Raw genomic sequence first — 144,179 nt, 5'->3', positions numbered from 1 at the left:
CATACATATTCAGAGACTGGCCTGCACAATTTTATTGATTCTGGGAAGTATGAGTATTTCAAATGCCATGAGAGGAACTTTACTAAAATATTCTGAGTAAGACTAACTTGGAGGTAGCTTTTAAAATAATCTAACTCATAATTAGGACTCTTTAGTATATTAATTAAATATAAGAAAGAACAACAAATATTTGGGGCTCAAATTAAACCTCCTTATGCCCAGAAATTTTGCCTTACATGCTATAAATTTTCTATATATGTATATTGTTTTTCCTCTGGAAAAAAATTCATTCAATATGCAACATTAACGGATTCTGTGTAAATGAGCCCTAGTGAATGTATAGATACCTTGAATGAAACCATTTGACAGTGACAGATGTGTTCAAAGGTATTGCTAATTTTGAAAACAAAATAGATCTTTTCCAAAATAAATGCTTAGAAAGATGCCATGAGCCTTTACTTTTATGAGATGAGAATAATATTTTACACCTTTGCTTTTTACTTGTTCTTTTCAACTGAACTTCACTTTTCTGTACAGCCTATCTCCTTTAGAAAGACTACTTAAAAAAGAAGGTTGTAGATAATGAGACCCCACCCCCACCCCAGCAAGGGAAGATGGTGGAAAGGAGCTGGGCAACAGGTCAGAATCTCACAACACAGAAGGGAGACAGCATAGAAAAAGCAGAATTGAGAGCTGGTGACAAAATGTATGCTGTAAGACTCAAAGTCTAAGACCTGGAGAGACTTGAAGATAGGTTACCAGAGTAGAAACTATGTCTTGGGTGTCCCCCAACCCTGAACCCCAGCCAGGGTACAAGAAGGGAGGAGGGGCAACAGGGGCAGGGCGTGGAAAATCTCTTAAGCTCACCCACTTAAAAACATCTGGAGAGACAGAAAAAATTTAAAGTGTGACAGTAACAGCATAGTCCTTAAAACAAAGCAAATATCTTAAAACTGAGTCATAAAAAGAAAACAGAATGTGGGTCTGCAGTCATCTTGTGAAGCTCTCCTTCAAGCAGGCGCCCCCTAGGTCACCAGGGCATCTTCCCATGCCCAGGCAGCTGCAAATTAAAGCAAAGGGAACTTTCCTGCAATGGGATCTCTTAAGAATTCGTCCAGAAAGGACTTCTAAAAGGACCATGACTAGCTGAAAATCACTGAAACCCCCATTTTCTCCCCCTCACCAGGAACAAGGGAAATTGGGTAGTGGGAACCTGTGCATGAAGTGCACCTAACTGTGCTTTCAACTTCCACAACTCAGGCAAGGGCAGAAACTCAGGGCAGTTTTGCCGGACTTCCACAGAGACAGCAATGAAGCAGCTTTGGCTCTGAGCAGAGGACAGCAGTTTCACCAGGCCTGAACAACTGACATTGTAGAGAGGCACCATGGGAAACCTAGGGATGGTCTCTGGTATCATGGGGCCACGCCAGAGGGAAACTGCATGAATATCCAGTGACATAGAGACCCAATTGGGGGATGGTGGCAGCTGCAGGCAGAAGGCTGTTAAGATAAGTTTCCTGAATATTCCAGAAAACTTAAGCTAAAGGTACCTGCCAGTATAACCAGAGGAAGATTAGTTAAGGCAGGAAATTACTAGAACTTATACAGCAGGAAGAGGCTGTTCCCAGCCTTAACTGGCACCCAGCCTGAACCATGATCAAAACTAGTGAGTCAAAGGGCATTGTGTGGATACTGGTGGGAATTAAATCAGACATTTAAGCAGAGGGAATCAATGCTTGCCATTCACAACCTGGGACAGTGAAAACTAAAGTCTAGGTGAATCACCTGAGTTCATTAACTACTATACCTCAGAGAGTAGAGTTGGCTGGGGGAATACTTCTGCACTAGAGAAGACCTTTCAGAAAACCCAGAACAAGAGTTCGGGCAACTCACGGATAGCCATCAGGATCTTCACTTCCATGAAACTTATCCTATAGAAGGAAACAGGTACCAGTTGACCCACAGCAATCACAAGAAAACTCCTAAGCCTGTATCCTGAACTCCTGCAAACAATAGAAACAACCAAGGCACAACACTGCACCCTCCAAGAAGTCATCTGCAAGCCTCTGAGCTGACAAACCAGAACTAGCTGGAGGGAGGTCCATAGTAACTAGGGAATTAGCTCCTGTGCCCTTTTAACTCTAGAGAGTTCCATAATGAAAGACTGATGGACATCTGCTAAGTGTTCAAACCCCAATGAAATTCAAAACCAAAATTCAACAAGAATTTTCTTCACCTTAACATTGTTTAATATAAATAACTCTACTGTCAACTTTGATCAAATAAATAACTCCTTGACTTGAACAATAATTGTTAAACCAACAGCAAACATTGTACTTTCAGCCCAATTGAATGTATTTCATCTAATGTTTTAAAGTATTAATTAAAATCAATCTTCCTATCTTTGTTTTCCCAGCTGTAATTTCTCCTCTGACCTCTTATCTATTCTCTTGCATTATCTACTATTATATAAAATATCTAAAATTCTTCTATTTCTCCTTTCTATCTTGGTATGAATTATTCTTTTATATATATTCTCCTCTTTCCCTCCCTTTCTTTCTCTATTTCCCTCCCCCCTTACCTTTTTTGCACAATCTTTATTTCTCTCCCCTTAGGCCTCATTTAAGTTTACCAAATTTAATAACTAATTTTTGACCAATTCGGAAAATTTTGTTACAAGTTTATACCTGGATTTGTAGAATTGTGGAGAACAACAGCAACAAGTTTTTTTGTTTATTATAATATTGAATTGAATGAGGCTTGGTTCTGAAATGATTATAGTAAATACAGTTCAGTGGCATCTCTTAAAGTGGTGCTGATATTGGGATTAGCTGAGGTCACATATTTACTTAAAATATTATTATCTGGATATTTACCCAACCCAGGACTCTTAAGGGAAATAAGCTCACAAAGTAGTCCCTTGTTTATAAAAGAAGAATGAGAACTACACGAATAAATGGAAAGATATACAAACAATATGAATAAGGAAGGGAACAGCCAACCCAAGCAGCCCATAACGTTTCAACAACAATCTTCATGGACACCAGAGTGGACAAAATGTCAGAAAAATAATTTAGGAAGTTTATAGTTCAAATGTTTTATGAGCTAAAAAAAAGTGAAAGGATGAAATTATACAGAAAGTATAGGAAATGAAAGATCACTTCAATAAATAGAGATTCTGAAAAATAAATAATGGAAATTCTGGAAATGAATGACACAATAAAACAAGTTAACAATTCAAAGGAAAGCATCACCAATAGATTAGACAACTTTGAAGGCCTCAAAGACAAAGTATATATCTTGAAAATAAAGTTGACATGAAGAAGAGATGTTAAAAGACCATAAATAGATTATATCGAATAATGGAATTGAAGCAGCTATCCTTCCAACAAAGAAAACCCCAGGACTGGATGAATTCTCAGCCAACCAAACCTATAAAGAAAAACTAATCCTAGTTCTCAAATTATTCCATAAAGCAGACATTCAACATAACCAATATCACCCTGATCAGAAAAAGACACATCAAGGAAATAAAACTTCAGACCAGTATCCTTGATGAACATACAAAAATTCTTAATAAAATACTGACAAATCACATACAAACACATATTAAAAAAGATAGTTCATCATGATAAATGGGTTTCATCTCAGGGATGCAAGGTTGGTTCAACATATGGAAATCAATAAATGTAATTCACCTCAGAAATAGATCAAGAATCACATAATTTTCTCAATAGATGGAGAAAAAGTATTTGAAAAAATACAGTACCCATTAATGTTCAAAACACTAGAAAAACTAGAAATAGAAGAAACCTCAACACTGTGAGGTCTATATATGAGAAATCCAAGGCCAACATTATACTGAATGGAGAAAAACTGAAAGCATTTCCTCTAAAAACAGAAATAAGAAAGAGGTGCCCACTTTTGCCACACTGTTAACACAGTCCTTGACACTCTAGCCAAAACAATCAGACAACAAAGGAAATTAAAAGGATATGAATAGGAAAAGAAGAGCTCAAATTATCTGTCTGCTGATGATATGATCATATGTTTAGAAGACCCATTAAACTCCGCAAGAACACTTCTTGAGCTCATAAATAAATTTAGCAAAGTAGCAGAATACAAAATCAAAACTCATAAATTAATGTTTTTCTATACTTCAATGATTAATCTGCTGAAAAATAAATTAGGAGGGGCTGGGGTTGTAGCTGAGTGGTTGAGCACTTGCCTAGCATGTGTGAGGCACTGGGTTCAATCCTCAGCCCCACATAAAAATAAATAAATAAAGGTATTGTGTCCAGCTACAACTAAAAAATTTTAAAAAAGAAATTAGGAAAAACTATCCCATTAACAATAATAAAAAAATACTTGGGAATCAATCTAACAAAAGAGGTAAATAAGCTCTACAATGAAATTACAAAACACTAAAGAAAGAAATTGAAGAAAACTTTAGAAAATGGAAAGACCTCCCATGTTCTTGGATAGGCAGAATTAATATTGTCAAAGTGGCCATACTACCAAAAGCACTATACAGATTCAATTAAATTCCAATGGCATTCTGCACAGAACTAGAAAAGGCAGTTGTGAAATTAATTTGAAAAAATAAGAGACCTGGAATAGCCAAAGCAATCTTTAATGAGAAAAGCAATACCAGAGCTCAGATTATACTACAGATTTATAGTAACAAAAAACAACATGGTACTGGCACCAAAACAGGTATGAAGATCAATGGAAAAGAATAAAAGACACAGATACAAACTCACACAAATGCAGTTGTCTCATACTAGACAGAGGTACCTAAAACATATTTTGTAGAAAATGTAGCCTTTTTAACAAAAGTTGCTGGGAAACTAGAAATCCATATGTTACAGAATGAAATTTAACTCCTCTCACTCTGCACAAAATTTAGCTCAAAGTGGATCAAAGACCTAGGAATTAGACCAGAAACCCTTCAACTGCTGAAAGATTACATAGGACCAACAATGTATTGGCTCAGAAACTGACTTTCTTAAGAAAACTACTAAAGTTCAAAAAATAAAAAATCAATAAATGGGATGCCATAAATTAAAAGTTCATTCACAGCAAAGAAAATAAGAGCACAAAGAGAGAGCCTAAAAAATGGGAGAAAATCTTTGCCACCTGCTCCTCAGATAGGTCATTAATAACTAGGTATGTAAAGGGTTCAAAACACTTAACACCATAAAAACAAATAACCCATTTTGACTGGAGTGAGATGAAATCTTAGAATAGTTTTGATTTGCATTTCTCTAATAGCAAGAGATGCTGAACATTTTTTTTTTCATATATTTGTTGACTGACTGTATATCACCTTCTGAGAAGTGTCTGTTCAGTTCCTTGGTCCATTTATTGATTGGGTTATTTGACATTTTGGTGTTTAGTTTTTTGAGTTCTTTATATACCCTAGAGACTACTGCTGTGTGGGGAAAAAGGCACACTCATACATTTCTGGTCGGACTGCAAAATGGCGCAGCCAATATAGAAAGCAGTTTGGAGATTCCTTGGAAAAGTGGGAATGGAACCACCGTGTGACCCAGCTATCTCACTCCTTGGTCTATACACAAAGGACACAGCCACATCAATGTTTACTGCAGCACAATTCACAATAACTAAATTCTGGAACCAACCTAGATGCCCGTCAGTAGCTGAATGGATAAAGAAAATGTGGTATTTTTACTCGATGAAATATTATTCAGCAATAAAAGAGAATAAAATCATGACATTTGATTTTATGTCCAGGAAAATGAATGGAGTTGGAGAAGATAATGCTAAGTGAAGTTAGCCAATCTCAAAAAACCAAATGCTCAATGTTTTCTCTGACATAAGGAGACTGATTCATAATGGAGTTGGGAGAGGGAGCATGGGAAGAATAGATGAACTCTAGATAGGGCAAAGTTGAAGAAGGGTAAGGAAGTGGGTAAGGTGTGTATAAAAGATTGTGGAATGAGATGGATATCATTTCTCTAAGTACATATATGAAGACACGAATGGTGTGAATGATATGAAAAAATATGCTCTATATGTGTGATATGAATTATAATACATTCTGCTGTCATATATAACAAATTAGAATGATAAATAAATAAGATTAAAACAAAAACAAATAACCCAAACAATAAATGGGCAAAAGAACTAAACAAACACTTCTCAAAAGAAAAAAATACAAATGGCCAACAAACACTTGAAAAAATTGTTTACCATTTCTAGCAATTATGGAAATGTGAATTAAAGGTACATTGAGATTTCCTTTCACTCCAGTCAAAATGGCAAGTGTAAAGAATACAAATAATACTAAATGTTGAAGAGGAGTTAGAGGGAAATTATACACTCATATGTTGTTGATGGGACTGCAAATTAGTACAACTATTCTAGAAAGCACTATGGAGATTCCTTGAAAAACTAAGAATGGAGCCACCATATGACCCAGCTATCCCACTCCTTGGTATATATCCAAAGGATTTAAAATAGTATACTAGAGTGACACAGCCACATCAATGTTTATAGAAGCATAATTCACATAGCCAAGCTGGGTGCCCTTCAACAGATGAATGGAGAAATAAAATGTAGTATACATAGACAATGGAGCATTATTCTGCCATAAAGAATAACATATGGCATTTTCTGGTAAGTGGGTGGGTCTGGAGACCCTCATGCTAAGTGAAATAAGTTAGTACCAAAAATTCAAAGGTCAAAAATTTTCTCTGATATGCAGAAGCTAATATAAGATGGGGGGTGTAAAACATCATAGAAGAAAAATTCAGTGGAGTAGATGAAGAAAAATTAAAGAAAGGGAGAAGAGAAGGGATAGGGGAAAACTGTAGAATGACTCTGAATGAAATTTCCTATGTACATATAGGGATATCACATATTGAATGTCACCATCATGTATATCCACAAGAGACTATTTAAAAATATATATGAGTAAATGGAAGAAATATCAGTAGTGTAAAATAAAAGGGATGAGTGAGGGAAGGGGAGGGAAGGGGATATACTGGGGACTGAATTACAGTAAATTATAGTCCATGCTTTTATAATTCCATCAAATGAATCCTATTGTTAAGTACAACATTATGTGATGCCTACATGAAGTTTCATTATACTATTGTCCTTACATTTGTGTTAAACAAAGGAAGGTTGTAATAATTCTGTTTTAACTATTTCCTTCTTGTAAATAAATGTGAGAGAAGAATAGGGTTTTATCAGAGACTTTGTTTGGGTTGGGTTTCTTGAAATCATAGCTAAATAAGAGAGGGGATGGGATTAGCTGGTCAATAAACTGTGAGGGACTGGGTAAGAAGTAAAATTAGTACTAAAGTTGTTGATATTTATCCATTAATTGAGACTAATAATTTTTGATCTGTAGCTTCCTGACTAAAGATAGTCATAAGGATTGGTTCAGAAGGAAGAATCTGAAGAAAAATCCTAATAGTAGGAACTTAGGTTAAATTAACTGCTTAAAATGATATATTTGCATGCAACTCTTTAAAAAGTCTGCATAATTGTGTAAAGGAAAATATCAATATGCTAATTGTAAAAAAAAAGAGTCCCTGAGACAGAAATCAATAAACACACACACACACACACACACACACACACACACACACAGGACTTATAGACCTATAGAATAAGTAGGTAGGACACTCAAAACAAAAGAGATTCCCTATTGTTTTTATTGTCTCTTAGCCTTTGAACATATCCCAGCAGGAATCCAAAATATCTGTAAGCAAATTAGAAAACTGTCAATCACATGGAAATTAACTTAATTTCTGAAATCGAGGTGCTATACTCAGTAACGAGATGAATTTATTTAGATTGCCTTCAGATATTTGACCTTGTTTACACTCCAAAAAATATTTAACTAATCAAGCTTAGTCAGAAAGAAAGGGGAGTCCCATTAGTAACCTGACATGAGGCATCCTTTCTGTGAGGCCATCCATTCCAATTCATTCTAAAAGAATCACAAGTGCTCAGTCCTATAGTACTTTCATTAGTTGATCATTATTTCAGGCAGTCTTGCTGACAAAGAAAAATCTTTACCTGTTTTATTTTACAACCTCCAAATTTTCTCTCTGCCAGATGGGTGCTTACCTAATTGCAAAACAGATTGTGTCTGTATCTACAAAGCAAATTGAATTGAAGACTTGTACATTAATCTACAGGCCATATGTGTGTATTGTCCTAAGTCAATATGATAATAGTAACCAACCATCATTAAGCTCTACCCATCTAATCATAGAGATCTATCTGCAGTGCTTCATCTCTATGTCAGTATTTTTCTGAGTATAAAGTTTATTACTTACATCACAGTCAACCCAGTGACCATAATAAATGCATAAGCCTGGGTTCCATTCAAGAATTCTAGTATGAGAATCTCTGAAATAGAAAGCTCAGAGAATCTGAATGAACATTCCCCTATATTCTTTTCAATTGGAAGGCCTAGAAATGAGGAAGTCCCTAAGCAGAGGGGCTAATAAGCATTGATCATTCTGAATCTGGGTGATGCCTACATGAAGTTTCATTATACTATTGTCCCTACATTTTTATATGTATTAAATTTTCTGTAATAAAAATAAAGAACAAAAAAAATAAAACAGTGGTTCAGTGATTCTGTGATGTCTGTTGACATGTTTAATTGGCAAAAAAAATCAGGATTTTGGTTGGCTGGTAGGTGGGGAGTTACCCTATAAAACACACGCCATGACAAAACATTATCTAGTCCAAACGGCAATATTACCATGGTTGAGAAATCCTATTCTACACTGGCCAATATGAAATGGCAACCTGTGGGACACACTGAGATCTATAGATTTTGTTAAAAAAAATTAAATGATTATGTAAATGATCTGTGCTTTATAATTTTAATAATCATTAATTTATAATTTACATAATCATTTAATTTTTTTAACTAAAATATCCTTTAACTTCCTTCATATTTGAAAGCTTTTAGCTTTATTTTCCATTTTCACCCTTCTCATCCAGGTGATGGCAGAGCTGAATCCCTGCTGTTCAAGCTCTGCAGCTGCACAGGATTCTATGCATGGAAGGGCCCATGCTTGGCTCCTCAGCATGCTGCAGTAGCTGGCCACAGTTTTAACAATTATTTAACAAGGAGTGTTGAATTTCCATTTTGTGTTGCACCCTGAAGATTTTGCAGGTTGTTATAGGTAATGATGTATTTCTATGTAATATATAAAAGTTGATTTAAAATGAATTGTTTCTAACAAGATGTGAATGATTATAAGGAAATTCTAAGAAATTATTTTCGAAGGTCAAGTTTCTAAAGTCTCTTAGATGCAAAGCAGGCTAAAACTCAGGTGGTTCTGAGGAACAAAAAAGATTGGTCAATTTATTCAGGAATGTTAACTCATTTTATAGGAAACTCTGTAAAGACAGCTCCAAACTAAAGTTGAATGAAAGCTAGATTGGAGGGAGGAGAATACTGAGGAAGGAAAGAATTTCCCACTTTTCTTTGAAAAAGTAATTTAAGCTAAAAAAAAGAATTTTTGGACTGAAATATTTCAATAATTGCCAAACATGCCTATCCAACTATCTATCTGACTTTCTGGGCATAAGAAAAGGAAAGAAAGTAAAGAGAATTCTGGCAGAAACTGTATTTTAAAATCCTATATTTTGTCTGTATTTGGTCCCAGATTTTCACTATCAGGTCACTGAGGGAGGCTATGAGATATGATTTATAGCTCACTCTAAAGGAAAATGTGAGCACAGGGATCAAGAACCTGAATCTACGAGTCAAAAAAGAGTTTTAATGCAGAGTACAATATATGAAGTGAAGAGCAAGGAGAAGCCCAGAAGAAATAATAGAGATTAGACACAAAGTTACCAGAATGTAACTTTTCCCAGCATACATTTAATCAGAATCTGCTCTATTATGTTATGATTTTAATGCAGTATTGTTCGTGAGTACAATAACTACTGTGATGGCTGAAACTTTGTGTGAAATATTTAAAATATGTTATGGGAATTTTACAACTCAGAACCTTACAAGTTCTAGTTGACTTGTGTGTCCTGCTATTATGATTCTACATTCAAACTTCTCAAGGTTCACAAATCATACCAGTATTGAATGCAAAAGTAAGTATATTACTGATTTTTATGTTGTTGTTCTTTTTGTTGTTTGTTCATTTATTTTATTAGAAGAATTCTGGCTTATTTGTGAAACTATCCTTAAGACGTCTCTAAAGGGCCTCTTTTCCCATACTGGCTTATAGCTCTCTTTGTTTCTCCTTTAACTTTAATCTCTCTGACTCACCATGCACCTTGACTATTTTCAGAGCATTGAACTATTGTGTTCTCACAGGAAATGGACCAGAGCCACAGGAAAATCATGACTTTATTTTATTTTATTTTTTAATTTAGGGTGCCAGACTACTACTGTTCAAGGCCTCACACTCCTTCTCCAAGGAATAAAAGCCTGAATGTTTTACTTAAAACTTATATGTGGCATTTGGACCAATTTTGTATCTTATAACCTAATGGGAGATTGTGTGACATTATTGTCTTATTGGCAACCAATTGCATTGGGTACTCCATGCTTTAGAATCAGCAGCTTGTTTAGAAATTCTTGAAATTGCCTTGAGAATTGGAGAGTTGTTTAGCAATATGCTATGGAACAGAAATATTTAATGGGAGATTTCAGCTCTCCATTTGAGAAAAATATTTTTGGTTACCTTTTGGAACCCATGGGGGTAAACTGAATGTTATGTCCATTTTAAATCCATTCTAACTTCAGCAACGGCTCTGCCAAGTTTCCTATTATATTGTTGCCAGATAGCTATTAAACATCTACATTGTCCAAAGTGCAAAAAAAAATCCTGTTTTCTAAAATACTTATGAGAATACATCATCTTACAAGAATAAACATATTACTTAATATTAATGATGCAATAGAATAATGAAAATGAATATTGCTCATGAGAATCATTCTCCACAACATTTCTGAGAAAAAAAAAACAGTGATCTATATAAATGCCTTGAAGAATGATTCTATTATTTCACCTCGTAAATGTATTATGGGTATCTTTTAAAGAAATAATCAGAAATATAGACAAAAATTAGGCTTCCTTTAAAAATTTCAGCATTTTTGTTATTAAAAACAAAAAACTCTTATGTAAATACTAGAGAACAAAAATAAACCCAAAATGATTAAGTAAAATATCACACAATCAATAAAACATTTAATGGTCAAGTGAAGTTAATATTAATAAATGAAACCAGAATTCTAAAAATACAGATATACAGAAAATATGCAGGAATAATAATAATAATAATAATAATAAAAACATGCTGAGAGAATCAAGGAAACAGAAGGCACTCTAGATATTCCAGGTGTGAAGGATGATACTTCAGGGTTTAGCTTCATTGTAAGGAGTGGTTGCAATTCTCACTAATCTCTAAGAAATTCTAACCAATTATCTCAGTCAACAGCGACCAAGTGGGTAATCTTTCAGTGCCCACTGGGAAAGTCATTTTGAATTATGTGTGTGTTCCTGACTCTCTTTATATTTTCTCCAATGAATAATGGACTCTGATTTACTTTTGCCAGTGACTTTCATAAAATTCTATCCTGGATTCACAGAGAGAATGGAATTTTGGGAACTGTAGTTCTCTGCTTCTCTGAGGTGACTTCAGAAGGGGATGGTGGAACTGCAGAATTCAATCTAATATTCCTGCACAGAAATTCAGCATGAGGTTTAGAACCTCTTCATCATTCATATGTCTGGATAAAAGAATTACAGTGGAGAATGCTGTTACGGTTTTCTTAATATTTCTCTTAGATCATATATCTTCCATGGCAAGAGTACATCTCCATTATTATGAAAAAATAAAACTATTTTACTTTTAAACCCAGCTTGGTTAATGAAACTAAGTTTTTGAAATCATGGCTTTTAAGGAAAATCTTGAATTTTTCTTGTTAGAGCAAAGCATGCCAGCATCTCAGAGGTTTCCTGGGTACTTTCCGTAATAATATAATTCATCCTTATGTATTAGTTTTTTTTTAATCACTATAACACAATACCTGACACAAGATACCTATGAAAAAAAAGAAGTTTATTTAGCTCAGGTTTTTTTTTTTTTTTTTTTTTGGATCAAGGGTATGGTGCTTGGCACTTGCTTCATTCTCTGTGGTAACATGCAATGGCAAAGAACAATGGTGGAAGCACACACAGGAGCAAGAAAGTGATTACACCTGACTACAGGAGAAGAGAGGAGAGAAAGAGAATGGGAAAGAGAGGCTTTCTCCTTTTATAATAATCCTCTCATGAGAACCGAAGAGGCTTGCTTTGGGTGGATCTGGAATGCCCCTCTAAGGCTCATTACTGAAAGCTTGGTCCCTACTGCAGTAAGTTGAGGGATGTAGATATTGGGAGGCAAATGTATCAGGAGGGTTCTGACATCCTCAGTGGAGTAGCCCATTGATGGGTTTATAATTTGATGGTATTATTGGGAGATGGTGGAAACTATAGGAGGCAGGGCCTAGTTTGAGAAATAAATTATTGGGGGCATGGTCTGGAAGGGTATATCTTGTTCCTGGCCTTTCCTCTCTCTTGCTTTTTTTGTGCCCGGCTGCCATGAGGTGAGCATCTTTCCTCTGCCACACCCAACTGCCATGATGTTCTGCCTGTCCTCAGCTCCAAAGCAAATAAGCTACTGATCATGGACTGAAATCTCTTCATCAGTCACCAAAATAAATCTCTCCTCCTCTATGTTGTTTTCTTCAGGTATTTGGGTTACAGCAACAATCAGCTGACTTAACACAGGGTCCCACAAGAACATAAAAGAGAAATATCTCAGAGCAGATGACCTAAGGACTGGCCACTAGGCTTCATGTCCCACCAACACTGCTCTGGGGATCAAACTTTAATCCCAAAGAATTCTTGGGGAACTTCTCAGACCTTACCCAAACCACAGCTACCCTTAAATCTCAGCCATAACCTTTTCCTTAAATCTCAGCCATAACCTTTCCTCAGTTATGAACACACTGCTTCTGTTCAATATTAGTAGAAAAGATTTGCTAGGAACCTGCAGAAATAAAGCCTCTCCTACAGAATAGAGCTCTGGAAAATAACCTCAGAAATCAACTCAGCTCCCCTCTTATATCACCAGTTTGACAATATACAGTCACAAGTGTAGAAACAGGAGAAGTTCAGAACAGAACACAGGGCTTTTTCTCCAGGTCTGGACTTGGGTTTGGAGTTACGAATCCAGGGAAATTTTTGGTAAATGTTGTAAAACACAGCCACCCAGTCAGTGTTGTCACCATAGTTTAGATAGGAGACTGACCCTGAACATCGGGGACTAGAGCAAGGACAACCCAAACTCTATTTGCTGCTGTGGAAAGACACAAAAGGAACTTTTAGGGATTTCAACTTGTTGGTGAGATTCAAATCCATTAAGTATGCACATGAAATTACATATGAATAATTATGCAGCTTTGCACATGGTGAAGTGCTAAGGCACTAGGTAAGTGCTGGCCCTCTGGGCTTCAAGAACTAATGATGAGAATCTAGCTGAGGGCACTTGGAGGAATTATTTAGCTATTTGCAGCCTTGGATTACTCATCTGTAAGGTAAAGGTGTTTGATCACATGTTCTTCTTTCACCTCTGGCTGTGTGTGCCTCTGTGAATCCATCACAGCCAGGACTTGGATACCAAATCAGAAATGTTATCTGCGCCTCCCCCACCCCACTCATGCATCTCGATCTCCTCTTTCTGCTCCATTGCCCTTAGGCAATATCCCCAAACACCCTCTAGTTGGGATTTTTCCAACCATCTTCTCTTAGTCAGAGTTCATCAGCTCAGTGTCTCTTCCATATCTAATATGATACATAATATGTGCTGCTGTGAGGGTGTGAGCTAATGAGGTAAAGGCTTGCCAGATGGCATATTTGCATTTTAACAGGGGCCTTCTGGAAACAATGCCTTAGTACAAAGGAGTGCTGTAATTGGTGAGAATGTGATCAAACAAGGTAGTCCTCCTAAGGAGAAAGACCATATATAATGGAAGATAAGTCAATCAGAGTTTACCGAGCTGAAACTATAATTTTATTTTAGGCAGAGGATACAGTAACAAAGAAAAGATCTTTTAAAATTACTAAGGCATTTGAATTGTCCCTGAAAGGAAACTATTCTGTTTCTTTTGATGGTGTATTTTGCCTGTCAAGGAGGCCAGTAGACTTGGCAAATGTCACACCGAAAGATAATGGCTACTCCAGTAAAGAGCATCCAGTGGACATTTCAGCTTATACAAAAAGATGTTAAATACAGATCATACTTCATTCTGATTCATAGAGTAAGGGTTATATATAATCTGAAATGCTGCTTTAAAACTGCATGTAAAATTAACACTAATACAAAGGAAACTTTGAACTTCTGGGAGCATCAGTTAACCTTAGAATTAACTTTTCATGCACATAAGCACAATTTATGTAGTGGCAGATATTATAATGTATCACAAGTTAGTTAGACTCTTAGGTGTATTGTAGTATTGCATCTTTAGTTCCCCCACCATGAATCTCAGTCTCCTCTTTCCGCCTTAACGCCAGAGCAAGAAAGAAACAGGATGAATAGGAAGGCTCTGAACAGCATTCTAATTCTTCAGTCACTGTTTCACTTTTATTTCTACATTCTCTCAGGAAGACTTTATTTATTTATTTATTTACTCAAGTCAGAGCACTTTGTACTTATTACATATATGATCCATCTCTCCTTCTAATACTAAAGAACACTGCCTATCACCATATGGGAAAGAAAATTCTGCTTCAGAGAGAAAACCAAAAATAAACCTAAGGACTAAGAAAATCTTGAGAGAGCATGCATGACTGAGAGTCATTATTGCCTGTACAGAAATAACATTAACTTAAGAAAAATAAGTCAGGTACTTCAGTTGTAAGTCCTAACAAACAGTGCATGGAGAAGAGGTCATGACAGTCTCCCCAGGTTTAAAATATATATTTTAACTCTGCCAATCACTTAGTTCCTTGTCATAATTTTTTATATCAGTTATTGACTGTGTTTCTAAAACTGACGCTTGAATGTTTTTCAGCATCACTTATAAAATCATGGGTATGAGGCCCTCTTTCCCCCTCTCACAGGTGGGTAACATTTTCAGATAATATTTGTAACACCTTCTTAGTGTGTAAATTCTGTTTATTCCATTCATGGAATAAAGTCATTTTAATTTTTTAGTTCATTTCATAAATATGACCCAAATGGCCTAATTCATTGTTGCCAGAACAGTGAGTCTTATCTACTCTTGCAAATCGTTTCAAAATTTTTCTTTACATCTCTTGAATAAATCATTGGTGCTGATTTTAATTAAGAAAATGATAAATATAAAACAGTAAAATTATAATATATATTAATTTGATATCTTATAAGAACAACAATAATACATAAAAAGTGTGTCTTAAACATTGTGAAATTAGCTGGTTCAGTGACTTTTGTAGTCTTGCATTGATAACTTTTATTCAGGAGTGAAGAATTACTTTGAAAATTACCACATGTATTTTATTACTTCTTTTTAAGCAGTTGATGGTCTTTGTTTTCATATGTAATAGTGATGATTTCCTACATCAAAGATGAATAGTGTCTTTTCCAATAAGATGAAGTATTTTTTTATTTCTTGAGAAGGTATTAATTGGAAATTCTTAAATTTCCTGAAAAGGAGGGAGTTTACTTGATATTGCAGCCCAGAAATCTTTTGATAATGTATGAATGAATTGATCATCCCAAAGGTTATAAATTACTAACATGCATCATACCTGAACCAGGTGACCTTAATACAGGGTCAAGAAAAATGAAGCATGAAAAGTCACCTTGGAGATAAAAAATGAAGTAAACGTTGGTTGTTTCTGCCTCACATATGTTCATGTACAAAAAAAACCTTCTAGTGTTCATGAAATTTGAGGCTCTCAATTACACTTGGTCTTAGCATACCTAAGAACACACTATCTCCCTGATAACATATCTCCATGGCTACATCTAACATGTCAGTGTGTAGCAAATAGAGGACACTGTGTAGTAAAGGGCAGTTGACAAAAGAACAGATACATGAAGAGCAAGCATGCTTACTAGGATCTGAAGTACATACAATAGTCTCAGAAGGAAATCTTTAGTCTTGTTTCAATTAAAACAAGTGGGTCAGCTCTACCAGCAATCCTGGGACATTATCCTATATCAGCGTGGTGAGATGAGCTCTTGGAAATTTGGGGTTTGGGCTGCCTGTCAAGGAGATATAGCTTTACTGCCACTCTTACAGCAAATCCGTTACAACCAGCAATACCCTTTGAAGAAAAGGAACTACTGGGGCTGGGGATGTGGCTCAGGGGGTAGCTCGCTCGCCTGACATGCCTGCGGCCTGGGTTTGATCCTCAGCACCACATACAAACAAAGATGTTGTGTCCACCGAGAACTAAAAAATAAATGTTAAAAAAAATTTCTCTCTCTCTCTCACTCTAAAAAAAAAAAAAAAAAAAAAGGAACTACTGCATTTCATGAATAGTGAGATAAAGTGGTAGCAGGCATAGCATAGGCTTATAGGAGTCGAAGGTCTCTCTGAATAGCCCAGGTTTCAGCTGCAAACAGTACCAACCTTTGGAATGTAAGAAAGTACCCAGGCTTTACATCTTAGAAGACAAAAAATATTGAAATTTTTGGACAGTGGGGTAGAGAATGCTTTATTTGGGGATGTCTTTAAGGACAGTAATTTGCATACCCCTACTCTAAACTACAGTAATATATTTTCCTATATATGTAATTACTTGGCTAGTTATGAAAAAAGAGTCAACTAAGCAAACCACATATTCCAGCTCCACTTACTTAAACTTAATTCTGATTCCAGGATAGGCCAGTATATTAAGTCACCATCACTAAGCATGTTAAAATGAAATGTATCCAATTAAAACCATCATATCAATTATAAGGATCAGTGTTTCCTTTTCTAACACAAATATTCTTCCAAGAAAATGAACTGTAAACACATTTTAGAATGCTTTATCAAAACAGGTAGCTCTTTTTAAAATATAGCATAAAGTTTCTTTTTGTATTCAAGTGTTCTTCCCACAATTTACATATATATATATATTGACCTCCCTAATGTCAAAATGCATTTACCACGTCTGTTAGCAGAAAGAACAACATACTTTCTTTTTGCTAGACCATAAATTAAAATATTATTTTTACCCTTTTCAAAAAACATGTTAATAACTATCTCATCCCAGAAGAGCCACTGTATGTTTTTCAAAATATCATTTGTTTGGTGTCTGTATCTTTGATAAAATCTCCAAGGAGACAATAATTCATAGTATACCTATAATGTTAGTTATTATATTGTGCCCTGTACTGAATCTATACTTAAAATTGATTGGCAAAGTCTAAGTAGCAAATGAATAATGGCTCAATATGCACTGTATGATCATAAAACTTTCTACCCATACATATGTACAATATATCCCAAGTGCTTTTTGTAGCCAACACAAAGTAGCCTTGGTTATCTAGACTTCCCCAAAGTAGTCTGTGACATAATTGAACACATTGATTCCTTTCATATTCTTTGCATTTCTTCAAAGCACAATAACTGCTCTGTGATCACTTTCTTCTTTACCTACTTCACATATATTAGTAACAACAGAATCTTCTACATCAATTGACTCACCGAACCCCATATACATTTATGAAGACAAGCTTTGATAACAGCACAACATATTCTGTTTCACCTTGTGTAGGAAACAAAGAGACAAAAGTACAAAGAATGCCACTAATAAGAACAAAGAATCTGACTGAAGCTTCAGTTGTAAAACCGATGTCATTAAAATTGTAATTGCATAAAGTTCTCTGATTTTGTAAGCTGAGATTCTATTGCCTGAGCAAAATACATGCATTTTGGCCAGCTCTTTGTTTAGAGTTATTTAAACAACACAAACATAAATGTCCTTAAAATTCTACTACTACCACAAGGCTTCTCTTAGATCTCTGTGCCAAGAGCATGCTCAGCTGCAACAGTGGATGGTCAGAAATATATAATACCAGTCTGGAAGTTGATTTGCAATGGTTGTGGGCATACAAGCTCACAAGTAATGAACATAGCTACAATTTAATTTTAATTCTTTGATATGTCTCACAACACTATCCTGATGCTTTCCAGACAGACAGCTGACTTTTGGTATGGAAACACAATATGAGTAATACTCTCATAGCAATTCATTCATTATGTATAGTTAATGAAATATTCCAAAACATGGTGGTACAATAAGACTGTGACAGAACAACTCAACACAAGTAATTACCCACTGTGCACAATTTGATAATGTGCTTAACTCTTTGACTTATACTTTTAATCAGCAGGTTGTCCATGAGGGAAATGAGGCATGGAAAGACTAAGTTGTGTAAGAGTATAATTGGGATTCAGATAGAGAAAGTTTAACCTCAGAACCACTACATCACACTGTTCTTCAATGCATGAAAAAAGTCATGTATTTTCAAGCTGAGAACTGGGAACTTGTTACATTTGTGTCATGTTATCATGCTTTAATTGTTATGTTTGAAGATTTGCCCTTTAAACAAGTCTAGAATAACTCATATCCCAGAAGAAAAAAATTAGTAACTACTTTCAGTATATACTAAGTTTTGTTTAAGGATAGCAGATAATGCCACTGCATCAAATAGATTTGCATTTTAGCATAGAAGTAGGTATTTAACATAATAATGAAGGTACAATAATAATTAGGAGGCAAGATGGCCCTGAAGACTTTTTCAATCATGACTAACAAATAATAAACCTAGTCTATATCTAGCCCCATATGTTTCTACAGTCTTTAAATACTCCCTCTCTCAATAACTATTACTTTTTGTCCAGATGGGACTTGGTTTATATGATCAGGAAACTGTCTGCATCAAGCCTAGTAGTCCAGTATCTGTCTAGAAGTGTTCAGTTTCAAGAGGAAGGAGAAGAGAAAATGGGCAAGTAGTGGGACTGAATTCGAGGAAATTCTATTCCGTTCTTGTATAATTATGTCAAAATTAATATTGTGTATATCTATAATGAACTAACAAAAATACCGTCTACCTTGTGTCACCAGTATGGTCCCAGGATTTGGTAATGTAGACAGATCCATTCATCTTTATGCATTGGCATGCCTAATTACTCTGGGCAGCTATGGATATTAGTCATTTTTCAGGTTTTTAGTCAAGTCAAGGATACATGTGGTATAATTATATTTTGTTGATCTTCAAATCATTAAATAAAGGTTCTTGAAAATGTTTACACTATATCACTAAACAATTGGCCTTTATTAACAACTATATCTTCTTTGGGGTCTTAGGATTTAGTTTTATACATATATTTTATTCACACAATATTCTTATGACTCCAAGAAGATAGTTAATATAAAACTTAATACAAATCGGCAAAATTTTATTAAGAGAATAATATTTTAACAAGATTTTGTAAAAATTCTTTTTGTATTGAAATACCATGTGTTTACCCCCTCTTCCCTTGTAAAAATGGAATCTTCATTCCATATTTTCTGATTTTGTAAAGGAGGTTTGCTAACTTCTTCCTGTATCCCTTTTTCTTATTCTCCTCAAGTAAACAACTGAGATTTAATCAACAACCAAGAAGTTATGATATAATGTATATTTCCTGATTTTTCTGTGAATGTTATGGCCACTTATCTACCTTCCAAATTAAATAAACAAAAACATATTCTCTCTCCCATCGGGTTCGCATATGTTGAATTTATTGAGCCATATATTGTATCATAAACACTACAGAATAATGAAATGCTCTTGGTTTTATAATCTCTGTCTCATATAAATAAAATATGGTAAAAATGAGAAAAGAAATCATAAAAATAAAGCTCTTTTTCCTTGCAGTTCTTCAGGAAAAATTATAAATATAAGTATAAATAGACCATACCTAGTCCATTTAGCATTAACTTCCCTGAAAAGTACAGCATGGTATACGACCCTGGTTGAACACTAGTGAAACCTCAATGATCACATGTTCTGCCCAAGAAAGAACTTTGGAAATAAACATTTTTGCTAGTTGAAAACACACACACACACACACACACACACACACACACACTATTAGTTTTTTTTTTCATTATTCCCCATACTTTTTGCAAAAAGATTTAGGAATCATTCACCCTGATAGAATAGGTTTGTACTGGCTTCATGCAAAAATATTTAAAAGTCCAAGAGTAAAATGTGCTTTAAAAAGAATAAGGGTTTGTTCGTTCTTTCCCTTCTTCTTTTTTCCTACCCTTCCTTCATTTCTACCTGCCTGTCTCCCTCTCTTTTCTCTCTTTACCTTTTTCCTTCTTTATTACTTCATTCTTTCAACTTTCTTTGGTCAGTTTGTATTATAGAATACAAATTCTTATTGTAACTAGGATTCAGCATGAATTTGAAGACATCAGAGAATGGTGTCAACAAACTATATTCAGTATTGAAGTCTTAACACTTGAAAGCATTATTTTTCAGAATGCCTTAGGCTATAGAAATAAAGTTTAAACAAATGAACTTCATAGTCTTAAATATATCTTATAATCTCAGCTGCAGTCTATAATCTCTAACAAAAATCACATACTCACATTTTATTATATATTCATACATTTCTGTGTAATATTTTTGTATCACTGGAACTATAATTTCTCCCCCACCCCCAATATTGGAGGGGACTCATACTATTTTGATTAACTCCTTATAGATAGATCATTGATTAGACAAGAATTAGATGTAAATAGATGTCTCTATTTACATCTAATTCATTCATAACTCCTAGATTGAGTTTTTTTCTGTTCTCTGTTAAAATCTTCATCAGAACTTCTTTCATTATAGCAGAGGGTAAAGAAGAGTCATTGTGATGAGTAAAGTTCTCAATGTGTAGCAAGTTGGTATTCACACACAGGACTGTTGGATATATATTGCATGAGCATCTGAATCCATCCTATTTGACATTTTCACTACAATTAACTGCAATGTTTGATACATCATGGGAATTTAAATAAATCACATGAGAACAAGCAATGAAATGGGCAACAGTAATAGGAAAGAAACATAACCAAATATCTACCAAATATTTTTAATATACATTTTAGAAACAAGGTTTCCTTGATCTCACATTTATCCATCAAATGATCCTTTTATTTATCTCAAAGAATTTTTCCTAGCATCTGGAAACATTTTATGTTTTGGCAGTATGTGTATTCATTTTCTATTCTGCTTAATACATTATCACAAACTTTGTGACTTAAATCAATTCCCACTTATTATCTCCCAGCTTCCAGGAATCAGGAATATGAGCATTCTTTAGGTAGGTCACTCTTCAGGGTCTCAGACTGTAATGATTGTAAAAATGACAGCTTGAAGTCTCGTCTGATACTCAAGGTCCAATTTCAAGCTCAAAAAAAAAAATCTATTAGAACAATAATTGTTCTTCAACTGAAGAATTCTTGGTGGTTTTCTTTTTCAAGGGCAGCAGGAGAAGGAGGTTCTGATTTCTGCGCATTTAACAAAGACTTGCCTGATTGGTCAGGCTAACCAGAGCTAAACTCTCTTTAGATTAACAAAAAGTCAGATCACTTTGACTTCAAATCTGCAAGGCACCTCATCTTTCCAAGCAACATAACCAGTCAGGTGTGATATGCTTCGCAGTCACAGTTTTCAGCATATTCAAAAGGAGAGGATTATACAAAGTTACAGTCTTTCAGGAGATGTTAGAGAATTTTGTAGACAACACTGTGCTATTTTCATTTCCAAGAAGGAATTTTTTCCCCTAGAAAAATTATTTTTTTCCTCTGTTTCCAATATACAACTGGTTATCCCTGAAGATCTCTACCTTTACCCTTTGATTGGGGAACTTTTCTAGAATGCCATTCTTTGGTTTCTTAATGGATTTTATTTAATTCTACACTTAAAAATAATAAAACTAGAAGCTCTTTCTACATGTCAGTTCTGTTCTAAGAACTTTACACATGTTACCTTTATATTACACATGATATAGATATTATCTCTACATTCTTTACATACATGAAGAAACTGAGATATACATAGTATAGGTGATTTTCCTAAGGAAATGCTTTATAATTAGAGCAGAAATTAAAAAACAAAAGTATGTCAACTTTAATTTATAAAATCTAAATGTCTTTCTTTGAATAAATGTCTTATAAATAAAGTCAAAAGACAAATCTTCAATTTGTCTTTTGACTTTATTTATAAGACATTTATAAAATAAATGTATAAAATAAACACACATATACCTAACACAATAATGGAACTTCTTAAAATTATAAAAGCACACAAGTTATAGTAAAATTTTTTTAAAATTCAAAAGTATAAACAACCCTGAAAAACTATTAAGCCTTATAGCAAGATAAATGAAAATGAAAACTAAAATGAATACATTGCATTATGCATATCAGGTGATGATAAAATATTTAACATCTGTTTTCAACTACAGAAATCATCAACTTGATATATTTCTGGTGGGATTTTATGAAAGTATGGTTTGGAGGGACAGCATAGCACTATTTATAAAATTTTAAATAAAAATGGCTTATATACTAATATTAAGTGCCGCGTCCCCTCGCCAGCAAAGGAAACACGACACAGGATTCTTCCTTCAGCAGTTTATTCAGGCCTTTATTTTGACATGTCTTCTAGCTTCTACTTCTACTCCTACTGCTACTTCTACTGCTACTCCTACTACTACTACTCCTACTACTACTACTCCTACTACTACTACTACTCCTACTACTACTACTACTACTACTGCTACGTGCCCCAGCCCTAATAAAGCAGATAAAGCCCCAATGCACAACTGCCACGTGGATCTTTCTCATAGGGTGTTTTACAGCTACGTGCCAACTCTCCCAAAATAAGGAGTTGTTTATCACAGGCCACGGTGCTATCAGCCCCATCTTGTAATGGCGGCCACAGTACACAGAAACGGCTCACTACAGTTCCCCCTTTTTTGTTTTACTAACACAATACAGGCGAGAGTAGAGGTCCTATCCCACTGTGCAGAAGTGGCTGCATATGGTCCAGCCCTAAGGAGGCGCCTTCCCCAGATCTGGCTCCATATCAGCCGACGCCTATTTTCGTGGGGCGGGGCGTGGACGTCCAACCCACATGCAATAGGACATGCTCTCCTTGAGGTCCACTGCAAGGATCACTCAAGTGCAGTGCCTTGCCTCGCATCCTGTATCGTGATGATGGTAGACGAAGGGGGACAGCTGAGGCTGAACTGTGGCTGTTTAGAAATACGACGACAAACAAGTTGGAAGCACCCTGAAAGAAAGGCACGGACAGCAGAAAAGGGGAGAAATTCGGTCGTGACATCTGCCATTGTTAGATAAAGGCCAAGACGTTCCCGTGGAATACATGTGTCTCAGGCGGAAAAACAGGAGGCCTAGTGAGCTGGCCACTTCGACATGCAGAACAAAGAATTGGGGGCTGGGCCCCCGGGGGCCAGGGAAGGGCTGCTATCAGCAAGTTCCCCTCTTTTGTTATTGCATGTCAAAGGGAATCAAGTAGCCCCTGTCTTAGGTCGTCCACCGCCCCTGCACTGCTTACCCGTCTCTGGGGAGGCCCCATTCCCCTGTCTTAGGTTGCAGTGCAAGCGTGGAAGTTGCCCGTCACTGGGTACTACAAGATCAGCTCAGCGTGTTGTGGCCAACAGGACATTGTTATGGTAACCGCCTCCATAAACAGGACCCATGACCATCACTGTCAAATGGCAGGTGTAGTTGAACCGTAAGATTAGTTAGTAAAGATCCTAGTGCAGAAAGGCAGGGAGGAGAGGTATGCATAGAGGAAAGATATAGTAGAAGTTCCAGCATTAGAAGAGTGACAAAAGAAGGACATGTCGATCCCAGTGCAATGTTATAATAACATGGGGTGCAACGACCATGTCAAAGGTTTACTGTTTAAGATGTGCAAGCCAGGCCTGTGGCGAGTTGCCATTTTCTAAAGCAGCAAGAGCTTGGACTAGCATAGCCTTATCCCGAGCATTTCGGGCCTTGAGGCGACAGAGAAACCACAAACAGAGAAACATACCAAAGCAACACATTGCACCAAAAATGCCTATTCCCACCCATTCCTTAAAAAAGGAAAAGGCAGATGACAACCAATTGGTAAATTGACCCAAGGTCACTGGATCGACACGGGTGTTATTCAAAACAGCAATCTGAGTTAGTTGAGACTGATTCAAGTTTTCTGCTTCCATGGGCCAGGTTCTGGATAGATACTCTCCGATGATGCATGAGGCATTTCTGGAATCATAAAATCTGACAGAGGTTATACATAAATGTGCTCGTTGATCAATACAACCCAAATGTACTAGGTCAGACAATTCCTCAACTTGAGCTTGAAGTAAATCTATCCTTTGATTAGCAGCCAAAATCCCAGATAAAATGTGTTGATTAATTCTACTTTGAGATTTAGAAATTACTTGATTGTATTTTTACTTAAAAGCAAATTTATAGTAAACACATTTATCTCAAATATCTGTAACTGAAAAGGCAGAGTATCTGATAAATGTAAATATAAAACATAAATTATGGGTTTTCTGTTGAAGAAAAACAATTAGGCAAATATATATTAACTAATCAATTAGGCATGTGCTAATTAATTTATAGATTAACAAATATAGGTTATCTAAATATCTAAAATATATATATATATATATATATATATATATTAAGAATAAGAACATGACTTATAATTGTATTAACTTTATGTAACCACGTGGTCTTAAAATATTTGGATCCATTTAAATTTATTTTTTAACTAGGAGTGCACTCTTCTATGTGACGTCACTTGATGTAACTGAAATAAGATCCTTGAGTATACATTTTTATTTTTATAGTTAGCAATGAAAATAAGGATTTTTTGGTCATCACAGGAACTTTGCCGGCTTGTTCCTGTGGCGAGCAAATGCATCCTCATAACCTTCAAAATTAAAAGTAAAATATAAAGAAGCATATTTGATATCTCTCATCAATAGAACATTATTCAGTAACACAACTATAGAGAAAAAGTCAGGTTATTTAACTTAGAATTAGCTTAAATTTAGGACTGTAACATAGAAACCTGTGGAATTAAGTTTTGTCTGAAAAAGATATCTTTTGTTAGCATTTACAGGTAGGCATTTTTTAAAAATATAGGCTCTGAGCAGCTCCGGTAGAAATCTGATACACAGCAGTACAGATTAGTGGCTGGAAGGTGGGACTAGAAGTCCTGTTTGAGTGACTGTGGAAGAACCAATGAGAATGAAAAGTCCTCCCGGAGCCTTGGACTCCTCCCACGTACGGGGGCAGAGCAATGGGTGGATCTATGGGTGGAACATCAGGTATAGAGCCCTCCTCTAGGTTCTCAACTTCCTCCCCAGAACTGGATTTATTACCCTTCTCACAGCAGGCTTTTACATCTGTTGTTTCCCGTTTTTTCTTTCTTATCTTAGTCTTACGTAATTGTTGTAATAACTTGTCCAATTCCTCAGAACTGTCTGAGCTACTTGTGTCCTTGGGAGTTTTTAACTCGGTCAAGTCTGGATAGAGCCTTCTCCCCTGTTTAACTTCAGACTCCCTTGCCTGTTCACCCCTCTTACTCCTAATACTTTCTGCTACCTCGCTATGTGACCCCTCCGATTTTTCTTCATGCAATTGCTCAAGAACGGCCTGACCCTCGCTCACAGCTTTCTGACATTTACCATCCATTATACATCCTCTAATTAACTTCCAAAGTAGTATAACACCATCCTTCAAGATACCCTGCTCACGAGCGAAATCCAGGTCCTTCCCTAATTTGTCCCAGCTGGGAATCATCAGACTCCCTGAAAAAACAAACCAAAGAGCTACAGAGTCAGTCTCTTCTAAAAACCTCTGTAATGTGCTCTGCTTCACTTTAAGTTCCTTAGAACGCAGCAGCCCATCCAAGGCCAGCAAAATTGGGCTTGAGGAGTTAACACCCATAATGTTTTCAAAACTATGAAGAAAGTGAAAGTACAAAGCCTCGCTCTCTCTTTATCTACAGAGGAGCGTCCTATTTTATTTTTTTTTATTTTATTTTTTTCTGCTCTCTCTTTATCTACCGAGGAGCTGCCCTGCTTTAATCGCGGATCCCATTTACCTGGGACTTATTCCCGCTCTCTCTTTATTTACCGAGGAGCGCCCCGCTTTCATTTGCGGATTCCCATTTACCCGGGAATTTATTATTTTTTCCCCGCTCTCTTTATCTACAGAGGAGCGTCCCCCGCTTTCATTTGCGGATTCCCATTTACCCGGGAATTTATTATTTTTTCCCAGCTCTCTCTTTATCTACAGAGGAGCTGCCCCGCTTTAATCACGGATCCCACTCACCTGGGACTTATTCCCCCTCTCTCTTTATTTACCGAGGAGCGCCCCGCTTTCATTTGCGGATTCCCACTTACCCGGGAATTTATTATTTTTTCCCCGCTCTCTCTTTATCTACAGAGGAGCGTCCCCCGCTTTAATTGTGGATCCCATTTACCTGGGACTTATTCCCGCTCTCTCTTTATCTACAGAGGAGCTGCCCCGCTTTAATTGCGGATTCCCACTTACCTGGGAATTTACTGGTGCACCACCCTTGACTGCTGAAGGTTCTGGATCCTGGGTTCCAGGAGGTTTCCCAGTCCGGGCCACCAACTGCCGCGTCCCCTCGCCAGCAAAGGAAACACGACACAGGATTCTTCCTTCAGCAGTTTATTCAGGCCTTTATTTTGACATGTCTTCTAGCTTCTACTTCTACTCCTACTGCTACTTCTACTGCTACTCCTACTACTACTACTCCTACTACTACTACTCCTACTACTACTACTACTCCTACTACTACTACTACTACTACTGCTACTACTGCTACGTGCCCCAGCCCTAATAAAGCAGATAAAGCCCCAATGCACAACTGCCACGTGGATCTTTCTCATAGGGTGTTTTACAGCTACGTGCCAACTCTCCCAAAATAAGGAGTTGTTTATCACAGGCCACGGTGCTATCAGCCCCATCTTGTAATGGCGGCCACAGTACACAGAAACGGCTCACTACAATTAAGACTTACAGGAGTGAAAAAGTCTTGAGTTGGCAGAACAGACCATTGCTGAATAGAACAATGGAGTCCAGAAAAAAGACTTACATAAATATCTCCTTGCATTTTTTTTAAATTAAAGACTTTCCAACATGGTGCTGGAACAATTAAACTTCCAAAGGCAAAATAATCGACCTTGATTTAAATGGAAAATACTGACAAGGATGTAGAGACTGAGTTTGGTGATTTCCTAGATATCCCCTCCACACACACATATATGGTATAAAATCCAATGACTGAACTCTTGGATATTTATCCCATTCAAATGTAAATGTATGTTCACAGAAAAATTTATACATATATGTGCATAAAGTTTTTATTGTAAAATGGGGCTAGGAATGTAGCTTAGTGGCAGATCCCTTCCCTAGCACGTGCAAGGCACTGGGTTAAATTTCACTACTGAAAAAAAAAATATTGCAAAGACCAAAAACTGAAAATAACACAGATGTCTGTCTATCATTGAATAGTTTAAACAAAGTGTGGCACATCTATACAATGTAAAATACTCAACAATAAAGAAGAACCAAGTGTGGATGCACACAATCCTCATTGCTATATTTTACTACAGTTTTACAAGTTTTCACTATGTCCTCTGTTATTCTTTTATAACTACATGAGATTCTATAGTTATCTCTAAATAAAATATTTAACTTTAGAGACATATGAATAGCTGAAACCCCACCTTGGGGATACCTTACAGATAAATCCACATATATAGAAGAGAAGATGAATAGAATAAGACTTATTAGGCATTGTTCATAATATCAAAAGACTGAAAAACAATTGAAAATTCATCAAAAGAGGAATGGTGCATTTATACATCTCATATAATGAAGCTATCCACAGCAAGGAAAAAAATATAGAAACATTATTCACAGATGAACATAGATCTTTATATGAAAAATGTGAAGTAACAAAGGTCTAGTCACACAACACTAGATACAGTGAGTTATCACGTACATTTGGGAAAAAATGGTAAAGAAAATAATTGAGTGAATAAGGAACTGGAGAGAAGAACATTCTTAACTTTTATTGTATGAGTATGGCAACCATGGAAATGTGCTACTTAGATCTGTTGGCACAGGAAACAAAGTCAAGGAGAGACCCCACTATCACTCTTTAGATCCACAGCTGAATTCACACAGAATTGAGCTTTCTTTGGACTTCCCTGAGCTAATGACTGAGCAAAGTAGCAGTACTTGGTCCAGCTTCTCTATGAGGTAATTATTGTTTATTTTTATCAATTTTAGCTGGAAGTTTTACCATTCAGCCTGGCTAAATATAATTTAATATAATTAAAATTATGGGCTGTCAGAATCTTTCTGTCCAATCATCCTTGCTTCCTTTTGTAGACATAAGACCTATAAGGTAGACTGAAGGCTCTCTATGCCTCTCCCCTTCTTATCTCCTTTATCCTTCATAGCTGCCTTGTCTCATTAACAACTTGACATACAGACATTCGCATTCTTAAACTTTTATTGGCACATTATAACCATAAATAATAGTGGGATTCATTATGCCAAATCTGGGTTTGCACCTAAAATAATTTGATGAATATCATTTCCCAGAACCCTCCCTCTCCCTTCCCTCTAATTCCACTTCCTTTAATCTACTGATCTTGCTTCTATTATTATAAATATTGTTACTGTTTTAATTAGTGCATTGTTGTTTTATATGTATAGGCATCTGGGGATGGGGATGTGGCTCAAGTGGTAGCGCACTCAAGTGGCATGTGTGCGGCCCAGGTTCGATCCTCAGCACCACATACAAACAAAGATGTTGTGTCTGCCGAAAACTAAAAAAATAAATATTAAAAATTCTCTCTCTCTCTCTTTCTCTCTCTCTCTCTTTAAAAAAAAATGTATAGGCATCTGCATTTTGAAGGATTCAAACAAAAAACAAAAACATTTTGTACTATGGCCATATATTTGTGGTTGAAATATTAAAGTCACATATTTCTATTTAGAGTAAGGGAATGGTTGTAAAAGTACTTGGCCTTATATAATTTTTCTTAACATCTATAAAAATACTAAAGAATTTTCAAATGTTCCTTGAAAAATATTCATTCTACACCTCAAAAAATTGTGGTGGAGTTGTGAGTCAAGGCACCCCAGTCATGTCTGGAACTGATTGACTTGAGGACAGCACTTAAAGGGGATTGACTTTTACTTGCTGGTACCTGGATCTCTAAAGCCTCCCTAGGTCTAGGGCTTCTGCAGCCTCAAATCATTCTTTAAGGTTGTGAGCTTTATTTCGACCGTTCCAATAATTTTATTTCCTTTACTGAGAAAAATATACAGGCCTGAAAATTAAAGATTCATGAACACTAAAATATTATTTCACTAGAAAGTATACAGTATTATTTGCTACAATTTAAATGTCTCCCCTCCAAAATTCACATGTTGCCAAAGTGACAGGATCAAGAGCTAAGTCAAGGTGTGTAGACTACTAGAACTCCACTCTTGTCAATAGTACTAGCGTCCTTACAAAGAAGAGGCTTCAAACAGTATCCAGCTAGTTTGGTTTTCTGCCTTTCTTGGTAGGAGAGAACAGCTGTCACCAGAAAATTGAAACTACTGGTGATTAGATTCTGGATTTCCTAGTCTTTAGAACTGTGATAGAATAAATCTCTCTTATTTATGAATCACTGAGTCTCTAGTTATTGTTATAGCAGTGTAAATAGTGGAAGACAGAAAATTAGTACTGGAGGAGTGGGTTGTTACCATAACAAATACTAAAATGTGTGGAAGAGGCTTTGGTACTGGGTAATGGAAAGAAGTTTGACCATTTTTGAAGTGAAATTAAAAAATAAATAGATTGCCATGAATTAAGAATTAAGTATGACCCCAATCAAGGCTCAGAGGAAGAGAAGAGTTGTAGAGAAACAGGGTGTTGGTAGAAATATGAATAGTTGAAGATCATTCTGATGAAGTCTCAAAGGGAAATGCGGAAGAAGGTATTTGAAACTGGAGGAAAGGCCATCCTTGTTATATAAAGTGGCAAAGGACTTGGCTGAATTATATCTATGTCTTAGAACTTTGTGGAAGACAGAACTTAAGAGTAATGTCTTAGGATATTTGGCAGAAGAAATCTCTTGAGTTACAAAGCATTTGGGAATCTGCATGGCTTCTCTTAACTGCTTATAGTAAAATGCAAGAAGGAAAAAATATCTAAAGACAGAATTTATCATTAAAGAATACACAATGTAAAGATTTGGAAAATTTTCAGCCTGGAAAAAAAGGTGTGCTTAGGAGAGAAAACCAAGAGCATGGAACCAGCAACCATTTGATAAGAAGCTTGGTATGGCAAAAGGAAGTCAGAGCTCTCATCAAGACAATGGAAGTAGTGCTGGGCTCAGTGGCACACACCTGTATCCTAGCAGCTCCAAGGCTGAGGCAGGAGGATGGGGAGTACCAAGCCCCACTCAGCAATTTAGTGACGCATTTAGCAACTAAGCGAGATCCTGTCTCTAAATGAAATATAAATAAGGACTGGGGATTTAGCTCAGTGGTAAAGCACCCTTGGATTCAATCACTAGTATCAAAAAAAAAAAAAAAGACCATGGAAGAGTGACCTGTGATCTGGAAGTCATTTCAGAAATTTTTCAAGAGTACCCCCCACATCCCAGACCCAGAATGTAGACCTGAGAGTAGGCTGGATTAAAAGAGATCCCATAGGTTCTGAGACATGCTGTTTAGAGCCACTTCAAGTTTTTGTTTCCAGCATGCTGGTGCAGCAATCTGACAGTGCCCCAGCTATAGCTCAAGTAGGACCAGATGTGGCTCAGGCTGCTTCTGGAAGGTACAAGCCATGAACCTCAACATTGTCCTTGTTGCACTAATTATAAGGACATGAAGCCTGCACCAGCTGTGGAAGAATGGCTTCCTCCTAGATTTCAAAAGTTATCTTCCAGAACCCTGGACTCAGGTACACTTGCTACAGAGGGGGAGGCACCACAGAGAGCCCTCATTAGAGCAATGCCCACTGGGGACAGGAGGCAGAGTTGCTCCCAGGAATTCCAAACTCTATGGCCACTAGGCATGAAGCACCAGCCTGGGAAAACCACAGCATGTGAATTCCACATATGGAAGCTAAAGTATGAGCTGCACCCATGAAAGTCATGGGGATAGGGCTGCCAAAGGCCTCTGGGCACCCTAGTGGGTGCAGAGGCAGGACATAAAGAGTATTTGCAAACCTTAAGATTTAAGGTTTTTTGATCTGTGTGTTTTGGGCTTGTTTCCTTTTTCCTGTTTCTCCCTTTTGTAATAGTAATGTCCATCCCGTGTCTCTTCTACCAGTGTATTTTTGGAACACATAACTTATTTGATTTTATAGGCTCACAGCGGGAAAGAAATTTGCCTCAGAATAAATTAAACCTTGAGTCTCACCAATATCTGAGTCCAAGAAGACTTTGGACTTAGACTTTAAGGTTGATGCTACATGAGTTAAGATTTGGGGAGCTATCAATGTGGAATGAGGATATATTGTATGTGAGAAGGACATGAGTTGAGGGTCAGTAATGGGATGCTATAGTTTGATGTGTCCTTCTAAAACTCACGTATTGCTAATGTGATAGTATTAAAAGGTGTGGTCTCTTAAGGGGTGATTCGGTCAGCAGGACATTTCTCTCATTAATAGACCAAGGCCCTCATATATTAAAAACACAAAAACAAAAAAACTTCCTACAACAGTTGACTAGTTTGCCCTTCTTTCTGCCTGAGTGCACACAGCTGTAGTCACCAAACAACTGATCTTGCTGGTGACTTGATCTTGGAATTCTCATTCCAGAAGTGAGAGAAAATAAAATTATGTTCTTTATAAATGACCCAATCTGTGGTGTTCAGCCAAACTATAGCAAACAGACTCAGACATTTTTGATAATTTCTTAAACTACTCACCTCACCCATTATGCCTGTGTAGATATTCATGACCACTAGAATGTTCTCATGATGAAGGTTATAAAGGATAATTTCCAGGGAACCTTATACTCAACTTAAATATAGTATCTAGACTCCTGTAAGTCCTCCAAGGGAAGAATATTTAACCTCATTTCTGTTTTAGGAAGTTGAAAACACACAATATGAGTTTTATTAGGGTAAAATATTTCATACCTCAAAATTCTTATAAATTTTATCCAACCTAGACCATGTTCATAGTTGACAGAGCATCTACCAGTGCTATTCTTCCCACATTGAGAAACACTTGGCTTAATTGATGTGTCTCATTGAATAAAATTCTTCTGTAAGAGAATAACTCCTTTGTGTTAACTAATTTATTATAAATTAATGAATGTATTCTATATGTAATGTTCAAGGTGATTTGCCTAATTTAGTTGTAATTATAACACTACATTGCCTGCAACATTGGGAGTGAGATAGTCTTAGTCTCATTTTAAATATTCAGATACTGTGGCTGATAGAAGTTAAATACCTTAACAAAGGTTACTAAGAAGCAGAGAGCAAAATGGACATTCGAGTCAATTTCTGATTCTAACTAGCAATTTATTTCCACTCTAGTAATAGACCTTTGAACAATGCAGATGTTTATGAGAAAGTTAACATTGTTATCTATAATCAACACTTAACTAAACACTAAGATTGTGGACAGCTCTGTGCTAAGCTTATAGTAGGGACTCCATGAATCATTCCTCTTTTGATAGAATAATCAGTGAAACTTAGCACTCAATAAATGTGAACTACATTGAACTACACTTTGTTATTTTTAAGTAGATTGGCAGTCATAAATATTTTAAATATAAATCAACCATGCTATATAACATGTTTTCCCCCCCCAAAAAATAGCTTTGAGAATCAGACTATAATAGGATGAGGAAGTGAAACAATGACATTATAAAGCAGGTTTGTGATAGCCAACACTGGCAAAGGCTCCAGGAATTCAAATGGGTAAGGATCAAGGTGAGGAGCTGCCCACCAAGTGTTTGACGGGTGAGGAGAGAAAGAGTAACAAGAAAGAGATGCATTAGCACAATGATTATTCTGAATTCCAAGAACCACTGCACTTAAACCAATATAAGCTGTCTAAGCACTTGCAATAAGTTTCCTAGCTTGAAAAACAGGATTTTGGCTGTGTCCTTGCAGTATGCTATTTTTTTTTCTCTGATATAAGGATGCTGATTCATAAAGGGGTGTTGTGGGGAGCATGGGAGGATTAGAAAACTCTATTTAGAGCAAAGGAGAGGGAGGAAAAGAGAGGGAGCACAGGGGTAGGAAAGACAGTGGAATGTGGTGGACATCATTACCCTAAGTACATGTATGAAAACATGCATGGTATATCTCTAATTTGTGTTTAACCAAAGATATGAAAAATTATGCTCTATATGTATACTATGAATTGTAATTCATTCTGCTCTCATATATAACAAATTAGAATAAAAAACAAAAAATATCTTACTATATTAAAAAAAGTAAAAACAAACTTAAATAAAATTGAATTATTTGAAAAACTAGAATTTTGATTGCTGATACAACTCTGAAATCCTATGTGCAATTCTAAAACCTCAAAATTTACATAAGTAGATACAGACTCCAAGAGGGCAGAGATCATGCTCTTTCACTGCTATATTACAGCTACTCCCAAAGTGTTTAACACACTGTAGTCAATGATCAAATATTTAAATTAATGAACCTGAATTAGTGAATGCTATCCATGTATGAGTCACCTTCATAATTCAATAATATAGTTACAAAGAAATAGTCTCAAATGTTTCCAATGACATAATTATATCAATGTAAATAATTCATTTATGGATTTTTGAAATTTAAATTTCATATCCATATGATTTTGATTTGTACCATTTACAGTAAGATAACATTCAACATGAAACCCCAGCATATGCATATTTAATTATATACAGTTTATGTCTATCTGTATCTTAAGTATTAGGAATGTTGAACATTCTTATTTATAGTTAATAGAAGTTTAAGATTTTCTTCCAGAAGACCTTGTATACGTTTTGAGTAGCACAGACTCCTACTTTGAAGCCACTGATACAAATTCTGGACACCAAGTCATCCAGAATAGTCAATTCACTTTTTAGAATTCAATGAGTGCACCACATGATTGTAAGGGTCCACTTTCCTATTCCTAGGGCACCGCTGCCTACATCAAAAGAATCACCACTTTGTTCGGTGAATAACTTGGCAATGTTATTCCAGTTAGTGATTGCTCCTTTCTTAACAGACTGTATGGCACAATAGAAAAGGTACTGACCTGAGCATCAGGGGACTTAGATTGTACTTATGACTGAGTAGGTGAGAAACCTTCAGCAAGGTCCTTCTGTCTCTGGGCTCTGGTTGATGATTTTTATAAGTGACAAGGAACAGTTCTCAATACTTAGATACCTTAAGGAAATAAAAATATAGCACCCTGTGGCTTGTCTGTTAACAAAAGCACAAAAGAGAGAACCTGGGATGGGAATGTGGGATTTTGTTATTAAGACAGCCAAATAAATGCAACTAGTTGCCTTATGCAATCCCTCAACTGGCCTCTGTATAACAATGATAAACAGCTGAGAATGATTGACCACCACAGAGTGCTTCTCTAGAAAGGAAATTGATTTTTTTTTACATACAATAACCATAAACGTTACACCAACTCAATAATCTTGAGCATAAAAGCTTTTTCCCCATAAGTCAAGACTTGATAAGATTCTACGAATCCAGTTAATAACTTCGGTATTTCCAAGAATATAGATTCTTCCAAAATAAAGTTTCTGTATATTATATTATGCAGAGACAAAAGTATTTGCCATTATATTCTAACAACTTGATTTAATTATCTTTTTAAAGGTTTGAACTTCTTCATATGTCTTCTTATAACTTAAAGCAACTTAACTATTTAAGGGCCCACCCACAGGCCTTTTTAATCCAATTCACTGATTCAAATGTCAGTCTCTTCCCAAAACACCCTCACAGATATCTCCTGAAATAATGCTTCATCAGATCCCCATGCATCCCTTAATCCAGTCAACTTGCCATCCAAAATTAACTACCCCACAAGTATTATCTCAATTTTAGTGACTACATGGAAATAAATAGCTAGTGTATAATAGGAAAGGAACCAGAAAACAGGTTTTTAGATTTACCTTTTATAAAATCTTCACTCTCTACTAAATTGAGCTAATTTTAATCTTAAAACTGTATCCTATATTTCTTAAACTATTGGAAATTGAGAAATATTTCTGTTTAATTTGCTTGAAATAATGTGTGGTCAAAAAGTAACTAAAGAAATGTAAAGATATTGTTACAGAGGTTTGTATTTCCTAATTTGATCAAAGTATTTTAATTCCCATGCTAAAATTTTGTCATGATAGCAGTAACCTTTTGTTTATGGATATTTTTTTCATCTATAAAAATATTCCCATTACTACCTCTTTCCTTTCCTTATATGCTTCTTCTTTTGAAATCTCGGGTTAAAAGATATTTTATTGTTGAACTTTATTTTGTTCTTTAATATCTGCCTCTGTTATTAGTTTCTCTGACCAATTTTATGTATTTCAGCCACACTTTAATACCGCTGGCAATAACTTAGTGAGGAATGCATTACTTTAACAGGCTGAGACCCTGTGTATGGTATAAAAATGTAAGAAATAATCATATTTGCCACAGATGGGTAAAAATTTTACCTCTGCTAAAAAAAAACTTAAAAGTATAAATGGAATAAGACCCTCGAACTTAGAATTCGTACCCTATAGAGTTAATCACATACTTAAGTGATTTCATGTTTATGCCTCTCTGGGTTTTCTTCTTCATTATTAGTGTTATAATTTTTCCTCAAACATTTTAACAGGTTTACGCTTTTGTCTGACACCGTTGCCTTAACTAGCAGATGGATGAAAGTGAGGTTTATACAACTTAACACCTGCCAAAAGTGGAGTAAACATCAATAGGAAAGCTGGCTAGCATAAGAAAACAAAATATTATTATAACTCTTGACCTAGCAAAGTCAACAAAACTTCAGATGATCTGAATTATTTTTCTTCAGAATAAATTTCAAATGACTACATCTGATATAATTTAAACAAATTTGAAAAACCAGAGACTATTCACTACCAGTTTTAAAACTGCTATTATTTTCCGATGAAGTATTTTAGGTTTTTTTGTTGAAATATTATCCAAAACACAAAGTTTCAATAAGAAAAGTCACCAGTGCGATCACCATTCAAAGAAAACACTCTTGTAGCAATTCTGTTCCTGAATTCCAGTGAACATTGGCCATTAAAATGACTTTTTTTTTCCTGCTTCCTTGGGGATTTGCTCCATATTCAGCTCCTATCACTCTGACATAGAGTTAATTGAAAAATTTCCACAGTGGTTTCCTTGAGCACCCATTGCTTCCTTAGAGATCCAGACATGTATTTCACATCCTTCCCTGGTTCACAGTGCAAATACAGGCAGGCCATACTATTTACTTCTTGGTAATCATTTCAACCAGGTTACGAAGAAAGAGACAAAAATAAGCCCATGTCATAATCTTGCCTGGAAATCTTTAAGAATGCAATATTTTGAAAAAATGATTCTATCAATAGTTTCAGCATTTTTAAGAAAATTATTTATGAACAAAAAAACCCTCTTCTGATAGAAGTAAGGGTTGACATACTTGCTACTTTTATCATAAAAACAAATATATTTCAAAAAATTGAAGAAGAAGGAAACCATGCAAATAAGTGAGATAAAAATGCTCAGCATCCATGATGAGAATAACTGGAAGTCAAATGAAGAACAAGAACAATGAAAACAGAATATATATCTCCATAAAAAGCACACAGAATCCCACAAAATATAAGACATCAAAGAGGTAATTTGGGAGACACTTGACATTGCTTGTTCACAAATACATCCTCCATATTACTTCATGATTTTTTATGGACATTATTTCATATTTCATATTGTTCTGCTATTTCAAAGTAAAAATAATCAATCTTTTATTACAAATATATTCAAGAATTTGTCACAGGTGTTTAGGATGTCAAACCACTTATAATAGTGTAGTGAAACACAAAACTCAAGCAGGCATTTTGCTCCACAGTGCCTATCTTTGAGGGAAAGTAGATAATATGAAATGGGAGATTATCTGGGGTAAGAGAGTAGGTTTTGCCCGAGATTCTTTGAAGAAGGTTATGTTTGAAAATAATTGCATGAATAATAAAATGTCACAGAGACGGTCATATATTTTATCATTGTAGAAGAAGAAAAGCAGAATGAAGAAAATGTATGTGTTAGTAGATCTGAAAAACTCTGTTGTCATTATTAAACCATTATTAAAATACTAATGCTTATGATTCAAATGGACAGAATGAGGTTTAGCAGTGTTGTACATCTAAGATCTGACTTTCAGAGCATAGTGGAGAATAAGTAGGACTTCTTTTCCAGTTCTATCATTTAGGAATACTACAACAAATCTAATGTCAGAAAAACAATGACATATATGCATTTCTCAGAATAAAGTTTGACAGATACCATATACGTTTTCATTTAATAATCTTCAACAATAATGTGTGAAGAGTTTGAACTGTGTTTAATAGAGTATCATTTCCCTAGGAACCAAACAACTAGGAACCTTAGAATGTGACCTTATTTAGAAAGAGGGTATTTATAGAACTAATTAGTTGAGATGAGTTTATACCAGATTAAATCCAATGAATAGTATCCAGATGAGAAGGCTAAGTGAAGACAGAAAGACAGTGGAGAATATTACATGAGGATGTACACAGAGATAGTAGCAGTGCATCTAAAAACCAATGAACACCAATACTAGCAGGAAACCACCAGAAGCTAGGAAAAATAGTAGGAAGAGAATCTCCACAGAACCTCCAGAACAAATCAACCTTTCCAACATATTGATTTTGGATTTCTATCCTCCAGAACTGTAAGAGAATATATTTCCATTGCTAAGCTATCCAGTGTATGGCATCTCCTTAAAATGATGATAGGAAAATAACAGTTTTAGGAATGTGTTGAAGCATAATAACTGTCTGTGTTGCATTGCATAAATACTCAGGAGTGGTGGGCCAAAAGAACTCTAGAGTAGTAATTTTCCTCAATTAATAGCTAAGGAATTAGCTTTCAGGAATATTCCAGTGATGCAATATAAGTGTTATGATATTTTCAGGTGCATAATATTTTTGACATATTTTTCCAACTTTGTTCTAACCAAGTATGTAGAAAAGTCTCCTTCTACTTTTCGCCAGATGAATTTTCCCATTAATCTCTTCCACCTGTAGTGGAAGCTAAAATAATATAAAAATATTTCATGTATTTTAATACACAAATAATTATCTGACAAACCAGAAATTATTTCAGTAGACCAAATACTTAAGTTCTTTTGTGGACTGGCAAATAAATACGTTAGCGCCCACATGTTTGTGTTTTTTGTATTCAGCTTTCTTTGGACAAAAAGATATGTGCCTGTGTGTCCCACAAAAGACCCATCTTCTGCGGGGTCAGTGGTTCAGTCCTCCCCTGTGGGTCATCTCTTAAATGCTTTTTAAGTCAACTACTGAAACCAAAAGATAAAAGTTGTAGCCTACTTGACATCTTTCTGTACTTTCCAAGAAACTATTGGTAATTTAGTATTTTTGCTGTTTCTTTTTCCATTTGTTCTTTTCTCCTGGTCTCATGGATCCACATCTCAGAATCTGGGACTAATCTTCAATCAGGAAGAAGTCTTAAGGATTTTTCCCTCCCTTCTTTCCTTCCATTTTATCATAAAATCCTTACTCTTCCTTTTTTTTTTTCTTATAGACCCTTTCAAATACCTATTCTTCACTTTCATCTTTTCTATGGCATGTCCAATAACACTTGGGTCTCACTTCTCAAGTAATATATCCAGAGATTATCACCACAGTATGTTTCTATAACAAACTCCATTGTATGTCAGCTCCCTCATAGACATGAGATCTCTCTCTCTCTCTCTTTCTCTCTCTCACACACATACACAAGCACAGAATCATAATTTTACTTAAATTATGACTATGATTTCTAAAGCTATTTATATTTTTGAATTTTTAAAAAGATCAGATGAATTATCATTCCTTAGATTAGCTAGTTAGATTTCCATTTTGTATAACTGGAGACAGACACCAGAATCCAAGGAAACTATAGTTTAGAGTTAAGCTATACAATAAACATATATTAGATTCCCTAATCAACATAGAATTGACTTTTCTTTTTTGCACATATCTCAATCATGGTAAAAGAATAAATGTAAAGAATATAAAACCAATGGTTTTTCATATGTTCCCAACATCTGAAGCAGCAGTATCACTATGGATCTTGTGAGAAATGCAAATTCTTAGGCCTAAAAGGTTGTCCACTGAATAGGAAACTCTGGGAGTTATGTCCAGAACTCTGTTTTACCAAGTCCTCTAGGTGACTTTGTTACATGCTAAAGTTTAGGAAACCCTAGTTTAACATAGGCAATAGAAATCTGGGTTTCCCCTACATGAATTTTAAAGAAGTTTTTGAGCTGCTACTGGCACATTGTTACTGATGTATTTTATGACCATAGCTAGCAATCAATAGCATACTAAGGCCGGGCCAGCCTCTTCAACAGAGAACTGACTGGTAAACTCTAAGCAATTTCAAAAAACAGTTGTTAAACAGTCATTTATTTAAAATTAATTTCATAAACAGCATTATTAAAAACAGAAGTAATAAATCCTAAAAGATCACTACTTTCTAATTATTTTATTTCATTTTCCTTTGATGTATGATTTAATGTTATCTACATCAGTTGTACCCATATATGTCTCTGTATTAAGTGATGTCAGATCTTGAGCCTTAAATTAGTTTTGTAGGAGTATTTTTATTATAAAAGTTAACAAATATGATAACTGGTTATTAAATATGTTCCTGCACATCACTTGTTATGACTAAAGATTTTTACAAGTCCTACTCTAAATTGCAACTGACTGCTGAAAAAAATTACTCTGGATAATAGACACTATTGAGATCTTACTATAAAATTGGAGACATGTTCATGCAGTTTGTAGAAGTCCAAGTTAACAAATTAAATTTATTTAATAAATTATAAAATTTTAAAAATTGCATTTTTTATTTAATCAAAAGATTCGTGTTCAAAAAAAAAAGTATAAATGCCTAGACTACAAAGTTTCTAAACCTCTAAGATTGTTTATAGTTTGTAAAGTTCCAAACAGAACTATATTACTTTCTCTTCCAAGATTTTCAGCAACTTGTTTTTCCCTTGTTATGATGACACTTACTTTTACTCCTTCTTAATCTGAAATATGAAATGTCTTCTCAAAACCAACCTTTTCTAAAAATGACTAGGAACTAATTGGTTTGTCAACCTTTTAAACAGAAAAAAATAAAAGGAGAGGGCAAGGTGAAATTATTGAGGCAATTGAACCTGCATATTTCATGCTTTGAATTAGTATGTTAAGTGACTGTGATGATGAAATCTTTAGTCTTGAGAAATCTGCACTGTGAAATGGTTCCCTTATCAGCAAGGCTAATGAAGATGTCAGCAAATGGGATGAGGCTTGGCCAAGTGGAATTACTTTCACCTCCAATGCAACCTGGAAAAGGTGTTAATCAGTACATTAATCTTATCAGCAGTTCAAAAGGAGAATTTGGATGTGGCTATTTCCTTCTACTCATTAGAAAACCCTGAACAGATAATTATTCTCAAAATCCATATTATCTATACTATGAAAAAAAAAAAAACTCTTACTAAAGACTTTTGTAGATCAGTGACAAAGAAGAATAGTTGGGCCAGAAATAATTTTAAAGCAAGAATTTAGACTGAAACACATTTATAACATGGTTGAAGTATTTGGAGTATTCAAGAAATGACAAAAGAAAGCATATCCACAAAAACAATAAAAAAAAAGTCACAGAAATACACTCATCACACAAGAGGAAAAGCCCCATAATTGAACTCTGAAATAAACTTTTTGCTTGCTAATTTTCTTGTCTGGTCTTTTGCTCACTGCAAAAAAAAAAAAAAAAAAAAAAAAAAAAAAAAAAAAAAAAAAAAGGCTGACTAAAGCAGAATTTGGTACTGGGAGTGGGGTTATTGCTGTGACTAACCTGGCCATGTGGTTCAAAAGTTTTTGGAGCATTTTGGAATTTGTGGGAAGAATTTTGAAAAGTCTAGAGATGAAAACCTAAAAAAGCTTAAAATTGTTGTAAGTGGAGCTTACTGAGAAATTCTGGGAGCAGTTCAGAAGACCAGAATGCCACTAGAACTGTAGATAGTAAAGACTAGACTCATGAGATAACAAGGGAGGATGACTATACTGGAAATTGGACTAGAGGTCATTTATGTTATGTTCAGACAAAGATCTTGTCTACATTTTGCTAGTATCCTGAGATTTGCTGTGATGCTGAATTTGAATGTGATGTACTAATTAAGAAATTTCTAGGCAGTGTGGTGTCCAGGCAGTGGCATGGATATTGCTAGCAGATTTTAGTCAACTTCATTGTGATAATCAAGAGTACAAAGCAAAGCAGAAAGATTTGGAAAAAAAATACTTGCAGTTTGGTCAGAAAACTGCAAGTAAAACTGGAACTAAGGAGAGTGTGGTTGTTAAAGACCCTGTAACCACTGAAGAAACACTAAATAATATTTTACTCAGAGACAATAGGAAAGATGGCTTGAGTTGGTAAGACTATACCCATCTCAGATTCAAGGGTGTAAAAGTGAAAATTCCTTTGAGAAGAGACCAGTGGGAGACCCTACTTGCACAAGGGAGCCTAAAAGGTTATTTCACCATGTTCAGCCATCCTGTCACTCAGAGCTGCAGCCCGGGTTCCTGGAGATTTAGCTACTGCTCAAGATGGTGGCCAACCACTTGATGCTGTTTCTTCAGGAATGCAGAACACTGGGTAGGAGGTCATAGAGGCTTCCACTGAGATTTAAAAGGAAGGCCTGGGAGATCAGACAAGATGCTGTAGGATTGGAGTTGTTGTGCAAAGCCCCAAAGAGGGCAATGTGTGGAGATGCAAGAAAGAAGCTGAAACTTCAGTAGAGGCCCCCGAGATTAAGAAATGCCAATACTGTGGAATGTCTGCCGAGAAAAGCTGAAGGATTCAAGCAGAGATAAGGCAATAGAGAGGCCATGTGGGCTGCAACCAGCAATGCCACAGTTGCAGATCTACACAAGCCCTTTAGAGAGAATATCACAATGCCATATGCTTCAGATGCAGGACATGGAACTACAGTACTTGTTGGTCCCACTTGGATTTTGGTCTTGCTTTGTTTGGTCTCATTCCTTCTTTCTATGCCCCTGTATTCTGAATGAAGTTTTTACTCTGTGCCTTTATAGATTGGATATATGTAACTTGATTTTGATTTTTACAGTGGCAGTTGGCCTTAAGTCTCAGAGTAGACTTTGGATTCAGGTTTTTGTGCAATGTTGGAACTGTTACAACTGTGGGGACTCTTGAAAATGGACTAAATATATATTTTGTTTGTTTGTTTTTGTGGGAAATGTTTTTGTTATTATTATTTATTATTTTATATATTTAAATTATCATAATTTATTTTATTTTTTATACAAATGGAATACAACTTTTCATTTCTCTGGTTGTACATGATGTAGAGTCACACCATTCATGCAATCAAACCCATACATGGGAGTAATAATGTCCATCTCATTCCACTACAACCCCCCAAACCTCCTCCCCATCTCTCCCCCCACTCTGCTCAAAGATCCTCCATTATTCCCTTACCCCCCAATCCCCTTTATTGATAAGCATTACTTATCAGAGAAAACATTTGGCCTTTGTTTTTCTGGGATTGGCTTCCTTCACTTAGCATAATATTCTATTAACCCATAAATGCCATAATTTCATTATTCTTTAAGGTTGCATAATATTACATTGTGTGTGTATATTATACATTTATCTATTAAAGGGCATCTAGGTTATTTCCATAGTTTAGCTATTTTAATTGAGCTACTATGAACATTGATGTGGCTGCATCTCCGTAGCATGCTGCTTTTAAATCCTTTGTGTATAGACTGAGGAGTGGAATAGCTGGGTCAAATGGTGGTTCCAATCCAAGTTTTCTAAGGAACCTCTATATTGCTTTCCAAAGTGGTTGCACCATTTTTCAATCCCAGCAGCAATAAATCAGTGTACCATACCCCAACATCCTCACCACCATTTATTGTTGCTTTAAAAATGTATTTTGCATTATGAGATGGGCATGAGATTTGGGGAGTCAGGACAGAACGTTATGCTTTAGATATTAGGTGTTGCCTCAAAGCTCATGTGTGAAACAACACAAGAAACTTTAGAGGTGAAATGATTGGATTATAAGAGTCTTGACCCAATCAGTGCATTAATCCCCTGATAGGGATTAACTAGGTAGTGACAGCAAGCAGTCAATGTGTGGCTGGAGAAGGTGGCCTTAGGGGCATGCCAATGGGGTATATATTTTGACCTTGTTGAGCAGAGTTCTCTCTGCTTCCTGGTGCCAAGTCCTGAGCTGCTTTCCTTCTCTGAATTCTTGTGCCCAGAGTAACAGAGTCTACCATCTATGGACTGAGACTTCTGAAACCACAAACTCCAAATAAACTTTTTCTCCTCTAATTGTTCTTGTCATGTGTTTGGTCAGAGCAGCAAAAAAGCTGACTGAAACAGACCCCCAGTGATACCTCCTACATCCATACCCTATCTGCCTACAATTACTGTCCAGTAAATCTATATCAGTAGATTAATCCCCTGATTTGATCACACCTTTCATAATCTAGTCGTTTAATCTCTCAACATTTCTCAACATTCTTGCATTATCTCATATACGAGGCTTTGAGGGACACCTTATATCTAAACCATAACACCCATCTACCATGATATCCTGCTTCATCTCAGGCTGAGAGCAATAGAGCCAGTCAACCATGGTCTGAGACCTGAAACTGTGATCCCCAAATAAACTTTTCATTCATTAAGTTGTCCTTCTCAGATATTTTGATAATAGACAAAAGGCTGACTAATACGACCCTCTGACCCTCTTTGTTTTTGGTTATATGGTATTTAATTTCCACCCCAGAGGGGGGAAAAATTGACTGTCCATGCTTTTCCTGTGTTGATGTTTTGCTGACTCTTTCCTTAAATTTTAATAATAATCTGGATTCCAACCATGTTTCTTAAAGGCCATACTACTACTGAGAGGTTTTTTTTTTTTTTTTTTTTTTTTTTTAATAGTACTCATATGTGAGAAGTCAAAAAGATCTAATTCTGTCCTATAAGGCCTAATGTTCTCAGCATGACTAACCTTTAGATAGGTTTCTTCCTATTAGTTCCTGACTTCCCTTTTCTTGGGTAATTTACATTAGAAAACTTGCACTTGTAAATTATTTCTCTACCCCTTTCAGAAGTAAATTCTCTACAGCCCAGGATTTTTTTTTTTTTTTCTTTCAGGCACCTAGGAGAAAAATGTCATCATCAGGAAAAATCCTGCCCCTACCTCCCAGGGGGCTATTATGGGGGAGGTGGCTAACTTTGGTAAGTGCCAATTAGCAAGGAGAGACAGCTTAATCACATTAATCAACCTCCCCACTAACCTGTACTTTTTCTCTAGCTCATCCAGGTGCTTAAAAACTCTCATGTCTTGTTGCAGAGTTGTTTTTTCTTTTTACCAAATCTCACACCCTTATTGCAATAGTTTCAAGTAAGGTCTTCTTTGCCAATTTTAACAAGTTTCTGATAAAATTTTTCTTGATATCACAGAACATTTATGGTTACTGTATGTCTGAAACCACTAGGATTGGACCAATTAATTGTGAATCAAAATAAGTGTAATTCATTTTTTATAGCATGGATTAGTTTATATTTCATTTCTTCATGAAACTAGGATAATCATGAAACCAAGAAAGGAAAATAGATATGAATGAAGCCTACATTTGCCTTTGAGTTTTATCTAATCTTTACCTCAAAGTTGCATTTTCTGAAGCATCAGTCATAGAAAATCATCAGGGCTGGGGCTGGGGACGTGGCTCAAGCGGTAGCGCGCTCGCCTGGCATGCGTGCGGCCCGGGTTCGATCCTCAGCACCACATACAAAGATGTTGTGTCCGCCAAGAACTAAAAAATAAATATTAAAAAAATTCTCTCTTTTAAAAAAAAAAAAAAAGAAAGAAAATCATCAGGGTCATCTTCTTCCCAGTAGGTCATTTTTATTTTAAAAGGAGTGATTTCAATGTTATACCCTCGCAAATTCTGATGAAGTATGTTGGAATAATAGCCTTTCCTTTGTCCACCACACCAGATGGTATGTGGTCTTTTCTGTTGACAGTTGGTTCAACCTCAGAGAAAAGAACTAGAAGCAAACCATACTCTACTTGTGGGCCTTGAGGGTTGAAGTTCTCCAAAGCATGACATAAATTCAGGATGATAATATCCAAATTTTTAATTTAATGAGATGTTTATTTTCTATGTCCATTTTATTTTTGCATCAGCCTTGGAATTTTTGTTTGTTTTTTCACTCCATGTTTCTTTTCTCTGATATCTATGGAGAATTTTTTTAAAAATAAGATAGAAATAACCGAAGATGTATGATAGAAGAGAACTAATTCATCAGCTGAGACTGCTTTGCACAAAATCTCAGCTGAGGGGGGCTTAGCAGCTCCAACTGGCTTTCCCTTCCTTCAGCCCTGGCTCTAAGCCACCTGGAAGAAAACATGTCTTTTACTTCACACAAAAGTGAATATTCCTAGCAATGTTCCCTGGGGCCGAAGTTGTCTAGAATACTTTTTCTAATTTCCCCCTTTTGTAGTGAAATCTCTCTTGCTTGCCCTTGTTTAAAAATGAAAAAGCAACAACCTCCTATACAACATTATACTTAACTCTTACACTCTTTTAACCAGAATAGATGAGGCTGTTGATATTGCCTTGGGTCCACAATAGTAAAGACTGAATAAAACAATAGGCAAAACAGTACTTGGAAAATCTTGCAAACAAACCATGGCTACTAGGAAAAGAAGATTTTGTGTTTGGTTTGGTTTGGCTCTTCGTGATATCCTTCTTGATTTTAAACTTTTTTTGACAACTTCACATCATCTCCCCCCACCCCGAGTCAAACCCAGCATTAAAGGCTTAATGACTACAGTCACTTTTCCCATCAGTAGTCACAGTATGTTTAAGTTTGTTGTTGATTTTCTTTTTAATTTAATTAGAATTTTAATGAAATAATTGCAACTTTACACATCTCGCATGGAGATTCAGAGGATTATGTTTACTTTGAGGATTTTTTTTTAAGTCTTTGGAGGAGAACAGACAATAATCAAAAATAAATAAAACCATCACGGCAATTTATTAAGAATAGTGAGGAGGAGAAGGAGACTTGGGAAATTCCACTTAAGCATCAGTTTGCTTGGTGTTCCTAAATATCTTCAACAAAGTCATTCAGGCATTTATTCTCAGGCAGAAAAGACCCTGAGCCTTACCAGTTTTCGTAGTCACCGACTCTGTGTTCCTCAAAACCTCTGCAAAACGTGAGAATAACCTTTCAGGTACTATATTCCTTCACCTCATGCTCTCTAATTCCCTCCTTTAGTTAGGAATTAATTAATTTTGTGCTTGGTACCTTTATTTTAATATTCTTTGGGGCTTAGAAGCAAAAGTTAATTCCGTATGCATAATGATGATAAAGGTCAACACAGAAGTGGATCTTTTTTAAACTAATAGATGGCATGTAAAGATCTTTTACAGTCTACCATGCACTGCAATGAACTCTTTACCTATGTCCTATCATTTAACTCTCTCAAATAATCCTATAAGAAGAGTTATCTTTACTATTTTATGCAGAAATGAGGCACAGTGGATTTCAGGAGCAGACCTTTGGTTGAAAAAGTCCAGGCTCTTAAGTAGCACTCAACAAAGCAATTTGCACTGGCATCTGTCCTAGACTGGAAGGAAGATGCTCATTAGTCCCTGAGGTCAAGATCGACTGGTATCCTAATTCCTCACTTCCACTCTGCTTTCTCAAGTTTAATTCACCTTGCTGGTCTCATGTCTTCACCTGTCATCTGAAGGAATGGGGTTTCATGATCTTTCATGTTCTTTCTGGCTGGAATGGTCCATGGAGTCAGTGGGAAATATGCCCTTAATTTTATGAACAATCAGCTTAAAATGTTTTCTTTTTTGGAGTACTTTGCAAACTGTGTATAAAAGTTTCATAAGACTAAAATAGTCATGTATACATTTTAAGAGATCGCCTCAGATTTTATTTCCACAGATTGATTCTTAGTTTTCATGGAAATTAAAATGGAAAGCAGCTCTTATTTGTAAGCTCCGACTTCCAATTACTGATTTTGTCATGCAAATTTAAAGTTCAATTCTGGAAAAGAAATGGAAAGCTCAAGCCTTAAAAAGGAAGATTCCTTTTTGTCTTCATGAATGTGAGCTTTCTAAAAGCACATCAAGTAACAAGGTTCTGATTAATCTTCACTTCCTTTCATCTGGACTCCATTCACTTTCCTTCTCTAACATGTTGGAATTGGGTGTAAAAAAAATTCATTTTTCTCATGTTTCCTTTGTAATATGAAACATACAAGAAGAAAAAAAGAGTTATCATCAAAAAGAATAGCTGTATTTTACTTACTTGCTTAGGAAGTTGATGTTGTTTTTGTAGAGTACCAATCAAAACTGAATAACTAAAGAATAATGAAAAGTATTATGTATTAAGCATGGGCTTCAAGCAAAGTTCAACCTATTTTTTTAGATTGAGTAAAATCAATGCCCCCTGCAATAAGAAAGCAGCAGGATCTGGTTCTGTCCTCTGCTTGGTATGACTCCTTCATGTAGGACTTAGCCTGCACAGTTAGAGTACAACCTAGTCAGGCAGGATCCTTGACCCTACCAACCCCTAGCCTTCCGCCTCTAAGAACACTATCCACAGCATCTGTTCTGGGAAAATTCTGAGTTTACAAAAAGAAGGCTCTGATATGTGATCTCTGTTCACATCCTCCTTCCTCTCACTGACTCCCCTTTTGTGTAGTGTCAGGGACCTTCTGTCATTCCTAATTTCAGGAAAAAAACCTAGTGAAATTTTCTTGCCTGCTCTTTTTCATTCAGGCAACTTTTAGCTATCATTAGAAGGCAGCTTATATATTATGTCTTCTGGGAAAAATTCCTGGAACCACCAAGACAGACACTATCTTCTATTTCCCTAATGGCTTCTTTGCTCATGATTCTGTAGTAACAATCACCAACCTGGATTGTCATTTATCTGGCAAATATTTATTGAATAGAGTAGGTACCAGGAATATAGCAATGAGAAAAGGGTTCTTTCTCATATGCAACTGGATGTACTTGAAATAAGAATATATATATATATTAGAATATGTATATGTATATGCATATATATATTATGTAATATAAAGTTGATGAACAATATGATACCAAGAAACAAAGCTCATCAACAGAGAATTCTTCTGAAGGGAATTTCTCGGAAGAGGTCAGAGTAATTTAGGTTTTGTATTTCATCTTTCCACTAGTTTGTAATTATCTATTTCAAATGCTTAATATATAATATTTTCTAAGTAAATATTGGGCAATGAAATGAATAATTTCTTCATATTTAATTGTGAAAACTATGATAAATTAACTTTTCACTCTAATACTCTGTAGTGGAAAGTTCAACTCAGTCACTAACTAGATAAGGAAACTTGCTTAAAATGCTTTTTTCTATCTGAGGCTTTTTAAAATTTTTGTTCATATAATAATAGCATATATCTTGAAAATAATATTTGGGGAACTAAATGGCATGACATATTTGAAAGTATTAGACAACTACCATGTATTTTAAAGATTATAGATTCTCCATAGTGGAGTTTCTAGTATATACTCCACAAAGATGTAAATCCTTGTGAGGTGGCAGCAGGGGCGTAGTGTTCTGGGTGTATCCTGGGTGTTCTCTGGTCACATAACTCCTGATTCCAGTGCTCCTGGCAGTAGAGCTTTGAAGACTGGTCCTTCAGTAATCCCATAGGTTCCATGACTTACCTTAATATTGTGTGTGTAAGTAAAAATTGTATTCATTTTATCTTCAGTCATTTCAAGACTAAATAATAAATACTTTTACTAGGTCTACATTTTATATATGAAGAAACTGAGGCTTAGAGATGTGAATATGCCTGAGGTTCACAATTATGATATAGCAGAACTATTATATTATCATTAATCTTCTGATCTCAGAGCTTAGATTCAGATATGTCCATTAAATATACAACTCATTCTTTTCTATTCATCATCTCCTAAACCTTTGAATTACCATATAGAGATAAAGCCTAATGAACTGACCTAAGTTCCTAATATAATTTTTGGTAGCTATGAATCTTCTCTCTGCTTAACCATTTCCAGTGACAAGTTCGTTTTTTGGTATGGAATGTCAATTCATAGATATTTATAAATGCACATACATGTTAATATTTATTATGTAATACCTGTTCTGTATTATATAGTAGTTCACTTAATGTTATATAAAAATTAATACTATTTATATATAATAGTTCATTATTACATAATGATAATTTATTTGAAACATGAAATTGAAATTTAAAAGTACCAAAGTAGTTGGTTCTTTCAGAATCATTTTGAGGTAAAATCATTAAAAAAAAAAAAAAAAAAACTAAGACTGAGCACAAAAGACCTTAAAAAATGTCATTCAGCTGATGATATTAGGAAAATATTTTTCAGACTCAAATTCCAGTATTCTTGTCTTTTTGCCATTAGACATTGCATTCTATATTAAGTCAAGATATTTCACTATAAAATTCCTAACCTTTGAACCTAGTCCTCAATTTAAGGGCAATCCAAGATATTTACTTATTTTACTATAGTAATTGTAAAAAATATAAATGATGAATATCAATTTAAAAGTAGTTGTTATCCAAGCTAATGTTCTCTGCTTCTTCATTTTCTATATTCAACTAGATAAGGTATTTAGAAATTTACCATTCAATAGTCCCGGAGCTGCTTGATAAAAAATGTATACATGAAACAGGTTTGATGTCAGAATATAAATGAAACAGTTCTTAAAAGATAACTGATATCAGTATATTTCCTTTCATGAGGCTTATCTCCTAAGTTGGTGATTACAAAAATTTTTTTTGCTTACCAAAATAATTTGCTTGTGTACCTTAGCAAATCTACTGATTAGAAAAGTGTCCTCACATGTGGGATATTGGTTAAATCAAGTCTTTTTATGGAGCTAAAGGAAAGAATAAGGTCGGGAATGACAGATATCATAAACACAGAGGTGGAGAGTCTCCCATCTATTTCAGAAAGCTCCATGTGAAAGGTTCTGTGGCCAAAAATGAAGGAGGGAGGGAGGGAAGGAAGGAAGGAAGGAAGGAAGGAAGGAAGGAAGGAAGGAAGGAAGGAAGGAAGGAAGGAATGAACAAACTAGTAAGTAAATAAGAAAGACAAAAGTTCTCCAGTGGTATTCAGCACACAAATAGGTCGGGCCATTTGTTTCTTAGATGGGAACCCTTGGCGCTAAAGCCAAGAACATTTCTGTGAACTTGGGAATTTCTCCTTGAATTTCCTGAACTCAGGAATGCTGTGTGAAGGTGCATAAATATACTTGGGATTCACCAATAGATAAAAACTTCTCTTTCAAATCACACTTGCCTGTGCAGCACTTTCCCTTACCCTATAGTAAATCAACCAGTCAGTGAAAGAAGTGGAAGTACCCCAAACAGCACAGCCCTCATGTTCAAAGAAATCTATTTCCTTGTTTTGTATCCTGGAGTTCCAATAGAGATTGTGACAACAAGATGATTTTGTTGACCTCACAAGAAAAAAAATAATAAAAGATATGTAATCAGACTTCTTGTGCAGGATGCCAGCAGACTCTGTGTATAAAGGCAGAACAGCAGCGGCCAGCCATGTTCTGCCACTGGCAGAGTTTAGCTAATCAATATAGGATTTGTGTCTGGGAGTTTCTGAGTCCAGACATGAACTTAGCAAACCACATTAGGAAATATTTTCCTTCATTATATCTGCACTATGGCTGGACAAAGAAATAACATATGGTTAGTAAATAATGCAATTAGGTGACCTGAAACATTTTCAAAATTATGATGGCTTTACATAAAGTAAAACAGAAATAACCCTGATTTACTCAGCAGATTTTATTACAAAACGAAGAGGAAATTTAATACTCCACCTTTTGCTTGTAAGACATTTAAAGAACATGCTTGTGCAAAACCATTCATTTCATTCCTTGAGGGAAAATGGAATTATTTTTTTTAAATTTTCTTTATATGTATATGTTGAATGCTTCTTAAGTTACTTCAAAAACACTGAACAAATGAAGCTTACAAATACACCATCAATTTTTTTTCACTGACAAAAAGAAGTAGATATGAAATTTAAGACAAAGTACTGTGATTTTCGATTTAGATAGGACTAGAAATTAGTACACCTTGGATGCTTTAAAAAGTTCTCTCTATTACCCATTACTTACATATTTCGGTTAAATGGGTCTAGTGTACCCCACAATAATGTCAAATTCCCCAATAATATTGGTGATGAGTATAGAAAACAATGAGAATTCTCATACATTATTGCAGTAAGTGTAAATTGGTAAATCACTCTGGAAAACATTTTGTAATTAATTTGAAGATGCACATGTCCCATGTCCCAGCAATATGACTCCTAGATGAATGCTCTCACAATATCAGTGATTATTGCAAAAGGATATAGAAATGAAAGTACTCACAGGGTTGTACTATTCATGGTAGCTTCAGCCTGGAAACCATTCAAATGGTCATCATTAAAATGAATGAATATATTTTGATATGGTGATATGATGGAATATTAAACAATAAGGAAGAGGAACCAACTACACCTGACACATGATAAACGAATCTCAAAAATATAATGTCAAATAAAAGAAATAGACTCAAAATAACACATACAGTGTAGACTCATTTACATATGATTAACCACAGACAAAACTCATGACATACATATATGTGTGAACTCAAAAATCATACTGCATGTTTATAAACAAAACAAGAATATGATTAGCACAAACACACAATGCTGTTAACTCAAAGGGAGCCAATGTATTGTTCACCACCTAGTTTCAACAACTTTTCTTTTAAAGAGGTCTTTCTTTCCTTCTCTTTACCTACTGGCAGCCCCTATTTCCCACTATGAACCATATTCAACTGGTAAATATACCCTGTGGTGCTCACATACTGCTCAATACTAATGTCTTCTTTTTCTGTGTTATTACTCACACTCCATTGCTTATTCGCCTGCCAGCGGAACGAAAAGTAATGTTGGATCCCACTACGTGAAATCACACCAAATAGCACTTTTAGTTCAAATAAACAAAACACCCACCACTCACTTCAGTTGGGATTTGTGCCGGCCTCCATTAGTCTTTCTGAATTTAGTTACTTTCTCTCTGAGAAATGTTGAATCAATACAAAGCATATCACATGTTCTGTTCACCTTTTCCTCTTTAAGAAAGCTGTAAAAGTAGGTGGAAGAAGCTAGAGTAGTTTCCTTTTTCAAGTGAGTAGACGCGGGGTATTTGATGTTATCTTCTTGCTGTGGCTGATTAACACACCGGGGAAGAAAGGCGCAAAATGGGCAGTCAGGACTGTTTCCATGGTTGCCAAGCTCTTTGCATAGAACAAAAGTAAGGGGAACTCAGAAGGTCCCTCAGTCCTGAGGTTCAGCATCATTGAGTGCAGGAAATGTAGGGTGTTTGTTGCAAAAGGTAGTGCATATATACTCTTACAAAACTCATTAAAACAATTAGGTTTCAAAAAATATTTTGTTGATGAAAAATGGCAATGCTATTTAATTCTATTGTGCAGTCGATTTTTTTTTTTTTTTTTTTTTAGGAGAGAGAATTTCATGGGAAAGAAACTAATCTCTTCTAGGTCCATTCTGCATGCTTGACACTAGTTAGACCATCCACATACTAGGAGACATGATTATCTTTCTTTTATTTTAACAGATGTGAAACTAAGACTCAAAGAGATCAAAGCACCTTCCAAAAAACAAACACCTGAGCCTTTTCCTCTCCAAATCCAAAGCTAGTGCTGCATGTACCATATTACAGATTGGCATCATGCACTTCACCTTTGTGAGACATTTTATGGCATATTCTGACAAATGTGTTGCTGTCTAATATTTAGAGTAAAGATGATATTCATAGCATAACCTTCAAGGTGGACCCAAGCATGAAAGACATTTTTGCACTGATATCTGGTATAGGTGTTTATTTTCAATGGTGTTTCAGCCACTTTTTTTTGATGCTATAATTAAAAGACCTGACAAGATCAACTTTAGAGGAACAAAAGTTTATTTGAGACCCCAGTTTCAGAGACCCCAGTCCATAGAAGGCTGAGTCCATTACTTGAAGCTCTAGGTAAGGCTGAATATCATGGAGCAAGCATGTGGTGGAAGGAATTGGCTCACATGATGATCAGGAAGGAGAGACTCCTCTCTCCAGATACAAAATATATACCCCAAAAGAATGCCCCCGATGACCCACATCCTGCAGCTACACCCTCCCAACTTTCAGTTACCACTCAGTTAATCTCCATTAGGGGATTATTCAATGGATGAGTTAAAGCTTTCATAACCCAATCATTTCTCCTCTAAGCCTCTTGCATTGCCTGACACATGAGCTTTTGGGGGACACCTCACATCCAAACCATGGTCAGTTGGTTTTTCTGTTATAAATGCTATAGATTTTTATAAATAATCATCTGACTTCAAGAGTGCTGCAGGTAGAATTCCAGACCAAGATCAAGCTCTCAAGTGTATGGCTTTACTCTGGATCCCAACTGACAACTTCACTATTCTCACTTTTTTTTTTATGTAGCTTTTCCCTCCATATGTATTTAATTACGTTTCCTTATTCTGAATTATATGCAGTGTATTTATCTCGGTCAAGACATGATAATGTGAATAATAATTGTTTTCTTTAGAAAAAAGCTTTGTGTTTCCTCTCTTTATAAATTTACAGTCAGGTGGTTATTCTTAAAGAATAGCTTTCCTCTCCTCATCTCTGATTTCTTCTTCCACACCTCCTTTGAAAGTGTCTAATATGTTGCACTATAGAGATATCTGCTAGGGACAACTAAAAATCCATTCTGTCTTGTTATATCTTTGTCATGAGAATGAATTCTGCTCTGTCTCAATCTGACCTCTCAAATATTATGCTTTGACAGACTCTCTCTCCTTCACCTGTCAGACATTCCTGAAAATAAGAGGAGAAAAACACCTAGTAAATCACTCAGGATGCATCTATATTATAGAAGAAAAATCAAATGCAGGATTTAAATATAGTGATTCTACTTTTTTCCCTGGGAAATCTAGGAAGGAAGGATTTAATAGAAACTTATTGTTCACATTTTGGAGGATAACTGGAATTATCACATGGGTTGTGTTTAAATGCTCATCCTCAGCAAAAGCAATTCTGTTCTCCTTTAATTGTTTACTTTTGTCACCTCTCTCATCCCACACAATGGGTCAGACAGACAAGGCCAAGATCTTCTTGATGAACACCCACAACCCTAGCGGAACCCAGAAACCTAGGTCCAGTTTCCTTATGGACTCCTGGGTTTTTCTGTTATTTTTCACATAGATTAGCATATGGGCCAGACATAAATATCTTTAATATTTTACGCTGCCACTAGGACAGATGTGAAAAAAATCTGTCTTTTGTTTGTTTGTTTGTTTATTTGTATCCTTGATTATTTCACGGTTCTCTTCCAGTTCAATTTCCTGTTACCCACACTTCCTTCTTTTTATTAACATATGACCAATGACAATGGCAGAAAACTGTAACAAATGCCAGATTCTGTAACTTGGAATTCTGGAACTAAAAAGAATGTATTTGTGCATAAATATATGAGGACAGATTTATACTAAATTTAATTAGGCACCATCTGTTTCTTTGTGTTTCTCTCTCTCTCTCTCTCTCTCTCTCTCTCACACACACACACACACACACACACACTCACACAAACACACGCACACACACACACACACAGAGAGACTTTGAATTTATGATGAGGGAAATGGAGGAATTAAGATTTCAGTTAATTTGCTCAAGGTCCCATGACTTGCAAGTTGTAGCACTTGGATTTAAATTACTATAAACTGAGTTGTGTTTTTTTTTCTAAATGCTAACTCTTTCTAGATTTTGGTCACATTCAAAACAAATTTAAACCATTTAGACCTGTCAGCTACATTAGAGGAAAGGTTCATTAGTGAAAGCATCTTCCCCTAGATTATGGTGTACCTACACTTTTCTCCTTCTCTCTATTCTTTCCCTACTCTTCCTGTTTTCCATCAGTGACACAGATCTTCTTTGCACTCTTAAAATGTCTCCTCAGATGCCTTGCAGGTGAGTTTTCTTCTACGTTGCCTGGCCTTTTGCACTCCAGATTGTACCTGCAATATCATCATTTGGCCTAATTTCCCTTCAAGCTGTAGGCTCATATTCTTTCCTTCCTGCTCATCTGCATGTCATAGGGGAATTTGTTTATTTCAGTATTATTAATAGAACGAAATATTTGTAATACATATTGTGATAGTTACCATCTCGATTAAATAGTTAATTTCCAGAACAAGAAACTGAATTTTATAGATCCAGTACCTGTGCATAATTGGGGACCAGTATATAGGTAATGCATTAATGATTAACTTGGCACTATCTGCTAATGAAATGTATTCCCATCCCTTCTTCTTAACAAGATCCGGAAAGGCTTACTATAGTAAGACTTTGTATCCATAGATACAATAAAGGGAATCTAATATTTACTTTTATTACTATAGTAACTACACATTAATTATAGCTGCTGTAATATATGATTATATCATATTCAATGTAATATATAATGTATGCATATACTGTGGTAATATGCAAAACTATGTTTAACATAAAATATATGATAAATAATTAATTAATTAATTGTATCTATGTCAATATATAACATTAAACAAACATTATAAAAATTTGTATTATATCATAATGTTACATAATTTCTCTATATGGCATAGATATAGCTATTATACAGTATTAAAAAAGCTAGGCATTAAGCCCCGATTCTTAAGTTCAAGTTCAATGCTTACCAGATATTTAAGCTGGATTATATTTTGGATGTCATTTTCTCAACAATAACTGGAGTGCCATACATAGAGAAAGTTCTCAATAAATATGTGATTAAAGAATTGTTTACAATTCTTTTGGAGTTTTAACACAACTCCACCTTAATTCTTTGATATACCTGAATGGATGAAATGCCTCATACTTGGAAGAATTTAAATAAAATGATATTTCAAGTCAGCCAATAGCAACCCTTTATATGAAACTACTGGAATCAAGACTATGAGAAAGCATTTCTTAAGACAAGAGAAAAGGAAGATATACTCTAATTGAATAAATATCTCATCTTTGAGTCTCTCACTGATTGCTTTTGTATAGGGTATTCATTTTGAGTATCAATTTAGTCCTCTACTTAATAGCTATATTACAGAGTTCTTTGAAGAATTAAGTCTGAATGCACATATAATGTTTATAATGCATATCAAGATTATTGAAATATGAAAGTAACTCTAATAATATGTTTATGATATATTTATTCATGTCAATATTTTTATGATAATTCATATAGTGCTGTATTAATGCATTTAGGGTTCCTTACAAAGTATCTAATCTTAATAAATGTTAGTTGGATTAAGATTTTTCACCATCAGACACCAGATTATTTTGAACACTTTTATTTATTTGTTTTTTACTATGAAAACAATTTAAATATTTTATATATATATATATATATATATATATATATACTTAAACTGCTGTGCTGATATTTAAGCAAACTACATATATCCATTAGAAAAATTTATCTCTACCCTTTGCCATTTTCTTTTCATTCTAATAATACTAATATATTCAAACTATCTTTGCCATATACAGTTTAAATAGATTTATGAATCTATTGGTTTTTTAATTGAATAGGTATTTAGAACATTTTTTTTCTCTAGTACCCATGGCTTGGATATGGATAGACATACATTTTAATGTTGGCTTTTGACACTTCCTATGTGGCTTTGTGACAATTAACCTCTGCATTTCTAGTTCCTTACCTGTTAATATTAGTTCAGTAGACTTGGAATACTATTGCTATCTAATTGTTTTTCAGTTTTACGAAAAATACAAGGTACAGGGTAATTTTAAAGAAAATTATGATATGGAATTAAATGTTCTAATTAAGTACCTATTTTTTGAAAAAAAGATCACGTGGCTATTGGTTAGTGGGTATTCACTCTCAAATGTATTGTTAACAAAATATAAATGGTTACAACTTTCTTGAAAGCAATTTGTAAATACAGTCCTGTACTATATAATGATACTTTAGACAATGATGGACCATATATAGTATATGACGGTGGTGCCTTCAGATTATTCTGCCTACTGATGTCATTGTTGTCTTGGTTTCTGTGAGGATACTCTGACATTTGCACAATAAAATCACCTAGTGAGATATTTCTCAGGACACATTCTTGGTAAGAGATCCATGACCGAATATTAACCAAAAGGCCTCCAAAATTATATTTTGATCTGATAATCACTAATCTCAGAGATTATTTTAAAATTATGATTCTTAAAATAGATAGATTTACACACAAAATATGCCTTTATTAAGATTATAATAAAAATTAAATTACTTATTTAGCAATAGGAGCAACAGATTTATAAATAAATAATTTCATTTTCAAGTAAAATCACATAATTTCAAATAATAAAATCCTCAACAAAATTAGTATTAACTAGAAAATTGTTTTAAGATTGTATAAACAATAGCAAAGTACATAGAAAAAAAATGATACATGTCAAAATTTTTCATGATCTTTAGAAGATAAGATTATAATTTAATTTTTTCAAAATGTACATATTTTTCTTGAAAATTCAGGAAAAAAAGATGTGTGTGTGTGTGTGTGTGTGTGTGTGTGTGTGTGTGTATGACCAGCGATCAAATCGAGGGCCTCATGCATGCTAGGCAAGCACTCTACAACTGAGTCACACACCAGACCCACAAAACATTTTTTTAAAGATAGATAAACATGGAACACCACCTGCTAATGATTAGGATCTATGCTATTTGGGGTTTCAATATAAAGAAGCATGTTTTAGTATCATTCAAATATGTCTAGAGTTTCAGGTGTGGCAATACTGCAGGTAACAACTTCTGTACCTTTGGAAGTCTTCAAACACAGGATAGTTTAACCTCTTTATCAGGATGTTTGGAGATGTATTAAAATTGCAAATGGCATTTGGACTAGAACCATTTCAAGGTAACTTCTAGTTCTTAGAATCAATGATCCTAAATAATTTCAAAGGCTCTTTTCATTCTAACATCTTTTTGATTCCCCTTGAATTTAAATTAACCTGGCCAGCCCACTAAACTGTATTTTTTTAAAAAATCTTGTTTATCTTTTTTACAGTTCTAACAGTATGGAACTAAAATATTTATAGTTTTTGTCTAACAATAAGCATTCCTATTTATTGATGTCTGTGTAACATTTAACCTACCATGCCAAGTACATTACACATATTTTCCTGCAACAGATTTACCAGGTAATTCACTCTACTCCATTTTACAGATGAGAAACTAAGTCTTGCAGAGGCTGAAAAATTTTTGCCTACTTCATATAATAAATATGATGCAATGTAGTTTTTTTTCAATTGTTCTAGTAGGAATATATCTGCTCATGCCTAGGATGGAGCACAGGACCATTCATATTTTATTTGTTGAGTTAAAAAAAATAAATGAGAGCAGGAGTTTACCATACAGCTTTAGAAATTACTAACAGAGAGAGGTAGTAACATATTTTCAGTGGAGTATTTAGTAGGAAGGATGACAACTCCTATAGTTGTTTTCTGTAGCTGTGCATATGGGGAAGGCAAGAGAAATTTACATATTTATTATCACAATATTTATGGCATTTGGGTATCTAGTTTTAAAATTACAGAATCTTTTAAAAATATCAAATGTACAAACTAATCCACTTCCCTTTCATACAGTTTAAAAGAAACTTACTCCTCAGGTCTGAAAGCAACATTTTAGATATGGTTACCTTAGAAACAGCATCTATATGACACCCATCAATGAAATGGAGGTCTTTTGGGGTTATATACAAGAAGAAAACAATAGCAAATTGAATTATTGAGCCTGCTACTGTGTAATTGTGTGGAATCAAAGAAATTTTGAAATTATTTAGGAATTTTATTATTTTAGAGTTCATTTAGTAACCATTTCAAAATTGCTATTTCATAACTCATTCAAATTTTTTAGATTTTATCTATTTTTCTTCTAGTTCTACTGTGAATCAAAGGCATGAAACATTTGAATCATTGTCTTGCTACTTCTGAATAACATAAGCGCTTAACACTGTCCTGGCATTATATCTGAATATTACATTTATCATCATTCTAACATTTTCAATTGTATACGGATGAGCACAGATCTGAAATGCCTTTGTTTATGATGCTACATTTACATGCCATATACTGTACAGTGGGACAAACACAGAAAAAAGACACATTACAAATGTAAAATGTACTTTTGTTTTACAAATGGAAAATGCACACTTTTACAAATGTATAAAAATTAAAAAAATATTTTTAAAAACACATAAAGTAAAAAGTATTTTGCCTCACTCCACACTTCAAGTGACAACTATTAATTAACTAATTTTTATGAAAGTCTTTATATTTATAGATTTTTTTTCAAGTTATATGACAGTCTAAAATAAACATTAAACAATTGTTCACTCTATCTATTTTGCATGCTTTCAGTAATTCTTCTAAATGCAATTTTGGCATATTTGCAATTTAGTGTACTGTATAACTAGTAGCTTTGTAGATCGAGATTGTTATGACTTCTGTTATGTAAAAGCAGAGGAAAAGGGGGAAAATATATTTAATTTGCACTGAAATATTACAGTAGGTGACATTTGAGTCTTCTACAATAGATGAGATAAAGTACATAAAGATATACACAAAAGAGTTTCAGAAAAGTGTTCAATATGAAATGAACTCTATTGTATAACCGAGAGATATTTTGAGTTATATCCTAAGCCAAGTAATACTTTGTTTGAATTTGAGACATAAGTAAAAATGTGATAATGCTTAGGTTGCTGTCCTTTAAAATCATGTGCTTGGATTTTATTGAAGCTTGACACAAGGAATGGCCATATTCAGATGGCTTTTGCATCACCTATAAAGTCTTTTTTTAAAGCATTAACTTTTTACTTTATTCAATGTTCCTTGTGGAAAAAAAAACTTGACTGATATTCTTCCTTTAGATTCTCACATCAAGGGGAAATATATTTTTTTCTATAGAACTGATTTCATCATCTTACTGTTAATAAAATCAAAGTTTCTTTTCTCATTTTGCCATGGGTACTAGGGAGCTCATAACTCCACATAACTTCATAAATTCTTATGTCTAGCAATTTGCCTCACAAATTTTATTTGAATTTACACATGTCTGCTTTATTGTAGGTAACCTCCATCCATCCCAAACTCTTAAAAAAATCTTCTTGGAAATGGTAAGAATATGGTAGAAGGAGGGACTACTGACATTTTTTAATACCTACTGTGAAACACTGTGCTAATTGCTGCTTACATTAATAAGTTTCATATTACCAGTGAATTCATAACCCATATTTAGTAGATTAAATAACCCCTTGGGGTAAAATATGAAACGAATTTTTCATAGCTATTTAAATTTCTAAACTATGTTTGTCTGCATCTTTAACACAATACGAATTCTTATACCTTTTTCTCTAAAGCACATATAGCAACAAATACAAAGATGAAGACAAGATGATGAAAACTAGTTCATAGATAGGACCATGGTGGATATCATATAACTAACTACACAGGACATATCCATATGTGCATGTAATCATTTTTACTTAGGATTGCTATAGCCTTTTCAGATTAGCTCTTGCACATGAAAATACTAGCTCTGTTACTTGACAGAATAATAATCATTTTCTTCACTAACCTGTATGACCAAACACTTGGTCTCCCAAGTCAAGACGAAAGATTTGCCATGTATCAAGTTTAAAAAAAATCATTTCCTATGGGTATTTATTTACAAAAGCAGCATGTAGCCTTCTTTATGAATGATCATCTAGATACTGACTGAAACCCTCCACTTCCTTTGGCTTACGTCAATATAAATTACAAGTACAAAAATACTAAATTCAAGATTTTCATCATGTACATCCAGTTCAGAATCTACCTACCATACTCCCAGTTCTTACTCAAAACCTCTCTAATTACATGTCATCATGACTATAATGATTTCTCTATTTTGGATACAAATCACAATACCTACATTTTAAACAGACACAGACTTAAGCTCCTGCCCTCATACTGATAAAACTGGTCTTACTTGGGACATTAGCATTAATAATTTTTATAAATTTTCCAAGTGGTTCTCACATAAACCAAGTTTGAAAAGTACTGTTATAAGACTGGATAGAAGATGAATAATAAAGAATTAACTCCCCATGCCCTCTCAACACTCACACAAGCCAACTTAACACTTCTTAATGTTCCTAGCATCTTTGTAGCTCTTGATTCTTAATCTCTCTGACAATTCTGATCCTGACTTTGATCTCTTTGACTTTAGAACTCATTTTAAATCTCTCTCCAGGATTAGATGTGGGTTCTCACTAATGGACTCTGCCATAGCTTTCTTCTTCATCACCTACTTTCTTCTTCATCACCTACTTTCTCTTTCTTCATCACCTACTGCTCCAGATACCAATGCTCTGCTCAAGGCCCAGAGGGCATTTAAATCACATTCACTGGATCTATTGTTCACTTAAGCATCCAGTTGTGGAGAAGATGTTGCCTAAGGTACTCAGAGATACAACACACATTACCATGAACATGTTTAAAATATACATCTACTGTGTAAGTGAGTATGACACAGATAGTCAACTCCCTGAAAGTATTTTGTTACTTACATTATGTAAGTTTTTTCATAAACATGAATTGACATTACTTAACCATATAATAAAGATTGCTACCAAGAATAGTAAGAATTTTGCCACTTGTACTTATGCCATTACTACATCATTAAAATTCTGTGCACAAAATAATGTTTGGTTACTTTATTACAAATAGTACTTCACGCATAAAAGATTTTTAGAAGTCTGCTATAATGTTCTTGGCAAATTCTAGTGAAGCAAATAATTCAAAAAGCACAATATTGTATTGTGGAACAGTTCAGTGATCAAACATTACACAATGGTACCACATACCATTTATGACTGAGTGTTTATGACAATTGTATTCAAAATGAAGAGCTTTATATAAAAATTTGAACCACAGCTGGGAGTCAAAATGGACTGAAGGACAGCTTGCAAGACTTTTTAAGTTCTATATTCTTCCCAATTCCCTACTAAAACTGCCTTTATTGTTTAATCCACATAATAGTTTCCACCACTATAAATTTATCAACCAGATTATTATTCATATGCATGGTGTGCATAATTATAATTAATTTGCTGAAGGCTCATTTTGTTGCTTCTATTAATTATGATCTCACAGCATTAAATAAATCAGTGAGAAGGCAAAAAACCTAAACTAGTGGAATGCAGGAAACTAGACTAATAAAGCACATCATTCAGATGATATTCTTTGATAGCATCAGGGAGATAACTTCTGGCATTTTGAAAATCAGAACTGAATTTAAAATTGTAACTAGTGAATTGAAGCTGCACGATTTTGTCTTTCTTTCTCTTTCTTCCAGGCCTATTTCTAGCAACAAATCAACAGATCACAAAAAGGAACACAAGGGCTGAAATATGGCAGTAAAAGCCACAATCAGCAGTGTAAATTATGATTCCCATGGAACTTAATTAGGTTTTTCAATTAAAACTAAATGAATTTTCCTTTCCAATTAAACAACCCCATTGCTTCCCCACACACCCTACAAAACAATGACAAGAAAACATATCCCAAGTTATTTAAAGTCCATTCTGCCTATGTACAATTGCAAACATGTACTGGAAGAAAACTGAATCATACATTTTCACTATCACATTTCTGCTTGCTCTCTTCAAAACGTAAAACTCCACTAAAGTAATTGTGGTGGGAAAAACCCAATATATTCTAAAGAAACTGCAGGGAAGATCTTTGATAATTTATTGAAGACACTTTTGAGAGTGAATAGTCTTTGATCATAAAAACCAATTTTCAAAAAATTCCTAACACTTTTCAGGGAAAAAGAAAGCACGAGGGCTGTTTGGGGATATTAAGCAGCACACTATTTCTGAACAATAATAGTCTCTTCTGTTTCTGAACAGGAGCCTCATGAGAGAACATTGCAGTATAGCCCCAAGCCATGCCTAAGCAGTATTTTTAGTAGTTGTTTGAATTGAAACCTCCCCTACAAAAAATGTTTCCTTGCATTGGAAATCAAATATAAATTGTACATGCTCTAAGTTCCCCTGAAAACTCTAGGAACCCTCAGATGAATGTGTGTTTTTGCTATGTATGTTGTCATAACTGGTTCAGAATCTTCAACATCCTTCTCTTTTGAACCAATATTGAACCAATATTATTTAGAGAAGGATTATAAACCATTCTTGGTTTTATCCATTGCTTTGGAGTAAATATTAATAACAGCCCACTACACAAAATATGGCCTTACTTAAAAATAAATTATTTGTTGACCTTATTTTTAGGAGTTTGAGATTAATTTAAAAATAATAAATAAAACCCACAAATGTATCCCTGGATCTATGAACATTCTCTGACTCATAGTAGGCTCACAATAGCTATTGAATTTGTAAAGAAATCTTTAAAAATGAATGGCTAAAATATAGTCCCAAAGCAGCACCCTTCACAAGAATTCTGTCTGTGAGATTTAAATGTGAAAGTAGCAGAAGGTGTGATAATTTTAAAGACTAGCTGTATATCAGAAATTATATTTACAACAAGTAGAACCTAAAATTACCTTGTTTCGTTTTAGAATAAACTAATAAATTTTCCAATGACATTCATTTTATCCAGATTTTTTTCAAGGCAAAAAACTATTGAGTATAAATCAAGGAAACAAACATTTAGAAGGTTATTCAGCCTTGGCAATTGAAAATGCTCCTTAACAAGCTGGGCACGGTGGTGCACACCTGTATTTCTGATGACCTGGAGGGCCGAGGAAGGAAGATCCATAAATTAATGGCTAGCCTCAGCAATTTAGTGAGACCCTAACTCAAATAAAAATTTTAAAGTCTGGGAGAGCAGTTAGTGGTAAAAGACCCCTGTGCTAAATCTTTAATATGATTTTTTTAAAATGTCCCTTGACTAACTTTGTAGATACCCACCATAAATAGAAAATATCATGTTAAAAATACATTTAATACAGCTAACCTATAGAAAATTTAGTTAAACCTACACTATCTTAAAGATGCTCAGAAAGCATTAGACTTCATTTGGGAAAAATTACCAACACAGAATCTATTTTATTTTAAAGTGTTCAGTATCTAATATTACTTATTAAATACTGTACTATATTAAAAGGAAAAATAGAGAAAACATTCGGCATTTGTTTTTTTGTGATTGGCTAAATTCACTTAGCCTTAACTTCTTCAGTGCCATCCATTTACCTGCAAATGCCATGATTTCATTCTCTTTTACTGCTGAGTAAAATTCCATTGTGTATATATGCCACATTTTTTTAATCCATTCATTCACTGAAGGGCATCTTTGTTGGCTCCACAGGAGGCTGATTCATAGTGGGGTAGAGAGGGGGAGCATGGGAGGAATAGATGAATTCTAGATAGGGCAGAGGAGTGGGAGGGAAAAGGAGGGGAGTAGGGGGTTAGGAAGGATGGTGGAATGTGATGGACATCATTATCCAAAGTACATATATGAAGACACGAATTGGTGTGAACATACTTTATATACAATCAGAAATATGAAAAATTGTGCTGTACATGTGTAATAAGAATTGTAATGTATTCTGCTGGCATTTATTTTTTTCAAAAATTAATAAAAAAGTGAAAAACAAAACAACTGTATGAATAAGGGGAGAGTTGGGCATTTTGTATACACAATGGGATGTTAAAACACAAAACACAATATCCCCAAAATGCTAGCAACACAATACACTGTACAGAGTTGGCCACAACCAATATGTGCAACTTACTGGGAACTGTGGCTCAGTACCGCTGCCCAACTGAACCACAGATTACTAACCTGGGAAAAGATCAAACTCCAAAATTAAAAGAGTGATTTCTATTGACCACATGTGACTTTTGTACAATTGTAAAGTTGAAAAAATATTAAGTACAACCATCGTAGGTCAGAGACCATCTATATAAGTTGATTGTTCTAAAGTAAATCAAATAAAGTGATTCCTGGGATTAAAGTAGAAGCTTTCAATTGGCAAAAATGAACAATTTAAAATCTGTGAATTTTCTATTTTCATACTTCCTAAAACCATAATTCCATGCCACATTAAATTGAGATCACCATATATTTAATAGTATGTGAATAATACAAAGGTTATTTTTTTCTATATAAACGGACAATAAAGTCTTTATTTAAAAAGCCATATTGCTGAATTTACTGAAACCTAAGAGAATCATTTTTTAAATTACTTTCAGATATTTGCATTGAAAAAGAAATGGAGCTTGGGTGTGTATTAGTCTTCCACTCCACTAGACTTTGTTTTCCCTCAACTTCTCCCCTTTTCCCAGTTATTGAGTTTCCAATAACCATGGTTTCCTGGGTCATTTGTGACTTTCTTTAGGGTAGCTCTCTGAAAAATGATAGTCTTGATATTTGCTCTCAACTTTTCTTATTAAAGAGGTTTGTAGGTAGATAATGCTTTATTTTTATACATAATGTCATTATTTGGAAACCATCCCAGAGGCTAGGTATATACAGTTTAAGCACAGTGGATGAAACTGTCACTGTGGTTGGTGGGATGTTGGGATAGTATCTGGTATATTATCCTGCTGGACCTATGGATCTTTTGCTTCCAGTAATGGTACTCACTTATTCACTGTCATCATCCTCAATCCATTACCCAAAAATAAGCCAAAGTAAATTTTAGAAAGAAAATTTAAAATGACCTAAATGTTTCAGTTGATCTGATCTCTACCTGCCACATGAGATTCACTCTATGCCATTCTCCCTCCTTCTTTCAATCCAGTTTTTCTGTCTTCAACTTGTTACTTCTCAATTTACTGCAACATCTTTTTCTTCAAGTCTCAGTATCATCAAAACAGAGAATATCCTGAGTGTGACTTCAAGTCAGGTATCACTGGTAAAATTTGGATGGATTTCCTTTGTTTTCCCTCATTAAAATTACCAAAAATGAATAGTCATTTACTGTTAGCTCCATTTTTTAAAACTAATAGCTTAATTTACTGGACTTAATTTACTGGACTCCCTGAACACAGATACTTTATTTATCTTATCACCATTGTGCCTTGAACATAAATGATCAATATATAGTTGTAGAATAAATGAATAAATTAATGAAATCATATGTTGCCACTGTAAAAGATAAAGCACCTCAGTGTTCATTGTAGAGAAAAAAAAGGATTTTTACCTTGGGGCCAGGATAATTTATGAGAAATTTTCAAATAATTATGTCATACTACCAATATCCTATATACATTAGGGAAAATTGGTATCTAAAGCAACAGATAAAAATCAAAACTGAGAAGCTGGCCAGCATTTTGATGAGGCATATATTTGCATGCATTTTACACTTCATAAAATAGAACCTAAGGTATAAACTATGTCCCCCAAAATGACTACAGTCCAAACAAATTGCATATTTACATACATTTAAATATCATGAAAATTGACCAATTTTGTACATTTTTAGGTTTCTAAAAGTTGTTACATGGTGAATTTCAACTTAGTACTCCAATAAGTAACAAATGGAACTTTTCTGCATGATAAAGTAACAACAGGAACCAAGGACTAATACATTCTCTACAGGATATCTACCATAAAGATCATATATATGTAAATCCTTGAGGAAACGTTATTATCTGTTCTAGAGGGAGTCAACTGTTGTCCACAATTTTATGTTTAAAATTTGATAGAATCTATTTTAGGTGAATAAAAATAAAAAACTGAAGCTAATATAGTCAAAAATAATTTTTAAAAAGACTGTCATTCAATTTAATATGAAAAATTTATGATCTGCTATGTCCTTCAGTATGACACACTAGGTACTCAACTGATCCTCCTAGTAAATAACACCCCACCCCACCCCACCCCACCCCACACAGCTATACACAAATACCAAGCACACACACATATATATTTTTTGCCTTAGAAGAATTTGAGTTGTCAAGAAGACAATGATAACTATAATGTACACACACACACACACACTCAAAAAGGAAAACCCTTTTGAAGTTTGACCTTACCTTGAGATCATTATAAATCAGAAATTCAGTTTTCAGGTCCTTACAGGATTTGAGAGATAACTGAGGACTGGGTCCATTCACTCAAGTTGAACAGCTAAATTGAAGGTACTTCTGTTAAATAAAGGATATCTACAGTCTATCCCCTTATTGTAAAGATACAATAAGTTCCCTTTCCACCATACCAAGAGGGAACAATGTCATTATAGCTTCTCACTTCTGATATTGAATTCTATGTGTCAACTTGACTGGGTTGCAGGGTATCTACTTTTTGGTTAAACATTATTCTTGGTGTCTCTGTGAGAATGTTTCTGATTGAGATTAATATTGTCAATCTATAGACATTCACTAAAACTTACTGACTTCCCATTGTGGATGGGCCAGGATTCATCTGATCTGTTGAAAACTAATTAGAACAAAAGTCCAAGGAAGGCCATCAGTCTTCTCTTGAACTCAGACTAGAACTTACCTATCAGTTCTCCTGGTCTTCAGGCCTTAGCACAGAGGAGACCATATCACTGGCTCTCCTGGATCTCTAGTTTGCAGAGAGTAGGTTATGGGATTTCACAGACTCAGTATCTCATGAGCCAAATGTATGCATGTGTGTTTGTGTGTAGATATATATATAAGTTCTCTAGAAAAACATAACCAATAATATATATCTACATTATTGGTTATGTTTTTCTGGAGAACCCTAATTAATGCACCAATAATCTTGAAATAAAAGATTAGGTGCAAATAGTTTAACTCCACTCTTTAATTGGGTTGTGATCACAGGAGGACAAGAGATAAAACAAGAGATTAAATGAGAAAAGCAGGCTGGAATGGTGACACATACCTGGAATCCCAGTAATTTGAGATAGTGAAGCAGGAGGGTCACAAGTTTGGGGAAAGTCTTGGAAACTTAGCAAGACCTTGTCTTAAAATAAAAAAAATAAATAAAATAAAATAAAAAATAAAAAGCTGGATATGTTAGTTCAGTGGAAGAGTACCTGTGGGTATAATTTCAGTGCCAGGAGAAAGAAAAGAGAAGAGCAGGATAGAGAAAAGCTAATCAAGGAAGAGAAAAGCCAATAAAGCAGACATTAATAAGCAATCGTGTGCAAGTGGGCTCACTCACAGCAGTAACCTTTGAAACATGCCTCAAAACTATCTTATGAAAAAAAAAAGGGTGTGAAATCAATTTGCTGTCTCCCATTACTTTTTGGAGAATTGTTCTGGCATATTAACTTCCTCACAATAATAGGGTTGCCTGCTTAAGTCCCAGCCCACTCTCATGGTTCTGGAGAAAGCCTTCATACAGAAACAAGAGGAACCTTGGTAATTTAGTTAGGAAACATCCAACTGAGGAAAGCTATTTACCTGTAGCTGCAGGTGAACTCACTTGGGCCAAGGGTATATGTAGTGGATCATAAACACAAAATTAGTAAAATGCTTTCTATTATTTTGTAATAATCTATTACAAAAATTCTTCCTGCATACACTAAACCTCCTTTCTGAAAGATTAATATCCAGAATATATATAGAACTCAAAAAATTTAGCACCAGATAAACATAAATAATTCAATAAATGGGCAACATATCTAAATAAACATTTCTCAAAAAAAAAAAAAGAAATACAAACAGCCATCATAGTAAAAACAAAAAAATGTTCAGCATCCTTAGCAATTGTGGAAATGCAAATCAAAACTACACTGAGATTTCATCTCACTCCAGTTGGAATTATAATCATCAAGAACACAAATACTCTATGTGTGTGTGTGTGTGTGTGTGTGTGTGTGTGTGTGTGTGTATTACTAATTAAAGTAATAATAGAAAGAAGATATGTAGAGAAAAACAAGTGTATTGTGGAGGGGGGCGGCAAGGGAAATGGAAGCTAAAAGAGACTGAGATTGATCAAATTAAAAATGTCCTTATACAAATATGTCATAACAAATCCCACTATCATATATAATTATAATGCAACAATTAAAAAATACATCAGGGCTAGGGATACATTCCGAGTTCAGTGGATGCAGAAAGAACTGTGTTAAATTCTCAGCACCAATGGGATATATATATATATATATATATATATATATATATATATATATATTAAACATATATCACTAAGGGTAAGAAGACAATATGAAAAGTCCATATAGTATACAATTACAACTATATGAATTCTAGGAAAGACAAAAACTATACACAGTAAAACATAGTCTTTTATTAGCCAGGGGGAATAAATATCTTTGTATATTTTTCTAAAGCCATAGGATTTATAAACCTGGATTAAATCTTAATGTAAACTATGAAATTTTGGTGATGATGTGTTTATTTAGGAATATTTAGGAATAGCATTTAGAGAGCTCATAATTTTTAACAAATATACCTCACTGTGTTAGTTAGCATTCCATCAGTATGAACAAAATACCTGACTAGAATAACCTAAAGAAGGAGGTGTTTATTTTGTCTCATGGTTTTGGAGGTTTCAGTCCATGGTTGTCTCACTCCAAGGCAAAAACATCATGGCAAAGGGTATGGAAGTAGAAAGTTTTCCAGCTCATGGCAGCTGAGAAGCAGAAAGGTTGTGGTGGTGGGTGGCTGGGGACAAGATAAACCCTTCCACAGGATTCACAGTGAACTACTTTCTCTGAATAAATCCTACTTCCCCCAAATCCACTCAAATTATTAATCCATCAAATGGATTAATCTATTAATTAGGCTAGAATGCTCATGATACAGTATCTTCCTGAAAGCCTCAACTCTGAATATTAATGCATTCAGAACTATGTTATCAACACATGAGCTGGGAGAATACTCCAGATTCAAATCCAAAACATAACAGGGGCCTATACTTGCATGCCGTCAGAGGATACACACAAAAAAGCAAACAATGAACAATAACAACAAAAAATCCCTCTATCTTCTGATCAATTTTACTGGGAAACTGAACTGCTCTAAAAATATAGTCCATTAAATGAAGACAAGAGTTCATTGCTAACATCATATTCGATAGTGGAAAGCTAAACCAGTTTTCCCAAAGATCATGAGTAATGCAAAGATGTCTCCTCTCATCAATTCTATTAAATGAAGAACTGTAAATCCTAGACAGAGCAATTAAGCAAGGAAAATAAATAAGAGAGATCTAAATTGGAAAGAAGAAATAAAATTGTCTCTGGATGCAAATGACATGATTTTATATAAATAGAAAACCTTAAAGACACCATAAAAAAGACTGTTATAGATAATAAATGAATTTGGTCAAGTTGCAGGATAAAAAAAATCAACATACAAAAATCATTTCTGCCTCTATATACTAACTATAAGCTATTTCAAAAGAATATAAGGAATACAATTTCATTTACAAGAGCATCAAGTAGAATAAAATATTTAGGAATAGCATTTAGAGAGCAGGCAAAGTATATATGTTAAAAACTACAAAAATGATGAAGGAAACTAAAGAACAATAAAAATATATCCTGTGTTTATAAATTTCAACATGTAATATTGTAAAAATGCTAATACTATCCAATTCAGTTCATAGACTCATAGAATCCCTATCCCAATGGTATTCTGACCAAAAACTAGGAAAAAAAATCTACAATTCACACACATCAAAATTAAAAAAAAGCAAAATCAATATTGAGAGATGAACAAAGCTGCAGACATTATAGCTCCTGATTTCAAAATATATTATAAAATTACTGTAGTTATAGTATTGTACTGGCATAAAGACAAATATATATTCCAGTAAACATAACAGCATAACAGAAAGCTCAATAAAAAACATATATGTTTAAGTCAACTAATTTTCAATAGGGTGTCAAGAATACACATTGAGCACATAAAGGTTCCTCAACAAATTTGTGCTGGGAAAGTAAATATGCACATGCAAAAGAATAAAACTGGAATTTGACGTTCCATCCTACACACACACCCACACATACACACACACACACACACACACACACCACACACACAAATAAATTAAAAATTTAAATGTAAAACATCTGAAGAAAACACAAGAGAAAAGCTTCATGATATTGGATTTGGCAATGATTTCATCTATACCAAAAAAAAAAAAAATACAGGCATAAACACAGAAACAAATAAAGTGGACCATCAAACTCAAAGCTTCTACATGGGAAGAAAATAATCATCAGAGTGAAAAGGTAACCCACAGGATGGAAGCAAACATTTCCAAACTATACATCTGACAAGGGTTAGTATCCAGAATATATAAAGAATTCCTATAATTCATGAACAAAAAATAAATAACCAAAGGCAGAATAGGGGAGGTCACTTTCCTGGCTGATCTGTGGAGTGAAACAAAGAAAGCAGATAGGCAGCTTCTCAGCAAGGTGGGTGAACAATAAAAAAATAAAATAAATAAATAAAATAAAAAAGGAGTGTGTGGCGGGGGTGGGGGCGGGGAAATTTACTGCAACTTAAAACTGGACATTCAAAGCAGACCAGGAACACAGAAGGTTGGTATAATAAAAAAATTTTTAAAAAAATTCCCAGTTGCACAGTCATTGCTGCAGCCAGGCTGGAAAATGCAGCTAGACAAGTTCCTCCATGAGAATAGTAGAGGCATAAGGGGATTAAAGAAACCTGCATTTTGGGAGGCCCAAGGCCTATCTGGGTAAGGAGCATTTAGAGACCAAGGACATTGCCCAACAAACCTGAAAGAAACATTGTACCATGTCTGTATTCAGGGAAAGAAGCTGACATCTCTCCAGGCAACATGAGGACGACAAAAGAATGAACCACTCTGCAGCCCCATCACAGGGTCCAGTAGATGAGGAAGCTGATTCCTGGCAAACCTGAGTTTGGCCCAGAATACAGGCCCATACACACTGCATGACATCGAATCTTCCTAAATGAAGAGAGGAAAATCAAACATGGAGAGAGTTTTACACACGTATCAGCTGGTCATGGAAATCCACCTGGCTCTACCTCTCCCTCTCCAATCACTTACAGGACCTGCTAGCATGGAACTTGGAAGGGATGGAGTGGGAGAGATTGTTTGGAGACTGAATCGGAGACCAGGAAACATAGATTCTGCAAGTGATGTAGGGGATTAAGAATTGGCTCCCCCACCACACAAGTGGAACCCAGGAAGAACCCTGGGATAAAGTCCTCCAGTGTAGACCAGCAAGTAATGGGTGCTGGAGGTGTGCTGATTTAAAATTTGCAGACCAATTAGCATTCAGCAAAGAGCCTGGAGCCCACTAAGCCTAAACCCTGCCTCCATTATGCCCCCTGTAGGATTACCTCTCTCACTCCAGCAATTCAGAGGGTGAAGTGTCAAACTAGAGATGACCCCATCTAAAACTTCTCAGAAAGAAGCTGAGAATATTTTGAACTCCAATGGAAAGAATTCTTTAACTTTTCATTGAGATTCTTTTTCTTTCTCGCTTTCTTTCTTTCTTTTAAATTCTTTTTCTCTATTTAAATGTGATCTTGATGGTACATGGACATTTATACAGTTTCACCTTTTTTTCTCATTTCTAGCATTTACGAAGTCATGTATTTTATATAAATTGTTTTTTTTGTGAACTACAATATTTGATTAGTATATTGATAGTATAGTTTCGTTTTGTATTCTTTTATTTTTAATTTTATTTTTTTTTAATTTTTACTTCATATATATTTTTTCTCCTACCTGTTTCCCTTGATTCTCTCTATTCTTCCACTAACAGCCAATCTCTATTGTTCTGTCTTTCACTCTTCCTTTGATCTTTTACTTCTTTCTTCTCTCCTCCTCCCTCATAATCATCACATCCTATATCACTTCTGTTCTCTCCCAGTCCATCATTTGAAATTGTAAACATTTTTGCAAACTTGCTGTTTTTGTTATATGCAATAACTGATCATATCATTTCTGTTTATTGTAATAATTAACATTATAAATGTCATAGTAGGAATATGTGGTTTAATGCTGTTTATTTCTTGCATTGGTGGCTTTTATTATTTGTCTCCCTATAAACAGTGAGGTACTGGAAACTTTCAGGAACACTGTAGAATGGCAGAAACTCCATGGCATTAGATCCATACTGTTAAATAGGTAGAGCCACAAACAACATGAAAACGCAAGGAAACAAATTGCCCAAGCAAACCAAGATACTCCAATAACAGAATCCATTGACAGCAGAGTGGAACAAATGTCAAAGGAGGAGTTTAGAATGTACATAGTTAAACTGGTCTGCAAAGAAAAGGATGGTATAAAAAATAAAATCAAAGAGAAAATACTAGAAGTGAAAGATCACTTCAATAAAGATGCAGATATTCTGAAAAAAAAGAAGAAATTCTCAAAATGAAGGAAACAGTGGACTAAATTAAAAATTCAAAAGAAAACATTGCCAACAGACTAGACCACTTGGAAGACAGACCCTCAGGCAGTGAAGACAAAATATATAATCATGAAAACAGGATTGACTACAGAGAGAAGATGATAAGAAACCATGAATAGAACTTCTAAGAATTATGGGATAATATGGAAAGACCAAATTTAAGATATATTGGGATTGATGAAAGCACAGAGATATAAACCAAAGGAATGTACATCTTTTCAATGAAATAATAGCAGAAAATGTCCCAAATCTAAAGAATGAAATGAAAAATCAAATAAAGAGGCTTATAGGATCCCAAATGTACAAAGTTGCAACAAACCCACATCAAGTCACATTATAATGTGAAAATGCCTAGCATAGAGAATAAGGATAGAATTTTAAAAGCTGTGAGAAAAAAATATCAGATTACATATAGGGGAAAAATTTAAAAAAAAAATTGGACCTCAATTGATTTCTCAACCCAGACCCACAAAGCTAGGAGGTCCTGGAATAACATATACCAAGCTCTGAAAGAAAATGGATGCCAACCAAGAATCCTATATTAGCAAAATTAAGCTTAAGATTTGAAAATGAAATAAAAATCTTCCATGATAAAAAAAAATAAATTTGCAACCAGAAAGCTTACACTTTAGAATATTCTCAACAAAATATTCCATAAAGATGAAATGGAAAAAAAATGAAAAGCAGAGAAATGGGGAACTACAATAAAGGAATAGTCAATCAAAGAAAAACTAATTCAAGTTAAAAACCAGAGGAAACAAAAAACCAAAATGACCAGGAATACAAATCCTATCTCAATAATAACTTTGAACATTAATGGCCTAAACTCATCATTCAAAAGACATTTACTGGCAGGTTGGATTAAAAAACAACACCCAACAATATGCTGTCTTCAAGAGACTTATCTCATAGGAAAAAACATCCACAGACTTAATTAAGGTGAAAGGATGGGAAATAACATATCATTACATGGATCATGTAAACAAGCAAAGGCTTCTATACTCAGATAAAGTAAACTTCAAGCCATAGTTAATTAGAAGGGACAAAGAAGATTTCATACTGCTTAAGGGAATTACACATCAATAAGACAGCAATCATAAATATTTATGTCCCAAACAATGGAGCATCTAAGTACATCAAACAAACCCTTTTCAATTTCAAGAATCAAATAGACCACAAGACAATAATACTGGGTGACTCTAACACACCTCTCTGACTACAGGATAGATCTTCCGAATATTAACTAAACAAAGAAAGTATAGAACTAAACAATACAGTCAATAATTTAGATATAACGAACATATATAGAATATTTCATCCATCAATGAGCGAAGATACTTTCTTCTCAGAAGTACAAAAATCCTTCTCCAAAATTGACCATATCATATGCCACAAAGCAACTCATAGCAAATACAAAAAAAAATAGAGACAATAGTCTGCATTTTATCAGATCATAATGAAATGAAATTAGAAATCAACAATAGAATAAAAAGTAGAAGCTACTCTAACACCTGGAGACTAAATAATATGCTATTGAATGATGAATGAAGAGCAGCAGAAATCAGAGATGAAATAAAAAATATATATTTAGAAGTAAATGAAAATAGTGCTATAACATGTCCAAATCTCTGGAATACCATGAAGGCAGCACTAAAAGGAAAGTTCATTGCATTGAGCTCAGTCACTAAAAGAATAGAAAGTCAATGAATAAATGACCTAACATTACATTTCAAAGCCCCAGCAAAAGAACAACAAATCAATGTCAAAAGCAGAAGATAAGAAATAATTAAAATCAGAGCTAAAAATCAATAAAATTGAAGCAAAAGAAATAATTCAAAAAATTGACAAAACAAAAAGGTGGTTCTTTGAAAAGATAAATAATATTGATAAAACCCTTAGTCATGCTAACAAAAAGAAAGCAAGAGAAAACTGAAATTACTAAAATCTGTGATGAAAAGGGAAATATCAGAGTGGATACTAGTAAAATATAAAAGACAATCAGAAACTATTTTTAAAATTTATACTCCAAGAAAATAAAAAAAATTTCTAAGTTATCAACAAATTTCTAGAGACAAATGACCTACCCTAACTGAAGAAGGACAAAAGTAATTTAAACAGATCAATTTCAAGCAATGAAATAGAAGACATCATCAAAAGCCTACTAATTAAGAAAAGCACAGGACTACACGGATTCTCTCCCAAGTTCTACAGTACCTTTAAAGAAGAATTAAAACCAATCCTCTTCAAATTATTCCATAAAATAGAAATGAAGGGAACCCTACCAAACTCATTCTATGAGGCTAATAACACCCTGATACCCAAATTAGCCAAAGACACATCCAGGAAAGAAGACTTCACACCAATAAAGCTGATGAATATAGATGCAAAAATTCTCAATAAAATTCTGGCAAATTGCACACAAAAACATATTTAAAAGATACTGGACCACAATCACATGGGGTTCATCTCAAGGATGCAAGTTTGGTTCAAAATATGGAAATCAATAAATGCAACTGATCACATCAATAGAGTTAAAGAGAAGAGCCATATTATCATTTAAATAGATGTAGAAAAAGTATTTGACAAAATACAGTACACTTTCATGTTCAAAACACTAGAAAAACGAGATAATAGAAACATACCTCAACATTATAAAAGCTATCTATGCTACACCCAAGGCCAATATCATTCTAAATGCAGAAAAATTGAAAGCAATTCATCTAAAAACTGAAAGAATACAGGACACCCTCTCTTTTACCACTTCTATTCAACATAGTCCTAGAAACTCTAGCCACAGTAATTAGACAGACTAAAGAAATTAAAGAGATGCCAATAGGAAAAGAAGAACTCAAAATATCACTATTTGCTGATGACATGATTCTATATTTAGAAGATCCAAAAAATTTCACCTGAAAACTTCTATATCTAATAAATGAATTCAGCAGACTAGCAGGTTTTATCAAATGTATACCAATAAATAAAATGCATTCCTATCCACTGAAAATAAAATTAAGAAATCTACCCCATTCACAATAGCCTTAAAAAATGAAATATTGGTAATCAATCTAACAAAAGAGTTAAAAGTCATTGCATGAAAAAAGTACAATGAAAACTACAGAACACTAAAGAAAGAAATTAAAGAAGACCTTAGAAGATGGAAAGATCTCCCATGCTCTTGGATAGAAAGAATTAATATTGTCAAAATGGCCATAGTACTAAAAGCAGTATACAATTTAATGCAACTCCAATTAAAATCCCAACAACATTTCTCATAGAAATAGGAAGAGCAATCATGAAATTTATTTGGAAAAATAATAAACCAAGAATATTCAAAGCAATCCTTAGCAAGAAGAGTAAAGCAGGAGACATCAAAATATCAAACCTTAAACTACAGAGCTATAATAACAAAAATGGCATGGTATCAGCACCAAAATAGACATGTAGACCAATGTCACAGAATAAAGACACAGAGTCAAACTCACATAAACACAGTTATCTCATATCAGACAAAAGCACAAAAACAAACATTGGGGAAAAGATAGTCTCTTCAACAAATGGTGCTGGGAAAGCTGGAGTAAAATAAAAATAAACCCCTGTATCTCACCATGTGCGAAACTCAACTCAAAAAAGGATCAAAAACCTAGAAATTCGACCAGAGACCCTGTATCTAACTGAAGAAAAAGTAGGCCCAAATTCTCACCATGTCAGCTTAGGAGCTGACTTCCTTAATATGACTCCTAAAGCGCAAGAAGTAAAATAAAGAGTCAATAAATGAAATGGATTCAAACTGAAAAGCTTCTTCATAGCAAAGGAAATAATAAAAACACAAAGAGAGAGCCAACGTAATGGGAGAAAATCTTTACCACATGCACCTCAGGTAGAGTCTTAATCTCTAGGATATATAAGGAACCCAAAAAACTCATCACCAAAAAAAAAAAAAAAAAAAAACAAATAACTCAATCAATAAATGGGCTAAGGAACTAAACAGACACTTCATAGAAAAAGAAATAATATCAATCAACAAATATGTGAAAAAATGTTCAACATCTCTAGCAATCAAAGAAATGTAACTCAAAACCACACAGAGATTTCATGAATGAATCATACATTATTATCCATATATGATTACATGACCTGTGCAATTCTACACCATGTACTTCCATGAGAATGAGAATTTATACTCCATTATGATGTGTCAATATACATTCTTCTGTCATTCATAACTAATTAGAACACATAAAAAAATAAAATAAATAAAAATAAATAAATAACTTTATTTTTAAAATAGACTAAGGGCTCAGGAAGCTGAGGCAGGAGGATTGCAAATTCATGTCCAGCCTCAGCAACTTATGAGGCCCTAAGCTACTCAGGAAGATCCTTTCTCAAAAAAAAAAAAAAAAAAAAATTAAAAAGACCTAGGGATATAGCTTAGTAGTAAAGTGTCCCCTGGTTAAATCTCTATACCAAAAAATTAAAAATAAATAATAAATAAATAAAAATAAAAATATGCTAATACCTTGAAAAGATATTTCTCTGAAGATGACATAGGAATGGCCAAGAAGCATATGAAAAGTTCCTAAAATCACTAGTTATCAAAACCATAGTACCTCACACTTGTCAGGATGGTTATGATACAAAAAATTGACAAGTGTTTGTGACGATGTGAAGAAATTATAACCCTTTCACACAATTGGCAGAATTTGGTACAGTTGCTAAAATGCACCAATATGGAGATCCTTTAAAAAATCAAAATTGAGCTATCACATTATCCAGCAATTCCACTTCTGAATATTTTTCCTAAAGAATGAAATCAGTATCTTAGAGATATATTAGCACCCCAAGTTTTGTAGCACTGTTCAAATATCCAAGACATTGAAATTAACTAAGTGCCACCAGTGGAAGAAGGCATAAAGAAAATGTGGCATATACATTATGTAGGGCTGTGAGGTGTTCCCCCAAAACTCATGTGTAACATAATGTGAGAGGCTTAGAGGAGAAAAGATTGGGGTGTCAGAGTCTTAACTCAATTAGTGATTTAATCTCCTGATAGGGATTAACTGAGTGGTAACTTAAGTGGTAGTGTGTGGCTGGAATGGTGGGAATTAGGCTGTGGCTTTGGTGTATATATTTGTATCTGGAGACTGGAACCTCTCTCTCTGCCTCCTGGTCACCATGATGTCAGCCGTTTCCCTCTGTCACACTCCACCATCATGTTCAGCCTCACCTCAAGCCCCAAGGAATAGAGCTGGCCTTCTACAGGACTAAGGCCTCTGAAACCTTGAGCCTTCAAACAAACTTTCTTCCTCTATAATTGTGCTGGTTGGGTTCTTTAGTCACAGCAGTGAAAAAGCTGACTAAAAGATACACATAATATAATACTATTCAGACTAAAACCAGGATATTCTGTAGTATGGATGAAGACTGAAGACATTATTCTAAGTTAAATAAGCCAGACCCCAAAAGAAAAAAAAAAACTCTCTATAAACTAAGAAGAATGTGATCACATACACCTGAGAGGCAGCAGATAAAGAGCAAACAGATGGCACAGAAACATATCCCAGTGTTTCTTATCCCAGGCCACTGTGAACATCCTTGCCACCAATTATATATTCATCCACTTGCCAAACCCATGACACTAAAACAGCCTATCAGCATTAAGTTGTCTTGGTTGGTGTCTGTGTGGTATGGGCTAAGCTGTGGATAGAAAGAATCAGGGAATATTCTCAATGTGCTCTTTGATTTTTTGTGCTCACTTCTGGATTTCCTTCTATCCAAAATCTGGAAATCACTCAGCAGAAAACATATCATGATCTCCTGGCTGGGCCACAAGCATGTCTGCCCATTATTAACTTGGTAGTACTGGTGTTTCTCAGCAATGGTCCTATTTCCTTTATGGGCCAGGCTGTATGGACAATGTCCAAATAGATTCCATTTTACCCTGAGAGTCCATATCATGTAAGAAATGCTTCTCCCATGGGAAAGCCCCACCTCTGTACCCTTAATAGTAACCCAGCATAACATACTTGGCAACACAAATAGCAATTCTTATACAATGTAAAATTGTTCTCTTTGGTTTCCATTTTTCTTGGACAATGTACCTTGTCAGAGTTCCATTGCCTAGACATTAGTAACCATTCTCTAACCTGTACTGAACTAGGGTCATTTTGACCTGCTTCCCTTCTTGCTTGCTGCTATGCCAACCTGGAATGTTCCTTGGGAAATACCAATGTACCCATTGCATTGTCTCACTAACTGCCCAATTCAGCCTCTGTTCCTGCTTCCTTGCAGCTACTTCAACCCAGGTGTGGTTTTTGCCTTTAAACATCCTAAAATGCTCAGGCTCGGGACTATTCCTTGCAGAGACTGTTATGGGTCCTATAGGGAGCAGTTGCTGGCTGACCGGCTAAATAAAGACTCTTCAATTTGGACAAAACTAGGACTTGGTGTGTTTTCTGAAGACCTTCCCCACAACATTTCCCTTGCCTTTCCCTCACTGTAAGTTTGTGTGAATGTAGAGAAGTACCATCTTTGCATGAGTTTCTGAATACTTACTTGAAAAAAAAAGTTAAATTTTTAATATCAACATTTCCACCAACCATTTCACAATTCATTACATTTAGCACAGTACGTATACATGCTCTCAAAAAAAACTTTTCTTGCTCCAGTGTTAGTACATATTAGAACATATCAAACATATCATTGTTGTCTGTGTTTTGCTGTAGTGGTGTAAAACAGCAAAACAACAAAACACACATATAACTCCTTGTCTAATTCTAGACTCACTAGACTCAGCCAATAAGATATTTTCCTTATGAAAGTCTCATGGGGAAAGAACGATGATCCTGAAAACAGCAGATTCATGCCTCATCTCTCTCATATTCTGAAACATATGCTCATAATAGGAACATGCATCCATTCAGAATTGTTTTGATTATTCAAGCTGTCATTTTTCCCTTGCTTCTGTGGACTATGCCATGCACCTTCTCCCCAGCCCTCCCCACAACTCCAGTACTTTTCTCCTAAGGATATCACATACCATGGGCCTTGGCATGATGTATTCATTAAGATCCTACCTTTCATTTGACAGTCTCCTGTGTGAGCCTCTGTTTCATCCTAGCCTTCTGTGTGCAAATTATGGTAAGTTCTTAACTGCCAATCTGTGTACAAAACACACAGCTGAACCGAATCACTAATTCTCCACTCCAACCACTATTTCATTATCCTCCATCAAATAAATCACATATAATATTGCAGATTTTGTTTTTCTTGCTGTAATTGTGCTTCTGGTCTTTGCCTGACTCCAATAGTTAGGATAAAATGGTATCCCTAAATTAGAAGTCACAACACTGAGGTTTATAGTTTCACATTAGGGTAGGATCTGCAGAAGACAGTATGAATGAGCTAAACATGCAATTAACATACAAGTAACTATGTAAAGAGTAGTGATAACCAAGAGGATAAGAATGACAATCTTATCCCAACACTAGCTTCAAGAATATTTCTCCAACCAGGCACAGTCTTACATATCTGAGATCCCAGTGACTTGTCAGCCTAAGGCAGAAGGATCTAAAGTTGAAAGCCAACCTCAGCAACTTAGTGTGTCCATAAGCAACTCAGTGAGATGCTTTCTCTAAATTATATATATATATATATATATATATATATATATATATATATATATATATATATATATATAAAATGATATTGTTCAATGTAAGTGGCCCTAGGTTCAATCCCTGGTAACAAACAAATAAATAAAAATTGCTCCTGAAAATGTTTCATTGAAAAGGGAGAGAAAAGAAATATGCATTTGGGATTCTGGTTTCTCTGCTTCAGTGTCTCCCTGCTTCTTCTATACCTAGTAGATTACTAATCATAATTCAAAACTCCACTTGGATCTTCCCAGAAGGATAGTTTTCATAGGGTCTCAGGGAGCAATTTTTGCTTTCTTCATTTAAATCCTCATAGAATTGAGTTCATTGTTTTATTGAGACATTAATTAAATGAGTTTGCATGTATACTGTCTCATACCAAGATACTTCTCTGCTTAGAGAAGTACTGTTGATTTGATGGATTATCTCTCTCATATATATTAAAAATCAATATTCTGCTTTGCCCAGGAGGATTTTCACAAATAAAAATACAAATTAGAATCATATATAAAAATCCTAAACTATAATAAACTTAATTATGAAAGTTTTTAAATTATATCCTAATAAATTCAATCCATTCCAGAAAATAAGTTTGTTTTAACTTTTGAAAATAAACAATTTACCCATTAATATAGTTGTCTAATCTTATTATATACAAAGCTGTGAAAAAAATTAGTAACAACTATTAAGAAAGTTTTTTAGTAAATGAAGAATAGAAAGGGACAATTTTAACCTAATAGCAACAAGCATCATATTCACAGGTAAAAAGATCACAGCCACCAGTGACTATTATGCTGAACAGGCAAAAATTATGACTTTTAACAGAGTATAATATGAAGAAAACTAAAATAAATTTGTGATTATTGTAATTAATAGATATGTGTATATATTTTAGCAAATTTGCTGAATAGTAAATTTATGTACAGAATCATTGAATGTGTATATACCAGCAACAGCAATCTAAAATGTATTTATTTTAAGTATTCTATTTTAAATAGCAAATATTAAAATGCAATGGAATAATTTTAAAAATCACAGGTAAGATTATTTGTATGACATTATGGTTTTATTGAAAGGTATTAAGTATACACATAGCAAGGTATACCATGCTAAAGTACTGAAAGATTTAGTATCAAAATGATGTCTAGTATTGCCATATTAATCAATAGATTCAATGTAAACTCAATAAAAGTTCAATTTTTGTTTATTTGCTTTGTTTTTGTTTTTAAAACTCTACAAAATTACAGAGCATGCTCTTGAAGATGATCAATGTAAATGGACTTGCTCTAACCTTTGGAAATTATATTGTGAGGTATTAACTTAAAGATGAATAAGCACAAAGAGAACAAAATAAAAAAAAAGAAATACATTTATGGACATGATTTATGATAAAACTGGTATTACCTCCAAATGGCAAATAGATCATATCAGTATACAGTGTTGAGAGAGAACTGTTTATTCTTATAGTAAGAAAATGAAATCAGATTCTTACTTCACAATAATCATGAAATGCTATCCCAGAAGGAATAAAGATTTAAGTAGATATAGTCAGAATTAAAGTTGAAATCCAATCTCCTTTTCCAATTATCAGAGAATCTAGAAACTGTCTACATTCTCTAGATGCAAACATAATGTCAACTGTTTCCTCCAATTTGAATCCTTTCCCTCATGGTTTAATGAGCCTATTGATCTTATTATGCTTTTTGAAACTGTTTCCTAGAATGCTGTTCCCTTCCTTCATTCCTGCTCCTTGATCCAAACCATTACATAATTACTAATTATGTAAAAAATGTTCCCACCTTTTTACTAAGAGTTATCTCTCCTATCACTAAATTCAAAATGTACTTAATGTCTAGATTAGCATATGCCAATGCATGTTCTATAAAAATTTCTGAGGGAAAACTGGGTTATATAGTCATACATGTTTGGGAACCACTGTTAATCTGTTCTTCCTATTGCAGATTCCATGTGTTACCACAGAGTGCTGAGAATCTCTGCAGTGATAAAGATTTTTTTTAAAGTGATTGACATTGCTGAGAAAAAGCATGGACCTAACTTGTTTAATCACGGGACCTTTTATTTAAGAAGCAAGTGCAGATTCTTCCTGGAATAAATTTGTTAACATCTGTGAATCTAGGGAATGAATTCATAGGATATTGCCCAGTATCTTTAATTTTATAAGGCAATTATAATGCTTTGTGTATGTTTTAAAATTATATATATAACATTTATATATAAATAAAACACTTATATATATAAATGTTTTATGATTTCCTTATTTCTTTTACCAGTTTTCTTCTCTGGGGCAAATATCAGTTAAATTATATTTTCTAATTGAACTTTTTTACCATGATGTATCCTAGATTAAAATACCTTTTAGTAGAGAAGAAGTGAGGCTTACAACTTCTTATAGATACCATCACAATGGTTATACTGGGTTCTAAAAATTATTGTACATGGCCTTTTTGGTCATTGTTCATTTTTCTTCTATAAGTAAAAATGTGTAGTTACCTGATAATCAATGATACACATATAAACCTGCAATCATAAATTGGTAGAATTCTATTATACTAATCATTATGGGACTTCATATATTATTTGGCTATACTGAAAAATTGTCAAATATTTTTGAAATAGGCAAATGGTGGCCAGAATATAGTAAATAAATATTGGAAACCTTTGCTTTGTGTTTACATGGAGATTGTATTGAGGAGTAATATCTGCAGAAATGGAATTTGATATGTAAATATATTAAGATACATAAAAATGTCAAAGATAAACAAGATGACATTAAATGTAATGAAGGAGTTAAAATTAAATTATAAATAAATTTTGAATTGCCTCTTTGAAGGTTGAGGTAATAGCTGTAATTGTCAGAAAACAAAGTTCTCTTTCATATGTTTTATTTTTATTCTAGACAATACCTAAATGTTTTATATGTGGTTATATTCAGTGTGAATATTTGATGTCATTTTTCAAAGTTTGCAACTATCACATAATATATGGTATACTATCAACAAAAGGGACTATCTGAATACAAGAGAGTTAAAACTACATTTTACATATTTGGTTTTACTCTGATCATTATATAACTCATAAATTCATAGGGTTAATGCATAGGTTAGTAAGTGCTAATCAAAGTTTTCGCTGTGGAGTTAAGAAATATTTATTATACTAATCTCTCTGTATTTGTGTATGTATGTGCATGTGAATTATGATTACTCAGCATTAAGAAATATTCACTTGCAAATAATTTATTTAAACTTAGCATTGTGAAACTATGGAATGGGTGGACAAGATATAAGCAAGTTGTAAAGCACCAGCTCATAATTATTAGAGTTTCAAATTGCTAATGTCTAGCCCTCAAATTTATATTTCTTTACAATCTTTAAAATGTTTATACACTTTAACTAATTTGTTAGCTTCAAATTAGAAAAAAAAATGTTAAGTACGATACCTAATTAGCGAAAACTAACTAGGTAGAGCAGATTATCTCTTCTTAGCTTTGTAAATGGTGAAGGAGAGGATCAAGAAAATCAAGCAGCTTGCCCAAAGGTAGAGTACCTTATTGCAGAGCCCACCCAACAGTAGATTCTGTTCATGACAGGTGAACTACAATTCCTCTACATTTTGATAAGGGATAACCTGAGGAATGAAATTAATTAATGGCACATAATATTTTAAACTTTATGATTTAGCTCTCTCAACAATGGAGCAAACATTAGGAAGATACATAAAATTTTATAGAAAACAAAACTGAAGCTCAGGTGTAGGAACAATTGGATACCTATAGGGAAAAATATATATATGTAAAAATAAAATGGATCATCAAAGAAACAAGATTGGCCATGCAATAGGGTTACTGGAGAAAATATCTGTTTAAAGGGAGAATAAGACAAGAAAAATGGGGAAAGATATAAAACACTAAGTCAAGTCTCATTCTAGGAAGGATGTGGAAGGGAGGCAGAGCAAGGGAGAAAGACTTTCTTTTTCTTTTTTAATTTTTTTTTTATTTGTAGATGGACACAATCCTTGTATTTTATTTATTTATTTTTATGTGGTGCTGAGGCTCAATCCTAGTGACTCATATATGCCAGGCAAGTGCTCTGCCCCTGAGCCACAGTCCCCACCCTTGAGAAAGTTTCTGATTGCAGTTCTGCTTTATAAAAGTTTGTCTAAGACAATGGAGTGTCCTTGAGCCAATGTCTCAGATTATGCTTCCCAATCAAGGAGATTTGAGTAGCACTTATTCCAGTAACATATATTCTGATTCCATACTGTACAGAAACTCTTTCATGGTGGATTGAAGAATTAGGAAGAATTACATAAATTTTAGAAGATAATATAGAAAAAACATTTTATAGCTTTGGAGTAGACAAGATTTTCTCAACTACATTCAAATTAAGAATTTCAGGGCCTCAGTAGATTACTATTAATAAGTGAAATAACACAACTGCATACTGAGATGGCACATTTCCAGCATATAAAATCAACAGTAATGTAGTACCCGGAACCAATTAAAATAACTTCAGTTTGAAGTCTTCAATAGAAACTTCACAAAGGAGAGGCTTATATGGTTAATAGGTATATAAGATCACCAAGTTGTAATAATCAGGAAGATCCAACTCAAAACCTTTATCTGATATGACTACTAACCCTATCGTATTGGCAAAAAAAAATTATGACTGAGAATAAAAATTTTGAAATGCTAGAAATAGGAAGCCCCATTGCTGATTGGTACAACTGCAATTAAATAAAGAATGCACACTATGTTACCAGCATATTTACAGTTAGGTATATATCTGCATGTTGGGTGATATATGTAGGAATCTTCATAGCAAGTTGCTTAATTAATAGAGATTCAGACTGGGGAGTAGAGATGGGGAGAATTGTTTGTGGATAAGAGATTAAATGAATAATAAATTGTGTTTTTTTATTCCATTGAATGCTGTATAACACTGAAAATAAATGACTTAAAGCTACAAATCAACAGAGACCACACCTGCAAACATAATATTGAGCAGAAGAAACAAGCCATAGAGTAAGAAGTCGATATGATTGTTACTGAAGCAAAGCAAAACCATACTGCAATGTCATGGAATCCAGACCTATATGGTAGAAATTCAGGATAGCAGAATTACATCTGGGGAAAGGGTTGGAAGGAGAGAACAGCAAAGTGAAGGCACAGGCAGTTACTTTCCACTAAATGGTTAGTAAATATTTTCCAATGCTTGGCTAATTTGTTTTCAAAATGTAGATATAAGTTTTATATTGCTATTTGTGCATATATTACATATAATTAATGGCTAATACAATAAAGTAAAAGAAAGAAGATGAGTCACTTATTCAAGGACACAGCTGATAAGGAGTGATGAAATTAAGATGCTATGTGATCTAATTACAAAATTCACATCCTTTCTTCACAAACTGTCAATGAATTAATTTTATTGTTCATCTACATAGATGTTAGCCTTTTCAGCAGCATAGTCTTCATGTGAAATCCATATCTTAGTCATTCATAGAAGAAAAAAATTTGCTACAAATCACATCTTCACCCTGTAGTCAGAAGACACATCTCACAGAGCTTCAGAGGACAGACCTTACTTTTTATAACTCCCTCTGTACTCTTGATTTTCTAAAATTTAGATAAATGCACGTTTTTCATCTCATATAAAATCACAACTATTTATTTTTTAATGTAAGTTCAATTTATTTTCTCCTTTTAATAGACGGCTTATAAAAACATAAGGGGCAGAGAAAGAGCAAATCCTTCTGCCTGTAACATTCTCTCCATCCACCTCCTTTCTTCTCTAGCCTTTTATATACCAACTCATAATTAAACTTCAGTAATTATTTCTACCATTTATTGAACACCAAATTATGTTCCAAATACTTCAGAGTAAATATCACATTAATCAGTCAAGGAAATAGTGTGAGGCAGGTACCTGTGTTCTTATTTAATAGATTAGGACATTTAAATTAAGATTCTAAGAGATAGAAACATGTATAAGCAAATGGTGAAATGGGGATAGAAGATAGGCAGCCTGCCTCCAGAGGTGTTAAATGTACCCACTGCACCATGCTGGCTCTTCAACAAATCTAAGTCTACCTTCTTTTCCATGAGGTCTTCACCTAGTTGTTTCCTCTCCAAGTTCCTTGTCTTTGGGTGAGGTTTTCTTCCAGATGGATCCTATGTCACTTTGTGCATTATCTAAGGACAAAGCATAAAGATTGAGAAAGTATAAACCTGGTGATACCCCTGGTTACCAGTGGCCCCAAATCCTGAACTATAACACCAGAGAAGCAGGCTGAGGCAAGTGGGAAGTAAACGCCTTTATTAAAGAATAGCAGAGAAGACTCCTACCCCAGGAGAAAGGGGAAGGAATCCATGGGATGGGGAGGGTTTATCCTTTTTATATCTAAGGTCTTCTCTTGTCCTCCTACGTTTTTGTCCTTTATCTTGCTTATTTCTCTCTACCCTGAATATGGTGGAGGATGTAGGTGGGAAGGCCAAAAGGTAGAAAACAGGTGGGCTGATAGGGCGGGCAGGGGAGGAGTGATCCAGGCAGAAAGAGCCTAGGGTGATTTGATGAGCACTTCCCTATTAGCTGGGAGGTGCTCTATTCATTAACAGTTCTTTAGAATGGGCCTGGCCTTGGGGACATTTCAATCACCCAGGTGTAGTTCCCAGGCTCAGATTGGACTCCATATTTACCTAACTACACTAACTACCTATCTTTAAATCTGGCTTCACTGGGAGGCAGAACGCCTGTAATAAAATCCTTCTTTGCTGGCTGCTTGATATGCTAAGTTTTTAGCAAAATTTACTAAATCTTTATAAACTGAGAGTAAAAATGTCTACCTCAGGGCTGTGGTGAGTTTTAAATGAAATATGAGTTTAGTTCTTATGATAGTGCTGAACACATATTAAATGTTCAGTGGCAGTTGTTTCTGTTATACTTATCAACAGGAAAAATAATGATCTTTCCATATGTCCTTTGTTTCATGAAGGATGTACAAAGATCTGTGAGCTACTTTATTAGAGTGTGTTTCCATCATCCAGAATCCAGCCACATTTATGCCAGATCCTTGATTAGAGGAGGAAAGAAGGCATTCATGTTACCCTTGGACCTTGGCAATCACAGGAGCTTGCAGGTCTGTACCTGCTTCAATTCCTAGAAGCACAAGGAGTAAAATGTGTGGAAGGCAAGAAAATGAAAACTTCTGCTCTCCTAATCAATACCCATCATGAAGATCTCTTTATCCTTGCAAATACCACTGTTGAGACAGGTGAGATCCTGGCTAGAGTAAAAGCTAAATAATTCCCTAAAATTTCTTCGAGATTCTAACAAGTATATTTAAGTTCTCCTTAAACAGAATTGAAAATACAAATGGCTTATGGATGGTAGGGAAAAATTGATAAAGAGAAACAATAAAAAGACTATAAAAATCAAGATGGCTTTATTAGTAAAATTACAAATGCAGTTTTATGTAAATAATTCTAACAATCTGTATAATTTAAGATTGTCAGAAGCAGGCCTGGGGTTGTAGCTCAGAGGTAGAGCGCTCCCCTCGAACTTGTAAGGCTCTGGGTTCCATCCTCAGACCAAAATAAAAATAAAATAATTAAAGGTATTGTGTTCAATTATAACTAAAAAATAAATATAAAAAAAGAGATTGTCAGAAGCAAATCTATTTCAGAAGAAAATCTAAGTCAGGACTGCCATAAAATATCTGTCATTGCAAAATTATTCCAATACAAACATTAATTTTGGAAATACTAAAAAGAAAAAAAAATTTGTTTGTTGAAGTATTAATATAGCATTCAATAAGCTGTCTGCTATTTTACAGCTATTTAAAGATTTCCTAAATTCAAACTTCTAACTCTATTATTAATTTTTCATATTATCGAGCCTTGAACTTTGCTTAGAAGGGGAGTAACTTGTTTCTAAAAAATTATATTCTTAAGTGTAATCTTATTAATCTTATTTTTTTATGTAGGCACCCAAAGTTTAAAAGTACCAAATATTGAAATAAGATCAACTACACATTACTTAAATGAGAAGACTTTTCAAAGAAGTTTGAGTATAAATTATTATTGACTACAATTGTGTCTTCAATAGAGCTTAGTATATGAAAACATATTATTTGTTGGCTTGTAGCCTTGATAAACATATCTAACTCCCAGATTTATAAATGAAAGTATTCTAGTTATCTTATTGATATGTTGTAGTGAATGAAGAAATTGAATATGTAAATTCATTAGTATATTTCCTAGGTTGGAAGGCACTGAATGAATCTTAATGGCATAAAAACACATCATTTTTTATTAAATTTACTCTCTCTGCCATGTACAACCTTTACCATAGGACTGTAAAGATCTTGTCTTTGAGCCTGACCATGTGATTTTCTTCAACCAATGAGATAACCTGTCAACTAAAAATCAGTATTGATGCTAAAAAATACAAAAGAGCATTATTTAGAGCCTTAGGAATTGCTATTCAGTAGGTAGATTTCAGTAAAACTGAAAGTATATTTCAGGGAGAGAACAAAAGACTAGGATTGAAAAAGTCACAAGTTGTTTTAAAATAATTATGATTGTTTCAGGCAAGTGGTAAAACCCATTTGTTCATAGGTAATTGGTCAACAATAGTCTCTGGATGCAGATTCTGGACAAATTGCACAACTTGCCATTATGGCTGCAGGCAGCTTGAAGCATCAGCTGAGTGAAAGGTTAATGTTACATTCGACCTGACTCTGAGTCAACTTCAAGTGTAACCTGCCAGATGACCTCTAGGCTCCCGGTTAGTAAGCTTTCTCTCTGACCAAACTGAGTATATGTCATGTAGAATTTTTCATGATTTCACATACCACATATGACAAAATAAGAGGGTTAAAATATACTTGGGAATTGAGATTGGCTTCTTCCTGGAAAATGTTGTCACTGCCCTTTCAGTCTGGGCTCTGCACATGAAGGAGATCTGAGCCTGATCTCAGTGAGGAGTCAGAACTTGAAGCAGATATACCTGGCCAAACTACGGAGTTGTGTATTGGAAAGAAAAGTGTTGCTGGCCATGGTATCAAATCCACACATGCTGGAATTCTGTATTATTCAGCATTCTTATGGCAATGCCTAATTGATATCATAAATTCAAGTTGTACTATATGTAACTTTTAAAATAATTTAAACTTTTATTATATCCTTTGTTCAGTGGAGAAGTTAATATTAACTTTCTGTGATTGTTTCAGTGAAAATTATAGAGTTCTGGGTAGCACTTAGGATGCTTTGATATGCTGATACATTAAAAGCATAATAAATGTTACCTGTTACTGTTTTATTGCTGTTAACACACCTTGATTCCTGTTTTCCAAGTGTTATGTGCTTCCAGCACTTAGACCCTGTACCTCTACTCTCTGAAGAATAATTTAGCATAGAATGAATGCCTGTATTTGTCCAATATGGATGTTTTCCAAGCACAGAATCCACCTCTGATTGGGTCCAGTAGGGCACAGCTCCCATCTTAAAAAATGTATTATCAACATGTATATAATCAGAATGACGTTTAACTATGTAGCCAGCACCAGGAATGATGGAAAAGAAAATAGCTTAGAATCAGAGACTTCAGTGGAAGAGAGCATTCTTTCACTTTTACACACAGTGCAAAAACCTATTCCTGTACCACCTGTTTAAAGTCATAAATCAAATCCACATAGATGAAAGAACAGAAGATACAAGATATAAAAACTTGTGGTGATTAATTATATATGTCAACTTTGCTAGCCTGTGGTACTCAGTTGTTTGGTCAAGTATCAATGTAGACACTTATATGAATGTTTTAGTTGTGATTATCACATAAATTATCAGATTTTGAATAAAGCATATTATTTTATGATTTGGATGAGGTTCATACAAGGAGTCAAAGGCCTTAAAAGCAAAGACAGAGGTTTCTGGAAGAAGAATTAATTCTATCTCAAGGCTGCAACATTGAAACATTGTGTGAGTTTCCATTCTGCAGGCTTTGAACCCAATATTGCCACAATAACTTGTCACTGAATTTTTAACCTACCTCCTCCTCTACTTATTTTGGACTAACAGTCTCCATAATTGTGTGAGTTATTTCTTTTAAAAACAAAGTCTTTATATAGTTTAGATGTAAATATATGTTTAGAAATAGAAATAGATGCATAGATTTAAAGGTAAGTAGAGATAAATAGATATAGAGATAGTTGGCTAAATTTACTGTTGGCTTATACACATCAAAGAAATATTGATTGAGTTTGTGTATTAGTCAGCTTCCTATTACAATAATGAGATGCCTGAAATAGATAATTTATAAAGAGAAAATATTTAATTTGGCTTATGGTTTTGAAGGTTTCTTTCCATGGCCCATTTAAGTGGGCTTAAGTAGCTTAAGTGGCCCATTTCTTTGGACCTTTGGCAGGACAGCACATCATGGACTGAGTATGTGAAGGAGCAAATTGTTCTCTTTATGAACCAGAAAACTGAGAGGAAGATGAAGAAACTGGGTTCCCACAATATCTTTGGAGGGCACACTTCTGGTGACCTCAGAATCTTCTACTATGCCCCACCACCTATGGGTTCATAGCATCTCCTACTAGCACCAACTTGGAGAGTAAGTCTTTTAACATGTGGATCTAGGGAGTTAATTACCCAAACCTTAGCAATCTGAAAGAGTGAAGGACATTCCTATACAAGGTGATAAATTCTGCATAGGCTGTGGGTTATTTGCCTCTTGGGAAAGTAATGTTCCAGACTCCATTGGAGGTGGTTTAAAGACTGCAGATAAGCCTATCCTTTATGACAAAGGTTCTAATTGAAGAGTCATTGTTGACAAATTACAGAACAAAGAGTTTCTGCAATTAAGACAATGTCTATTCTACTTGTTTTTTTTCAACTTTTTTTCCTTGAAATTTAACACAGATCTTGCCATATATAAATGTTTAATAAATCTTCTTTCAATGCAAGTAAAAAAAATAGAGAAATAAAACAAGTTTTAGTGGAAGGATACTTCAGTAAATCTCCAAATATCAGAGACCAAGAAAAACATAAGTAACAATTTCAACAAGTATTTTATAAGCACTTAAAACTGTCTAGTTACCAGATAAAGTATATTGTAGGAGGACGGTGATTCTGTTATGAACCAGGGTAACAAGGTTTCTGTTCTGAATGAGCATGTTATCTTATAGCAAAGAGGATGAGAAATGAAAATTTCAGGGAAACACAGTTTTAGTACATTTTTCTTTAGCCTCATCTGGATAAGGATTTCCAAATCCTTAGGAAAGAAAGTAATGGAGACACACAGAAGTTCCACTGTGTATTTAGTTATAGCTTGTGCTTTTACCTGTATAATAAAGTTCATGCATTTCATTCTGTAGTATAGCATAGTATAGCATAGCCAGGCCTAGCTTTTTAGTGTAATTAAAACAGTTTGAGATAAATCACTTCTATTATTTTGAGTAAAATTAAGGCAGATTAACCTTGTTTGGCAATGTCAGTCAAAACCACTGGTGCCTATGATAAACCCACTTGACAAAATACACTTCTCTCATAACAAATGCTGAATAAAACTTCTTCCCATATGAGTGAAACACATATTTCACACATATCAGCATATAGATTTGTCTTCTGCAGCATTTCATATCCTTGTCAGCTAGATGCCCTGTCTAGATTGATGTCCCAATGCTCATTGTTGAAGGAAATACCCACTAGTATCTTACATCACAAGAATAGTAGAACAATACTACAATTATGTGGTTAGAGTCAGTATTTTTACATATCAATATGTCCCTGGACAAGCAAAACAAAAGACAGTTCTGTATTATTTTACCCCATGAACCTATTTTGATATTCTAATTTGATGCAAAGCATGGACTAACACAAACAAAATCATCCTTCTTGCCTCATTAATCTAATGAACAAATTTTCAGTTTTTCTTCCTTTAACGTTATTGAGCAAGCACCTCCAGATTTATCATCTCATTTTATCCCTTAAACAGATGGAGAAACCAAGGTACACACAGTGGCCAAATCAGTTCTCAAGGTCAAAACAAGGTGAGTTCTTGATGAGAAAAAAGGGAAATACTATTGAAGCAAATGATGCAAAATCAAACAAAAAATTCTTGCCGCAAAAATTGAATACCAATTAAAATCTATAGTATAAATTAATCTGACAAATTGTATTCTGAACCTTAAATAACTGAAATGTAAGTTTGAGCAAATTGTTATAAAAAGATCAGTTCTGTGAACAATAAGAGGAATGCTAAGAATTCTTATTTTTAAGAATAAAAGCTCTGATATTTTTATGAGCTAGTATAGAAAACTCCAGAGAAAGGAAAATTAACAACTTAGGCAGAAAATTACAAATAATTATAAAATATTAGGAATCTCAAAAGAAGAAAAAGACAAGTAACCATTACTTACCTAAGCATATTTATTAAAAACACCTGAATACAAGTTCATATATAAAATTTAACTGTACTTGTTTATACTGATAAAAAATTAGAAAAATAGAATGATAAAAATACCTAAATTATATGAAATTTATAAGAATAAATTTAATAAAACACATACAAGTATATACTGAAAGCTACATAAAACAAGAATAATGAAATATGACCCAAATAAATAAATAGATGTATCACATAATTGATTCCTAACACTCGATGTTGTTATGATGTTATTTTTCCCAATAACATCAAAAGTTTTTAATAGATTAAGCAAAATTTCAACAAACCCATAAATCTGAATCACAGGATGCGACAACTGATGCTACAATCAGTGTAGAAATATCAGGGAAATAGAATAGTCAAAATAATTCTGAATGGAAAAAAATAGAACAATGTGAAAGATCTCTAACTTCCAGATTACAGACTTATCACAAAACTACATTAATTGAGAAAATATGAAATTGAAGTAAGGTTACACAAGTACACCAATAGGAAAGGAAAGAAATCAGAGAAATCAATTGACACATATTTATCAATTGACTTTTGATGGGGTGGCAGAATATTTCAGGTTGGGACTGGGACTGAAGAACCTATTTACGTATATGAAAAAAATATTTATTTTTGGAAATAAAATAAATTGGATCATAAGTGGAAACTAATATTGGTGAAAGTTCTAGATAGGACCAATTAATTAATTAATTAATAGCACATATATGGTATGCATACGCAATGGACTATTACTCAGCTTTAAAGAAAAGTGAAATTATGGCATTTTCCAGTAAATGACTGGAGTTGGAAAATATCATGCTAAACGAAATAAGCCAATCCCATAAAATCAAAGGCTGAATGTTTTCTCTATTACGGAATGCTAATTCACAATAAGGCAGATGGATGCACTAGGAAAGAAGAGCATTACCTTAGATTAGGTAGAGAGAAGTGAAAGCAGGTAGTGGAGGGGATGTGGGGATAGGAAAGATAGTAGAATGAAATAGACATTACTACTGTATGTATATATGTGACTACAAGACCAGTATGATTCTGCAACATGTACACTCAGAAAAATTAGAAATTATATCCCATCTATGTATGATATATTAAAGTGCATAAATATATTCTGCTGCCATATATAACTAATTAAAACAAAAAATGTTTTTTAAAAACACATATAATAAAGAAAAGAACTATAAATTAGATTTCATAAAAAATGAAGACTTTCTGCTTTTCAAAAGATTTTCTGAAAAAGATTAATAGCAACTACAGACTACCAGAGAAATATATATATATATAACATATAAATGATATGGACTATGTAGAATAAATGCTCCAAAATCTAGAAATTAAGGAATTTTAAAAATAAGTAAATAATTGAACATTTTAAAATATCAGATGTGCCAATGACTGAGAAATACCTGAAAAGTACTCCTGGTTATTAGTTAACATAAAAATATAAATTAAAAACAAAGTGGCATGCCATTAAATATTCATGAGAATGGCTAAAATTAAGAACTATGTCAGTAATCAATTTAGGTAAAGAACAGCTTGAATACTCTATACCAATGATGAGAATATGAAATGTGTATAACTTTTAAAATCATTAGCAGATTGCTACAGACTTAAACATGGATTTGCCATAAGATCAGTCAATTTTACTCCTGGATACTTACACAAGAAAAATTAAAGTATGTTTTCAGCAAAAGACTGTATGTGAGTGTTCACAACAGCTTTGTTGATAATGGCTTCCAACTGAAAATAATCTAGGTCCCCTTAACAGCTGACATTTACAAGTTAGTAAATGTGGACTATATGGTTACTAAAAGAAATGTACTACAGAATCACACAACATGGATGAATATCAAAATAATTATGTTCAGTGAAATATATCAGACACAGAATATGTCCTCAATTTGTTTCTTTCTGTGATACTTAAGAACAGGTAATACTAACCTAACATGGAAAAGGGAGGGTCTGACCTTACTAAAGACCTGGTTAGGTTGGGAGGATTCACAAGGCAGACATTCAGAGCAATTAAAAATTCAAATAACCACAGCATTTTAAAGCATATAAATTATACTTCAATAAATATTATTTATATAAAAAAGAGATTTGGCTAATTTGTACTCTGTGCTTTGTGAAAAAGCATTTCCTCTCCGAAGGCATGACAGCATGAGGGAAAATAAACCAATGTAATGTATTTATGTAGATAATTTCTTAAAAGATGGTGCTTAAAATTTCCAAACTGCTATTAGAGACACATGGCAGCATTTGACCATGTTTTTAAAAGAAAAATAGATGTTTGGTCAGTGGATAATCACAGTTATTAATTTTAGGAAAATTTTAATCCATCAGTGTCTCTGGCCATGGTTACATTTTAATGGGAGAAAGGAAGCAGCCCTCCTTCAATTGGAGTGTCACAAAGTGACCATGTTTAATGAAGCCAGAAAGAGTTTATTACATCTCCATGTGGTAACATAAGTGGTCTATTTAAGAATTATTTTATTTTCAATCATTATGAATCACCGGGTATTTGACAATTCACAAGGAAAATTTCCTCATTATATTTTTAGGGCACGCTTTGTACAAATGAAACCATGGATGTCTTGAAAAAATAAAAACGATTAATGGAGATTCTTTGCTTTTTCTAGGAAAACATTCACAGAAGAGAACTGTTTGGCTTATAAAGCATTATCACAAAGAACAGTAAACAGGCTTCATTGATATTTTGAGCAATCAAATCAAATCACTTAAACTCTAACAGAAGACTCACTCAAATTTTTTAAAAAATCTACAACATAAAATTTGTAAAAAAAAAATAGGAAGTATTTCATAGAATGAATGCCATTCTTGTATCTTCGAGAGTAAATAAATTCTCAAGAAATTAAATGTTGTAAATTATAAATTTCAACACATCAGCCTAATTAAGCAAATTCATCATTAAAAGGGCTTGTGAAAATCAGAAAAAAAATTGGAGTTTGTGTAAATTATTTCTTTTATCTTCAGGAGGAAATAGTTTCTCAACAAACTAAAATAGCTTGAGTCTTCATTTCAGCTTTGAGAGTGAAATCTCACTAAGATCTTTCTGTATATGTTCAAAGAAAATTCAAGGTCCCAGACTACTTCTCTAATTAGACCCAGAAAGAAAATATGGTCACCAAAGAGTTGTCAAGTTGTACTTCATCATGGAAATAGCCTTCTCCAATTCCCCCAAAGAAGACAGATTTCTGCAGTGCAGAACCAGAAAGAAGTGTAATACCATAGAATTTGATAAATTACTAGACCACATCATCACCCAAAACTGCAATCAGCCCAGGGAGTATACAATCTGTATGATACATAGATCTTTTAAGTTTTCAGTAAGGAAGGGACAGTCACTGATATTTCTATCAGGGGACCCAACATCATAGTTTACCTATTCTTTAAAGGTAAAATGGGGCATACAATTGCTAATTACTCTGTCACTATGAGTAACTAATGCTCATCATGGCTTTTAGATAATGATTGCCTTCTAAGCCTGCCCTCAATGTCATGTCAAGCAAAATTACAGTTGCAATGTAGCAAAACTAATTAGGCCACACTGACCTTAGCAGTGGGCAGTTCTCATTGATCTTAGCCCAAGCTTGTTAGAATTTTGAAAAATGAAAACGAAGTAGAAGAATATTTCTATTTATTGCCAGACATTTTAAATCACCTATTTATACCAATGGACAAGACATTAATGAATCCTCTATCAATGGGGTAACATTCATTAAAGAAGCAAGATGGAAAGCCTTTGAAATGCACTTTCAATTATACACCTATCCCCCATTTAAATGTGTATGCTGCATTATTTTTAAAAAGTATTTTATTCATGTAAGTGAAACAATTTTAGTTTAAATACTCTTTTCAAAGGAACAATAGAAAAATGTCAATAAAATTACATATAACTTCAATCTAAAGCAGTGTGAAATTATACTTTTTTTTCAAGATTCGGTATTTCCTAGGATTGCCTGTTAAAAGAAGACAAAATTCAAGATTTTGCCTCAAAACAAGCATTTCTCTGTTCATATGTCAATATCAAAGTATTTCACTTACCGCATTTGGTCTCTGAGAGACATTAAGATGGTAGTTCTGCCAGTCAGCCACACTTGCCCAGCCACCATGAGAATACATACATGCAAAACTGATAGACTTTTGTTTTCCAAAATGTTCATTTAAAAAAATATCATAAAGTTTACTCTTAGATTTGCTATCATATATAAAGCCAGATTCTGGAGCTGCTATGTTATCTGTTGACTTAAGTAAGAACAAAACATTTACTTCATATTTTACCCGGTGGTAATTATAAATATATAGAAATTCTGAGCAAAATATGAGGAAAAAATACTAAAATAATTACTAATCTATCATATATAACATTACTTGTGCATGTGCATGCATACACACATGGAAACAGGGAAAGAAAGATGATTATTTCAAATGTATCCAAATGACGTCCTATAATAGTGAAGTTTTTCAGACCATGCACTCTTAATTTTTTTAGCTTTACAACATTTAAATAAAAGCAGGACACATAGATAATACCAGAGCACACATCATTTAACATAATATCACACTGAAAGCAAGAATTTTGTTTGTGTTTGTTTATTAACAGGATTTGGTTCTGAAGGGGGAAAAAAATCTTAAATTATGTGTAGCTGTTTAACTCCAAATAGTAGCAAATTCCTCCAACAGAATAATTTGTGGTGTTTAGCCAGAAAATCTATTTCTACACATTATTAATTTGGAGCTACCATATATTGTATGATATCAACAGCTTTAAAAAGCAATCAAAGTGGGAAAAATTAAAGAGAAAGCACATTTCATGAATATGTGCTCCATCGGTGTTCTACACATACAGACTAATGCTGCTTGCAACAGAAATGTCCAAAAATAGAGTAGAAAAATTGTTATGTTGTTATGAAGTGTTTGAAGCACACAGATCTTAAGCAAGGTAATTATATGTAGATTATGTAGAACATGATCAAAGTTTTTCCAAGTGAATTGTAGAATTCAAAATTATGACTCCACTAATACAAATTACTAAACTGTATGGTTTCGTATATTTCCCACAGATCTAATAATTGGTCACAAAGTCTTGTTGGTTAACTTTTTAAAGTATCTTTCCCGTATGAGTCCTGTCCTCTTTTTTATCAGAGGGATTACTTATTTAGTTCAAGAACTCTTTTTCTGTTTCCTGAAATATCAAAACAATCAGATTTTCCCCCACATCCCATTTCAATATTATTTTGCAGCAATTGAAGAGATAAAATCCCTGAAGAGGTAAAATCCAATTTCTAATCCATTTAATTCAACTATGCCTTGTTTATTTTATTCAAGAGAGAATTGTAAAGCTGACATTTTTCTAGCAGTTTCTAGCATTAGCCTCAGGAAGGCTTGCAGTTTTCTGCTGCTCTCAGAGCCCTGCCCAGCCACCATGAGAATACATACATGCAAACCTGATGGATGAAGAAAGCCCAGCAGACCAGTCATCACCCCAAGCAAAATTCACCCAACTCTGACAACAGAGCCTTCTAACTGCAATTGATCACAGAGAGATATGAAATCCTACAAGTCGAGAAAAATCAGCAAGCTGAGCCAAACAACAGATTGTGAACTAATCTTTCGTTTTAAAAATTGGTGTTAAGCTATTCAGTTTTGCTATGATATGGTATTAAACCCTAAGTAACTAGTACAGTTATATTTTTCATCTTCAACAATTGTACAATAAATGCCAATCACTTCACATACTCAAACACGAACTTCTTTCCATTAGACAAAGCCACTTCTCTTTGGGTCTATTCAGCCTAATCTCCTTATCTTTTGCCCCATACTTAAGTGACAATGGAAGAAACACTGTACTATGCAAAGGCTCTAAAACTGGAAGATTTTTCTCTCACAAAATCCCCAAATATCTATGTAGCTTATAACATTCCAACCTTCATCACACAATAGGAGTCATAGAGACTGAAGTCAATAATATCTACCTTCAGAAAAAGGTCAGTCTTCAGCAGAAATTGGAATCTAAGTATTGATAAGATTCAGGAAATCTCTTTTCAATAGGAGCCAACACATCAGTTTTCAAACTGCTTTAGTGTCTAGTTCTCAACTTTTTAAAGGGGTTTCTGTGTAGTTCTTTTTCTCTGCAATCCTGCCCCAGCTCCCTGAGTCTTTGGAAGAGAGTTTCCTTGTTTGGAATGCCTCAGAAGATTTCTCTGAGCTCTCCTACCCTGTTGTCAGCATTTGGAGGACCCATACACTCAGGAAAAACATCACTCAAAGTTTTCCTTCTTGTCCTGGTTTCCAGCACAAAAATCACAAAGTCAACTAGATGGAAACCCATAGGAAAGAGTAAGAGGGGATGCAGACTTGGTGATTAGTTCCCTCAGACTAACTTTCTTAGTGATTCAGTTGGTGTCCTCACTATTCCAGCCTCGGTATATTTCACCTTTCTTTACCATTCAATCTGGTATAAGAAATATTTGTGAGTCACCAAATTCCATAAAAGGATTTGTGAGTTTCTGGAACTGAGTACATAACTAGTTTTGGTTTCATCCTCGATTCTCACAGGAGTAACAAGCAAAATAACAGCAATTATTTATGCAGATTTCTTTTTACGGTCAGAGTGATAACTATTGTAAGTTTCTGCATTCTGCTTAAGAATTAGAATGAGATTTCATAGATTTTTGCATCACCACCGATGTTCAGCTAGCAATTGTATACTTAGAAATAAATGTGTGTACACATTATGTTCCGAGAATTTTATCCCCAGCCTTTTCTCTAGATGAGACACCTAACTTGTTATATTTAGTGTCTTACATAGAAAATCTTAAAATATTTTCCTCTATAGGCATAGCTATATTGGAACTAGAAGTGCTAGGCTCAAATGTCAATATTTAAGTTTGCTTGATCTTTTTTATACCATTAAATAAATGGTTAATATGTTAAAATATTCATAGTCAAACTGTGTAAGCAAAGACTGCAATATAACCAAGCAGAGTCAAGCTGAGCCTAGCAGTGCGAGAAGATGTTTCACAGTTAAATTAAGAAAGTGTGTGATTTTTTCAAAACTCTGTGGGAGAAGAAACAAAAAATCTAAGAAACATTGCTGAAATTGGGCCTACATTTCAGAAGAAGCTTGAACAATTCCCAGTAGATGAAGATGATCCATTAAGAACCATCTCATGAATCCAGTCCTGAAAAATAGTGTGCAACATCCACAACCTCATTATTCCTGTGATTGATTACATTTCTACTATTTTCATGTTTACTCATTCTGTTCAAACCATATTAGCATCTTTCCCTATTTCTCAAACCAACTGAGATAAAATATTATGACATTATCTTTGACTCTTTGCTCAGCCTAGAATACTTTCCCCTTCAGGATGAATGTGAATCAAACTCTTATCTCATAGGTCTTTGTTCGAATGACTTCTCAGTGGAGTCATTCTATGATGACCACACCTAACATTTCAGTCGAAATCCCTGCATCCCTCACCCTCTTAACTTGCTTTATGATTCTCCACAGGACTTTACACTATCTCATATAGTATATAATTTGTTGATTTATTATTTTTATCTACCCTTCTGCTCCACTCCTGTCTCCACCCCTGCTGCCACACATTTGATTGACCTTAAACTGCAAAAGGAATCCATGAAATATTTGGGGGTTTTTTTCACTGCTGCCCTCTAGTGACTAAAATTGTATCTGACAGAAAGGTAATTGAATAGGAAAGAAAAGGAAGAAAGGGGTATGGACAAGAAGAAGAGAAAAGGAAGGAAAGGAGGAGACAAAGAAGGAAAAATAAATAAGAGAAGAACCTAAGGGTATAGATTTTGGGATCCAATCATTGAGGTTGAAATTCTTAGATCTTCTGCTCACTGTAGTTTTTCTTAACCTTATAAATTGTGACTATTAATTCCATAGGCTTTACTTTGAGAGACTTTAGCATCAACCTCATACAATTGTTATGACATTTAAGTGAAGTAAAGCATGTATTAGAATTTCTGGGAAATGGGAAGACTGAACATTATTGCTACATATAATAAACATTATTATTACATCTGCTTTAAAAAGTAGACCAACACAATTTTGAAAGAAAATGAAGTCAAAGGGTCGACAACAACTAACTCCAAGACCTTCTTTAAAGCTTTGGTAATCCAGACAGTGTTGCATTAATAAAAGAATAGGCAAATGGATCAGTGGAATACTGTAGTCCATAAATAGTCTAACAAAATACAGTTAATTGATCTTGGACAAAAGAGCAAGACAGAGCTACAAGAAAAAGGTAGTCTTTTCAACAAATAGTCGAGGCACAACTGGACTACATGCCAAAAAAATATGTTATTCTAGACACAGAACTTGTACCTCCACAATCACATACCTGAAGGTAATCTGTAAAACTGTAAAACTCTTTGAAAAAGACAGAGTAGAAAATCTAGATGCCATTGAGTTTAACAATAATATTTTTATGAGTTCATCATAGATGAGTGTGTGTGTGTGTGTGTGTGTGTATATATATATATATATAAATGTTTGGGTTTATTTTGACATAATTATACAAACATGAAATATAATTATCTCACTTTCAATCCTCAGTATTTTTCCGTTCCCTCCTTTCTCCCTCCTCTTATTCCCTCTCCTCTACTCTGCTGATCTTTTTTCTATTAATTATAGTTGTTTTTAATTGGTGCATTATTGATACACATAAAGATGAAATTCAATTTGGGATATTTATATATATACATATAAAAGTTTGCTCAAATTTATTCCACCCTTCTATTCCTTTTCTATCCCTCCACCATCCCCTCCATCCTCTACCTCTACTCCACTGATTTCTATTTCCATGGGATTCCCCACATCCCCTTTTTCCTCCCCTGTACCCTTATTTTGGTCTAGCTTCTGCATATAAGAAAAAAACATTTGACACTTGACTCTGCTTCTGGCTTATTTCACTTAGCATGATGCCCTTCAGTCTCATCCATTTACCAGTATATGTTATAATTTTGTTGCTCATTATGGCTGAGTAAAACTCCATTGCATATATATACCACATTTTCTTTGTCCCTTATCTGTTGATGGGCACAGAGTTTGGTTCCATAGTTTGGATATAATTAATTGCGCTGCTATAAACATTGATGTGGCTGCATCCCTATACTATGCTGATTTTTAGGTCTTTTGGATATATACCAAAGAGTGGGATAACTGGGTCATAGAGTGGTTCTAGTCCTAGTTTTTTGAGGAATCTCCATACTGCTTTCCAGGGTGGTTGACAATGATTTTTTTTTAAAATAAAACACTGAACCACTATATGAAAGAAATAACTTATAAGTTGCATTTTATTAAATTAAACACTTCTCTGTGAAAGACACAGGAAAATGCAAAGAAAAGACATAGTTTGGGAGAAAATATCGACTATTGATGGAAGAGTTATCTGATAAAGGAATATTATCTAAAATATCCAAAGAATTCTTAAAGCCAAAAAAAAGATAAAAAATTGGGAAAAACCCCAAACAAATATCATGACACAGATGTTATACAGATGGCAATTTAGCATATAAAAAGATGTTTAATGTCATATGTTAACAGGGAACTGAAAATTGCAAATAAACAATGAGATAGCACTACACATCTATTGAAATGGTAAAATTTCAGAACAATGAAGACACTAAATGTTGAATAGGATGTGGAGCAACAAGAATTCTATTCATTACTAGTGGAAATGCAAAATGGTAAATCTACATTGGAAGACACTTCAATTTTTATAAAACAAATACTTTTTTGTTTTTTTATTAATTTATTTATCTGTTTTAATTAGTTATGCCTGATAGTAGAATGCATTTATGCACTTTGATAGATCACACTTAAATGGGATATAATTTCTCCTATTTTTTTTTGAGTATACATGTTATAGAACCATATTGGTCAGGCAGTCACATATATACATAAAGTACCAATTACTTTTTCATTCTACTATCTTTCCTATCCCCACATCCCCTCCCTCCTTTCACTTCCCTCTACCTAATCTAAAGTAACTATTCTTCTCTTGTGTCCCTCACCTTATTGTGAATTAGCATTCACATATTAGAGAAAACATTCGGCCTTTGGTTTTTGGGAGATTGGCTCCTTATTTCACTTAGCATGATATTCTCCAAAATCCATCCATTTACTGTCAAATGCCATAATTTCTCTCTTCTTTAAAGCTGAGTAATATTCCATTGGATATATACCACATTTTCTTTATCCATTCATCTATTGAAGGACACTTAGCTTGGTTCCACAATTTAGCCATTGTAAATTGAGGTGCTATAAACATTGATATGGCTGCGTTTTTTACTGGAGTATGCTGATTTTAAGTCCTTTGAGTAAAAAACAAGGAGAGGGATAGCTGGGTCAAATGTTGGTTCCATTCCAAGTTTTCTGAGGAATCTCTATACTAGTTTCCATATAGTTGCACAAATTTGCAGTCCCACTAGCAATGTAGGAGTGTACCTTTTCCCCCCACATCCTCGTCAACATTTATTGTTGCCTGTATTCTTGATAATTGTCATTCTGACAGGATGAGATGAAATCTTAGTATAGTTTTGATTTGCTTTTCTCTATTGCTAGAGATTTTGAACACTTTTTCATGTATTTGTTGATTGATTGTATTTCTTCTTCTGTGAAGTGTCTGTTTAGTTCCTTAGCCCATTTATTGATTGGGTTATTTTTTTTTCCTTGGGGTTAAATTTTTTGAGTTCTTTATGTATCTTAGAGACTAATGTTTTATTGGAGGTGCATGTGTAAAGTTTTCCTCCCAGTCTGTGTGCTCTCTCCTCACATTATTGATTGTTTCCTTTGCTGAGAATAAGCTATTTAATTTGAATCCATCTCATTTATTGATTCTTGATTTTACTTCTTGCACTTTCAGGGTCTTGTTAAGGAAGTCAGATCCTAGGTTGACGTGGTGAAGCTTTGGGCCTATTTTTTCTTCTATTTTTTCAGGGTCTCTATTCTAGTGCCTAAGTCTTTGGTCCACTTCGAGTTGATTTTTGTGCAGGGTAAAATGTAGAGGTTTAATTTCTTACTCTTATCACACTGTAGCAATCATACTCCCTGGTATATATCCAAATGAAGTGAAAACTTATACTCACACAAAAGGTTATATGCAGATGTTTACATCAGCTTTCCTTGCAATTGCCAAAACTTGGAGACAACCAAGCTGCACTTTAGTAGATGATTAAGTAAATTGTTATACAATCAGACAATGGAATATTATTCAGTACCTATGGGAAGAGAGTCAACAAAATATGAAAAGGCTTAGAAGAAACTTATGCATATATTCCTACTTGAAAATCCAGTAGAAATATGATTCTAATTACTGGCCCTTCTGGAAAAGAAAAATTATGGAGATATTAAAAAGATTAGCATTTGTCTGTGGCTAAGGGGAGATAAGGAGGAGTGATCAGAGCAAAGAGAATTTTTAGGACAGGTGTGAAACTATTCTGTAACTACAAAAATGGGAGATAGATGACATTATATTTTGTCCAGCCCATAAAATAAACAACATCAGGAGGGAACCTTAATGTAAACATGGACTTTGGGTGAAAATAATATGTCAATGTGTGTCCATTGATTGTAATAAATCTATCATTCTGGTCCAGAATGTTGACAGTGGGAGACTATGTAGGTGGGAAGGGAATGAGTGTATGGTAACTCTGCACTTTCTTCTCAAGTTTGCTTTGAAATTAAACACTATAAAATTTTTTTTTAAATTGTTCATATATGATATGACAGAGACTATTACTACTGATGATGGTAAGTAAGGTAATTTGAATTAATATTTTAGGTCAACTGAAATGCTAGATAAAAGAATTAAAAAGATTTTTCTGTGCCTTGTATATCTAAAGCTGGAGACATGAATCATAGAGTCAAGTGTCAAGAGTAAGAAGAAATCCAGGGTAAGGAGCAATCATTTTAGGACTGTTTTCTTGTAAGGGCAATACCAGAAGAGTACCTATATTAACACATTTTCAGATGAAGTTAAATCAGAAAAATAAACAGTATAATTAATGCAATATTAATTCCAACATTAATCAGAAAAAAATGAAGCCTGTAATACAAGTTTATGCAAGTTTATGAGGGAATTTACACAGAAAGAAATAAAATTAGTAGAGCAAAACTTGTGGCAATATTCTTTCTTAGAAATTATCAAAGAATTACCAATAAAAGTACTCTGGAATAAGGAGCCAAACTTTCATATCAAACATAAGTGGTCATACTAAATAGAAATAATTCTTATAATATTGATATATTTACTCAGATTTGGCAACATTATAGTGTTGTGGAGACCTAACATAAATACTAGAACTCAGAGAAAATGTTTGATAAGTATATATCTGTTTTCTAAGTTATTCTGACTGTAAGATTTTAGCCTCATGAAATAATTCAATAGACTTTCAAAACATATGCTGGAATATATTTATTGCATAATTATCAGTAATAATAAACAAAGAGTTGGACCTTTGAGGACACATTAAAAGATACTGATGCATCAAAATGACAAAATTATCTATAGTCATTAAAGTAATTATGATCACTACTCATAATTGTTAAAGACAAAAAGGAAATACATAAAATGTATCCATACTATATTTGTGGGTGTGTAATAAAGTATTAGAAATGTGCAAGATAAAATCAAAGTGAAATGTGACAGAGCACACAGCTGAAGTTTTAAAGTCATTATTCTTCAAGAGTTTGTATTTAACATTAAAATGTCTTTTTATAAGAAAAAACTAATGATCCAATTTTTATTATTCTGTATGACTGCAAATTTACAAAGTGCATAATAATGAATAGGTTGGAAACCATTAGAATAGAGAACATCATTGACCTCCTGCTTATGGAAGAAGAAGCTGACCTTCAATTTAAAGAGAGGGAAAAGGAAAGAAAACTATTATGTATTAACCAAGTAACTTTGCTAATATCTGCCAGAGAAATGAGGTAGGAAATAGCGACAGTCCTCACTGACCTTCCAGGTACCTATGACACAGTATAACTTTGAGGCCTAGAATAAAAAATGCAGTCTATTGTATCTGACAGGAAGCTTTGCACTTTCATTATGCATATAATATCTAATAGATCTTTTGAAATCATTACCTGTCAAGAGGGGAAAAGAAAGGCAGAGGGAAAACCTTGAAGAATAGAGTTTGTCAAGGGTCAAAGTAAATGGCAATATACTTTAATAAGCAATACGCTACACATTATTTCTAGGTGGCCTATACACTCAGTGGACTGTGGTATCATATATTGAATTGCAGAATAACTTCTTAGTGACTTAATATCCTTCCAAGATGCCTCTCTATTCATCAGTTTATATGCAGCTCAAAACCCCAAAATGTTAATGTCATTCTTATCTAAGTAACAAATAACTGGAAAGAAACATTTTAAGCTACCAAAACCTTATGATGTATTACATATTTATGGGTTTTGTTATTTGTACATAATCTACATCACTGTCCCTTCATATTGGTAGTCACATTGAAAAGTTACTGTGTTTTTTCAGGTTTTCAATATTCATTAGCTAAATAAGGTATGCATGCCAACAATATAACCACAATATAGATATCGTTAAATGCAAATTTTATTTGCTGACATTGAGGTGAAAAAATATTTTCAGGTAAATTTTTTTTTTACCACTGCATACCAATAAAATAAGAGAAACCACCTTTTCATAAATAATTTTGGACCTAGGAATATGTAAAGACCTATCCCCTAAGTATTCAATGCTTCATAACCTAGAGATAGTGATTGACTTAGAAATGAACAGTAATTAAGTTATCCATATTTTTTTTCTAGTTTTGGCTGTATTGTAAAATAACTTCCCATCTTCTCCTTTTGGCTCTTGATTTTTTAATTGTACAATAAGGAACTAATCCCAAAACATAACATTTGATCATCTTGAGGTCCCTGTTTCTATTTTGAATTCAGAATAATTTTTTTTTCAACTAGACATGTAAGAAAAAATCATTATTACTACCTTGGTAACTACTATGACATACTATGACATACTTTAACAGTTTGTCAGGTTATTTTAACTGTATATTTAACAAAGTTTTGATGTAATGTGGTACAGAAAAATAGTCTTCCTCTACCTCACACTACACTTTCAAATGTAAAATAAAAGGTGCCCTTGGGGAGCTTTCAATAAGCCGAGAAAATGTAGAGTTCAGCATGACATAGTGCCTTTAACTGTAAAGGAGGATACCTTGTCTTCATGGACTTTGATGGGTTATGAAAGTCAGCAGACAACTCTGGATTTCAGAGCATGATACGTGTCTCATAGCATGTTAGCTCTCTTCCTTCTGTTGGACTTGGAATGGGTAAAGTTCATACCTTACTGTTACATTTAGTAATATTTCTCAACATCAACACAGTGTTCTGGTATCAGAAACAAGGAACCCTAGTATTTTTTTTTCCTGTTACAAAGTGATTTTATTTAATTGATTTGGACATACTGCAGGTCAAATAATATTTTCTGAAGATAACAATTATGGACTTTAAAGCCTGACATGAAATGAGTAGCTTTAAAAGTATTAGTCATATTCCCCAGCAATAGCATGATAAAATAATTCAACTATGTAGAAATAGGACTAGCTAGAAACTCAGAAATCATTTAGCCTAATATCCTCATTTTGTGAGAAAACTAGACTCAAAGATCAAGCGATTTTCCCAAGCTCGCATACCTTATAGCAATAAAACTAGTACACAACCAATTTTTTTCTAAAAACTAAAATTCTATCAATGATATTTCAGCTGGCTATCAACTAAAAGTCTAGGCTTTTCTCTAATGCTCCACACTACTGTGACATTAAAGAGTGATAAGACACTATAGTAAATGGCAGTTGTGGACTTCAGGGCTGGAAGGGGTTTCAGAGATAACTGAATCAGCCCTCTCTTTTGCAAAAAGAAGGAAAGACCTGTGAAGCAACTCAGGAAACTCTTAGGAGAGGCAGCCAGACTATGTTTATCTCCAAGTCCAACCTCTCGTTTTATGGCCCACCCACTGAATCCTGTGCTCCTTCTAAATCTCCTGAATAACTGAAGTTTTAGTTATGCAAAAGCCCCCTCCAGCCAAACAGAAGAAACTAATCTAAACATAAAAGGACAACCAAGGCAGATTCAGCATTTCCACAACTACCTTGAGTTCATTTCCGAATTCATACAGCTGACAGACACCACCAACCTGACCTTCAACCCATTTCAGAACTTCAAAGATCTCTAGTTTCCCCAAAGACATCCTGAGCAAAAGGCCAGCATGTGGGAAATCAATGACAGGAATGAGCAGAGAAACCAGGGTAAACATGGGTTGGTTGCTTTTTGTTCTTGTCATTGGGGAATTTTGGTCTTCTAAATATTCCTTGAGTTCTTCCACATAGGTTTTTAATATCTAGCAAAACAAAACAGGCCTACAAATTCTTCTCACCAAGAGTTCAGCATCCCTCCCACTCCTGCCACCACTGCTACCTCCAGAGCCTGCCTTTTGTCTTCCAGGACAAGTAGCACCAAGCAGCTCCTGCATGGTCCTGCTGGTGCGCCACCTCCTTGCTTGCGCAGCCTGAGCTGCCCTCAGCAAGTCCTCCCCAGACCCTAGCTAATGCCCTCCACCTGCACCACTCTATGTCACCACCCTAGTTTATTTTCTTCATAGTACTTAAGCACTACACTACCTAATACTACAATTTTATGTTTCCTGGTTTATCATCTGTCTTCATCAGAAGTAAACTTTATGAGAGCAGGGATCTTGTCTTTTGGATTCAGTGGCATACCCAGCATCCAGCAGTGTCTGGCACCTAGGAGGTGTTCAATAAATACTTGTCCAATGAATGAAGAATGAAAAGAATAATGAATTGACAATAGACATAAATGCTTAAAAAGAACTGGCACCTGACACCAGATGGCTCCTACACATTATTGCTCAAGGCAACAGAAACATACAAACATCCTTAGTGACCTCTCCCACCATCTCCTTTCCTAAGGTTTCCCTGGCTTATAGGAGCTCCCCACAGGGTACTATGGAGCCCGAGAGGGTGCCTCTGGGGGGAAGACAAGCTCACACCTTGCTTTGATTCTTTCTCCCCACTAGTTACACTCAGCTGTTTCAAAACTAAAAAGTAAAAAATAAAAATAAACAAAAATTCAAGTTAAAAAAATATGATGCAGCCTCTAGAAAATAAGTCTAACATAGAGGTGCAGTGGTTAGCAGAATCCACAAAACTAAAGAAAAGTTCCAGGGCATGTATGTCTGCCAGTGATTTCTCAGAGAGCCAGAGTGGATATTATGAGTTAACTAAAATCTAAAAGGAAATTTAATGCAACCTAGGAAGGGGTGGATATTTATGGGTACTGTGAGAATGTGAGATAAAGTGAGAATTCAGAATTCAAGTGAGTTTTATAGGGTGGGAGGATTTTCTGAGATACTGTAAAAACATAGACTCTGTATGTGACATTTTTATTTTCAGATTTCAAATATGAACGTTAAGAACACAGATTTCACTTGGGAAGACATTTTGATCTTTTGGATTCAGATGATAATTTTAGGTGCTACAAATTTCAGAGATTTATCTTGGAAGTCATTTACAACCCCAATGCATACCAACATTCTCATTACACCTACAATTCTGCTTGTATATATTTTTTAGTCATTTTATCTTATTTATAAGTAAATATATATCCAACTACCATTTCTAAATTTAAATACTCTTAGTCTCACCTTTTAGACATAGGTACTTGCTTACTACAGTTTTAAACTGATAGTTTGACTTTCAGTTAAAAAGATATTTTACTGGATTTGGTGAAATATTTCCCAACCTACTTTTTTCTGTCATGGAAGTCCTAGCTTTCTATAATCTCTGCCAGGAAATCTCCAAAACATTGCCATTTTCACTTATTAATACTTCTGTTGACCCCATATTAATTCATGTAATTTCATTTTATTAATTCACTATTAATTCAACTAGTATTTACTATCCAAAAAACTTAGCAGCTATGTGGCATTTCCAATGAAATCTTTGTGTAAATGCAACATGGAATGTTTTAGTGAGTTGGTGGCAATGTATTTTTATTGTTCTGTATTATTTAGTTGTGGAAGTTCTACAGACACTGCCTATCAGTATTTTAAACTGTTATGAATACCCCTTACATTCAAATTGTCTCCAATTATTTTCCAATATACCATACTTTCTTTTATATTCTATACTAGACTACTACTATTTGTATCCTTAGGAAGAGATTCGTATATAATGTTATGCTCTGAGCTGACACCCTGCTATTCATCTCAATGAATACTAAATTCAATCAGAAAAATCAGCAGGTATTATAAGCACAATACACTCAAAATTGGATATGCTACAAGTCCCTGGGAAATGGACTTAACTTAATCATTGTCTAATTTTAATAAGAGAAAATATTTTATCTCCATGTTACAGAAAAACAGGTAGGGGAATGTATGTGTAAATGTGGGTATGAGTTTGCAACAAAAAGCAACATTAATGACTTTTTAAAAACTTATACATAGAAACAATCAACTAATTGTGATGAATAATAAGAACTAGCTTGTTTAAAGATTAATATTATGTCTCAAAAAAAGGTGTTGCAGTTTGGATACTTTTCTCACTTATTGCTTTAGTTTTCTTTTTAAGTACACCATAGTCACTTATTATATCTTCAAATTTCACATCGGTAAATTAAAAATTTTATGGGAATGCTTTTCTAAAAAACATCCAGTGTTAATTCCCACCTTAGAACTACTTACAATTGTCTTTTATTCATAAAAGTAATAAAGCAATCTATTCTTTCAAGATAGTATCTCTCAAAAATATTAATATCCAAAACATTTTCTAGAATCTTTAAAAAATATTATTCAGAGGATCAAAACTTGCTAAATATTCATGCTGTCTTTACCTTGAAAACATTCAATTTTGTTTTAGTAAACACAGTTTCTGTTCATGACCCACCATTCAAAGATCAGGATAGACCCACATTCACAACAACATGTGGGAAGCAGGGAGTCATGACCAGCCACAGATGGGATTTGGAATACTGTCCAGGTTTCTTTATTTTCCACCAGCTGACAAACTCAATCTTACTTCATACATTACTGGAACAGAGAATAAAATATAGCACAGTCCTAAAAACTAAGGCAACAGATGGACCAATGGGAAATCCTAACTTCCAAGAAGGTGACAGTTTATTCAATAAGTCTAAATTTTCCCATTATTTAGTCTTATTTCACAGTTATTTTGTCTGTTGCTCCTTCAGTTGTTCTATACCACAAGATTGAAGAGAAATGGGTTTTGGGATATGGTGGAATAGAGTTTCTCATCTCAATGCAGTGGGTTACCAATCACTAGGAAAATTGCTAATATGACCTTGGCCCTGATATTATTTTTGAATTTTGTTCACTCACATGCAAAACTATGATTAAAAATATCTTCCTCAAGTAGTATTATGATGAAATAATACATAAATTGTTGAAAAATTGTGGGTTATAAATTAGCATTAGCAATTCAATATCTTTTTAATGAACTTCAGATTTTTCTTTAATACCAAATAACTAGAGTAGGTGTTGGTTAAAAAAAAAAATTAAAGGACAACATAGAAGGAATTTAGGTTTTGTGGATCAAGAGGCAAAAAAAGAGGATATTATGTGGGTACTTATGTAAGCATTTAAACTATGGCCTTTTAAAAAACTAAAAGCTCTTTTTAGCTCATTGACTGTTAATAAATCAATCAATAAATAAGGCAAAGACAATGGGGGCCACAGGCTATGATTTGCTCATCACTGAATTAGGCGATTAAAATTGGGAAGTGAAGTGAAACCACTTAGCTCATTTCCTACTGTTTTGATAAAAGAGTCCTTTGTCTTCACTAAAATAAGGAATGATCTGAGAATTACATCTATCTCTACTAGTATTATCCAAAAGAACACAATGGTATTCTGTGGAGCCTATCTTGACTTTCTAATTCTTCTGTGAAGCAACACATTCTAAGATATAAATGCACAGACATCTCTGGTAACATTTCAATGACAGGGAAAAGAGTTTTAAAAATTATAGAGAAATGCATTCCAAGGACGTTTTCTGTGTCGTTCAAAACCAAAACATTAACTGGTAAATAGTAAAAACACTGAGAATGAATATCCAATTTGTAGATACACAAAATATAACACCAGCATGGTTACTGATTTATTAAAGTTGCATTTATTGGGAATTGACCATATTCCATATTGTGTACTAGGTCCACAAGATATATCAACAAAACAAATGTTCCCATCATTTTGAAACTTATGTTTGGATGGAGGAATATGAATAATAAACAGTGTAGTACCTTAGAGGTAATTAGTTTCATGAAGTGTTATGCTTTAAGTACCATGGAGAATAATAAAGCAGGAAGGAAAAATATCAAGTAATTATGTGTACGTGTGTATGTATGTATGTGTGTTTTATGGGACAGGGTAGTTGCAATTTTATATTTAGGGGTGGTCTTAGTGATAAGGACAAAAGTTGACAGAGGAAGAGTAGCAGCCCAGCAGTTACTTATAGAAATAATCCAGGCAAAGATAATTTTGAGGAGTTTCAAGGAGAAACTGCACCCAAGCATTTGACTGAGGCCAACTAAGGGGGAGGAGGATAGGGTTGTGCTTTGGTAGCCAACATGAGGGGAGAAAGGCTTTTATCCTCCTAAGCAAATAGGAAGCCACTACAGAGGTTTTAACAGAAAAGTGATCTACTTTTAATTTCATCAAAATTCTTCAATATTAATATTTCTGGGGTGCTTTTTTTGTACATAATTTGACAATGAGTGTAAATAAAATGTGTCACCACAGTGAAATATTTTCTTCATCCTATTAAATATAATTTATTTTATTTTGTTTCATTATATTTTAATTTGCTTGGCTTTATACACTCTTTATTTTAAAATAAGAGAGTTTTTAGTAACCCAATTAAGTATTAAAATCAGTATGAATATTATTGGTACATGTTAGGTTTCAAATTCCATGAGATACCTGAAATGTAAGAATGGTTCTGATACATTGAAAAAGCCTGTGATCTACTGGAGGACTATTAAAAAAAATAGAAAAAACAAGAATAAACCAGTTGCAATGCAGCAGAACCCAAAATAGTATCTACCATATTTTATTATTATCACTAATTTTACTCATAACGAGGCTAATCATGATAATAACAATCCAAGAATAAATGGCGAGTTCTTGGAAAAATAATTTCTACTAATTCTACAGTATAAATGGGCCTCATTTTCCACATTTGTAAAATTAGCAGTACTGTTCTAAATGCACCTTCCACGTAACTCTGAGCACTTGTAAGTGTTAACTGTTTGTTGAATTTCACAATAGTTTCTGTATTTTTTGAATTTGATAGTCTTTATCTTGAGATTAATAATAATTCAAGTTCTTTTTGTTTGTTTCTGAGATTGCCATAAATCGTTGCTAGCAACTAGAAGCAATCAAGTTGTCAGAAAATTACAATTGATAATCAATAGCAAAAAATCATGCAGTGGTATACCATGGATTTCCAGTGAGGCATTTAGGAAAGGACACAGGATTAGAAGTTAGGAAGGACTTAATTCAAATGCTAGCTCTGTGCCTTGCTGTTGCCATGGGGATGTAATTTGGTATCAAGTTAAATTTATGTATTGTCTTACTTCTTTCCTTTCTACATATGATGAAAATTTTAAATCAAGGAAGTTAACTGACCTGACCATAAAGAAGTCAGAAATACTGGGACTTCAGTGCAATTGACCTAGATGAGGAAGTAGGTGACTGTTAAGGATTGCAGTTTAGGAGCAAATAACATGGGCATTTGGTGGTCAAAATCAGAAAGTAGTATAAATGGTGAAGTCCATGTAAGAAATTAGAGGATATGGACTTCCCAATTAGAAGGTAAAGATCAGTAAAATCTTCATAGAGGAGGTTGTACATGCACATAAAAGGTATTTATAGGAGAAAGAAGGTTTAAGAAAATAATAGCAGAAGGGTCACTCCAATACAAAGGAAGGGAATAAATGCTGACCCTGTTGGTAAAGCATGGGGGACACATGTACACAGTAGGACAAGGCACATGGTTCAGGTTGGGAGGTCTTAAACTATGTGAAGAAGAATAGCTGTGGCCAGATGACAAGGCTCTCAAAAATCAGTTGCTTGTGATCTTAAAATATTGTATCCAAGCAATGAAGTACTTATCTTGCATTACAAGATTTCTTTCCCGTGCTTATTATTTTCTTTTAGGCAAGCTTCCCATATTTAATCAGATTATATTCTATATTGAGTTTTTAGTACAATCAATATAATGGACAAAGAGATCAAATTTTAATGAATATGGCCATGAAAACTATAATAATGTTATTAGAACCTTCTATACTAAAAAGCTCATGGCTATATTCTTACATGCTTAAGATTTGCAAGTTAAAAGCTTTTATCTTAAAGTTAGAATTATGGGTTACAGTCTGCTTTATACTGTAATTTATATAACTTGGTATGTGACATTCAAATGTTTAAGCATTCAGTTAAAGCTTATTTTGTAAACTCATATCCTCCGAGGTCACTTCCAAACCAAATATGTTAAACTCTATAATTTTTGTTTTTAATGTAAAATTGTTAAGTAGAGATGAATATTGCTACAATATAGATCATGTCTTGAGAAGATAAGTCTATTTAATATGAAGTTTCTGATAACAAAACCAATCAACTCTGCCTTTAAACAATTTTTATCTGAATTGTTGAGAAAGAAAAAGCCAGAAGAAATAATGGAAAATTAATTTATTTTATAAATCAGGGGCTGGAGAGTTTCATCCTTGATCTTAATACTTTTGTAACCCTGAGTACATTGCTTAAACGTGATGAGCCTCATTTCCCTTCTCCACATAATGTAGTTAATAATGCAATCATAGATTCTTTGTCTATTAACTTTTGAAGCACTGCCCAAAAGTTTTTAGCAGATTTGTCATCTGCTTGTACTGGAAGAAGCAGAAGATGTGCTAGGAGACAACATTGTCTTTTGTAGCTGACTTAACTTCATCTATTTTGATTGATTTTGATATTTTCGAAGAAATAATTTGTCTTATCAGTGAATCAAATACCATAGAAATATAGTATATTTGATCTGTAAAAATAACCTATTTTTCTTGTTGTACACATGAGTAAATAACAGAAAAATGAAATGACTTTCTCAAGATCAAAGAGTTGTCAGATGTCCTAAGTGACTCCACCTTTGGAGAGTATATATATAGTCCTCAAAAATAGTCATTTCATTTTAATTTGGTTCCTAAAATTTTTAACTCAAATCAGAATTACTGGTATATTGCAAATTAACAATAAGGAAAAATATGATTGGAAATTGGGACTCTTTCTTGAATGAATTCCTAGGGCTGGAATGTCATAAATATATTACATAAAATATTGCTGATTGAACAGAAAGTTTGAAAAGACAAATTAATGCCTGCTATGACTCTGTACAAGATTTTTCAATCTTGTAAATATAGATAAAATACATATTTGATGTAGAATATATATATTAATTTTTTTAGATGTAGTTGGGCACAACACCTTTATTTTATGTATTTATTTTTATGTGGTGCTGAGGATCAAACCCAGGGCCTTGCATGTGCTAGGTGAGCACTCTACTGCTGAGCCACAACCCCAGCCCCTGATGTAGAATATATTATACCTATCTTTGTCATGAATTGATCATAATTTAAGACTGGAAAACTTAAACAGATGTAACAATGGAAATATGTTTTAAAAATCACAAAATGATATGGCTTCTGTAATTAATAATGTTCTATACTTGCTTTTCTCCTCTCTTTAAATAGTCAAGACAGGTTCCTGAAAATAGGTGCCTTGTATTCTGAAATGCTTATATGTTGTCTAATGAATCGAGGTACCGTGATTCTCATACCACAGACTTATTGTGAGGTGTGAGTTTCAGCCTCATTGTCACCTGATGCAGCCTGGCCTGACCACCTCTAAACATAGTTAGCACCTACTGCAAAGCAAGATCATTCTCCCTGCACACTCCCTAGACTCTGTGAGTAACAAAATAAAAAGTTCTTTAGCCAACTTCATATCGAAAAGGGAAAAGGTGAAATCAATGGAACAATAAAAACTGCAATCTCTTTTTGTCACATTTTATGACCTCATCACCAACAGACTACACAAGGTCATCACTCCTTGTATTAGTCTGTTAACGGTCTGGGCACAATCACTGCTACCTTTTGAACTGGAGTTTCTTTTTTACAATATTGCTTTTTGTTTGTTTGTTTGTTTTATTGGATGGTACTATTGGTTCTCCCTCCTGCTTTTGGTTAAAATGAACCTCAAAGAGGAATGCTATCATAGAATGCAATAAACCCATGCAAGAAAGAGACACGTGATTCTCAGATGCCATCATTCCAGATAGCTTCTGTCACCCAGCCATATCGATTCTGTACAGTTTGCAGTCCATTCAGACATCGAACCCAAAGCTAGTAAAATTAATGTGCTCCATATATAGCTGATTGCAATTTCTACTGTGACTTCTTGAGATGTAGATGAAAAGGAAAATGCTTGCCTAGGAATAAGAAATGCATGGTCTAAAATATGAGAAATACAACACAGAAACAGACTCATTGTGTTTCAGTAAATAATAGAATTTTGAATAAAAAAAAGAAGATTCATACATTTTTGTTACCATTGACTTGGTCAGTTACAACCTCTGATTCCTCCTTAATGTAATAAATAGTAACTAAGAAGACTTTATACATATATGTATATATCTGTATATACTGTATGACTGAGTTTAATAGAGACTTTATGAATTTCTTTTCATGAAATTTTGAAAGTGATCTTTTGTATTCATAATTATTAAGTTTTTACACATTTAGTCCTCCTTATCTTTTTGCCTATCTCAGTATAGTCCATGAGACTCTGTACTTCTTTCCCTGAATCTCTCCTTTCATTATTATTATTATTATTATTATTATTATTATTATTATTGGTACTGGGGATTGAACTCAGGGGCACTCAACCACTGAGCCATATCCTCAGCCTTATTCAGAGACAGGGTCTCACTGAGTTGTTTAAGCGCCTCACCATTGCTGAGACCTGGCTTTGAACTCATGATCCTCCTGTCTCAAACTCCTTAGCCTCTGGGATTACAGGCGTGAGCCATCTCACCAGGCATCTGAATCTCTCTGCTACCACTGATCATAATAGTGACTCCTACTGTCATCTTGTTTGGAATATCTACATTTTCAGCGTTCTTTATCCTGTTGGCATGGTGGAATCCTGGCTCTCATTCATAGCCTCTATGTTGTAGACAATCTTGAAAGTCTTTCTTCTTCTGATTAACTCAGGGCCCAGACACCATGTGAATATTCACTTAACTCCTCATTGGCAATTCCAGGTCATTAGTTCTGCACCATCATGTCTGTATATCATGTATTTTTAATTTCTTGGCACCACCTTACTTACTGTATTTGGAATGCTCACATACCAATAACTCTGCCAATTCTCAGATCTTTGAGTATGTTAGTAAATGGGAATAGTTGACTTCCCACTTCATTCTGAAATTGATACACTTTTAAATACACAAAATCCTGTTACAAGGCTTCTCTTACTGTATCAGAATAAGCTTCACCTTGCTGCTGTTACCATTTGGAAGTGAAATGTACCTCCAAAGGCCCATGTCTTGTAGGCTTGGTCTTCAGAATAGTGCTATTAGGAAGTAGTGGAACCATTAGAAGGTGGGGCCTATTGGGAAGTCCTTAGCTCCCTGGGGATGTGCCCTTTTGATAGTGGAAACTTGGGCCAATCTGTCTCTCTTTCTTTTTGTCTCTCCCACCCCCACATTCACACTTTCCTCCCTCCTCCCTTCTTGGCTTAAGATGTGACTGCTTGCTTTGACTTGCTTCTGTAGTTGCCATCCAGCATACTCAACAGAGGCCCAAACCAATGTGGTTGCTAATCTCAGACTTGAACATTCCAAGTTGTAAACTGAATAAGCCATTTTTCCTTATTAATTTAGCTGCCTTAGGCATTTCATTGCAGTATAGCAAAGCTGACTAATATGCTTCGGTCTCCTTATTTATCAGTTTTCAAGTCTAAAATGCATTGCCTTCAAAATCATAAGCTCCAATCCTTGAGCACAGTTTTTCATTCTTTCCTCTGCCTCGCTTCCTGAATCCAAGTAAATTTTCTTTGCTCTCCTTCAAGGTGCTCTCCACCATTCCATTGCTCCCAGGTTGAGGAGCAAAAGAAGAATATTTTATGTGTTTCATAGCAGAACTCAGATATCATCTCTATCTTTAACCCTTATGTGAACCTAGTCACAATATGTATTCTTAAAATTTGATTCTGCTTATTATACAGTTGGGTTATTAACTTCTATAAATTAAATTAAATAATACGCATAAATTCTTGGTGCATTTTCTGACATTTCAAGGATTTTGATGTTGCGCATATTTTGTATTTATCTTACTATTTTAGAGGAATAAAATGAAATACATGAAAGCAAAAACATATACCCAGGTGCAATGAAATGAACAAAAGCAAGAAGCACAGTGTCACATAGCACTAGTTAATGGACAGGAATTGTCAGCGAGGCCAAGAGCTGACCAGAGGCCAAGGGTTGACCTAAGGCCAGCAAAAGAAGACCCATTGTTCATTATTGCATCATCACTGCAGGGAGCAATTTGCAGGGTCCAGTGGAATGGTGCTTCCAAGGAAGAACACAGGTCCCTAGTTCTTTACCATTTTAACCATAAATAAAGAACCATACTTTGTATATAGATGGAGGAATTGGGAAGAAGGCAGCTGACATGTCAATTTTAGATGGAAGAAATTTTTTCTGAGGATACTGAAGTTAATATTCTAGATTCTCATAAATAATAAGATTCAAGTTCTAGGGACAAGGCATACTCCGGTTCTGTAGGAAAACAAAGTTTCTTTCACATATTTGTGCAGGGGAAGAGGGAACTTTCTCTATTGCACATTACATAGGAACTTGACATTCTGGAGCAAGTCATACTATAATCCTTATTGCTCCAAATAGGATGCTTGATGAGTATTGATTATAAACAAAAAAATTGGAATCAATCTTCACTGGGCAAAAGCTTAAGCAAAGTAAGTTATATTTGTTCAGTGGAAAATAGTAGGGTCATGAAGCAAGTAAGCTTTCTACTGAGAATTTAAATTTTGAAAATTAAAACCAAACAATGCAAAATAGTATCATTACTAATAGCTGATTAAATATGATAGATATGAGAATTTGATAGACAATGAAAATTTGGCAAATCACAATGGATTTGCTTCTCAAGAAAGAGGAGTAAAACATAAAAAATATGGGATTTAACTGGAAAATGACAAGTTGAAAAGAAAAGTAATAGTGAGAATTGTTTAAAAAGCACTGCAATTTTATATTAATATTCATTAATATAACATAATCTATTAGGGAGACACAGTCTTCTTTAGAAGAATCTAAGTATCCATTATGTATCATTCATAATTCAAGGAAGTGTCAATAACAAGTTTATGCTTGCAAGCAACACTAAAATTTCATCAAAACAGTACAAACATAAAACAAACTCATCTATTTAACCCAATGTCAAATTTATAGGAAATATAAGAATTTGTGTCATTTTATCAGCGTGTGTGTACATTATTCTGTTTCTATTCTTAAAGCCAACTTCAATAGCCTACAATATTAAGAAAGCCACACACACCAAAGCAAGTGTCAGCAGGAGGAGTAGCACCAACTACAGAGGAAGTAGGAAAGAAAAAGCCATAAACATTCATTTCCTTCACTAGAAGCCCATTATCATCACTGTAATCTTCAAAGTTGGATCACTCTGTGGTAGCCTCAGATTTAATGTCAGAATCTTCTGCAACTAAATTGAAGAAATCAGCTGCTATCATCTTCAGAGCAGGGAAATTTACTCTGTGTAATTTAATGTAAAAGAGCCTTTTATACTTGTGACCATTATGCCCTCCCATATTAGAGCAATAACAAGACACACTGAAAAGCCAGGGGAAGTTTTATTAGGTAGGCTGCTTTATTGACGCTACAAAGAAATAGAGAAACTTGCAACCCAGGACACTGCCTGATGATATTTCCAAACCTTTCTTCCTTGGTTTACATATTGTTCCACAATTCGATTTTTATACATTGAACTCAAACTAATGATAATGCTGATAAGGGTCAACTTTGGTGATGGATTAGTCTCTTTGCTGTTTGTACTTTGAGTCTGACCTTAAAGGATTTTGATTCAAATAATTTACCATTGCTAAAAAAACTCTTAGATCACTTGAAATCTCTGTATCAAAGCTTAAAGTGCAGGAACAAGTATTTCTTTAAACTGTACCTGACATTCATCATGATGAATGGCTCCTAAGGTCTCCATAGATTAGGATACAATGAACATCCATACCATGGTTTATTAAAAAAAAATTACTATTATCTACCCAGTATTTTTCTGCCATTTCCCATTGTTTTCTGAACCCAGGAACTTTTATGGGAACAGATTTTCCTAATAATCTCTGCCTCTTAAATAAACTGAGCATTCACATTCTACCATAGTCTGTCCCCAGGCAAAATAAACTGAAAGCCTTTCTTCTTCCTTGTAATATTCAAAGTTAGGCATAATTTGGCCCTCTGTGGGGCCAATGGTCAGTAATAAAATGAAGTTTACCTAGGTAATAGCTCTAAGAATCCTGAATTCCTAAAAATACAAAATCAATTATAAAGTTTGGCAAAAATCAACTTAAATTAAAGCCAACTTCAAAAGCCAATGAAATCCCTGTATCAAAGGGATTTCAGTGTAAATGTAATCTTGACATCTATCAGAATAAAATTAATCAGTGGCCTTATCAATATATATATTTTTAGCCTTGGGACAAAAATATCTTTTCTAAAATTCAAGAGACAGAGGCAATAAAATTACATTGTACACAGGTTACAGTGAAACTAATCAAAAAATTACATAAGTTTCATGGTATGCTATGTTCTATGATGATTCAATAATACATTGATGACATTAAAAATGATCCATCAATCTCACACAAACATTTAACTAATGTACTGCTACATTACGTGCTATATACCTTCAATTAGAAAGGACATACATTTTATCATTCAAAGGACAAAACAGTCAAGTTCAAGGAAAATAATAATATGAGTAGGACACTAGAATTTTAAATTTCAAAAGTACAATTTGGTTATTTCATGTACCATAAATCAATGTCCTATGTAATCAAAAAAGGAAAAATGAAAGTCTGCCTAAATTAATAATAGTTGAGCAGCCCATGTATATTAATCTAATCTAACGGGTTCTATTACTCTGCAGAAAATTTCTCAAGGCTTAATATTTCTTGTATAAAAAAGAAAGGATGATTGGGAATGATTAAAAACTATAATTGAGGAAAATATTCATTTCAAATATAAATGAAAACTGGTAATGAATGAACAATGAATGACCATAGGTTCTGTTATTGCTCAGTAATCATATTTAATAGAGAAATATAGTTCAGATTAAAATATGCTGAACTAGAGCTGGAGAGAATTTTTTTTTAAAAAAAGGACCTAAGTATTTTAATTTCTAATTAGGTACCTTGAAGCAATTTCACTGAGACTAAATTGCCCATGCTACTTAAAGCCTTTATAGGCAGATGATATGGTCTAACAACCCTAACACTTTCACAATTGAATGCATAGGTTTTTGCATGCATTAAAAGATGAGAATAAAACTTTAATACATAATAACTAGTCATTATAAAAAGAGAAAATAATATACTAACCTATTCAAAATATTGTTCTATGTGTATAATTATAAATATATATGTGGTATATATTTCAAAATCTATAAAATATGACAAAACTAGATAAAATTAAAATAAGATTTTATTTTAATAAAAGCAAAGAGTAAAATGTCTATAAAGAAACATTAATTTCTATTAAAGTTTAGAGCACACAATATGTGTGCCAGTTAGAAAAAGATCTCCAGTGGATTGAATCTCTCTCTGCTAGTGAATAAGGAAAAAAAAAATGTTACATGATTTAAAATATGTCAAAACTCATACAAGTTGTTTGGAAGAATAAATATTTGTGATGTTTGGTCCAGAAAAATCCCTCATGTGAGTTATCACAAGCAGGGCACTGTCAAACAATGAACAATACCTTACAGTGAAGAAAACATCATTGATTTATCAGATATTTATTAATTACTACATGATGGGCAACCAAGTAGATGATAGATATTTTTAAAAACTGAACAAAACAAAAAAAAATTCAGCACCCACTGGATTTTTATTGCAGTAGGGAAGGTCATCAAACTAAGTTCAACTCATTTTAGAAATGTGCCATGTTGGGGAAGTACCTTTTGCTGTTGGAGTACACTGTTAGCATGATAAATTTCATGGAGTCATTGTTTACAAAAGTAGAAATGCACCTAGTATAAAATGATAACATCATAACAGAACACATTTAATAGAAGCAAGTCTTGTCTTACATAAAAAGTATACTGTATCTGTGCGTAGTTTTCTAATGCTCTGATATAACTGAAGCACATCAATTACAAAAGTGATGGCCTGTGTAACCTTCAGCTAATCATTTGTTTCAGTCAGGACAGATACAGTTACAACACAGTAATAAATAGATTACCCATTTCAATAGCTTAAAACCGTCATTCATCTGCTCATCATGTGAATCAGTCATGTATGATGTGTACATTCTACCCTCTGGATGCTTGTCATTGTGGAAAGAAGGAAATGTGACAATTCATGTGTGAGCTCTTAAGTAATGCTGCCTTGAAGTAACATGTTACACATTTCTTTGATCAAATCAAGTGACATGATCACCACTAACTTCATGTTAACAGAGAAAATCAAAACTGCTGTTGAATAAAACTAAATAATAATCATCTTTCATAAATGATGTCTGCAAGGTGGAGAAGATTCTGATATGCATGATATTGTGGGTCCCATTGAAGACATGGAATACTACCAGGGCCCAGGCATGATATCACCCTATGTAATTTAAAGAGAAAATCATCTGAGAGGAAAATGTTCCTGGCAAGTCAGACATTTTCTTCATGTTGGGGATGATTATAATGATGATGGTGATAATATTACTAATAACAACAACAAAAATGACATTGGAAGGCCTCAAAGTTCTGAGCCATCTTGTATGGTGCACTACATTTAACCTGAGATTTTTCTTCTGTTTTTTTTTTTTTTTAAACCTACTTGATCTGTAGAAAATTCTCAATAAAGTATAGCCATGAAACTTCTGAGGCACTGTGGAGATAAACTAGTTACAAAATCTATACCAAGATTACTAAATGAGGCATTTCACCATACAGATTTATTAGATATAGTATAACAGTGACATAGAGAGACTGCTTTTGCTAAATGTAGAGACTCTTCATTTAGGTCCAGTACATAACTAAAAGCAAGATAAAGGTTGGCATCTCTGCCTTCACTTTAAATCTATCTCTTTTATTACCTTATACTTTTTGACCTGTTCAGGTCTCCAAGTAGGCATGTTAATCATTTAAGGACAGTTCATCTAAGAACTGGTAATACAAGGTTTACTATCCCTGAATTTATCTAACCTTTCTTGTTCTCTTTCAAGAGAGACAAAATTTGCAGGGACATTTGACTGTTAGCATTTATAACCTCAGACCCCTGACTTGGCACCTAGAAGTCTTCATTTGTTTTTCTACATCTTTTGCAACTAATGGAAACTCCTCCATTAAAAGATAAGGACTTCAATGGAGCCACCTTGAAGAATAGAAAGAAAGAGCAACCACACAGTTTGAGTAAGACTGCTTAATTATGCATACCTCTTGCCTGTGGTCCAATTCTTCCTTCTCAACATGTCCATATTGATTAAAGTTCCTGTTTTCCACTGTTACCTTTCCTGTTTGGTTTTTGGGATAATTGGCTGGATCTGGTTTGTTAGAACACCTGAAGTCAGGCCTCCAACCTAGGACTTTGCTAACAATAATTCATTTAAAAGTTGTGCAAATAATTGCTTTAATTTAAGAATAGCTTTGAGGTCATTTCATAAAGTCCTTCTTTCTGGTAGTAATTACATAGTATGGCCAGATCATTTCAGTAATCAACACAGGCAAATAAACTAGAAAGTTAATAAATGACATTTCTTCTATCATCCTTTACACAAATCCAAATGTTCGTGTATGCATACTCATTGAAAACACATTGGAAAAGTTAAAGAGAACTGTCTTAGCACAGGCGGACACACTATTTAAAATGGATTTGATATTTCCTTCTAGAACAACTGAGTGAGCAGCCATTGGGAAGATTTCAGGGAATAATCTCAATTTTCTGGACTCAATAATCAAGAAAGCCCTTGAAAGGCATAATGACACTGGCATACACTACCTACCAGATGAACAGATCACCTCTTGCATGGGGATAGGATTTTCACTTTATAGTGAGTACCCTGATGATTTACTCATGGTCCTGAAAACAACAGGGTCCATGCTGGGATTTTAGCCTGAGGCTGTCCAAATTTAAAGTTTCCATTTATTCAGTGTATCTAGATCAGGACTTGGCATGCCAGCCATCCCATTGTGGGAACAACTATTAGCAAATTCATTAATTAAGGTCATGTTGATATTTTTATTTTCAACTAAAAATATTTGTTAATTTATACAGACATCTCCTTGGTTTAAACCATCTTGACATTATTCCCTCTCAATGAGGGATAATGTTCTTGGGTTTTACAAGTTCTCTAAGTGTGAACTGAAAAGTGAACAGCTCTTGCCAATGGGCACATTCTGTCCATATTTGTACATAATAATAGTTCTCAAGAAGACACAGGTCTTAAGATAATAAATGATAATTCCTCACAATAGATCTATAAACAGGATCAGGATTAATTAATTTGCTGGCAGCTATTGGTTTTAATTAGCTCAAGCTAAACTGCAGCAGAATCATATCTGTTCAAAGGATTTGGATTGTTCTAATACAGATCCTGAACAACTATCAATTTAGCAAAGCAAGTGGTCAAATTCTTATTTTCAAGCCAGCAGTACAAGTAATTTGTTAGAAAAGAAGAAATTCTTCATTTCTGTTTACCTCTTTACCTGGCCACTGTTTACATGTTCAATCAAATCTCTTACCATACATGCTTGCCTTTTTAACTACTTTTCATACTATCTCATTCATCTTGTACCTTTATTTTATGCATGTCTTTCTCTTTTGTATTTTTTTTAGGTGTGATTTGCATTTCCTTTCCCTCTCTCTCAGCCTGGAGAGTTATAAATGATTCTTCGCTTTCTTGTCACCATGGATGACACCTTTTCCAGGAAGCCCTCTCTCAAGCTCACAACAAATTCTAAACTTCAATACCATTTTCTCAATACTGTTTTACAAACCATCTTATTCTAGACTGGAGTGGTATGACTCTTCATAACGTATGTTTAACTGGACTATGAATCTCTTTAGAGATTAATACAATTTGTGAGAAAAGTATGTTTGATGTCCCACTCTTGATGACTCATAGTCTGCTATCACAATACAAATCCTTATAATACTGAGATATTCTCTGCTACACAATTGAGACACAGAACATCTGCATGAGGGAAAAAATATATATCCTTTTTCTTCCTTGAGCCCTGATTTAAAATGGCTAATGTGTGATGACTTGACTCATCCATCCTCAGATTCCCCTCCTCAGTCTGAAAAATAAAATACCCAGAAAAATATCTGAATTTCAGAAATAATGCTTAGAGAATCACATTGCATCGTTGCATATAGAATCCTGAAAATCACTAAGTGAGGGGATAGAGAGGATGCATTTGGAAGATTAGAGTTTTCATATTACTGAGTTCCGGTGAATCAAAAAGTGATAGGTCAAAATTAAGTGCAGTTTAAACCAGCAGAACTAGACCAGAGGGAAAGCTTTCAACAGAGGACAATGAGAAGCATGCTGAATCTTTTATTCAGTTCTAGATTTGAGAAAGGATTATGACCAGGACTGTTCTTAGGTCAGCACGAGAAGTTCCAGAGAGTAACAAAGGAAGAATTTGAAGATATTTAGTTTACATGTCAATAAAAATTGGGTCCAGTTTCTTAGAAAGTAAAACTGGAAACAGAAAATAAGGTTCAGTACAACATGTCAAAGATTTTTAGATCTGTCTCTACTTTTTCCTCAAACACTGTGACTAGTCCCTGCAGTGGCTAATATGGGATTCCAACACATGCTCTCCTGGATTGTTGGAACCTATGGATAATAGACCCCCTCATGCTGATGATCTAGGGTTCTCTGGGCATTTTATCTCAGCATTAACTGCCTTAGTCTCCATTTTATAACACATTACCACATCCTTGGTAAATTATAAACAATAGCACTTTATTTGGATCATGGTCCTAGAGCCTGGGAAATTCAAGACTGAGGGACTACATCTGGAGAGAGCCTTCTTGCTGAATCATAACATGGGGGCAGCCTACAACTAAAACAAATTTTAAAAATTAAGACTTCTAGCAAGTGTTAAGTAAATTGAAGTCTACCCTCATTAGAACATCGCCAGACTGGTTTTAAAATCTATAACAGCATGAAAACAAAGACCAGGAAAGTTGATTTGTAACAGATAATACACTGATGTATGTGTTTCTGACACCAAATCCTTGTTTGTTTTCACTATGCTTCTCCCCCTCGCCTCCCAGTATTCCCATCTTCTTACATGTCAATAGAACTTGAAATTCAATGACTCCTTCCTTCATCTTATATGTAAATATCAACCCATATTATAGTGATGGTTTACTGTAACATTCCTCAAATTATTCCTTATGACAGTTATTAACTAATATAATCAAATCTTCTTTGAATTATTCATGTGTCTACCAATTGCATTCTTTTGGATTATTTTCTTCCTTTAAACTTGAGTCTATGGAAGGATTTTTGTTGGCAATAGACTTATAAATTGACAATTATTTTTCATCATCACTTTGATTTTTCAAGCCTTCATTATTGCCAGTGAGAAGTCCATTGACTTTATGGATAGTCATTCACTCCATTCTTTCCATTCCCCCTAGATTTTTTTCTGTTCAGTTGCACTAACTTATATCTAGCTGGTGAATCTATTGTTCTCAATTCAATATATGTCTCATTTTGTTTTAATGTGAATATGCATGCACTAGTTTTACTCTGAAATATTATCTGTCACAATCTTTTTCAAATATTACCTCCTCCCATTTCTAAATATTCTTCAGGGAAATTTTATTGAACATTTAATTGTGTTACCTAAAAGAATTCTCAAATTTTAAGTCATTTAAAATTTTTCATGTTTACATATTTTGTATATTTGTATACCTGTGGATACATACACAAACATTTTCATGTTTATATGTTTTATTGCATACTTGATAAAGTTTCTCAAATTGATTTTCTTAGATCATGGTCTTTGCTTTAGAGATATAATATGTAGGTTAGCAAAACTATTGGATTTTTATTTTAGTACTCTCCTTTTTATTACCTTGATTTTTGTTTTTTAACAGATTTTTATAATTTACTTTTCTTTTATTATAAGTTTTATAACAACTTTACTGAGATAATGCATGTACTATAAAATTCATTATTAATGGGTACAATTCAGTGATTTTAAATATATACAGATTGTGCAACCATTACCACTATCTAAGTTGAGAATATCTCATTATTCAAAGAAGAAACTATATCCACATTACCAATCTCTCTCCATATCCTCCAACCCCCAGTCTTTTTACAATCACTAAACATCTTTCTATACCTGTAACTTTTCCTGTTGTGAACATTTCATATCATCACAATTATACAAAATGTGGCCTTTTATAACTGCTTTCTTGCACTTTTGTATAATGCTTTCAAGGTTAATACATGGGAAATGTGTCTTTACTTCATTAACTTTTACCATCAAATAATACACCATGGTATGGATATACTACATTCAGTTTATTATATCCATTTCTGTTAATGGACATTCGGGTTGTTTCCACTTTTTGACTATTATGAATATTGCTCTTAGAAACAGTGATATGCAAATTTTATATGGACAAATGTTCCCATTTCTCTTGAGTGTATATCTAGGAGTGGAATTGCTGATTCACATGGTAACTCTTTTGTTTAACAGTCTGAAGAGCTGTCAAGGTAGTTTCACCATTCTGCGTGCTTGTCAGTAATGAGTGAGCATTACCCATTTTCTACATCCTGTCAACATTTGTCATTGTCTGTTCTTTATTAATTCTACTGGATGTGAAGTTATCTCATGGTTTTGATTGCATTTCCCTAATGATTAATGATGTTGGTCATTTATCAGGTGCTTATTGGTTATTTGTATAACTATTCAAAAACATTTTAATCAATTTTAAATGATTTGTCTTTTCAGTGTTACTCTGTACTTCTCTATATTTCTGGGTACTATGTCTTTAATAGATATTTATCTTTTCCCTTTCTTTTTTAAAATATATTTTTAGTTGTAGATGAACACAATAACTTTATTTTATTTATTTTTATGTGCTTCTGAGGATCAAACCCAGTGCCTCACACATGTTAGGCAAGCATTTTACCACTGAGCCACATCCCCAGCCCCTCTTTTCATTTTCTTAATGGTACTTTAAAAAAATTTATTCTAATTATGTACATATGACAGCAGAATGCATTTTGATTCCCTGTACGAATTTTCAGCACAACTTTTCATTTCTCCAGTTGTACACAATGTAGTATGCACCACATGTGCAGTCATACATGTACCTAGGGTATTGATGTCCATCTCATTCCACCATATTTCCTTCCCCCATACCCAACCTCCCCTCTGCCCAATCACAGTTCTTCCATTTTTCCCAGCCCCTTCCCACTTATGGATTCCACTTATGGATCAGCACCTACTTATCAGAGAGTACATTCAGCCTTTGTTTTGGGGGGATTGGCCTACTTCACTTAGCATGGTGCTTTTTTATATACAAAATGCTTTTAATATAGATCAAGTCCAATTTATCTATTTCTTATCTTGCTGATTGTCATTAACTTGACATCCAAGTCCTATTTTACTTTTCTGCCAAATCAAAGGACTGGCAGATGTACCCTAAGTTTTCTTGTAAATTATTTTATTTTGCTTTATAATATAAGTTCTTATAGTTAAATTCACTGATCTGTTTGTATTGATTTTTATTCATAGTATAATGTTAAGAGTTCAACATTCTTTGGAATGTTGATACCCATCTGTTGAAGGGACTGAATTTTCCCCATTGAACTGTCTTGACATCCTTAACAAATATTAATTCATCATAAATATAAGAATTTATTCCTAGAAATTCTATTCTATTACATTTACTTCATTCTTAGACATTCTAGTCTACTACACATGTATCCCCATACCAATACCATGCTGTGTTGGTAACTGCCATTTATAGTAAATTTTGAAATTGGTAAATATCAGAACTAATTACAAACTTGTCCTTTTAAGATTATTTTTTTTCTTCTCCTGATCCATTGTGTCTCTATATAAATTTTAGTATCACTATGTTTATTTTTGCAAAAACCCACCCAGGTTTTAATAGGGAATGTACTAAATCAATATATAATTCTGAAGAATACTGACATCTTAACAATATTATCTTGAATCCATGAAGATGAAATGTTGTTCTGTTTATTTAACTCTTCATTATTTTCCTTCAACAATGCTTTTAATTTTTAGTGCATAAGTCATCTTTAACTTCTTTTATTGAATTTATAAATAAATATTTTATTCTTTTGATTGCTTGTAAATAGAATTGTTATTCTCATTTTGTCTGTTGCTAGAGAATAGAAATAATGTTTGATGTTTGATACTGATCTTGTATCCTACCACCTTTCTCATTCATTAGTTCTAATATTGTTTAGGCATTTCTTAGGATTTTTGAAAATACTGTACCATGTCATGTTATCTCTTAATTTTCCATTTTTTCAAATTTGAATACCTTTTATTTTACTTTCTTGCCCAATTGTTCTGACTAGCACCTCCCATATAATGTTTAATGAGCATGAAAAAACGGACTATTCTGTTGTGATTCTGATGCTAATAGGCAGACACCAAGACTTTCTTCTTTTTTCAATTATCCAACTTAATATTAATTATATAATAAACTTTGTAAAGTTATAATTTTATCAGAACTTATTGATGTAATAATATTTCTGATGACTCACCAATACTTGATGATTTGCTCTATGTTTTGTAGTTTTAGAATGCCTTCATTCAGTGGAATTATATATGTGATCATACTATGTGTTTTAGGTTAAATTTTTTACTTTTGTATTTCTCATTAGTTTTTATCTTTGTATCTATCAAGTTGCCTTAGAATGTCATAAACTTGCCATTAATCCTTACCTTTATTTCTGTCATTCGCAAACTATAGAAATAATATGAGATCAAAATTTTTGAAATATTTGTAATTAAGGCCCATTATTATAGATTTTAAAAAATGGCATTTTCCTCAAAGGCCAGTCAGAAAAAGACAAACTTCATGAGTACTTTCTAATAGGTGTAAATTTTAAAATTTAGCCCTTTAGTGCCCTGGCTATCATTACAATTTTTCAATTCCAACAATACCCTTGTAAGGGATTTAACCTGTTAAGACTTGAAACTTAGAAGTTCTCCTTGGGGTTAAAATCAAAGCTAGAAATGACACAGATTAGAAATATCCACACCCATTCCATTGCAGAATAGCTCATGTATATAGTTCTCATTCTTACTATTTTAAAGATTTTCCAACAGTTCAGTGTTTACGACATTTGTCGTATATTTCCATGGGCAGAGACTGAGAAAGTTCATGTTATTTAGCCCACTTCAGTAAAAAACAAGACAAAACAAAAACAAAAACAAAAAACACCCCTGTGATGATTGGAATTTATTTCTACAGTGTTGAGGTATCACCACTCCTATTACATAGAAATTTTGAGCATTTGACATGTAAACAGTATGAATTAGAAATTGATTTTAAATATTTATTAATTTTAATCAGTTTAAATTTAAATAGCCAAATGAGGGATAGGACTACCACTTTGGATAGCTCAGAATACAGTTCATCCCATAGAAGAAAAAGGAATTTTTATATTCAGAAGTTTTCAGTTGAAACAAACTGAAAAAATCACAAAGATATAAAATTTGAAAAAAAAAATCCACAGTTGATGATTTTGACTATATGTGAAAGAATTAAACACTATAGTATTTACATTCTTATCCATATCCCTTCTCTTAATTCATTTACCAGAAATAGAAAATGTTTCTGTGCATTAGCCATTAGCCAAATCTGAATGTATATAATTGGGGTATAATACCAGGAGCTGGAACTTCCTCACCATTGCCCAAACAATAAAAGTATATCTTGTGACTGGGCATGGTGGTGAATACTTGTTATCCCAGTGACTTGGGAGGCTGAGGCAGGAGGATCTCAAATTCAAAGGCAGTCTCAGCAATTTAGTAAGGCACTTAGCAACTCAAGGAGATTCTGTCTCTATATAAAATATATAAGGGCTGGGGATGTGGCTCAGTGGTTTAGAGCCTCTGGGTTCAATCCCTGTATCAAAACAAAAGTGTACTTTGTACTTTCAAGAGGCTCTCTCTTTCTCTTTCCTATTATTTTTATATGCTGTTAGCTCACAGGAGGCTTCTGTCATTGTCCTAGTTTTAGAAAAAAGTTTTGTTGCCTGTATTGATTGGGAAAATTCCTGGATTCTGTTGATTCCTCTATTCTTGGTGGCTGGTATGCTCTGGGGTCTAGACTCATCTTTTCACATTTATGAGTATGAGTTGAGGTAGTGAAAAATCAGAGTCAGGTATTTGAGCTAAGAATCATTTAGATCAAATAGGAGTTCTGCTTGGAGTAAAGTTCTGTTCATTAAACTTGGTATCATTATTTGCTACCAAAGTCTTAATACTTATGATGAAATGTCATTTATCATCCTTTAGAAAAAATATTTCCCATAAGGGAAAGCGTTTTTGATGGGTTTGAATTCCTGATTCCCATAATGTGTTTATATATTTACCAGTCTCTGAATTCAGTTCTGCCTATTTTTGAATGCTGATATTCAATATTTGTGTTTTGATGTACAGCATCCATCCTTCCTATTGTGATTGTCCTTTGGAAATATCCCTTCGGCTATGTAGAACTTATATTAATGGAGCTGTTCCACCTGCTCTAGAAGGCATATGAAAAAACAGGGTCAAACTCAATGACATAAAAATTTGATTTCCAAATGTTAGTTAGGAACTTGTTTTATATTAGATCTCTAGATGTATTATGTATATCTGAAAAATTTTTAGAACAAAGCTGAGCTGAGATGAAAAATATTGAATTTTTAGAGTCCAGTCATTCCTGAATCCAGCTATAGCCAGTTATATAACATGATAAATTTTCTTTTACAGTACAAGAAGTTAGGTTTCTGACACTTAGGAAAAAACAAATTTCTTGACTAACAGAGATTTAAACCCAAGAAATAGGCACTCCAGAAGAGAATTTGCCCAATATTACTTCTTTTTCCAAGTTCCACTTTTACCCTCAATACATATTTATTTTGACTTGTCTCTCCACATGTTACCACACTATTTTTTTAATTTTGAATTAATGCTTGTCAAATTGAAACTGAAGTAGAGTATAAATATGTATTGCAAAATTTATTTCCTGCTCTCTTCCTGATAAAGATCTGTTTTCATGTTACATGAAAGGTTGTTTTTTAGTCTAATATGTAAGCATAGAACATAACATGTATCCTTTAGATGATTTCCACAGTTCTCTTGCTTTTCCTTCTTGCTTGTCTCTATATTTGTATGTCTATATGGCTTCCCAACAGATGCATCTTATAAATTAAAGCTCCCATTCACCAAGTATATTTTAAGATTATAGAAAACATCATTTCATCTTACTATTTTCAAACTCTTCCCTTCTATTCTTATATTTACTATGAGTTGTTCAGAATTAAACCAAATAATTAACATTCTCAAAGTGCTAATCATTCATGAGGCGTGCAATTAATAAACTTTTATTGCATAACAAATTATCTTAAAACATTAAATCAAAAATTTAAATTCTAATAATTCTTTGGATTTGGGGGGAGATTTTCTTATTTGGACCAGTTTTGATGGTGCTGGATAGTGTAGGAAAGGTTCACTCCCATTTCTGAAAGTTGTCAGGTTTAGGACCAGCTAGGATGGCTCATCATTGTTCTCCCTGGTCTCTCATCCTCTTTAAGCTACCCAAGGCTTCTAAACCAAGCAGCCTTAGGGCTTGCTAAATGAAGAAGACAAATATCAATGTGCTGATATCCTATTGGTCAAAAAAGGAATGGATATCCCTTATACACCCTGATAGAAAGAGCTATAGAATTTTACTCCAAAAGGGTATAATTTTTTTATTGGTTGCTCAAAACATTACAATGCTCTTGACATATCATATTTCATACATTTGATTCAAATGGGTTATGAACTCCCATTTTTACCACGTGTACAGATTGCAGGATCACATTGGTTACACATCCACGTTTATACATACAGCCATACTAGTGTCTGTTGCAGCAGAATACAAAAGGGTATAACTTTAAAGATGAAAGAAATTTGTGATTTTTGTTTGTTTGTTTTACACAATATCCTATAGGGAGCTGAAAGTATGAGACATCCCCATTACAGGGTCATGGCTGATACTCTTAAAAAAAATAGTGAGAAAAGCACAAAAAATTTATTTCATTAAAATATTACTTAACAGGAGAGCTTTCAAAAATGAAGAGAAGACCCAAGGAAAACTATCTATCTTTACTCTTGCAGTCTATGAACAATGGATGGCTATGTAGAAATGTGATTAGACAAAAGGATCTGACCCACGTATAATGGACTAAGGGGGTAAACCAGCAAAGCCTGTCTGTTCAGATTCTTCCTGGCCTCTCTGTGTAGCTTTCCTTTCTCCAATATATATAGGGCAACACCCCTTCTGGAATATGGGCCTTAGGATCTACCATCAGTCAACACAGTTTAGAGAATTTCTTTATGGTTAGTTCCTGCACAGAAAGTCAGAAAGTTAAAGTGTTATTTCTAATTTCTATTACCCATCTTGGAAAAAAAGGAATTTGGTTTCTATCAATCACTATAATGGAGAAAAATGGGCAAAAGACAGAAGGGCAAGAGAAGGTCAGAGAGAGGCTTTGTTTCTGAGGTCAGTTTTGAGGTTCTTCAGTCTCCTTTAGTTCAAAGTACTGAGCATGGCAAAGTGCCATACTTTGGGTGGTAGTTTTCTGAGCTCCAACAATGCTACAACTTGATATTTCATAATTCATAATGACTTGCTAATTTTTTTTCTTATTTTCTGATCTTTACATCTTGGGGCCCTAGTAGCAATAGAAAGAAAGCCTCATGGAATGTAAAAGTAAAGATCTGTGATATATATAATAGAATGAATAAAATCTGGAAACTAGTGAAATCCAAGTCTACCATTTTTTAAAAAATATTTATTTTTTAGTTGTAGTTGGGCACAATATCTTTGTTTTATTTATTTATTTTTATGTGATGCTGAATATTGAACGCAGGGCCTTGCACACCTTAGGCGAGTGTTCTACCAATGAGCCACAAGCCCAGCACCCCCAAAAGCCTTTCATATTTAAAATGTATTTAAAAGTAAATTACACATAAAATTACTACTTACATTTCATATAAAGAAAAATAGCTTTATATTTGTGAAGTCATTTATAATTTTCAGTATATTTTCACATTTATCATCTCATTTTAGATAGAAATATCATAGCAAAATATGGAAAAAAACAGTGGAAAAACAAGCAAGGACTTATTAGAAAAATCTTTGCATATAATACTCTATGGCACTATTCAAATTCATTTAAGTCATTTAGGGATAAAAATATCTTTGAAGTAATAACTAAATAAATTATATATTATGAAATATATATACCCATCATCCAGTTAGAAGAGAAAAAAATCTCATGAGTTATCTATAGTGAGAACAATGCTCAGATTAAACAATTGATAACTCGTTGAACACAATCAGAAACATTGTAATATACATTTTCATTAGTACATATAACAGAGTGTATAGTTATACCATGCAATTCCAAAAATCTTCTCTGCCTTTCAAACTGAAATTAAATTATTTTCCAATAAAAATAGAAAATAATTTTAATGTTCTTCTTCAATATATAATATTATCCATATTATACAGGCTGAGCTATAGGACTTTATCTTCAGGTATGTGTTATATAAATAATTTCACCACTGGTTATAGGTTGCAGCATAAAACTTATATGTGCACAGTGACATGACAAAAATACCTGCCTATGGTACAATAGTACAATGGACTCCCTCCAAGTATCTCTTAACTCCATGGAAGGAAAATGAGGGAGGGAACAATTTCCAGATATTTGTAGAGTTATATTGCTCTTGTCCAGGACTACAGATATAACAGCTCCCTTTTAGTCACTTGCATTTATTTCAGAGACTTTTTAGAGATGCCAAATGAACTCTCAATAATAACAGAAAGGACATTCATCCAGTCTTTTAAAAACAATTCTGTAGGCAATGAGTTTATCAAATCTGCTTTAGAATGTACCTCCTTCTATCAAATTTGCTACTATCCTCTCTCCTGACTTCATTTACAAGTTTCACTCTACACTTTGCTCCTTCCACAAACTATCTTAACATCTATTTTTATCTTATTTTTTAGTTGTAGTTGGATACAATATCTTTATTTTATTTATTTTTATGTTTATTTTTATGTGGTGCTGAAGATCAAACCCAGCACCTTGCACATGCTAGACAAGCGCTCTGTCACAGAGCCACAACCCCAGCCCCATTAAAATCTGTTTTGATTGTTGCTTTGTTATTCTGTATAGTGAAGATTATGTTCTAAGATTATTGGTTGCACCCCAGGGCCCAGCCTGTTCTTACTTTGTGTCTACAACTCCTGATGGACATATAATTCTCTTCTTCCTGTGTATTCACTTTTCTATATTCATCCTTCTTATATCCAACTAATAATTCTATCTTTCCTTGATAAAGTGAGGAAGAATTTCAATGGAATTTCAGCCAAAATTACAACATCTCTGGAAAATATCCTAATGTTTTATAATAAGCTACAAAGAACAGAAACAAAAAAATTCCATACTAAACAAACAAATGAAAACTCTTAGGTAAACATTTGTGTCTTGCTCTATCTAATCTTAATTGCACTTCAGACTTTAGAAGAACAAGGGGAAATGTGAAAGAGAAGGAACAGAAGTTTCTAGAATGCTTGGTTTGGACAAGGTATAGTATTTAGTCCTTGATTTACTTTACTTTATTTGATATTCACAAATGGCCAGTGAGTTAGGCATCATTATTTTTAGTATATAGATGTAAAAGCAGGTGTAAAAAGGTTACATATTCTTGCCTGGAGTGGTATAATTAGTAAATGGTAAGGCTTAATTTGATTTCAATTTCTTATGGCTTAAGGGTTATGATTTTCATATGGACCATGTTTCACCAAGTATTTGTTTATCCAGACACATTACAACTTCATGGTAACACATTATAGGAAACAAACAAAAAATAGGAAGTTTATTTCAATACAAAGGAATAACAAGAGGGGCTGAAAAAACAGATGGGCTCCAAAAGCTATTAGATGTTCTAATATGAAAATGCCAAATTTTGTCACATAAAATACCATCTCTTTAAAGATGACTCTCTTAAGCTTCTCAAACCTCCTAGAGTTTCACATTATTTTCATATCTTATTGCTTTAGGAATCAAATATTAAAGTGACATGTTCCATAATTAGACCTAAAAAATCTAAGTTAGTGAATTACAAAAATACAAATGTTTTAGAGAAAGTGCTCTCTGTGAAATAGACTATGGATATTACGGGAATATAATAACCCATAATATTATATGTATACAATAAATTATATAATATTATATAATATAAATAAAATCAGTGATTTTATTTTATCTGAAATAAAAAGTGGAGTAGATCAAATGTCCTTTACAACCAAAGTCAACAATTTAAAGTCCTCTCAAAGTAAAGTTTCTACTAAAAAATAATGGAAAACAGGTGACTATATATAACTCTAACCAATGCAATATTATTTTAGGGAAGGAATATGTATCTACATATTGAGAGATGGGGGAGAGAAAATGAAAGGCTGAGATTTATCTAATGTATTTGTCCCTGATGGGAGGGGGGAAAATCAGCCCTGAACTTACATCATTAATAGGGAAACCTCAAATATTTATCACAATATGTTTCATTATTAAATATAATAATTTGTTTTAAATAAATTCATCTTAGTTATCATAGCCAGATACTATATTTCTGAATGAAAGTTCTTGGGCTTATGAAGTATTAAATGCTAAAATTATGCAAATATTTCATGTTAGAAGAATCCACAACAGGCAATATTTTTATAAAATTGCATTTATCAACTAGGTAGAGGTCTTATTTAAGTTTATAAGTGATTTTTACTTGCCATAAACTTGCAGTTTTATTCTAATGAATAATTTTACAAATAGCTATTAGCAAATGATTGGCACTTAAAAGATTGATATTGAGTTCAGAATAGCTCAGGAGGCTTTGTATATACGACCCCAGATCTGAAAGAGGAAATATACTGAAAATTTAATGAAGTACAGAGGCAAAGACATATTGAGACATATCTATATTAACATAAACTGGCCTTTCTTGAGTTACCTGGTGTATATTTGCTGCCTCAATCAAAACCTAATTAAACATAAATAGAATTTCTATGAAATGGGTACTGTGAAAAAATCAGCTGCCACTTCTGATAGTATCATCTAGATACATTTTTGAATGGGCTAAAAGTATCATTATATGGTTTTTCATCAAGATTTTTGGAAAGAACATTTTTCTCTTTGGTTGAAGCATATATCTTACCCTAGAAGTTGAATATGAAATACATTTTGCTGGTGGTTATATATTGTTTATGACCTTCTTCCCCATGTCTGTAATGTATTTGAATGCAGTTGAAATTCCACAGTGAAAAAGGACCCTACCTTATTTGAATAAGAACATTTTTGCAGTAAAGGCAGAAATGTATTCTGTAATCCTGTTTAGGGTAAAAAATTCCATTCATCTCTGACTTTAATAGATTGTGGATCTCTCAGAGGGAAATCTACCCAACACAATATCATTTTAGGGAAGGTGTGCTTTAATTTAATAAGGTTTAAAATGGATTACATTGTTTTCAGAAGGGGAAAAAAAGAACTGGGTTTAACAACTGTCCCTAAATAACTAAAAATGTATTCAAAACAAAATCCCTTTGATAATACCCATGAAAAAAAAACAATGTAAACTCTTATTTTCATCAAAATCACACAGATCAGTCCTACATTGGACATACTCTTGGTCTACTGGCAATTAAAATAGAAAAATATACTTGATGCTGAGTTGGAGAATTGCAAATGTTAATGCAAAAGCCTGTATTTCTTATTTCCTACAAATGTTGTTGATTTTTTATTTGTTCAAATATGTTATAGTAAAGGCAAGGATAACCCAAACAATGCATACTCTTAGCAAATGAATTCTATCTGGCTGTGAAATGCATTCTACATTTATATTTATAGCATATTTTTCTTAGTATGTTTCAGTTAGAAAAGTGCACATAAACTCAATTCAAGATGTAAGGCTAGAGGAAGGCAGCTCTCCTACTTGTTCTGAGGCTCAGGATTCAAGCAGCAGAAGTATGGCTTCTCTTGCAAGTTCACGAAAGAGGAATTTCACTAAAACTCAATATTCGACAGTCAGTGCATCTTAAAGACTCAGAAATGAGAGGACATTGGACAAAGATGAAAGGGTCTGTTGGAGTCAAGTCAGTTATGGCAACAGTAGTGGTAGCAGCACTGTTTATGCACAGAGTCTGGGAAGAGACACAGAGAAACACAATGGACAGTTTTACTATGGAAAATCCTGAGATCAGAAAAGCAGCCCACCCTTAGCTAATGAAGCAGTGCTGAAAAAGTGCCCCATGTTTCCCAATTGGACACAGAGAGTTGAAGCTATCTTGGGGCAGCCACATGGGAGCTTCTGCTCTGGGAGCCAGGAGGTCTAAGCAAACATGACTACATAATCCTGTCAAGCACCTTGTCTATGTCCTAGAGTGTACTGAGCAGGATGGGAGTAAAAGAGGCACAGAGAATGCCTTATCCAGAGGGATTCATGTTGGAAATGTGAAGGGAAGCTCAACTTGATTCCCCTTTGAGTCTGGCAGCTCATGTAACCAGATGTAGTGGGTTGGGAGTCTGAACAGGCAGGTGAAAATACACATAGGAACTAAGCCCTGGAAGCCTAGAAGGGCTGTGTTCATTGGCAGCATAGAGGGTGAAGAAGTAGCTCCCAAGACCCCTGAGTGGAATCCTTGGGAGGCTCCTGAGATCAAGACTCCCAAAAAAGATTGACAACTCTCAGGCCCTAGGGGGCGTGTTGACTAATCTCTCTAGAACAGGTATCATCGAGGCCTGAATAAATCTAAGCTCCACTTGCTTGAATCCACTCATGCATCTCAACAGTGACCCCCATCCTGGGAGTGCATGGATCTGTTCTGTGCAGAATCCATCCCATTCTAGCTCATAGTGGAGAGAAGAGAAGCTGAGAATTTTTTAAAACAGCTTCAGTGTTATGCCACTCCAACTGGCAGCTTGGTGATCAATACACACACACACACACACACACACACACACACACACACAAAGGAAGATTTAAATACACTCCAGCCTTTGCTCTTCCACTCATTTTATAGCACAAGAAAAAGCAGAAAGACAGATAGTTGGGCATAGACAGTGGCCATCTATTCTTATTGACTATTTTCACCATCTCAGGGGAGAGAATTCCTTCATTTTTCATTTAGAATCTTTTTGTTATGATTGTTTTTGGTTTGGTTTGGTTTTTTCTTTGATTTTGTGTGTGCTTTTTCTGTGCTGATTTCTGGATATATATATTTCTTTTTTTTTCAATTTGTAGCATTTCTTAACTGTAGTTATTTTTTCTTGCCTTATCTTTCAAAGGTTAGGGTTTTGGGTTAGTACATTTTGGTTTGGTTTTGTATATCTTCATTTGTCCATTTCTCCTCTTTTTCTTTCTCTCTTTTCTTCTGCTAACAGCCAAATTCTATTTTTCTTTCTTTCACTGTCCCTTTACTTTATTTCTATTTTTTCCTCCTCCTACCTTTTAGCCACCACATGCTACATCTCTTTTACATTTTCTCTGATCTTTTGAAATTGTAAACTCCTTTATACCTTCTTATGACATTTTCTTTTCTCTTAATTAACTGTATTCTTATCATATTTTAGCACTAATCATTTTATATAACTCCTGTCCTCACCAGTAATGCTGTTGCAATTATTAATACTGTGGAAGACATAGTTGACACCTGTTGTTTGCTTTAATGCCAGATATAGTTAATAGTTACTTATTGTTTTTGCTGTTGGCAATCATTGCTCCTACGATTTCTGCTTCTTGTGGCAATTGAAACTGTAGATGTCATAGTAGGAACCAAGTATATAGTTCACTGCTGTACATTGTGTGCATTGGTTATTGCTATTGTTTGTTTCCACCTATTTTGGGAGGCCCTGAGAACTTACAGGGATACTAAAAGTTCACAGTGTTGAAACTGTGCTGCTGAGCTAACTCAACCAAAAGAGAAAGCACCTTGCTTCATACACACAAAAAAATGCCACTCAATCTTCAGGTATCATTTTATAAAAAGACAGAACAGACAAAAGTGCAAACTAATGACCAGATCCCAAAGTTGGTCCCCCAGGTACCACCTACAAAAAACCATTGCTATAGCAAAAACAGAGGGGAATAACACAAAGTCTATGCACACCACACCTACAAGGAGGTTCTTAATCCAGATCAATGCAGGACACTTTGGCAAGTGAAAACTGTGCCCTATAAAAATCTACACATAAGAGTTGAAAAGAAATCCCTTCCAATGGATGCATAAAACCCAACACATGAATAAAAGAAATATAAAAAAACAAGTTAACATAACACCTTTAAAAGTTCGTAGTTCACCAACAAATAACCCCATAATATTAAAATGAAAAAATAATCAGATAAGTATTTCAAAAGAATCATTATGAAAATAATCTGTAAATTCTAAGACAATACAGAAAAACAATTGAACAAATTAAAAAAATCAGTACAAATACAAATGAGAAATTCAATAAGGAGAGAATTGTTTAAAAAAAAAACTGAACAGAAATCTTGGAAATGACAGATATAATAAATCAATAAAATATTCAGTTGAAAGTCTCTTTAACAGAGTATACCATGCTAAAGACAGAATCACAGAACTGGATGAAAAATGGCCTTGAACACAGAGATAGTGTTAAATTAAAAAATTAAGTAACCATGATCAGAATATACAAGAGCTCTAGGCTAAGATGAAGAGAACAAATTTAAGAATCATTGGAATTGAAGAGTGTTATGAGAGGTGGATAAACTCTTTAGGGAAATAATATGCCAAGTCTTCACAATGAAATAAACATCTAGATATGAATGCATTCAGAATCCCAAAGAGACAAAATCAAAATAGAACCTGTCCATAGCATATTATAATTAAAAAGTCTAACATACAGAACAAGGAGAGAACTTTGAAAGCCTCAAGAGAAAAATATCAGGTCACAATTTAGAGGCAAGCCAATCAGAATCACTTCTGACTTCTCAGCACAAATTCCAAAAACCAGGAGGTCTTGGTATCATGCTTCCCAAATCCTGAAAGAAAATAACTGTCAAATAAGACTGTTAAATCCAGCAAAGCCATCATTCAAAATCAAAGAAGAAATAAAAACCTTACAAGAGAAACAGAAAGTAAAAGAATTCATGACACTAAAGCAGCATTACAGAACTTGCTTAAAGAATTAATGCACACAGAATAAATTAAAAATAAACCTCAGGGCTCGCAAAAGAACAAATATCATTTGAAAAGTAACTAAGAAAATGAGAAACACTACAAAATTAAACATGATAAGTTAATCGAAATGTCATTTCTGTCTCTCTATAATAACATTGAATGTAAATGGTCTCAATGCTCCAAATGAAAGACATAGGTTAAAAAACAAGACCCAACTATATGTTGTTTGCAAGATATGCATCTTAAAGGCAAAGATAGCCACAGGCTGAAAGTAAAAGAAAATTGATATCATATGTGAATGGAATTTGAAAACAAGCAGAAATAGCTGTCATCATATTGGACAAAGCATATTTCACACCAATTTAATCAGAAGAGACAAAGAAATTGAACTTCATTTAATAAAGAGAAAAATCCAAAAAGAAGATATCACAATAATAAATACTTATGTCCCAATCCTGGGTGCAAATCAATATGGAGGACCCTCAAATATGAAGAATAGAACCATTATATGACCCAGGTATATCACTTCTCAGTATTTATACTGAAGAATTAAATTCATCTTACTACAGTGATACATGCATACCCATGTTTACAGCAGCAGAACTCACAGTAACCAGAGTATGGAACCAGGCTAAGTTTTCATCAATAAATGAACAGATAAAGAAATTGTGGTATATATGCATAATGAAGTTTTATTCAGCCATAAAGAAAAATAAAATGATAGCATTTTCAGGAAAAATGGATGAGACTAAAACCCATCATGTTATGTGAAATAAGTCAAACTCAAAAGAATCATGTTTTATCTCCCATGCGAAAACTAGAGAGTGAAAAGCAAAACAAAAGTGGAGTGGGATATCCTAAAATTCAAAAGGAGATCAGTAGAGGAAAGGACCAAGGGGTGGGAGATGGGGAGGGAAGAGGGAAATTCTATGAGTGATATTGGCCATATTATATTGTTATATTGTGCACAAGTATGAATATGCAACAACAAATCCAACTAATATCTACAACTATAATGGACCAATAAAGAATATGGGGAAAAAAAGCAAACTGTGCACAGAATATAGGTTCTACACCTAACCTTATCACTAATAAACTCTATTATGTTTAATTCATAAGGTTAAAAAGAGTTAAGACTGGGTCATACTAGATCAAAAAGAATGGTAATTATGAAAGCTGGAATCAGTATTCTTGTTGGATTT

This window comes from Urocitellus parryii, chromosome 4 (genome assembly GCF_045843805.1).
Source record: "Urocitellus parryii isolate mUroPar1 chromosome 4, mUroPar1.hap1, whole genome shotgun sequence".
Taxonomy (NCBI): domain Eukaryota; kingdom Metazoa; phylum Chordata; class Mammalia; order Rodentia; family Sciuridae; genus Urocitellus; species Urocitellus parryii.
Note: the sequence above shows the minus strand (reverse complement) of the source record.